Source organism: Anomaloglossus baeobatrachus, chromosome 9, assembly GCF_048569485.1.
Source record: "Anomaloglossus baeobatrachus isolate aAnoBae1 chromosome 9, aAnoBae1.hap1, whole genome shotgun sequence".
Taxonomy (NCBI): Eukaryota; Metazoa; Chordata; class Amphibia; order Anura; family Aromobatidae; genus Anomaloglossus; species Anomaloglossus baeobatrachus.
In genome coordinates, this window is record NC_134361.1 from 19,781,390 (window position 1) to 19,924,204 (window position 142,815).

Below are 142,815 nucleotides of genomic sequence, written 5' to 3' on the forward strand. Positions count from 1 at the left end.
GTCAGTGATTGGCTGCAGTGGTCACATGTCCATATGACTGGAAGTGGAGGCTCGGAGCCCCACTGTGAGCAGTGGTTGTCGTATGGTCACAGCACGATGTGGCAGTGAGGAACCACTTATTTATCCCACAGCGCCACAGTATAGTTGGGCGATATAAATTTATAAAATGTTAAACTACAACACACATTCCGCTATTTTTGGCTGTGGAATAAAACACGACTGATCCACGACACAAAATATCGTTATCCAGTATTGTCACTGGAGATAAGTGTGATCCGCAGAACAAACACCACAAAAACCACAGCAAACACTGAAAATTCCTCTCAGAGTCCGCGTATTTATAGAAAAGGGCGGGGCTAGGGCTACTGTCTGAGTCATATGATTGGACGGTCACAGAAAGCTGCGCGGGAACTATGAGGTTTTCCCTGACAAAGCGCGGATTGGCTGATTTGGGTCGCTGGGCGGAGTTTTCAGGCTCACCGTTGCCAGGTCTCTGTAAAAAAAAGAAAAAAAGACAACTGCTCGCCGGAAGTGACGTATGACCGGAAGCAGGTAACGCTTCCTGTTATTCTGTGTATATTTTTTTCCCTTGCACCGAGAACCGGAGTTAAACGTGACGTAAGTGACCGGTACGAGACCGGGCGGCGCTAATGGCGGTGTGAGTGTGATGCTTGTGCCTGTACAGAGCGCCATATGTCTGTTGTGGAACTACAATGTCCAGCGTGCGGTGTTATGGAGAAGACTGGTGGAACAGTGTGCGGCTCCGGCTTGTAGCATTGCCTCCTGATTACACTGCTCATGATGGGAGTGTGTGCTGGGACCTGTAGTGCTGCATCGTTTTTAAATCCTCTGCCTAGATAGGGGAACATGCTGGGAATTGTAGTTCTGCAAAAAACACATGGTCCCCCTGATGGACGAGAAGCAGCTCTGGAGAGACTATGAGGGATGGCTCCCCGAGTCTCTGTGCTTTGCCCCCCCCCCCCCCCCCTCTTCCACGTCTGTCTGTGCTTTGGGGGCCCCCCCTCTTCCACGTCTGTCTGTGCTTTGGGGGCCCCCCCCTTCCTCTTCCACGTCTGTCTGTGCTTTGGGGGCCCCCCCACCTCTTCCACGTCTGTCTGTGCTTTGGGGGCCCCCCCTCCTCCACGTCTGTCTGTGCTTTGGGGGCCCCCCCTCCTCCACGTCTGTCTGTGCTTTGGGGGCCCCTCTCTTCCACGTCTGTCTGTGCTTTGCCCCCCCCCCTCTTCCACGTCTGTCTGTGCTTTTGGCCCCCCCCCCTCTTCCACGTCTGTCTGTGCTTTGGGCCCCCCCCCTTCCACGTCTGTCTGTGCTTTGGGCCCCCCCCTCTTCCACGTCTGTCTGTGCTTTGGCCCCCCCCCTCTTCCACGTCTGTCTGTGCTTTGGGGGCCCCCCCCTCTTCCACGTCTGTCTGTGCTTTGGGGGCCCCCCCCTCTTCCACGTCTGTCTGTGCTTTGGGGGCCCCCCCCTCTTCCACGTCTGTCTGTGCTTTGGGCCCCCCCCCCCTCTTCCACGTCTGTCTGTGCTTTGGGCCCCCCCCCCCCCCCCTCTTCCACGTCTGTCTGTGCTTTGGGCCCCCCCCCCCCCCTCTTCCACGTCTGTCTGTGCTTTGGGCCCCCCCCCCTCTTCCACGTCTGTCTGTGCTTTGGGGGCCCCCCCCCCTCTTCCACGTCTGTCTGTGCTTTGGGCCCCCCCTCTTCCACGTCTGTCCGTGCATTGGGGGCCCCCCCCTCTTCCACGTCTGTCCGTGCATTGGGGCCCCCCCTCTTCCACGTCTGTCCGTGCATTGGGGCCCCCCCCTCTTCCACGTCTGTCCGTGCATTGGGGCCCCCCCTCTTCCACGTCCGTGCATTGGGCCCCCCCCCTCTTTCGCGTCTGTCCGTGCATTGGGGGCTCCCCCTCTTCCGCGTCTGTCCGTTCACCAAGCTTCTGCCTCTGCTTGTGCATCTAACCACAATGTATGAAGAGTTCACCTTTATAATGAGATTCCAATTACACTACTCATATAAAACATTAGGAATGAAATTTATGTAAAAAGTTCACTCTACAGTGATATTTTATCATGAAAGCGGAGCATTATAAGGGACTCTGTCACCAGATTTTTGCCTCCTAGTCTGAGAGCAGCATAATTTAGAGACCAAAACCCTGATTCCAGCAATGTCACTTACTGGCTGCTTAGTGTAGTTTTGATAAAATCACTGTTTAATCACCAGTAGATTATCATTACAGGACTACTTGGCATGTTGTAGGCAGTCCAGCGTATTCATGAGCTCGATATAACTGCTAGGTCTGCAGCAGAGAAAATATTGATTTTATCTAAATGACAGTAAACAGCTCAGTAAGTGACACATCGCTGGAATCAGGCTCTCTGTCTCTACATTATGCTGCTCTCAGATGGGGCAGCAAAAACCAGGTGACAGATTCCCTTTAAGTAGAAGGTGGTGATTTTCTCATCTCCAAACAATTTATTGAAACAAATGCAAACAACAGTGGTGGGTGTACTGCCCATATAACCCCCCACCCACAAAAAATAAAAAAAATTGTAATTTTCTCTAACTTATCTTATGGTCCTGAGCATCAATTACAGCTGACAACGAAGCCTCCTGCTGGTCATCAGTGGAGTTATTGTCTGCAGAGGCACGGCGTCTCACTCTTTTTGTAGGGCAGCCTTGAGGTCATTGAGGTTCTGGGGTACAGAGTTGCAGCCTCTACACCGCAGCTCATCTGATCCCATAGGTTTTTTTATGTGGTTCATGACCAGAGAAAGTGCAGCTGCTCCATTTGAGGCTCGTCTGGTGACAGTAGTGGTTGATGCATTGCGCTTTCCTTGACGTCTCCAACATCATTGGCGGCCATCATTTCAGCTCAGTGTGAATAGACTTTCATCAGTGACCAACACTGAGGCCCCCTAAGTCTCTCATCCAGTGTAGATGACGCCTGTGCCTGGTTGGGCGATCAGGTATCTTGCAGATCATCTAGCATGCCGACCACATTGATGTAACTGTTTTGAATGGTCTGACGTTACACTTGGTGCCTCTCACCTCCCTCGTATGTGCCTGGAGTTATGTGATATTTAGCATCCGGCTCTGCAGGGCATTGTTCACAATGAAGCGGTCAGTGTGGGAAATGATAGAGGACGTCCACTTTTCTGCCTTTCTGTGACTCTTTCAGTGTCTCTGTACAACCTGCTGGTGACACTCTGTGATACTCTAAGCTCAGTGGCCACTTCCATTTGAGAACATTTTGCTTGAAGCCTGGCAATGGCGGGGTGCTGCTGATCCATTGTCAGGTGTCGTCTCGGACTCATGATGTCAAAATGTGAACGGCATGGTGAGGAGAAAGAATGCGTATTAAGCCAGCCAATCTGAACCCCAAAATGTTTTGGGCAATTCATGGATCAAACACCTATCATGAATTTTGCCATTAAGCTCCTTGTTAGAGAATAGCAAGTTATGCAAAAAGTCCTGAAACTTTAACAGTTGGACATGAGCATCCAAAAGATTAGGAAAGGTCACCGGAAAAGGTTAGAGGGCATTGTAGGATCATCCTGTAATTTCACCCGAAAGTCAAATATCCCTCACTTTTTGTGATTAGGGTATGAGTACAGCTGATGGTTTCCTACAATTGCATCCATTCTAATCACAGGAACATTATGGCAGTGTATAAGATGCTGTTCAGATTTCACTTTTTATTTGTGTGGCAGATCTCACCAGCGACCAGTGACCAGCCCCCATCCAGCAGCGATGCGTGGAAGCGATGCTGCGCTTGGTAACGAAGGTAAATACGGGTAAGGCCGGTTTCACACATCCGGCTTTTTGCCGTTTTGCCGGATGCGGCGCTCTCCCGTACAGTTAATACAGTACAATGACAGCGCAACAAGCGCCGGTCACATGCTGTCATGTGACCGGCGCATGTGACTCGGAAGTTACAGCGCTGTCATTGTACTGTATTAACTGTACGGGAGAGCGCCGCATCCGGCAAAACGGCAAAAAGCCGGATGTGTGAAACCGGCCTAACCAAGCAAAATGCTTCGCTGGTTACCCGATATTTACCTTGGTAACCAGCGCACACCGCTTAGCGCTAGCTCCCTAAACTTGTAGCCAGAGTACACATCGGGTTAATAAGCAAACCGCTTTGCTTATTTACCTGATGTGTACTCTGGCTTCGTGTGCAGGGAGCAGGGAGCCAGCACTGGCAGCCTGAGAGCGGCGGACGCTGGTAACGAAGGTAAATAGCGGGTAACCAAGCAGCCTTTGCTTGGTTACCCGATATTTACCTTGGTTACCAGTATCCGCAGAAGCTGTCTCCTTGCTCCCTGCACATTGAGTTTGTCGCTCTCTCGCTGTCACACTCAGCGATGTGTGCTTCACAGCGGGAGAGCAACGACCAAAAAAATGGTCCAGGACATTCAGCAACAATCGGCGACCTCACAGCAGGGGCCAGGTTGTTGCTGGATGTCACACACAATGACAGCGACGACGACGTCGCTGCTACGTCACAAAAAATGGTGACTTAGCAGCGATAGCGACGACGTCGTTGTTGTGTGTGACATGACCATAAGGCCATGTTCACACAGACATTTTGGAACAGATCTCCACCAAACTCCTGAAAAACCTAATTTCTATGAGAAATCCGCTTTGCTGTTCACATAAGCGGTCCATTCAGCTTTTCTTTTCCAGGAAAGGTTATGAAGAAATCCCGATTGGGGGAGGGGAGAGTGAATGTCAGTTTCAGGAAAATCCTGAAGGAAACTTAAGCAAACTTGGCACTTCCCAATGAAAAGGCTGTAAGAAATTGTAGTAACATCAGACGTCTCTGGGAAGCAATAAATCATTTAGGCTATGTGCGCACTGGGAAATGGAATTTTCTTGAGAAAATTCCGCATGCTCTCAAAGATTACCGCACCCGCGGTAAAAAACCGCGGCAAACCGCACCCGAAAACCGCATGCGGTTTGCCGCGGTTTCACCGCGGTATTGTTCGGTATTGCCACGGTTTTGCCGTGTGCGGGTTGGGATGTGCTTTATTGCATTCAATGCAATAAAGCACATTGAAAAAAAAAAAAAAGTCATTTAATTCTGAGATAGTAGATAGATAGACAGAAGAATAGATAGAGGGATAGATAGACAGACAGACAGACAGAGGGATAGATAGATAGAGGACAGATCGCTGCATTTCCCACGGTCGGCAGTGAGTTCACATTACCGGCCGTGGGAAATGACCGGTAATTACCTCTGCTGTCTGCTGCATTCATTCAGTGCTGTGTCTGTGACAGTCGCGGCTGGATGTAAGCAGCGCAGGACCTGTGGATTACGCCGGAGCTGTGGATTACGCTGGAGCTTTGGTGCGGGAGGGGTTAATAAAATGGTGAACGAGGCTTGTTTGTTTGTTTGTTTTATTTAAAATAAAGGATTTTTCTGTGTGTGTTTTATTCACTTTACTTACGGGTTAATCATGTCAGCTGTCACAGACGCTGCCATGATCAAGCCTGGAGTTAATGGCGGTGATCCACCATCATTAACCCCTTGTATTACCTTGCTGCCACTGCTACACGGCAGCAAGAAGAGCCGGGGACACGCCGGTGCTGCCGCATAATGCATGCGACAGTGCCGGGGCAGCTGCGGCTGATATTCTCGGCTGCGGGAGGGGGAGTGAGGCGGGGGACATTAACCCTGCCCCTCTCCCTCCCCAGCCTGAGAATACTGGGCCGCCGCTGTGTGCTTACCTCGGCTGGAAGGTAAATATGCAGCGGAGCCTACGTTCTTTGTTTTCTATATTTCCGTTTTCTTTCTATGTGTGTTCTATGTGTCTGTGTTCTATGTCTGTGATCTATGTCTGTGATGTCTATGTGTGTGTGTGTTTACTCTCTGCACGGCTTCCTCTTCCTGTAATGACATCACTTCCCTGCAAACCGCAGACAAGTGATGTACATTACCGGTTTTAAACCGCGAAATACCGCAGGGAATAACGCAGGAAAACGCAATGAACCGCACAGAATTTGCTGCCTGCGTTATTTCCTGCGGGATTTCATGATTAACATTGGAGTCAATGGAGTGAAATCCCGCAGCGACGTGCGGAAAAGAAGTGACATGCACTTGTTTTTGCTGCGGGATTCCCACAGCAAAACATGCAGCTGTCAAATTCCGCCCAGTGCGCACAGGATTTTTTTTCTCCATAGGATTTGCTGGTGATTCACTGCAGAGATGTTATGAACATTTTTTGCAGCGAAACATGCAGCAAATCCGCAAAAAATCCGCGTCAAAATCCGGTAAATGCGCACAGGGCCTTAATATCTCAGATTTGTAATGCACCAATAATGCTGACCACACAGCAGGCGCTGCTCGCCATTTATCTGGACTCATTCCCCTATGAGATCCGTACAGTTATTGTACATATTATTGTAGCAACAAGAATCAAAATTGCAAGTTTTTGGAAAAACCCTAAATGCCCTACAATGTCCGAAATCATATAACTGATTAATGAGAATCTTTTATCAGAAAAAATAATTGCTTCATCTAATAATAACATATCGCAATTTCATAAAAAAAATGGAACAATTGGTTGTCTTTCTGTTTAAACACTGTTATCAAATAACTTCGTAGATTCGTATATAAAGAATGTGATTGGAAAATTAATGTAACGTCACCATTTCCCCTCCCCTCTCCCCTCCCCAACCCCCTTATTATTGTGTTTACTGTTGAAAACTTATGGTCAATATGATGGAATACTTGACATATTTTATGAATAAAAATTTATGGTTAAAAAAAAAGAAAAGGCTGTAAGAAAAAAAAAACACTTCATGAAATGCTTCATTATTTAGAAAATTTTCATTTCCTGAAGTAGTTTCCGTTGAAAATAAAATCACTTTTAACCGCATCAGAAAAAACTGCCTGGACATCGCATTACAGGACCTGCTTATTTGTTTTTTCATTTTGTATCTGTTCAATCTTCTGTCCAGACAAAAATATCGTCTTCGTCTGCACAACCTCCCCCCCCCCCACCTCCATCTATAAAAATAAGAGATAATGGAATGTTAAAGGCTATGGAAAATGGATCAGAATGGATGGTTGTCTGTTGTCATAGCGTTGCACGTGCCCAAAACTAGAGACGCCTCCAGTAAAAATGCAAACGGAAAACAAAATTTCCGTTTTTCAAACTGCTCCATCAAACTAAAACTTTGGAGACTCCAGAAAGAAGACAGCTGTGTGCCAAGATCTGGAAATGAGGAGGATATGTCAGGTATCATCGTCATTTCCAGATCTTGGCACACAGCTGTCTTCTTTCTGGAGTCTCCGGATTTGGGACTCCTGAATATCGATTGTTTCTGTCCCTTGATGAACCCTGGTACACTGGAAACTAGGGAGAAACGCGTCGGGACGCTTTGGATATGAAATTTCAGATAAGTAATCTCTATTACCTCTGGTGATAGGTGTGTCAGTTTGGACAGGGTCCCTGTAGGGTTGGCCTAGGGCAGTGATGGCGAACCTATGGCACGCGTGCCACCAGGGGCACGCTGAGCCCATTCTGGTGGCACGCGTGCTGTCGCCCGATTCTGCAGTTTTGATCTGCTAGTGCAGTGGTGCCGGCAGATCAAATCTGTGTTGGAGCGGAGGAGACATTTCTCCTCCGCTCTGACACTCCTCCTCTCTCAGGCTGCAGGTGTGTTGCCTAGGAGACGGAGGAGCGGCGCCGGCGCCTTCTGCTGGCCGCGTGGGAACTGAGGACGCAGCGGGGGAGCGTGTGCAGGTAAGTTGTGTGTTGCGCTTTTTTTTTTAATAACTCGTGTGCGGCTGTGCCAAGGTGGGGAATGGGGTGGGGGAACGCACATGGCAGCGTGGGGTGGGGGGGGACGCACATGCCACCTTGGGGTGGGGGAGGGGGAACGCACATGCCAGCATGGGGTGGGGGAGGGGGAACGCACATGCCAGCATGGGGTGGGGGAGGGGGAACGCACATGCCAGCATGGGGTGGGGGAACGCTCATGCCAGCATGGGGTGGGGGAACGCACATGCCAGCATGGGGTGGGGGAACGCACATGCCAGCATGGGGTGGGGGAACGCACATGCCAGCATGGGGTGGGGGAACGCACATGCCAGCATGGGGAGGGGGAACGCACATGGCAGCATGGGGTGGGGACATGCATGCCAGGATGGGGGGGGAAACATGCATGCGAGGATGGAGGAAACATGCGTGCCAGGATGGAGGAAACATGCGTGCCAGGATGGAGGAAACATGCGTGCCAGGATGGAGGAAACATGCGTGCCAGGATGGAGGAAACATGCGTGCCAGGATGGAGGAAACATGCGTGCCAGGATGGAGGAAACATGCCACGATAGGGTACATTTACCAGGAAGGGGTACATTAATCAGGATTTGGAACATTTACCAGGATGGAGGACATTTACCAGGAATGGGGTACATGCCGGGATGGGGGAACATTTACAAGGATGGGCAATATGTCAGGATGGGGTACATTTACCAGCATGGGGGAACATGCCAGAATGGGTAACATTTACCAGGATGGAGGACATTTACCAGGATGGGGCCGTGATAGGGACAAATATACCAGAATGTAGGAAATATATATCAGGATGGGGGACATGTTTACCAGGAAGTGGCCGAGGAAGGGGGACATAACTACACAATGAAAGGGGAGGGGAGCCACTCGTACGTCTTTATGGGATTTCAAGATGTTCAGACTTTGAAATGTAGATGTGGATTACAGGGTGAACTCTGATTGCATTCCAGGCTAAAATCTCTGTCTAATATGCTGCAATTTTTTCCAGAAAGATCAATCCAACTGCTGTGTCTGGAAAGGGCAGTGGGAGAGGCTCAGCTTCAATGTGTGGTAAGCACGCATGAGCGTGATGCCCCCTGCTGAAGAGAAGAGAAGACGGCAAAGGTAAGGTTACAATTAATTATTTACATAATAGGATTGGTTGGCACTTCGGAAAAAAAATTGGGTTTAGGGCTACAGTTTGGGCACTCGGCCTGTAAAAGGTTCGCCATGACTGGCCTAGGGCTTCCCGACAGTGAATGGGGGCGCCCAAAACAGTTATGGTGTCACACCCTCCATTGCTAGGTAGGGATTTCCAGGGCTCATTAGGGTCATTGTCCCTTTGAATACCTACTGATTGGAGGGGGCTACTCATTGTTTTCCTGCCTGGTGCGTTTTGTGTCATTATATGTCTTTGAGTATCAATAATATTTTCATTGACTGTCATTGCCCCCTGACCTATTATGGTACCTTGTTCAAATTTTAATTTAAGTGTGTGTCCTCTTTGGGCCTTTTAACTTAATTATTAAAAGTTAATTTTTACCGGGTTTTTCTTTTGAGGTCTTTCTGTGTATATGTATATATATATATATATACCCTGTGGTTATCTTTTGCTGTGGCTCTGGTTTTTGTGTCTCCTTTCTTGTTTTAGTCTGTATATTTCTCTTCTAAGATTTTAACTTTTTTGTTCTCACGTAGACGGGCCGGTGACAAGATGGCGACTCCAGTGAGTGCGCAGTGCTCCAGCAAGACGTGGGAGCTCAGTCTGTACGAGCTGCACCGCACACCACAGGTACATCACTGACAGGAGAAAGCTGTAGACTCTGGCATCCCGCGTTGTGGACATTGGGTAACGTTCACTGATGTGTCTGCAGGAGGCCATCATGGACGGGACGGAGATCGCGGTGTCCCCTCGGAGCCTCCACAGTGAGCTCATGTGTCCTATCTGTTTGGACATGTTGAAGAATACAATGACAACCAAAGAATGTCTGCATCGGTTCTGCTCGGACTGTATCGTCACCGCTCTGCGCAGCGGGTCAGTATTACTGGAGCACAGACAGTATTGGAGCATCCAAATGTAAAGCCGTAGACACCACTGTGCTAGCGAGATAAAGACTGCACTGGATGATTGTTTTTAGCCCGGAACTTGTCTGATAGGTATTGGTTCTGTAGCTGGGACCACTGAGCTTGGCTAGGGAAGGGTTAGTATAGGTGGAGGTCCCATCTGTTTGACATTTATGGCATGTTTTACGAATGTTCCAAAACTGTATCCTCTCACTATCCCCAGACACCGGCTCATCCTTTATGCTGGTGGTCGTGCTTCAGATGACTGAATGTTGATGCTGCGCCCATGTGGCTATATTGCTCACTAAGTGCCCTATTGGGATATATTGTAGGTCCAAATGGAGAGCTTTGATAACATGATGTGCAGCTCAGAGCCATGATCATTTTCACTTTTTCTTTTACCTAGGAACAAGGAATGCCCTACATGCAGGAAGAAGCTCGTCTCTAAACGTTCTCTCCGCCCCGATCCAAATTTCGATGCTTTAATTTCTAAGATCTACCCCAGCAGAGACGAGTATGAAGCACATCAGGACCGAGTCCTGGCAAAGCTGAGCCGGCTGCACAATCCACACGCTCTGAGCAGTAGCATCGAGGAGGGCCTTAAAATGCAAGCCATGAACAGGTAAAATAGAAGCGTGATAACCGGAGAGGTAACTGAAAACATCCAGACATTTCTGACCACCTTCCTCTCCTCTATTTAGGGCACAGCGAGTGCGGAAACACCAGCAAGAGTCAGACAATACAACATTCAGCGGTGGAGAAGACAACTGTGACAGCCGCTCGCACGTCAGCAATCCGTCTGTGCACAGCAACCAAGAGGCAGGGCCGAGCCGCAAGAGATCCCGAGCCTCGGAGGATTCTGGAGCAGAGCCGGACATGTCACATGAGGGTGGGATGAGGAGTCCGGATCCACAAGGATTGGGAGAAGCAGGCAGTGAGATTGAGCTGGTGTTCAGGGCCCATCCTCTGCTGGTGGAGAAGGATGGCTACAGCCAAACCAGGTGACGCCTCTGAGCTCCGAGATCATTAAAGGGTTGAATCGATTGCATAAGGCAGTGCGGATTATTGGGGTAATCCCAGATCACATTGCCTAAATTCTGAGTGTTCAGATGCCTTGAACGATGCAGGTTATAGTGAGATTCATGGCTCCATGTAAGAGGACTTGGCTCAGATTTGCAGGGTTTGACCACTTCTCTTTCCTCCAGGTTTGTGAAGACCACAGCAAACGCCACAGTCGATCATCTTTCAAAGTATTTGGCTCTTCGTATCGCTCTGGAGGAGCAAGCTCAGAGAGGAGGAGCAGACGGAGTAACCCTGGGGGAGGTCAGCGAGAAGCAGTATACAATATATATCTGTGCGGGGGCTGCAGGAGGACAGTACACAGTGAGTATACTTCATAAAGAACGTATAGATAAAAGCGCTATAGATTTCTACACTCGCCAAAGCACAGAAAAGGCAGCGCCGCTCCAATCCTCACTGCGGTCCTGATAAATTAGTGGTCAGTATCACAACCAGAATTAAGACTGGTAAGCAGGTCCAATCTGCTCACAACATTAGATGATGAGAAACTGTGGAAAGAAAAGCGCAATAGGGTCTTACCCCAAAAAGGAGGAAGATATGTAATAAAAACACACTCCAGGTCCAGGCAGCAGTCCCAAAGTTGGCTGATAACAGAGAGTGATAGAAGAAGGGTCTTAATTCCGCGCCAAGGACTCAATGGATCCAGGAAGAGATTAATGCGAGAGATTTGATGTTCTCTTGCCAATGTCCTGATGAAGGGAGCTGTGTCTCCAAAAAAGCGTAGACTTGTGCATGTTATTAAAGAAGCATTAATCTCTTCCTGGATCCATTGAGTCCTTGGCGTGGAATTAAGACCCTTCTTCTATCACTCTCTGTTATTGCACAACATTAGATGGTCAGAGATGGCAGAACCTGGATGGGTTTGCTGCATTTTACAAATTACTTGTCCATAGTCACTTCTCTATACATGGTGTCTAGTAAAAGCATTGTATAAATGCTGCGTCTGCGTGCTAGGAGACAGAACTGCATGTAATGGAGCCTGCCATGAATTTTATTCTCATGTTTCCCTCTGTAAACTCAGATGCACTTGAGGTGCAGTAGAATTATAAATGCAGCTCTGGCTGTAATGGGAGTCTATGGGCCAGGATGAGCTATCAGTCTGGTGTAATGATGTCACGGAGGCCTGGACTTCTCTACATACTACAGTACAGGTCAGCGAGAGGTTAAAAGTGGACTTATAATTTTTATTTTTTTTTCCTTTTCCTCATCAGACTCTGAATGGTTCGTTAACACTTGAGCTGGTTAATGAGAAATATTGGAAGGTGAGCAAACCCCTGGAGTTGTACTATGCCCCAACCAAGGAGCAGAAGTAACGCTGACTCCCGGGCCTTGTGGGAAGATGGACTGGAAAATAAAAACACAAAAATAAATCAAGACTGTTTCAGTTGTGTGACAGCAGCAGAGGGGGTGCGCAGCAGAGGGGGTGCGCAGCAAACGGAGAGACTGATAGTAAAAAAGAAAAGAGGCCAACATTGTGACCGTTCCCCACCTTCACCCGCACAGTGACGCTTGTACAGAGGGAGTGACTGGCACAGGTGTTACAACCCCTGGTGAAGGAGCACAATGAAGACAGGACGGACCCGCCACGGTGGGTGGGATTCTACCCTGCGACAGCTTAAGCTTCCCTCCCGTCTGCATCATGTCAGTACAGCGCTCCGCCCCGGCATCCTCCGCACATTACACCTGTCGTCGTCCTCATCCGTTGTGCTCCTTGTTTTCGTGTGGGATCTCATTAATTTATATGACATATACTATATTCTGCTGGGATTTTCCTAAGATTGTAATAGTTTTTATACTAGATCATTTACTTTTTAGAATTTTCTTTGCTTTTTTTTGTGTTTTAGGAAAATTTATCGGCAGCAGCAATATATACTTTCTCTACGGAGTCTAAATGTGGTCTGATTTTCTTTAGTAAAAAATTACTTTATTTCAGGATTTGTCCTGTGCGTCAGTGAATATGTGGGGGGTAAAGCTCAGCCAATGCCCCTGCCCCCACAATTTACTCTAGGACTGGTTCACACATGAGGAAAATGCTGCAGTTTAAGGCTATGTGCGCACGGGAGATCGTATCTGTGGACTTTTCTGCAGGTATTTCCGCAAGTTCACGCAGCAACTCCACGAAATCCGCAGCTATCCATTGCTGCGGTATATCTGCGGAGTTGTTGCGGTAAACCTGCGGAAACAGTGCGGAATTCCCGCCCTGTATCTAGATAGTGGAGGAGCAGGAATTCCATACATAATTCCGCATGAATAATGGACGTGCGGCTGCGGGAAATCCGCAGCCTCAAACACTGTAGCATTTATACAGCGCTCCCCAAATCCCATAGGATAACATGGGGAGTGTCTGTACTTGCATAAACCTGCGGATTTTTCAAGAAAAGCTGCTGGAAATTCTGCGGTTACATTCTCCTGTGGGCACATAGCCTTAGTGCCATTTGGTGAACTGAGAATGTGGAGCACATTGCAGTGGCAGACACAGGGGCGACATGAACAAATCTGATCTATGTGCTGCAGAAATTTGCAGCATGGATATTGAAAAGTGGTGCGGAGTTTTATATATATTTTGCAGCAAATCCCTTACTGATAAAGGTATTTCTAGTCTGTCCTCCAAGCTGCAGTATGTTCTGATAGTCATGAGATGCTGGAACTTGTAGTTCTTCAACAGTTAGGAACCTGCCTTACAATAATATCTGCAATGCGTGTGGCGTCTGGGGCAGTAAGGCTAGGTTCACACTTCCGTTAAATCAATCCGCTGCTCTGGTAAACAACGGAATCCGTGGAAGGACCGCAGCCTGTAACGTTTTTTGAGCAGCGCAATCCGTAGCTTTTTGCTGCGTATGCTGTCTGGCTCCCTGCACTCGTAACCAGGATACACATCGGGTTACTAAGCAATGCGCTTTGGTTAGTTACCCGATATTTACACTGGTTACATGTGCAGGGAGCCAGCGCTAAGCGGTGTACGCTGGTAACCAAGGTAAATATCAGGTAACCAAGCAGAAAAGTGCTTTGCTTTTAGTTATCCGATATTTACCCTGGATACGTGTGCAGGGAGGCCGACACAGCCCCACACTCCGCATGTGTGTACACACACACACACACACACACACACACACTCGCCTGTCCCCTGCCCTGCAGTCCCCGCGGCACTGACGTCCTTAGCGCCACGGCCCCGCACACAACGGAGTCCGACAATGAATTCTGTTCTTTGTCATCCTTTGTCAACGCATCAGTCACATGTGTCAAGCAACGCATGTGACTGATGCAAAACTATGGAAATGTGAACCTAGCCTTAATCTTCCTCTGTGCACAGATTACACTTTTATTGTCTGTCTTATTGGACTGTTGCTTTCTATAAAAAGTGCAACACCGATTCACCACTATATGGGAATATTTCACATCCCCGGGCCGTGATTGGCGCCATCGCTTCAGACTAAACCTCATTGTAACGATAGAAATACCAAATTGGTCAGAGAATAAGCAGCTTCTTCGGCGTTTTATTCGTCTGTTCCATTTAGAGTTCTACATTTTTTCACTTAATCATCCAATAAAGTCTGAGAACTGAGACATTTTACTTTATTAAGGACAGAAGTATCACATAAATTAAGAACCTTACAACTACAAGACGGCGTAACAGGACTCGGAGCAGCCACGAGACGTTAGTGTAGAGACTTATTGTACAATATTTCACAATCCAGAAGTGCAGACCCCTCAGAAGTTTGGTTTGTGCTTCTTCAGCTCGACCATCAGATGATGGAGATTGATTAATTCTGAGCAAACCGGCAGATTCCTGAGCGGGGGCTGGGACAGTATCTTATGGAAGCGATGATAATACTGGATCAGCTGTGTGAGCGCCCCCTGCAGGAAAGAAACAAACTCAGAGGAAGGCCTGACTGTGAATATACATCACCTGCTCCAGTTATATCAAGTGACACCAATATTCAGATTTACAGCCCCCTATCCTAAGCTGACAACATTCTTTATAATGTGATCTTCTATAAAGCTTGTCGTTAATAACAGCCTTAAAACGAGCCTGTCAGGTGTAATATGCAGTGAGACCCATGAGCAGTTCTGGGTGCATATTGCTAATCCCTGCCTAACTGTCCCTGTATACACTAGCATACATAAAGAGATTTTTTTTTAGTATTTCTAAAGATCCTTTATGATATGCTAATGAGCGCAGGGACTAGTCGGAGGGGCATTCGTTCCTCCGATGATGCTGGGCAATGGACGTTGAAAAGCATATTAGCGCGCCGGTGTGGGCGTGCTAACATAAGAGGGTGGACTAGTCGGGGGAAATAATGCCCTTGCGACTAGTCCCTGCGCTCATTAGCATATGATAAAAGATCTTTAGAAATACTTTTCTTTGTCGCTCCTTATTGGGAGACCCAGACAATTGGTGTATAGCTATGCCTCCGGAGGCCACACAAAGTATTACACTAAAAGTGTAAAGCCCCTCCCCTTCAGCCTATACACCCCCCGTGCTGCCACGGGCTCATCAGTTTTTATGCTTTGTGCGAAGGAGGTCAGACATGCACGCATAGCTCCACAGCTTAGTCAGCAGCAGCTGCTGACTATGTCGGATGGAAGAAAAGAGGGCCCATAACAGGGCCCCCAGCATGCTCCCTTCTCACCCCACTCTTGTCGGCGGTGTTGTTAAGGTTGAGGTATCCATTGCGGGTACGGAGGCTGGAGCCCACATGCTGCTTTCCTTCCCCATCCCTCAATTAGGGCCCTGGGTGAAGTGGGATCCTTTCGGTCTCCAGGCACAGGAGACCGTGCTCCATCCACAGCTCCTGAGGACCATGCTGGATAGGAGCCGAGTATCGTTCAGGGACATGGCCCTGCTACTTTGAGGTACTCTGTGTCCCCGTGGGGACCGCGCACAGCAACACTCCAGCATCGCTGGGTGTGCTAGTGCACCGGGGGCAGCAGCGCTGACTGCGTTTGTGCCATTACACGCTTCAGCGTCGCTGAGTGTGTTCGTGTAGGGGGACTGCCGCGCTGACCGCCGCTGCCATGGTTATCACTGCGGCGCGGCTGGGACTGTTAGTGCGCCGGGGACTTCCGCGCCGACCGCGCTTATACGGCGGCCGCGCTTATAACTCGAGTCCCCGGCTTTTGCGGCCTAGTCTCTTTTTCTTCCCGCCCCCAGCCCTGCCAATCAGGGGAAGGGCGGGACGCTGTACAGGACGGCAGCACTGAGGGCTGGAGCATGCTTTGCATACTCCACCCCCCTCACTCTGCACAGTGGGGCACCAGTTCCCGCACTTTTCTGGGTCACGCCCACGGCTCCCTCCTCTCCTCAGGACGCCGGCAGCCATTCCTCTCAGCTCTGCTAACGCTGGAGAGGAGAGACAAGCTCAGGGAGACCCAGGCAGGATTTCTGGTGCCCACACAACCGCTTTGCGCAGGCGGTAAGCAGCACCTGTGGTGCTGGCCCCACTAGTGCAGAAGTGTACTTATAGATTATATGATTATAGACTATACTTTACACTGTATGGTGCACTGTTGATTTTTGTCTATATACCCTCCTGTATTGCTCAGAGGAGACAACAGCATGTCGTCCACAAATAGCAAGGGTGCCAAAGCACAGACTTACTATGCTGCCTGTGCAGCATGTACGGCTATACTGCCGGCAGGTTCCACTGACCCTCATTGTGTGCAATGCTCGGCCCCTGTGGCACTTTCTCAGCCGGAGCCTCTGCTAAGGGTGGCCCAGGGAGAACCACCTGTTAACACTGTCCAGGTGACAGGGACGGAGTTTGCAGTTTTTACTGAAAGACTTTCTGAGACTATGGCTAAGATATTAGAAGCCTTGCAGTCCAGGCCGGCATCTCAAGCCAGGGGCACTGTGGAATCATTGTCCCCTGGTCCCCCTCAGTTGGAACAGCAATGTCCTCCCGGGGTGTCTCATGGATCCCAGGGTGAGGTCTCTGACACGGACCGCAGCCCCAGACCGATTAAGCGAGCTCGCTATGATATCCCCTCGACATCATCACAATGTTCAGGGTCTCAGCGAGGGGACTCTCTGTATGATGAAGCGGAGGTAGCTGATCAGGATTCTGATCCTGAAGCCGCTCTCAACCTTGATACTCCTGATGGGGACGCCGTAGTGAATGATCTTATTGCGTCCATCAATGAAATGTTGGATATTTCTCCCTCAGCTCCTCCAGTGGAGGAGTCAGCTTCTCAGCAGGAGAAATTCCGTTTCAGGTTTCCCAAGCGTACAATGAGTATGTTTCTGGACCACTCTGACTTCAGAGAGGCAGTCCAGAAACACCGAGCTTGTCCAGATAAGCGTTTTTCCAAGCGCCTTAAGGATACACGTTACCCTTTCCACCCTGACGTGGTCAAGGGCTGGACTCAGTGTCCCAAGGTGGATCCTCCAATCTCCAGACTTGCGGCTAGATCCATAGTTGCAGTGGAAGATGGAGCTTCACTCAAGGATGCCACTGACAGACAGATGGAGCTCTGGTTGAAATCCATCTATGAAGCTATCGGCGCGTCTTTTGCTCCAGCATTCGCAGCCGTATGGGCACTCCAAGTTATCTCAGCTGGTCAGGCGCAAATTGACGCACTCACACGTACGTCTGCGCCGCAGGTGGCGTCCATAACCTCTCAAACGTCGGCATTTGCGTCCTACGCTATTAATGCTGTCCTGGACTCTGCGAGCCGTACGGCGGTTGCAGCCGACAATTCGGTGGCAATACGCAGGGCCTTGTGGCTGCGGGAATGGAAGGCAGATTCGGCTTCCAAAAAGTGCTTAACTGGATTGCCATTTTCTGGCGACCGTTTGTTTGGTGAGAGATTGGATGAAATCATCAAACAATCCAAGGGAAAGGAAACATCCTTACCCCAGGCCAAACCAAAAACACCCCAACAGAGGAGAGGACAGTCGAGGTTTCGGTCCTTTCGGAGTGCGGGCAGGTCCCAATTCTCCTTGTCCAAAAGGCCGCAGAAGGATCAGAGGAACTCCGACGCATGGCGGTCTAAATCACGCCCTAAAAAGACCGCCGGAGATGCCGCTACTAAGGCGGCTTCCTCATGACTTACGGCCTCCTCACACCGCATCCTCGGTCGGTGGCAGGCTCTCCCGCTTTTGCGACACCTGGCTGCCACAAGTAAAAGACCGTTGGGTGAGAGACATTTTGTCTCACGGTTACAGGATAGAGTTCAGCTCTCGTCCTCCGACTCGATTCTTCAGAACATCTCCGCCTCCCGAGCGAGCCGAGGCTCTTCTGCAGGCGGTGGGCATTCTGAAGGCAGAAGGAGTGGTGGTCCCGGTGCCTCTTCAGCAACAGGGTCACGGTTTCTACTCCAACCTGTTTGTGGTTCCAAAGAAGGACGGGTCCTTCCGTCCTGTTTTGGACCTAAAACTGCTCAACAAACACGTAAGGACCAGGCGGTTCCGGATGGAATCCCTCCGCTCCGTCATCGCCTCAATGTCCCAAGGAGATTTCCTAGCATCGATCGATATCAAGGATGCTTATCTCCACGTACCAATTGCTCCAGAGCATCAGCGCTTCTTGCGCTTCGCCATAGGAGACGAACACCTTCAGTTCGCGGCACTGCCGTTCGGCCTGGCGACAGCCCCAAGGGTTTTCACCAAGGTCATGGCTACAGTAGTTGCGGTCCTCCACTCTCAGGGTCACTCGGTGATACCTTACTTAGACGATCTGCTGGTCAAGGCACCCTCTCAAGAGGCATGCCAACACAGCCTCAACGTTACTCTGGAGATTCTCCAGAGTTTCGGGTGGATCATCAATTTTCCAAAGTCAAATCTGACACCGGTCCAATCGCTGACATATCTTGGCATGGAGTTTCATACTCTTCCAGCGATAGTGAAGCTTCCGCTGGACAAACAGCGTTCACTACAGACAGGGGTGCAATCTCTCCTTCAAGGTCGGTCACACCCCTTGAGGCGCCTCATGCACTTCCTGGGGAAGATGGTGGCAGCAATGGAAGCAGTCCCTTTCGCGCAGTTTCACCTGCGTCCACTTCAATGGGACATCCTACGCAAGTGGGACAGGATGCCGACGTCCCTAGACAGGAACGTCTCCCTCTCTCAGGCAACCAAAGCTTCCCTTTGGTGGTGGCTTCTTCCCACCTCATTATCGAAGGGGAAATCCTTCCTACCCCCATCCTGGGCGGTGGTCACGACGGACGCGAGTCTTTCAGGGTGGGGAGCAGTTTTTCTCCACCACAGGGCTCAGGGTACGTGGACTCAGCAAGAGTCCTCACTTCAGATCAATGTTCTGGAGATCAGGGCAGTGTATCTTGCCCTAAAAGCGTTCCAGCAGTGGCTGGAAGGCAAGCAGATCCGAATTCAGTCGGACAACTCCACAGCGGTGGCTTACATCAACCACCAAGGTGGGACACGCAGTCGGCAAGCCTTCCAGGAAGTCCGGCGGATTCTGCTGTGGGTGGAAGCCACAGCATCCACCATATCCGCAGTTCACATCCCGGGCGTAGAAAACTGGGAAGCAGACTTTCTCAGTCGCCAGGGCATGGACGCAGGGGAATGGTCCCTTCACCCGGACGTGTTTCAGGAGATCTGTTGCCGCTGGGGGATGCCGGACGTCGACCTAATGGCGTCACGGCACAACAACAAGGTCCCAACATTCATGGCTCGATCTCAAGATCACAGAGCTCTGGCGGCAGACGCCTTAGTTCAGGATTGGTCGCAGTTTCGGCTTCCTTATGTGTTTCCTCCTCTGGCACTGTTGCCCAGAGTGTTACGCAAGATCAGGGCCGACTGCCGCCGCGTCATCCTCGTCGCTCCAGACTGGCCGAGGAGGTCGTGGTACCCGGATCTGTGGCATCTCACGGTCGGCCAACCGTGGGCACTGCCAGACCGGCCAGATTTGCTGTCTCAAGGGCCGTTTTTCCATCTGAATTCTGCGGCCCTCAACCTGACTGTGTGGCCATTGAGTCCTGGATCCTAGCGTCTTCAGGATTATCTCAAGAGGTCATTGCCACTATGAGACAGGCTAGGAAACCAACGTCCGCCAAGATCTACCCGGAATTCCTCCCTAAGGTGGTATTCCCTTTTCATCTCAATCAGGACATCTCCTTACCCTCGTTTTGTCCTCATCCAGTTCACCAATGTGAAAAGGATTTGCACTTGTTAGATCTGGTGAGAGCACTCAGACTCTACATTTCTCGTACGGCGCCCCTGCGCCGCTCAGATGCACTCTTTGTCCTTGTCGCTGGCCAGCGTAAAGGGACACAAGCTTCCAAGTCAACCCTGGCTCGGTGGCTCAAGGAACCAATTCTCGAAGCTTACCGTTCCTCGGGGCTTCCGGTTCCCTCAGGACTGAAGGCCCATTCTACCAGGGCCGTGGGAGCGTCCTGGGCCTTGCGACACCAGGCTACGGCTCAGCAGGTGTGTCAGGCAGCTACCTGGTCGAGCCTGCACACTTTCACGAAACACTATCAGGTGCATACCTATGCTTCGGCAGATGCCAGCCTAGGTAGCGAGTCCTTCAGGCGGCAGTTGCCCACCTGTAGGACGGAGCCGTTACGGCTCTATTATGAGGTATTATTTACCCACCCAGGGACTGCTTTTGGACGTCCCAATTGTCTGGGTCTCCCAATAAGGAGCGACAAAGAAGAAGGGAATTTTGTTTACTTACCGTAAATTCCTTTTCTTCTAGCTCCAATTGGGAGACCCAGCACCCGCCCCTGTTTTTGTATACACATGTTGTTAATGTTAAATGGTTTCAGTTCTCCGATATTCCTTCGGTTTGAATTTACTTTAAACCAGTTTATAATTTTTTCCTCCTTCGGGCTTTTGCACCAAAACTGATGAGCCCGTGGCAGCACGGGGGGTGTATAGGCTGAAGGGGAGGGGCTTTACACTTTTAGTGTAATACTTTGTGTGGCCTCCGGAGGCATAGCTATACACCAATTGTCTGGGTCTCCCAATTGGAGCTAGAAGAAAAGGAATTTACGGTAAGTAAACAAAATTCCCTTCTTTCTAAAGATCTCTTTAAGCTACTACATACAGGGAAGGTTAGGCAGGGATTAGAAATATACACCCAGAACTGCTCGTGGTTCTGGGTGCATATGGCACCTGACAGGTTCCCTTTAAATCTGTATAGGTAGTCAGATATTAAATAAAAAGTGTCAGCATTTCTTAAACCAAAAGTGTTACTCCAGTGCCTGACTGGAGTAATATTTCTGGAGAGGTGCACACCATTAATAAAAGGCACCTGTTAATGAATCCAGCACATATTCTTGCTCTCCCCTTATTAAGTTTTGACTTTGCAAACCATCCAATCAAGAAAAAAAACTGGCAAATACTCCTAGGGGGACTCATTCATACAAACATATAAAAAGATTCTGCTTGCAGCCACCACTAGTGGGAGGGCTCTGCATACAGAGATACATGATAATCTTCAGCCACCACTAGGGGGAGCTCCCTGTAGACAGAGATATGATAAGATTATGTCTGCACTCACCACTAGGGGGAGCTCCTTGTACACAGTTATCATGTATATTTTTTGTGCTCCCCCTAGTGGTGGCTGAATACAGCAAGAATTCTATAGACGTATGCAGGGGAACCATATTTTTTTTCACTCCTTCACCATATCAGATCCATGTTACCTGTATTATGCTAGTGCCATTTTTGAAGTTGGTGAACGACCTCATCACATCATGGCTTAGTGTCTCCACCGCCTGTTTCCACGTGGAAGAAAAGCCGCGGACCAGCAGAGCGACACGAGCTGAAAGAAAAAAAGCGAATCTATTAGGATTGGAGTCAGCAAGGGGGCGTGTCCTAGACATGGTGGCGTGAGGAAGCTTACCTCCAGAGCTCCTGCGCCCACAGCTTAATTCTACAGATTACCGCGGTCCCTCCGCATCCAGGATGGCTCCCAAGAAAAGACCGGGTGGTGCCCCCACCTCCGCATCCCCCGGAGGGAGCCAGAAGTTCCAGGGGAGCCTCTCCAGATACCTGGCGGGGCCGGGCCGGGAGCTCCCGCCGGCGGCCCAGGACAAGATGGCGCCGGCGTCTCTGCAGCGTTCCCCGGCTGGGGATTCCCCTGGTGCGTCCCGGCGCCCGCCCACAGCCTCTGCAGCTCGGGCGTCTGGTGAAGGGGAGAAACGAGCGAACGCCACAGTAGTGAGACCGGCGGCTGCAGAACAAGGTATAGAGGCGTGGAGGAGGGGGGGACCCACAGGCCCGGCCACACAGCTTGTCACTGAGGAGACAGAGGAGGCCTCGACATCCGAGGGATCACCAGTGCTGGGATTCCCTTTGTCCCTCTGCACCCCAGGTACACCCCCTTCTCTGGGGCAAGCAGAAGACCCCTTGATGACAGGCGACCAGCCCCCTGGCCCCTCTCGGGATGACTTGCAGGCTTTGAGAGAGCTTATATTGGCCCTCCCCAGCAAAAAAGATCTGGAGGATGTGGTGGCCAGAATAGAATCCTCCCAGCAGGTGGCGCTGACTACCCTGAGAGAGGAAATGGTGGTGCTGGAAGATAGAATAGAGGCAACAGAGCAAGCACAGGAGTCCCTGGAGGTTAGAATGGAAAGGATTGAACGGGACTGTGAGTCTTCTAATGCCCGCATTAGGGAGCTTGCTCTGTTATTGGACGATCAAGAAAATAGGGGCAGAAGAAATAATATAAGGCTGAAGGGAATTCCGGAGGACTGGCCCCAAGATATGCTGCGCACCAAAGTCTTATCTATATTCAATCAAGTCACTGATCGCCCACCTGAGGCCGCCTATCTCTTTGACAGAATTCATAGGGTCGCAAGGCCCGGCCCCAGATCTGCTTCCTTCCCCAGAGACGTATTATGTCGCTTGCATTACTATGGGGACAGAGAGAGGATTCTTCAGGGAGCCTGGTCGCGTGGCTCTGTGGAAGTAGATGGGGCTGTGGTGAAGCTATTCCCGGATGTCTCTGGCCGCACACTATATATGAGACGTTTGCTTCACCCCCTTTTGCTCAAAATCAAAGAGGCAGGCGCCTCGTACAGATGGGGCCACCCCTTTCATCTAATTGTCCGCAAGGGGGACACCGTGTTCCCATTGAGGAGGCACTCTGAGCTTTCAAAGTTGTATGACTTTCTTGGAATACCAGACTGCTCAATCCCGGACTGGATGGAGTGGGAACCTCAGGCCCCAACTGGACGGCGAAGGAGGAGGGATGACGTCCAATCCTCCCACTGTGATGATCTTGGAGGGTCATGAAATCTCTCGGTTGTTGATGGGTCGGGGAAGTGACCAAAGTGATGGCTGGGTGGTCGGGAGAGGAGTATGGTTGGGGGTTGCCTGGGGGTGCCCCCTGACCTCCTTGCTCCGCTGGCAAGGGTTCTGGCCGTTCGATGGGCCCAACAGACCACAGCGTACTGACTTACGTTCAATGTAACTTTAATCTGTTGACGTTGGGTCGTTTGTGGGGGGGGCGGGAGGGGGGGTGTTTGCATTTCCGTCTTGGGTGGGTGGGACCGCGGGAGGTTAAGTTGACAGACCCTCCTCGTTTGATCGGGGTCCGGGTCACTAAGCATACATAAGTGAGGCGCGGGTTGGAGCTCTGGCCACATGTCAGTTCTTGTCCCTAACTATCCCTAAGCAGTTTCTGGGCTGGTCCCTGGTACTGCGTGCGGCAAAACTGCTGCTTTTCCACTCTCTGCCTTTCCACTTTTTGCTCTTCTACTTCTTTCTCTTTCCTCTGCTAAAGGGTCGCTGCTTTCGCTTATCTACATCCTCTCTACTCTCCCTCTTCCACTCATCCGTTTCCCCCCTCCTTTCCTTCCCCCCGGTTTTTTTTTTTTTTTTTTTCTGGGGTGTAATTTGTTGTTCGTTTTTCCAGAGGTCAGTGACGGAGTATGACGAAGCAGAAACAAGCCGAGCTTCGGGTGGGCTCACTGAATGTTAAGGGTCTTCACAGCCCGGAGAAACGGTCTATTCTCCTGAACCTACTATGGAAAAACAGAATTCAGGTCGCTTTTCTCCAAGAAACACACTACTGTGAGGCAAAACCTTACAAACTTGCTGATAGAAGGTATCCTGTAGTGCATCATTCACCCTCCCCTGACTCTAGATCCAGGGGCACGAGCATCTTAATGTCCAGTACGCTCCCATGGGAACTGTTGGACTCTCGATCGGATGATCAGGGAAGGCTTCTGATGCTTAAGGGACGCATTGCTACACAGACTTTCACTTTTGTGGCGGTCTACTTGCCAAATTCGGGTCAATGCCCTACATTGCTGCGTTACCTTGAGCAGATAGAGGAATTCTCTGAGGGTACTCTGGTCTTTGGGGGTGACTTTAATGTTGTGTTGGAGCCGCCGAGGGATAGCTCCAAAGGGGTGTCCAGTGTGCCACATTCGGCACTACGTCGCTTGCGACGGGGTTTACATGATCATCAACTAATAGACACTTGGCGATTGATGCACCCATCAGACAAAGATTTTTCATTTTACTCGGCAGCGCATGATTGCTACTCCAGGTTAGACCTCATTTTCCTTAAACATGGGGATCTACATTCTCTGGTGGCTTCCTCAATCGAGTGCATATCATTCTCTGATCACGCCTTGATCACAATAACTCTATCCCTCGGCTACCCCATCGGTAGGCAGAGTCAATGGACCCTGAACACTTCGCTACTCGATGATCCGGTGACAATGCAGGAAATAAGGGAAGCCTTGAGGGAATATTTCAGTGGCAGTGGGGGGGGGGAGGTGTCCCCGGGCATAGTCTGGGAGGCACACAAATGTGTGGTGAGGGGTCTGTTTATCAAACATGGGGCACGCTTGAAGAGAGAAAGAGAAGCTAGGGCTACATCCCTTTTGGCAGACATTAGAGAGCTGGAGGCAATTCACAAGGGGTCTCTGGGAGGGGATGTGGGGGCCATTTTGGTCAAGAAGAGGGAGGAACTGAGGACCCTACTATGCTGTAAAGCTAGGGGAACATTGGCTAGGTGTAGACGGCATTTCTATGAATTTGGCAATAAGAGTGGCAGGACCCTGGCTAGAGCTCTGAGGAGTCAGAGAGCGAGAGGATATGTCTCTAAGGTGCACATCGCGGGAGATAGGTGGGCTACTTTGCCGAAAGACATTGCCTCCGCTTTTAAAGATTTCTTTACTGCCCTCTATGCAATTGATGAGGGGCGGTCTGAGAGGGCCAGGACGGAGTTGCGTAGCCGTATACGGATGTACATCGCGGACTCTGGCTTGGGACATCTCAAGCCGGAGGCTGCGGCCGATCTGGAAAGACCCATCTCGGAGGAGGAATACTGGTCTGCACTTAAAAAATCCCCCACAGGCAAGGCTCCTGGCCCGGATGGTTTCCCTCTGCTCTATTACAAAAAGTTGGATTCCATTTTGATTTCCCCATTTCTCTCAGCATTCAACCATGGCCCACATTCTGGAGCTGTTCCCTTGCCAAGGGATACCCTAGCTGCTAATATAGTTGTCATCCCTAAAGAGGGCAAAGATCCTTCGTTGTGCTCTAGTTACCAACCCATTTCCCTCCTCAACACAGACCTGAAGCTCTTCACTAGGATTCTTTCGGATAGACTCACCCCTTTGCTTGGGGAGATTGTTCACCCTGACCAGGCCGGGTTCATGACGGGTAGGGAAGCAAGGGACAACACGACTAAGGCGTTGAACATAATACACAAGGCTAAATCCGATGGGCTGCCTTTGATGCTTCTGTCGACCGACGCAGAAAAAGCGTTCGACAGAGTTAACTGGATTTTTATGGAGGAGGTCCTGCGGGCTGTGGGGTTGGGGAGTAGGATGCTTGCTTGGATATGTTCCCTGTACAGCATCCCTTCGGCAGCAGTCAGAGTGAACGGTCTCCTTTCAGAGAGATTCCCCATTCGCAATGGAACAAGACAGGGTTGTCCTCTCTCGCCCTTGATTTTCATATTGACTCTGGAACCCCTGCTCAGTCGGATCAGAGGCAACATTAACATTTCGGGCCCTAACATCTCTGGTTCTACTTATAAAATCGCGGCTTATGCGGACGATTTGCTTTTTTTCATTACCAACCCTCGGGTTTCCCTCCCTAATCTTCTGAGAGAGTTGGAAACATACTCCTCTCTATCTAACTTTAGAATTAATATGTCAAAATCGGAGGCCCTAAATATATCTCTTCCTCCTGAGCAAGTCACATCGCTACAATCCGCGTTCGAGTTTAGGTGGGCTAGCCAGTCCTTGAAGTATTTGGGCGTCCAGTTGGCTGCGGACTCTAGTCAAATTTACAAGTTGAATTTTCACCTGCTCCTGCAATCAATTAGAAAAGACTGCGCTAACTGGGGGAAGGGCTACTTCACATGGTTCGGGAGATGTGCAATACTGAAGATGAATATCCTGCCACGTCTCTTATACCTCTTTCAATCCTTGCCGATTAGGATCCCTAGCTCTTTCTTCAAGGAACTGGCCTCTTTACAGATCAAATTTATCTGGGCCAACAAACCGGCGAGACTCTCCCGGTCTCTTTTGTGCAGACCTAAGATTAGGGGTGGCCTGGGTATCCCAGACCTTAAAAAGTACTATTTGGCCACGCATATGGTTAGGGTATTGGACTGGTGCCGCCATTCCAGCACAAAGCCTTGGGTGGCCCTAGAACAGAGCTTCTCGGAAATACATCTCCCGGCCATCCCCTGGCTTTTGAACCTCTCCCTGCCTGCTCTGAGATCTCATCCTACCATCGGTGCCACTGTTGAATGTTGTTCGAGAAGGGAGGTCAGACGACTCCTTTTGCCAGTGCCTTCCCCTATGACACCCGTGTTAGGCGACCCGGAATTCCGTCCTGGTCTCTTGGACCCGGTCTTCAGGGGGTGGGTTCAGGGGGGCAAATTCAGAGCTTGTCATCTGGGTAGAGAGGGGGATTGGTTTTCACTAGCGGATATTCGGGGATTCTTGCCTCCGGGCCCCTTGGGGGATTGGAGGGCTTTGCAGATGAGGCACTACATGCACTCCCTCCCTCACTTCAGTCGATATGCCGGACCTCCTACGGGATTTGAAAAGTTGTGCCTGGGAGAGGGAGTCTTGCGGCACTCTCTATCCTTGGTATACAACATGTTATCAGATCCGGGGGATTTGCCCCCCCCGGCTTACCTTTTGCAGTGGGAGAGGGACCTGGGGATTAGCTTATCCGACTCACAAAGAAACAACATCCTCCAGCTAGCACATAGAACTTCGATCAGTTCCAGACTGTTGGAAGCTAATTACAAATTGTTGGCCAGGTGGTACAGGGTCCCGACCAGACTACATAGAATGTTTCCCTCAGTTGACCCGGTTTGTTGGAGATGCGGTCAGGGGGAGGGTGATTTTGTGCACATTTTTTGGTCTTGCCCTTCTCTGCAGCGGTTTTGGTCAGAAGTGGGGGAGGTAATCAGACGAGTGACCGGTACTACTGAAAAAATGGGTCCGGAGCTATTCATTCTACAGCTATCCGAACTCCCGGTCTCTAAATATAGGAGATCTTTGCTTAGATTTCTGGTCATGTCTGCCAGGTCTTGCATTCCGTTTGGTTGGAAGTCTAATACCCCCCCCAAGGTGACACAGTGGGTTTCGCGGATTAACGATCTGATGTATATGGAGGATTTGACATCCTCTATTAATGATCGCCAGGAAGACTTTTATAGGACATGGTTCCCATGGATGGAGTTCACCTACTCGGCGGAGTACGCGGACTTGTTCTCTGAACCTCAGGATTCGTGATTTTTCCTCCTCCACCCCCCCCTTTTTTTTTTTTTCTCGCATTCTTTCTCCCCCTTTCTTTCTTCCTCTCTACACTACTCCCTGATCTTCTCTCCTGCTCTCTTCTCCTACCCCTCTCTTTATTTCTTTCTTTCTCTACAATCCTTCAATCTTTTTTCAGGCTTGATTTCCTTTTCTTCGCTCTTCTCCCTACTTACATTAGGTTGGGTCGGCTTATAAAATATGTAAACTGGGCCAGACTTGAGTAGTGGCGGGGATGGGAATTGCATATGTGTGCTTATTGTTTGTATATATTCTACCGTCATTTCTGTAATAATACCTGCGTCCCAGTTGGGAGCAGGAGATGTATTGTTTGATACGAGTTTGGCTTTAAAATAAAGAATTTAAAAAAAAAAGGATTGGAGTCAGCCTCCTGATTGCACATAGTCGGTTTCATGGTGTCACCCACCTTCCTCGCTCCGCAGCCGGTCCTGTTGCCCTTTCTCAATAAGACCTTCAGATTCTTTTACAAAGGCAATCATCCCCCCAAAGGATGGAGACAGGATCTCTTCTATAAACTCCTGGTGGGGAAATGATACATCAGCCGAAGGCCGTGAAGTGCAGTAAAGAGCTGCTGCAGCAGCCACTCACCTGAGTCCGCGCAGTCAGAAGCTGCTGGAAACTTTCCACCTCTTTACTGTCATTAGACGCCCGTTCCTATAAATAATAAGACCAATGAAGGCTGGGGGTCCTATACAGAGACGTGTAGTAACGGGGGCGTCCATCACTCACCATGAGCACGCTCAGCATCATGTCATAGTTATTTATCAGGAAGATGAGCTGCTCCTTCCTGGACGAGAACTCCGCAGCCATTCTCAGGACAAAGTTCTCCACCTCCACCTGAAATAGGAAAACTATAGAGTAAACTAAGGAGGAAGACGAGATACTGGAGCATGTGTCCAAATTCACCTATAGTCTTCATCATTGTTACAACACATCGTACACACTGCCCTATATACAGGTACCTGCAGCTGACCCAGGAGGACGTTCGTCTTCTCATTTGGAAATGTCTGGTTTATGCTAACAATAGCCGATGAGAACTCCGCATAACGTCTGGTTACCTACGACGGGATGAGAAAATGCATTTCATATATAATTTGATAAATACTGATACATTTTGCATATACTGCACCTCATCTGGTATTATACTCCAGAGCTGCACTCACTGTTCTGCTGGTGGAGTCACTGTGTACATACATTACTGATCCTGCGTTACCTCCTGTATTATACTCCAGAGCTGCACTCACTATTCTGCTGGTGCAGTCACTGTGCACATACATTACTGATCCTGAAATACCTCCTGTATTATACTCCAGAGCTGCACTCACTGTTCTGCTGGTGGAGTCACTATGTACATACATTACTGATCCTGCGTTACCTCCTGTATTATACTCCAGAGCTGCACTCACTATTCTGCTGGTGCAGTCACTGTGCACATACATTACTGATCCTGAAATACCTCCTGTATTATACTCCAGAGCTGCACTCACTGTTCTGCTGGTGGAGTCACTATGTACATACATTCCTGATCCTGCGTTACCTCCTGTATTATACTCCAGAGCTGCACTCACTATTCTGCTGGTGCAGTCACTGTGCACATACATTACTGATCCTGAAATACCTCCTGTATTATACTCCAGAGCTGCACTCTCTATTCTGCTGGTGCAGTCACTATGTGCATAAATTATATTACTTATCCTGTACTGATCCTGAGTTACATTCTATATTTTACTCTAGAGCTGCACTCACTATTCTGCTTTGCCGTCACAGTGTACATACCTTACCTATGCTGGTTATAATAAAAAAAAAAACATAATGAAAATAAGTGTTCTGGATGTAAAAAAAATATCTCAATCTAATTTTCTTTAGATTAGTGCGTTCCCTCCGACTTCATAAGCACAAAATGTTCCCCTTTATATTCGTTGTGTAATCCTGTATACAGTATGTCCACCGCCATTAACTTAAGAACGGCGGCAGCTATAGGCATAGAAGTGTTGTCTAGGTATAGTAAAGTAGCCATGCGCTACGCAGTGAAACCACCTATAGCGCCACCTGGTGGAAAACAACGGAGTTAGCATTTTTATCTCGAAAATGGAACGAGACAGAGAAAAAAAGTGAATTACAAAGTTGTAGGACATCATCAATTCAATACGAATCGACACCTTGCATACAGAAATGCTATGATATGAAACCCATGACCCCAAACATTGAATGCTGGTCACACATATGGCGCTCATTTAACTTTGATGCTCAAAGTGGCCCCCGTCAGCTGCAATGCACATCTGGACTCTGCACAGCATACTGTATCTTACTGCACGTTGTGCAATATGGCAGGTGACACGTTTGCACAAGCATCTGTGATAAGTCGTCGTAGGTCCTGCAGTGTTGGTGGAGGGGTTGCATACACCTGCTGTTTGATGTGACCTCACAGAAATAAGTCTAATGGGGTCAGGTCAGGTGAGCGTGGAGGCCACACAGCCACCATACCCAATGACTTGTAGGAAGGTCTCCATGAGATATCGCTTAACGTCCGCAGCCTTGTGAGTTTTACACCTTCTAATCATAGCATTTCTGTAACTAAGGTGTCGATTCGTATTGAATTGATGATGCCCTACAACTTTGTAATTCACTTTTTTTCTCTATCTCGTTCCGTTTTCGAGATAAAAATGCTAACTCTGTTGTTTTCCACCAGGTGGCGCTATAGGTGGTTTCATTGCGAATCGCATGGCTACTTTACTATACCTAGACACCACTTCTATGCCTATAGCTGCCGCCGTTCTGAAGTTAATGGCGGTGGACAGGATATGGGTGGCCAGACTATAATATACAGTATATATGTGATCCCTGGATCTTACATAATGCGGTCTGGTGTCCAGAGTCCCCAATCTCTGAGGGTCCGTGTTCCGGATACTTTGAATGTTCAGCTCCAGGATATATTGGAATCGGGGCCACAACATGTCCAGCAGGGCGTCCCAGTACCTGTCACGAGCGAGTACAACAGTAATTACCGGCAGCAGGGCTGACTACAGTAAAATGGCCAGTGCTCCACACAGGTCTATGAGAGCAGAGGAGTACCATGACCATAGATCACACTATATGGGTTCTTTATCCTGTTACATTGGTAACACATAGCTCTGCCTGTGAGCTGCATGCACAAAACGGTGGCTTTTTACATCAAGACCAGTTGCAAAGATTCTCAATTTTTTACAGTTTAAATGCATTGGAGCAATAAGACGGCTGCAGCCCTGGAAATCCCTCTAAATGTAGGTCTTATCAATAGGATGGCGCAATATAGTAAAAGCTGGTCTCACTTGTCTATGGCGGGGATGTCCCTCCTCTGCGCGATGCCCTTGAACCGCAGCACAATGTGTATACAGAGGAAGATGGCGATGCTGTCGAAGCAGTCTGACACGTAGGAGTCGATGTGCTTCTGTAGATGGAGGATGAGAGTGAATGAGACGCAATCTGCGGCGGTCACAAAAAAAAAAATTACAAATGGGAAAGTAGCCGCTTACAGCGGCCAATCACAGCCCAGCTCTCGCTTCCGACCACATATTAAAATTGTGAAAGCAGAGTTTTGATTGGTTGCGATTAGCTCCACTTTTTACATGTGTGTAAAGTCGGGGGATGAACTCACCAGAAACATGGATAAACTCCGACCCATCACCGTATTGAACAGCTCCAGAGCGGCCGCTCCGCTCACCAGGAAGAAGTCCGACAAGAAGAGGAATTCCCGACAGCTGTTGTCCAGGAGGGCGTAGTGCTGACTGCGAAACAGGGACTCAAACGGGTACTGGGGAGAAGACGGAAACGGTCAAAGACCCTCCAAAGATGATAAAGGGGGCTCCAGTCCTTTCTATACCTCCTGGTCCATCACTTACTCTGACGTCGCTCCTCTGCGCCGTGTGTGGCACGATGATCGGACCCTCCAGCTCGGTAGGACTGATGATGGCCGCCCTGTTCCCGACGGTAAACACCGTGTTCTTGTTCCGTAATGCCGGCTTAGAGAAAAATCGTGTCTCAGAATTAAGGATAAATACTAAATGATGAGGGAAAGGAGCCAAGAAATAATCAGACGGCAGCAAATGAAGCCGACGCGGCTGATATAACATAAGCTGCTATTATTGGGGAGCTTAGGTCAAAAACATGGGCAGAAAGACTGCGCAAAGAGCAGTGGTGAGTTACCGGGGCCGGTGGTCCATGGACTTTACCCCTCCCTGCACCCAGCACACGTCTGCCCCACACTATAGTGATGGTGCCGGTGTAGATGTACACACACACAGTTAGGTCCAGAAATATGTGGACAGTGACACAAGTTTTGGCATTTTAGCTCTTTATCAAAATATATTCAAGACACAGTTATATAATTAATATGGGCTGAAAGTGCCGACTCAGCTTTAATTTCAGGTTTTCACATCCTAATTAGAGGACAGATTTAGGAATTACGGCTCTTTAATATGTAGCTGCCTCTTTTTCAAGGGACCAAAAGTAATTGGATAATTATCTCAGAAGCTCTGTAATGGGCTGCATTGGCGATTCCCTCATTAGTCCATCATCAATTAAACAGTAAAAGGTCTGGAGCTGATTCCAGGTGCGGCATTTGCATTTGGAAGCTGTTGCTGTGAACTCAACATACAGTCAAAGGAGCTCTCAATGGAAGAGAAACAAATGATCATTAGGTTGAAAATAAAATAAATCCATCAGTGAGATAGCAGAACTGGTAAGAGCAGCCAAATGAATAGTTTGGTACATTCAGCAAAAAAAGCGAGCTGGAAACTCAAAAAGGCCTGGATGATCCAAGTGAAGACCAAACTCCAAGAAGTTGGTGTTTCAGTATCTACAGTGCCTTGTGAAAGTATTCGGACACCTTGATTTTTTTCAACCTTTTCCCACATTTCAGGCTTCAAACATAAAGATAAAAAATTAAAATGTTATGGTGAAGAATCAACAAGTGGGACACAATTGTTAAGTGCATCAAAATGTATTGCTTATTTTAAACTTTTCTAAAAAATAAAAAACTGAAAATTGGGGCGTGCAATATTATTCATCCCCTTTAAGTTAATACTTTGTAGCGCCACCTTTTGCTACGATTACAGCTACAAGTCCCTTGGAGTATGTCTCTATCAGTTTTGCACATCGAGAGACTGAAATTCTTGCCCATTATTCCTTTGCAAATAGTCTCCCTGTCCCTGCTGAAGAAAAGCAGGCCCAAACCATGATGCTGCCACCACCATGTTTGACAGTGGGGATGGTGTGTTCAGGGTGATGAGCTGTGTTGCTTTTACGCCAAACACATTGTTTGGTATTGTGCACAAAAGAAGGGAATTTTGTTTACTTACCGTAAATTCCTTTTCTTCTAGCTCCTATTGGGAGACCCAGACAATTGGGTGTATAGCTTCTGCCTCCGGAGGCCACACAAAGTATTACACTTTAAAAGTGTAACCCCTCCCCTCTGCCTATACACCCTCCCGTGCATCACGGGCTCCTCAGTTTTGGTGCCAAAGCAGGAAGGAGGAAACTTATAAATTGGTCTAAGGTAAATTCAATCCGAAGGATGTTCGGAGAACTGAAAACCATGAACCAAAAGAACAATTCAACACGAACAACATGTGTACACAAAAGAACAACAGCCCCAAGGGAACAGGGGCGGGTGCTGGGTCTCCCAATAGGAGCTAGAAGAAAAGGAATTTACGGTAAGTAAACAAAATTCCCTTCTTCTTTGTCGCTCCATTGGGAGACCCAGACAATTGGGACGTCCAAAAGCAGTCCCTCGGTGGGTAAAAGAATACCTCAATAAAAAGAGCCGAAACGGCCCCCTCTTACAGGTGGGCAACCGCCGCCTGAAGGACTCGCCTACCTAGACTGGCATCCGCCGAAGCATAGGTATGCACCTGATAGTGTTTCGTGAAAGTGTGCAGACTAGACCAGGTAGCTGCCTGACACACCTGCTGAGCCGTAGCCCGGTGCCGCAATGCCCAGGACGCACCCACGGCTCTGGTAGAATGGGCTTTCAGCCCCAAAGGAAGCGGAAGCCCGGAAGAACGGTAGGCTTCAAGAATCGGTTCCTTGATCCACCGAGCCAAGGTTGACTTGGAAGCCTGCGAACCCTTACGCTGGCCAGCGACAAGGACAAAGAGCGCATCTAAACGGCGCAGGGGCGCCGTGCGAGACACGTAGAACCGGAGTGCTCTCACCAGATCTAATGAGTGCAAATCCTTTTCACATTGGTGAACTGGATTGGGGCAAAATGAAGGTAAGGAGATATCCTGATTGAGATGAAAAGGGGATACTACCTTAGGGAGAAATTCCGGAACAGGACGCAGAACCACCTTATCCTGGTGAAACACCAGGAAGGGGGCTTTGCATGACAGCGCTGCCAGCTCCGACACTCTACGGAGCGATGTAACTGCCACTAGAAATGCCACCTTCTGCGAAAGACGTGATAAAGAGACATCCCGCAGCGGCTCGAAAGGTGGTTTCTGAAGAGCCGTTAGCACCCTGTTAAGGTCCCAGGGTTCCAGCGGACGCTTGTAAGGTGGGACTATGTGGCAAACTCCCTGCAGGAACGTGCGGACCTGCGGAAGCCTGGCTAGACGCTTTTGAAAAAATACGGATAGCGCCGATACTTGTCCCTTGAGAGAGCCGAGAGACAAACCCTTGTCCATTCCGGATTGAAGGAATGAAAGAAAAGTGGGTAAGGCAAAAGGCCAGGGAGTAAAACCATTATCAGAGCACCAGGATAAGAAGATCCTCCAAGACCTGTGATAGATCTTGGCGGACGTTGGTTTCCTGGCCTGTCTCATGGTGGCAATGACATCTTGAGATAACCCTGAAGACGCTAGGAGCCAGGACTCAATGGCCACACAGTCAGGTTGAGGGCCACAGAATTCAGATGGAAAAACGGCCCTTGTGACAGCAAGTCTGGGCGGTCTGGGAGCGCCCACGGTTGACCCACCGTGAGATGCCACAGATCCGGGTACCACGACCGCCTCGGCCAATCTGGAGCGACGAGAATGGCGCGACGACAGTCGGACCTGATTTTGCGCAGCACTCTGGGCAGCATCGCCAGAGGAGGGAATACATAAGGCAGTCGAAACTGCGACCAATCCTGAACTAATACGTCCGCCGCCAGAGCTCTGTGATCTTGAGACCGTGCCATGAATGCCGGGACTTTGTTGATGTGCCGTGACGCCATGAGATCGACGTCCGGCGTTCCCCAGCAGCGACAGATCTCTCGAAACACGTCTGGGTGAAGAGACCATTCCCCCGCGTCCATGCCCTGACGACTGAGAAAATCTGCTTCCCAGTTTTCTACGCCCAGGATGTGAACTGCGGAGATGGTGGAAGCTGTGGCTTCCACCCACTGCAGAATCTGTCGGACTTCCTGGAAGGCTTGGCGACTGCGAGTGCCGCCTTGGTGGTTGATGTATGCGACGGCAGTGGCGTTGTCCGACTGGATCCGGATCTGCCTGCCCTCCAGCCACCGATGAAAAGCCAATAGGGCTAGATACACTGCCCTTATCTCCAGAATATTGATCTGAAGGGATGACTCTATCGGAGTCCAGGTTCCCTGAGCCCTGTGGTGGAGAAAAACCGCCCCCCACCCTGACAGGCTCGCGTCCGTGGTGACCACAGCCCAGGTTGGGGGTAGGAAGGATTTTCCCCGCGACAGAGAGTTGGGAAGGAGCCACCACTGAAGTGACGTCTTGGTTGCAAGGGAAAGAGAGACGTTCCTGTCGAGGGAAGTCGACCTCCTGTCCCATTTGCGGAGAATGTCCCACTGAAGTGGCCGCAGATGGAATTGCGCGAAGGGCACTGCCTCCATCGCTGCCACCATCTTCCCCAGGAAGTGCATGAGGCGCCTCAAGGGGTGTGACTGACCCCGAAGAAGAGATTGCACCCCCGCCTGCAGAGAAAGCTGTTTGTCCAGCGGTAGCATGACTACCGCTGACTGAGTATGAAACTCCATCCCGAGGTAAGTCAGTGATTGGGTCGGTGTCAACTTGGATTTTGGGAAGTTGATGATCCACCCGAACTGCTGGAGCGTCGCCAGAGCGACGGTAAGGCTGTTTTGACACGCCATCTGAGAAGGTGCCCTGACTAGAAGATCGTCTAAGTAGGGAATTACCGAGTGGCCCTGAGAGTGTAGGACCGCCACCACGAATGCCATGACCTTGGTGAACACCCGTGGGGCTGTCGCCAGGCCGAAAGGCAATGCCACGAACTGAAGGTGTTCGTCCCTGATGGCGAAACGCAAAAAACGTTGATGTTCGGGTGCGATCGGCACATGGAGATAAGCATCCTTGATGTCGATCGATGCTAGGAAGTCTCCTTGTGACATCGATGCGATGACCGAGCGGAGAGATTCCATCCGAAACCGTCTGATGCTCACATGTCTGTTGAGTAGTTTGAGGTCCAGAACGGGACGAAATGAACCGTCCTTCTTTGGCACCACGAACAAGTTGGAGTAAAAACCGCGACCGTGTTCCTAGGGAGGAACAGGGATCACAACTCCTTCTGTCTTCAGAGCGTCCACCGCCTGAAAAAGTGCATCGGCCCGCGCGGGGGGCGGAGAGGTTCTGAAGAAACGAGTCGGGGGACGAGAGCTGAACTCTATTCTGTAACCGTGAGACAGAATGTCTCTCACCCATCGGTCTTGAACATGTGGCCACCAGGCGTCGCAAAAGCAGGAGAGCCTGCCACCGACCGAGGATGCGGTTCGGGGATGCCGAGAGTCATGAAGAGGCCGCCTTGGAGGCATTGCCTCCGGCGGGTTTTTGGGGGCGTGACTTAGCCCGCCACGCATAGGAGTTCCTCTGGCCTTTCTCCGGCCTGTTGGACGAAGAGGATTGGGGCTTGGCGGAGGGACGAAAGGACCGAAACCTCGATTGTATTCGTTGCTGAGGTCTCTTCGGTTTGGACTGGGGTAAGAGGAGTCCTTTCCCTTGGATTCCTTAATAATCTCATCCAATCGTTCGCCAAACAATCGGTCGCCAGAAAACGGCAAACCGGTTAAGAACCTCTTGGAAGCCGAGTCTGCCTTCCATTCGCGCAGCCACATGGCCCTGCGTACTGCCACAGAATTAGCGGACGCCACCGCTGTACGGCTAGCAGAGTCTAGAACTGCGTTCATGGCGTAGGAAGAAAAAGCTGACGCCTGAGAAGTCAAAGACGCAACCTGCGGAGCAGAATTACGTGTGACCGCATTAATCTCAGCCAGACAGGCTGAGATAGCTTGTAGTGCCCATACGGCTGCAAAGGCCGGGGCAAAAGACGCGCCCGTGGCTTCAAAGATGGATTTCACCAGGAGCTCTATCTGCCTGTCAGTGGCATCCTTTAGCGATGAGCCATCTGCCACCGATACCACAGATCTAGCCGCCAATCTAGAGACTGGAGGATCCACCTTGGGACATTGAGCCCAACCCTTAACTACGTCAGAGGGGAAGGGGTAACGTGTGTCAGTAAGGCGCTTAGTAAAGCGCTTGTCCGGAACCGTTCTGGGCTTCTGGACAGCGTCCCTGAAGTTAGAGTGATCGAAAAACGCACTCCGTGTACGCTTAGGGAACCGAAACTGGTGTTTCTCCTGCTGAGAAGTCGACTCCTCTACAGGTGGCGGCGGGGGAGATAGATCTAACACCTGGTTGATGGACGAGATAAGGTCATTTACTATGGCGTCCCCTTCAGGTGTATCAAGATTGAGAGCAACGTCAGGGTCAGAGCCCTGAGCTGCGACGTCCGCCTCGTCCTCCAGAGAGTCCTCAAGCTGGGAACCCGAGCAGCGTGAAGAAGTCGGGGAAGATTCCCAGCGAGCCCGCTTAGCTGGTCTGGGACTGTGGTCCGGGCAGGAGTCCTCCACGTGAGACCTAGGGCCCCCCCTGGGAGCGCGCTGCGGCGCGGACAGAGAGGGGCCTGGAGGTGACGATCCAACAGGGCCCGGGGCCTGTGTAAGGACCGGTCTGGAGTGCAAAGCTTCTAGCAGCTTGGCAGACCATTTGTCCATAGACTGAGCCATGGATTGTGAAAGTGACTCAGAGAGTTTCTCAGCAAAAACGGCAAACTCTGTCCCTGCCACCTGGACCGGGGGAGCAGGGGGGTCTACCTGAGCCGAGGGGCCCACTAGTGACCGAGGCTCCGGCTGAGCAAGCAAAACAGGGGTCGAGCATTGCTCACAGTGAGGGTAGGTGGAACCCGCAGGTAACATAGCCGCACAAGAGGTACAGGTCGCAAAATAACCCTGTGCCTTGGCACCCTTGCTCCTTGTGGATGACATGCTGTTGTCTCCTAGGAGAGTGATCACTGAGGGTATATAGGAACAGGTATATAGCCCGACCGAACAGAAATATATATATATATATATATAGTATCTATTCCGGCACCCTAAGGGGACCAGCACCGGGTGACCGGTGTGGCTTACCGACCGCTAAAAAGCGGAGCGTGTGTCCTCCAGATTCCCTGCCTTAGGTCTCCCAGATTGCAGAGCTCTTTCCAGGTAATCCTCCACCGGCAGAATGCCAAAAAGATGGCTGCCGGAGCTCTCTGGGGAGGAGTGGAGCCGTGGGCGGCGCTAAAAAAGTGCGGGAATCTGGGGTCCCCACAGTGATCAGTGAGGGGGGAGAAAACATACAGCATGCTCCGGCCCTCACATCCGATGTCAGATCGGCAGTCCCGCCCTTACCCCTGACAGACAGGCCCGGGGGCGGGAGTTTTGCTACTAGGCCGCAATGAAGCCGGGGACTAAATTTAAGACCGCGGCCGACAAGCAGGCGCTCCATGCACAGTCCCCATGGGGACACAGAGTACCTTTAGATGCAAGGCCCGGTCCCTGAGGATGAATAGACTCCTGTCCAGCAGATTCCCACAGGGGCTGCGGAGGGAGCCCGGTCCCAGTGAATGGATGACCGGTCAGGATCCCACTTCTCCCAGAGCCGCTAAGGGATGGTGAAGGAAAACGGCATGAGGCTCCGGCCTTTGTACCCGCAATGGGTACTTCAACCTTAACAGCACCGCCGACGTAGTGGGGTGAGAAGGGAACATGCCGGGGGCCCCGTGGGGGCCCACTTTTCTTCCAACCAATATAACTAATATGAGAATGCATGAGTGGATGTGTGCCTCCTTCCACACAAAGCATAAAACTGAGGAGCCCGTGATGCACGGGAGGGTGTATAGGCAGAGGGGAGGGGTTACACTTTTTAAAGTGTAATACTTTGTGTGGCCTCCGGAGGCAGAAGCTATACACCCAATTGTCTGGGTCTCCCAATGGAGCGACAAAGAAAGTTTGATTTTGGTTTCATCTGGCCAGAGCACCTTCTTCCACATGTTTGGTGTCTCCAGGTGGCTTGTGGCAAACTTTAAACAACACATTTTATGGATATCTTTGACAAATGGCTTTCTTCTTGCCACTCTTCCATAAAGGCCAGATTTGTGCAGTGTAAGACTGATTGTTGTCCTATGGACAGACTCTCCCACCTCAGCTGTAGATCTCTGCAGTTCATCCAGAGTGATCATGGGCCTCTTGGCTGCTTCTCTGATCAGTCTTCTCCTTGTGTGAGATGATAGTTTGGATGGACGGCCGGGCCTTGGTAGATTTGCAGTGGTATTGATACTCCTTCCATTTCAATATGATCGCTTGCACAGTGCTCCTTGGGATGTTTAAAGTTTTGGAAATCTTTTTGTAACCAAATCCGGCTTTAAACGTCTCCACAACAGTATAATGGACCTGCCTGTTGTGTTCCTTGGTCTTCATGATGCTATCTGTGCTTTACACAGAACACTGAGACTATCACAGAGCAGGGGCATTTATACGGAGACTGGATTACACACAGGGGGATTATATGTATCATCATCAGTCATTTAGGACAACATTGCATTATTCAGAGATCCTAAATGAACTTCTGTAGTGAGTTTGCTGCACTGAAAGTAAAGGGGCTGAATAATATTGCACGCCCCAATTATTTTCAGTTTATTATTTTTTACAAAAGTTTAAAACAAGCAATAAATTTCGTTCAACTTCACAATTGTGCCCACTTGTTGATTCTTCACCAGAACATTAACATTTTTATCTTTATGTTTGGAGCCGGAAATGTGGGGAAAGGTTGAAAAACTCAAGGGGGCCGAATACTTTCGCAAGGCAATGTAAGTCTCCCATAAAGAGAAGACTTCATGAGAGCAAATATAGAAGGATCATCACAAGGTGCAAACCATAAATCAGCCTGTAAAATAGAAAGGCCAGATCAGACTTTGCCAAAAAAACACGTAACGAACCCGCCCCGTTCTGGAAAAGCAGCAGAGGACAGATGAGACTAAGATTAACCTGTACCAAAATGATGGAAGAAGAAAGTCTGGAGAAGGCTTGGAGCGGCTCCTGATCCAGAGCACAACACGTCCTCTGTAACACATGGCGGAGGCGATGTGATGGCTAGGCGTGCAATGGCCCTAAGGCACTGGAGGTTATTGATGATGTGACTGATGACAGAAGCAGCCGGATGAATTCTGAAGTGCACAGGAAGAGACTTTCAGCTCAGATTCATCCAAATACAGCAATGATTGGACGACGCTTCACAGACAGATGGACAATGACCAAAAACATACCGCGAAAGAGAAAAAATGGTATATTCTGCAGTGGCCGAGACCGCACCAGATCTCAGCCCATAGAGCTGCATTTCACAGGATTAAGACAAAACTTAGGTAGAAAGAGCCACAAACAAACAACAACTGAAGCCACCACAGTAAAGGTGGCAAAGCCTCACACCGGAGGAAACCATAAGATTTCAGGGGTCACTGCTGCAAAGGATTCTCTACAAAGGATTAAAAAAAAATCAACATTTTATTTATGGGAAAGTAGATTTGTCCAATTACTTTTGAGCCCCTGAAGAGAGGAGATTTTGTAGAAAAATTAATTTCCTCAATGTTTCACAGGATATTTTTTATATTCAACCCCTTCAATTAAACCTGAAAGTCTCCACTTCAATTGCATTTCAGTGGTTTCATTATAAAAAAAAAACAACTAGCGGCTGCAGAGCTGAAATCATGAAGATTCCGGTCGCTGTCCAAATATTTCTGGACCTAACTGTACATAGATACATACAGTCAGTGCGTATATACGGTCTTCAGTTTTTCTGTTACATGGGGTGTATATTCATACATTTTTGTGTACATATATTAGTGAAACAATGGGTTTTGGTTGCATGTACAGCCCCTTAGAACAATTTTCTAATTTTGTTTGCACCGGTTCAGCGTTGCTTTTCCACTATTGCTCTGTTCTTTGACGACAAGCAGCAGAGGTAATAACACAACTACAACTCTCGTGACTACTGCAGCCAATCATTTTTCTCAGCATCAATGCCGAGGTGATCAGCCCAAAGAGGTTGAGCCTAGTGATTGGGTGCAGCGCTCATGTGACCTGTTAGTCATATTGTCAACACTGCAGCCTATCAGGGAAGACTGAACCAGTGATGGAGGCAGTGCTGGACCTGCCGCGGGCGACTGTAACGGAGTTTGTGATTATATATATTTGCCAGTCTATGGAATAAACAAAAAAAGTCTTAGAAAATCCTGCTCATAAGACGTTTATGACCTCTGTTTCGCATATCCACCAGGATGTATATGGTACAGGGGCTTTCCAGGTCTGAGAATTATTTTGGTAAGCCGTTTAGGATGCTGAATCCTGACAGAGTGTAATATACTCACTGTCAGGATTCGGCTCTGATTGCCAGTTCTAGAGGTCATCACAGGACCCCTTATATGCCATTTTCATACTTATAGACACGTAATGACGAGCTTCTCTTCCCGCTTCTCTCAGTGAACCAGGGCTGTAGTTTTTCACTGAACAGTGGGAGAATTAGGAAGAGAAGTTCGTCGGCACGTGACTGTAAGGCTTTGTGCGCACTGGAAAATGGAATTTTCTCAAGAAAATTCCGCAGGCATTGAAAGATTACCGCACCCGCATGCGGTTTGCCGCGGTTTTACCGCGGTATTGCCGCGTGCGGGTTTGTACATGTGCTTTAAAAAAAAAAAAAAAGTCATTTCATTCTGAGATAGAGAAATAGACAGATAGAAGGATAGATAGATAGATAGATAGATAGATAGATAGATAGATAGATAGATAGATAGATAGATAGATAGAGATATAGATAGATAGAGTCCCTGTGAGCACACTCTGCATTTCTCACGGTCGGTAGTGAGTTCACATTACCGGCCGTGGGAAATGCCCTGTGGTTACCTCTGCTGTCTCGCTGCGAGGCTGCATTCAGCGCTGTGTATCAGTCGCGGCTCGATGCAAGCATCGCAGGACGTGGATTACGCCGGAGCTGTGTGTTTCGGGGGGGGGTTAATAAAATGGTGAACCAGGAGCTTTTTTGGGGTTTTATTTAAAATAAAGGATTTTTCGGTGTATGTGTTTTTTCACTTTACTTACGGGTTGATCATGTCAGCTGTCTCATAGACGCTGCCATGATCAAGCCTGGACTTAGTGGCGGCGATCCGCCGCCATTAACTCCTTACATTACCTTGATTGCCACCGCATCACGGCAACAAGAAGAGTCGGGGACATTCCAGGACTGTCGCATAATGCATGCGACAGTCCCGGGGCAGCTGCGGCTGATATTCTCGGCTGAGGGAGGCGGGGGACATTAACCCTGCCCCTCGCCCTCCCCAGCCTGAGAATACCGGGCCGCCGCTGTGTGCTTACCTCGGCTGGAAGGAAAAATATGGCGGAGCCCACGTGTTTTGTTTTCTATATTTCCATTTGCTTTCTATGTGTATTCTATATGTCTGTGTTCTGTGTCTGTGATGTCTGTGTGTGAGTGTGATCTGTGTTTACTCTCTGCTTCGCTTCCTCTTCCTGTAATGACATCACTTCCCTGCAAACCGCAGGCAGCGATGTACATTACCGCAGGTAAACCACGAAATACCGGAGGGAATAACGCAGGAAAACGCAATGAACCGCACAGAATTTGCTGCCTGCGTTATTCCCTGCGGGATTTCACGATTACATGGCAGTCAATGAAGTGAAATCCAGCAGCGATGTGCGGAAAAGAAGTGACATGCAATTGTTTTTGCTGCGGGAATCCCGCAGCAAAACATGCAGCTGTCAAATTCCGCATAGTGCGCACTTTTTCCATAGGTTTTGCTGGTGATTCACTGCAGAGATGTTATGAACATTTTCTTCAGCGAAACATGCAGCAAATCCGCGGGAAAAAACGGTAAGTGCGCACAGGGCCTAAGAGCGCAGATCGCATAGGAGCTGTCACAGGATGTTTCTGCAATGTATAGAAGGGAGCACCAAACTGATTTTTTTTTACCTCGGGTGCAGGAAAACATAAGATTCACCTCTGACTTCTGCATCGAGCGGTAAGCGGTGCCAAGGATGACTGCAGCTGCACAAGAAAGGCCCTTAAAGTAAATGGTTAATCTAAAATAACGGCAGCACATAAATGCGTTAGGTGGGACATGCACAGGGGGCAAGGATATCTTTTTTGGCTGTGTCTTCAATACCCATCAGGTCGTCTTTTTCTGCGACTTCCTCGTACTGAAAAAAATTAAAACGATAGAAGAGGAGACATGATGAGAGGGGGAGGGGAGCAATGTAATGTCCTCATTATAAAGCCAGAGCAGCAATCACACTGCTTGTGTCTATATTATGTGCACCATCCCTGATCAGTCCTCTGTGCTGCTCCCATGGCTTAATGTAGAAGGGCCGAACATGGCAGCCGTCACGTCCCCTCACTTACTTTATCCTCATCCATCCCCTGTAGACTGTGAGCCCTCGTGGGCACGGACCTCTATCCTCCTGTGTAGTCTGTGCCTTGTATTGTTTATGATTATTGTACCTGTCCCTATTATGTATACCCCTTTCACATGTAAAGCACCATGGAATAAATGGCGCTATAATAATAAATAATAATAATAATAATAATAATATGTCTAGTGGCTGCAGGCTTAGATGCCGTGCTGGGTGACATGATTCAGCCCATCATCTATATCACCTCGGCACATGTCCTCTTATATAACCAGGGTCATTTGGGGGATATGACACCTTATTTATTCCTATCCATTAACAATGGATGCTGCTCACAAGCTGATCCGTGCAGTATATCCCCCCATACAGGACTCTATTCCCCCCTTTGTTATAAGGATTCATTACTGTGATATATTTTTATACAACCTCAATTCAAAGAAAGTTCGGCTGCTGTAAAATGTAAAAAAGAAGACAATGTGGAAATCTCGCCATTTTGTTCACAGCAGAACATAGAACAGATCAGGAGTTGAATCACCTCATTTAGTAATTGAGGGCAGTGACAGATCTCGGATCAGTTGTCCCCCATTGTGTAGCGTCCCCTCTTCTTATTCCAATGGTCTGTAAACTGCTGGAGTTCTGGGAGGAGATCGTTGTGCCGTTCTTGTCTGATGTCGAATTCTCGCTCCTCCTCAATTTCGGGTCTTTGTCGGAATTTGGTTTCACAATTTGCCAATTTTTTTCCATTGTGGCGAGGTCTGGACAGCAGGCGTTCGGTTCATCCCTGAACTCTTCTGTGGAGCCGTGATGGATGCGGTCAGTGATTTACCATTGTCCTGCTGTAATATCTGAGGTCTTCCCTCATACATGTTGTCTGGATGGAGCATTGATGGATTCTGCATGTGTCCACAATGACTTCTGGACCTACTCCAGTGAGCTATATCACCAAATCAGGCCTGTTTGTTACAGTGCCTCCCGAGGGCCATAGATCACAAGCATCCGATACTGACCGTCAGCCTTGTCCCTTGTGCACATTCATTTCCCCAGAATCTCTGAATCTGATGATTTTATCTTTGTGTTGTAGATGTTGGCATATTCCAACTCTTTGCAATTTTACATCGAGGTACATTTTTGTGACTTGGTTTCGCAATTTTTAGGAACAGTTGTTCACAGATTGGTGTTCTCTGACCATCTTTGCTCCTGGGAGACTCTGCCTCTCTAATATGTTACTATATTACTTTTTCCAACTTTTTTTAGATGTATTGCTACCTTTATTTTTGAACGATTTTTTTTTTTTTTTTTAATGAAATCCAAAAATATCCAACATCTGATCTTTTATATGTTCTGTTTTATATTTTTATAAATAGAGATAAGAAATTTCCACATCATTGCATTCATATTTTCTCTACATTTTACACAGTAGCCCAACTTTTTTGGAATTGGTGTTGGACATTAGTTCCCTTCGTCTTCTCTGCCGCTGCTTGTATGCAATTTCCCCCATTCTTCCTTCCTCACCTGCACTTTCATCAGGCGGCTGGTGTAAGATTTAAAGTAGGACAAGTAGACTTTGCTCATGGTCTCCACATACTCATCCTGGATCTCCTGAGCCACGGATCTCTCGTTCCCCAGGAGGAACTGATAAAAGAACCTGCAGACAAGTAATAATCTGTATATAGAGGGGTGCACATTTCCACTCATATATGTGGCATAACAGTGCTGGATGAATGGGATTGATACTTGTAGTGTAAAATACTGCGACAAATGAGTTTTAACCCTGAACTCACCGGTATTTCAGCAATGCATTCTGGGGGATCTGGTAATTCGTCATCGGTTTCCGGAAGGAGTAGATTTTTTGCAGAATGAACTCACGGACTTTAGCTACGGCCTGAAATCCAGAACAGAAGATTAATAATGTGAGGATTATACAAAGCGAGAGAACGATACACTGAAGAATTAAGTGCTCTGTACATGGCGGGGGCTCAGGACAGATGCAGGCAACATATAAGCACAGGGGGGAGCGCTGCTCCAGAGGGAAACACGGCGATAGATGGGATCCAGAAAGTGGCACATTTATTGCCCAGAGGACGCCACATTCTATATAAGCAGCGTAACCAAAGCGTGAGGGGAGGGCGACACTGACCTTTATCTTCAGCTTGTGCAGCGTGTCCTGTACGTCCCCGCACGCCTGAGTGTCCCGGAACGCCTGCTCCTTCACGTAATTTATCTTATTATTCAGTTCCTGTAACTGCTCTACAAACTGCTGCTCCGTGACCGGGACGTCCAGAATCACACTGCAACCGAGAGAAATGTGGGTGTCTGAGCCTCCAGCGGATGGGTGAGCGGTCAGTGACTGTGGACGTCAACGTGATCACTGAAGGTGCACATCCTCACCAGGCATCCCTGTATGTGCGTGTTGTTGCCAGGGGGGGTCCACATTTGCATGTTCCCTCGCCAGGGGGTCCACATTTGCATGTTCCTTCGCCAGGGTGTCCCAGTCCTTGCGCGCCCTCGCCTGAGGGTCTCCATCCCCATGTGCCCTCGCCTGAGGGTCTCCATCCGCGTGCGCCCTTGCCAGGTTCATCCTGTCTACGCATGGCCTCGCCAGTGGTCCCCGTTTGTCAGTACCCTCGCCAGTGGTCCCCGTCTGTGAATACCCTCGCCAGGGGTCCCCGTCTGTGAATACCCTCGCCAGGGGTCTCCGTCTGTGAGTACCCTCGCCAGGGGTCTCCGTCTGTGAGTACCCTCGCCAGGGGTCTCCGTCTGTGAGTACCCTCGCCAGGGGTCACCGTCTGTGAGTACCCTCGCCAGGGGTCACCGTCTGTGAGTACCCTCGCCAGGGGTCACCGTCTGTGAGTACCCTCGCCAGGGGTCCCCGTCTGTGAGTACCCTCGCCAGGGGTCCCCGTCTGTGAGTACCCTCGCCAGGGGTCCCCGTCTGTGAGTACCCTCGCCAGGGGTCTCCGTCTGTGAGTACCCTCGCCAGGGGTCACCGTCTGTGAGTACCCTCGCCAGGGGTCCCTGTCCGCGTGTGCCCTTGCCAGGGGTTACCTATCTGCATGTGTCCTCGCTAGGGGCTCCCCGTCCGCGCGTGCCATCTCCCTCACTGTCCCACTACATGGTGCTCTTACCTTATCATGGTGTTGGGGATAATCAGCTCATCGACCAGCTCGCTCAGTTCACTCCTGACAGTCTGGCGGTTTTTCAGCTTTATGTTCATGGCCAGTGACATCTCCTGTAAGGACTGGATCTCTGAGCTGATGGAGCTGAGGTCAGACTGGAATCCGCCCAGCATCAGGCCCATCCTCTGGAATATCAACACATGGAGTCAATGAAAAACACAATAACAGGAGAAAAGAGAAGACATCATGGCAGACCCTGACCCATAAAGTGGCCGCAGTCATCATCCTCACTAACAATATAAGTTATGATAGCGGCGCAGTGAGGTGTCAGCTCCGCACGACACTATGCTCAGGTCTGAGCGCCTGGATACAGCCGTGCTGTGACTGTAGAGACTCTCACCTCCAGGATGGCGTCGCAGGCGATGATCTGGTTATGCAGGGAGGCGATGTTCTGACTTTGCTCAATATCTAACAACAAGTTGAGGAAAACAGACACTAAACTAAGAGTAAAATACAAGTCAGGAGGTCGTGAGGACAAGCTGCGATCTGTCGGGGGGAAGGATACAGTCCTTGATGGACACATGTTCTATCTGCTGCAGCTCCAGCTCCACCTGCTTGGAGTATTGTCTGAGGTCCACACCCTGAGAGCGGGCAGAGAACGAATCCACCGGCATGAACGCGAAGGAAACCGAAAAAGAGAAATAATTAAGTACGGAAATCACGTATTGCATTTTCCTGGTCTCACAGCTGCATACAGAGGTCTAGGGGTATTCACACAGCGCAGTACGGTATGGCGGCATTATTACTGCTCCTCGGCTAAACAGTCCAACAGCCAAATGCAAATACGACTGCAGCAGCCCCCAATGTAGAACTGCCGCTCCACGCCACACTGCGTAAATACCCCCGGTACACTGCAACAAGGGATGGAACGTACTGTATGATATTTACATTCACTGACAGCAAGCAGAAACCGACATAAAACGGACATTAGACAACTGCCGATTAAGCGTCATATCATGTGTACAATACTCACCGTCTTCAAGGCTTCCTGCACAAGAGCGTCCTCCAGATTCTCCTGAATATGGACTGAACAGAGAAATATAAAGGGACATGTAAGACAAGAGGAAGCAGGGCCGGCAGCCATCACCGTCAGGGAGGACCCCGAGCCCCCATCACAAGGGAGGTGAGAAGAGACCGGCTGATAATGGCGCCCTCCACCTACAGAGACCTATACCGCCCCTCCCTCGCCACTGGCTTCCATTTATAGTGGAGTCCTCATATTTAGCAGAGGGGTCGGTGATCCTCATCTTCATCAGGACCAGAGAAAAGCAGAAAAATACAGAGATGGAGGGATCATAGGGACAAGAGCGGATACTCACTGCTCACCGTGTCCAGAGTGAGGTCATCAGAGGTCAGGTCCAGGTCCCCGAGGTTCAGGGTTAATTCCTCCATCTGGAAGGAGAAGTGCAGAGGTCAGAAGAGATGTACAATGGCCGCCGCACAGGTAACAGTACAAAACGTGCTGGCGGGCAGAAATCCCCCAATCAGCCAAAATGACACAAATCACGACAATATATCAGAATACCATAACATGTCATGATATGTCAGTATATGTGATAGGCGGAGTAATGACTGCTCATAGGGTGTGAGTGGAGAGGTAATGATCCACATAGGAGCAAAACCTAAGTAGTGAGACCAGTGCACGCTATTTGGTGTCAGTCGCCTCATTGGTCAGGTGACTGCAGGTCAGAAAGTCATCATGTCAGGCGACAGGTGAGTCCCGGGGTTCGGCAGGCAAGTCCTGGGGTACGGTAGGCGGCAGGCGAGTCCCGGGGTCCGGTGACAGGTCAGTCCCGGGGTTTCGACAGGTGAATCCCGGGGTGCGGCAGGTGACAATTCAGTCCCATTGCCCGGCAGGCGACAGGTGAGTCCTGGGGACCGTCAGGTGACAAGTCAGTCCCAGGGTCCGGCAGGCGACAAGTCAGTCCCAGGGTCCGGCAGGCGACAGGTGAGTCCCGGGGTCTGGCAGGTGACAGGTGAGTACCGGGGTCCGGCAGGTGACAGGTGAGTCCCGGGGTCCGGCAGGTGACAGGTGAGTACCGGGGTCCGGCAGGTGACAGGTGAGTACCGGGGTCCGGCAGGCGACAGGTGAGTCCCGGGGTCTGGCAGGTGACAGGCGAGTACCGGGGTCCAGCAGGCGACAGGTGAGTTCCGGGGTCTGGCAGGTGACAGGCGAGTACCGGGGTCCGGCAGGCGACAGGTCAGTTCCGAGGTCTGGCAGGTGACAGGTCAGTACTGGGGTTTCGACAGGTGAGTCCCAAGGTATGACAGGTGACAGGTGAATTCTGGGGTCTGGCAGGTGAGAGGTGAGTCCTGGGGTCTGGCAGGTGACAGGCGAGTACCGGGGTCCGGCAGGCGACAGGTCAGTTCCGAGGTCTGGCAGGTGACAGGTCAGTACTGGGGTTTCGACAGGTGAGTCCCAAGGTATGACAGGTGACAGGTGAATTCTGGGGTCTGGCAGGTGACAGGTGAGTCCCGGGGTCCGGCAGGTGACAGGTGAGTCCTGGGGCTTCAACAGGTAAATCCCGGGGTCCGGCAAGTGACAGATGAGTCCTGGGGTCTGGCAGATGACAGGTCAGTTTTGGGGGTGCGACAGGTCAGTCCCAGGGTGGGGCAGGCGACAGGTCAGAGTTGGGGTCACGCACGTTAGAGGTCGGTCCCGGGGTGCAGTCTCGGGGTGCGTCTCTGCGTCTGGTGGTGTCTGCCTCCACCCACAGGAGACCGGTTGTTACAATGTATCAGTCCAGGATTGTCAAGCCTGGGTACAATTGTAACGACCCTTCAGCTGTGACAGCCTCTGGTTCTATCCTGTGATATAACAATATTCACTGACAGCAGAAATCTAGAGAAGGAAATCAAATACATTCTCTACAGTCTCTGCCCTTGTTATATGATGGGGCCACGTCCACACCCACAGGACATCAGGGGAGGAAACCAGAAAGAGTGTTATTTCTATAAAGCCCCTTTAATTCTTCTATTCTACAAGACATGATAGGAGTTGTAGTTCCCCTGCACCTGTCAGCAGTATTAGACAAGCATTCATCATCCTCAGCAGCTGGCACTGCCCAGATATAACCCAATAACAATAGGCAGAGCAGTCACACAGGACAACCACCCCCACATCTCACCTCAGTCATCTCTGGACTCTCAATACACAGCACAAGCCCCACTTCCGGCTCTGCTTCCGGGTCCAGGACTACAATCCCCACAATCCTCCGAGGGAATAGTTACCGGAAGTGACGTTGAGGGGCTGGCGCTGTATAAAACGAGAGGCGCGTCACTTCCTTTTCCTCTCTTTCCCTGCGGTCGCCGCCATGGTGAGTGTTACAGAGGCAGAGAGAAGGGAAGCCCCGGCAATCCGGCGCCATCTGTCCCCGGGGCAGCTCGCACGGCTGCGGGCGGGGGTCATTGGTGTTTGTGGGGGTCTCGGGAAGGCTTTTATGCCGGTATTATAGAGTTAGCCCCCACGGGATGGAGGATACCCGGCTGCTGTGTGCCGCCTATGGGCACCGTCTGTGCTGAGCAGCCGGCACCTGTGTACACTGCTCTGAGGGCTGAGCCCCCGGGGTGAGGGGCCCCTAGTGATGTGCTGAGAGGGGCCAGTGATTGGGATAATGCATAAGATGGGGATAGGCAATGGCTTCCGGTCACCTGCAACTTTCCTTAGCCTCTGCTTGCGGTCAGTGAATGAGCACCATTTTCCTGTACTGATCCCTGCACACCGGCTTTCCTTAGCCTCTGCTTGCGGTCAGTGAATGAGCACCATCATCCTGTACTGATCCCTGCACACCGGCTTTCCTTAGCCTCTGCTTGCGGTCAGTGAATGAGCACCATCATCCTGTACTGATCCCTGCACACCGGCTTTCCTTAGCCTCTGCTTGCGGTCAGTGAATGAGCACCATTTTCCTGTACTGATCCCTGCACACCGGCTTTCCTTAGCCTCTGCTTGCGGTCAGTGAATGAGCACCATTTTCCTGTACTGATCCCTGCACACCGGCTTTCCTTAGCCTCTGCTTGCGGTCAGTGAATGAGCACCATCATCCTGTACTGATCCCTGCACACCGGCTTTCCTTAGCCTCTGCTTGCGGTCAGTGAATGAGCACCATCATCCTGTACTGATCCCTGCACACCGGCTTTCCTTAGCCTCTGCTTGCGGTCAGTGAATGAGCACCATCATCCTGTACTGATCCCTGCACACCGGCTTTCTGTAGCCCTGGTCCTGCGGCCATTTCTGTAGTCTGTGGCCCTCGGTTGGAACCTCTGTGATCTTCCTCCAGGCCTCGTTCGCAGGGACTTTGTAGACCCAGCACAATATATTACGTCTGACTCTATCCAGGAATGCCGGTCCACTGGGCCTACGAATCATAGGGTGGGTCGCGGGGCTCCAGACATGGCCACTGACTACAGACCTGATATGTAAGACCCAGGGCAAGCGACCAAGTCACTCCTCTGCAGCATTGGGATGTAATCAAGGCTTAAGATTCAGATAATAGGCTAAGATCTAGGGGTAACCGTAACCATCACATTCAGTGTAAAATATATATTTCTTCCTCCCTTTTAGTCGCTCGTAATCCCAGAGAAGTTCCAGCACATTCTTCGTGTCCTGAACACCAATATTGATGGACGCAGGAAGATCGCCTTCGCCATCACCGCCATTAAGGTGAGTCTTGGACCTGGGATTGGTTGTGGCACTTTTACTATGCTGGAAATTATAGTTCCACCACCTCTACATGTAGTGATTTTGATGTTTTGCCTCGCAGGGTGTCGGACGTCGTTACGCTCACGTGGTTCTACGTAAAGCAGACATTGACCTCACAAAGCGTGCCGGAGAACTAACTGAGGATGAGGTGGGTGGTGGACTGGGTAGTGGGTCTGAAGTCTCAATGATGGGGGAGTGGTTTTTTGTTTTTTTTTTATTCAACCACTTCTTTTCTTCCCAGGTTGAGCGCGTGGTAACAATTATGCAGAATCCTCGTCAATACAAAATCCCTGATTGGTTCCTGAACAGACAAAAAGACATTAAGGATGGAAAATACAGCCAGGTGGGTTTCCTGGATGATCCAGCCCATTAGTCCACTAGCATGGACCGTTCTTGGTGTTTCAAACCCAAACGTCCAACTTCATAGGCCTATACAGGGTTGTATGTGCTGCAGTGCTCTAGTAGCGGTTTGTTCCTCCAGAGTTTTTCTATGTATTGTAAAGGCCCCTTTACACAGACTTTCTAGCGATTCCCAACCTGGCCGGGATCGCTACAAAGTCTCTGGTGAGCTGTCAAACAGGCAGACCTGGCCAACGACGCAACAGCGATCCGGACCTGCAGAACGACCTAGCTAGTCATTGGGGACGTTGTAAAGCAGCTTTTTGAAAGGGAAGTCGCTGTAAAGTCCCCTTTACACACTGAGACTTTGCTGCACAGCGGGAAACAAAAGGACCAAAGAATGGTCCTGAACGATTTGTAGCGATCAGCAACTTCACAGCGGGGCCAGGTCGCTGATGTTTCACACTGCAATGTCGCTGGGGAGGTCGCTATTACGTCACAAAACCGGTTACGTTACAGCGATGTCGTTTGCTATCTTGCAGTGTGTAAAGCCACCTTAAAGGTGGTGTCACACACAGCGACGTCGCTGCTACGTCACCATTTTCTGTGACGTTGCAGCGACGTCCCGTCACTGTGTGACATCCAGCAACAAGCTGGCCCCTGCTGTGAGGTCGTTGCTCGTTGCTGAATGTCCTGCTTCATTTTTTCATCGTCGCTCTCCCGCTGTGTGTGACAGCGAGAGCGACGAAATGAAGGGAGCAGGAGCCGGCGTCTGGCAGCTGCGGAAAGCTGTAACCAAGGGAAGACCTTTCCCTGGTTACCCGATATTTACCTTCGTTACCAGCCTCCGCCGCTCTTGCTGCTAGTGCCGGCTCCTGCTCTGCACATGTAGCTGCAGTACACATCGGGTTAATTAACCCGATGTGTACTGTAGCTAGGAGAGCAAGGAGCCAGCGCTCAGTGTGCGCGGCTCCCTGCTCTCTGCACATGTTGCAGCACAGCGACGCGTGTCGTTATGATCGCTGCTTCGGCTGCTGTTTGACAGCTAAGCAGCGATCATACCAGCGACTTACAAGGTCGCTGCTACGTCACAGAAAATGGTGACGTAACAGCGATGACGCTGTCGTTTAGTGTGACCCTAAGGGGTGCTTCACACATAGCGAGATCGCTGCTGAGTCATGTTTTTTTGTGACGCAGCAGTGACCTCATTAGCGATCTCGCTGTGTGTGACACTGAGCAGTGATCTGGCCCCTGCTGCGAGATCGCTGCTCGTTACACACAGCCCTGGTTCGTTTTCTTCAAAGGCGCTCTCCCGCTGTGACACACAGATCGCTGTGTGTGACAGCGAGAGAGCGACGAAATAAAGCGAGCAGGAGCCGGCATCTGGCAGCTGCGGTAAGCTGTAACCAAGATAAACATCGGGTAACCAAGGTGGTTACCCGATATTTACCTTAGTTACCAGCCTCCGCCGCTCTCATGCTGCCTGTGCTTCCGGCTCTCTGCACATGTAGCTGCATTACACATCGGGTTAATTAACCCGATGTGTACTGTAGCTAGGAGAGCAAAGCTAAGCGGTGTGCGCTGGTAACTAATGTAAACATCGGGTAACCATACCCGATGTTTACCTTAGTTACCAGTGTCCGTAGCTTCCAGATGCCGGCTCTGTGCAAGCGCAGCGTCGCTTGCACGCCGCTGGGGGCTGGTCGCTGGTGAGATCTGCCTGTTTGACAGCTCACCAGCGACCATGTAGCGATGCAGCAGCGATCCTGACCAGGTCAGATCGCTGCTGAATCGCTAAAGTGTGAAGGTACCCTAAGGGCTTATGAGAATCTTGTCTGTAGCTACTTATCTGATTTCAATGTACAAATACTAAAGTTTATCACCTATTCATGGGATGGGTGACAACAGTTCATCACTGGGACCCCCATGGTCACTTCAATAATTTACCACCTCTATTGTTCACCACTTTTCTATAGCAGTGTTTATGCATGACATTCCATTGTCTATAGGACTGATGGAGAATAGCTGACCATTATGGACACTAGGCACAGATGGACCTTATCTCACAATACCTGTTATATATATCGCTGTTGATTCCCAGGTTCGGTACTGACTGTGTTTTTTGTTTAATTTTTTTTTTTTTAGGTTCTGGCTAACGGACTTGATAACAAACTCCGTGAAGATTTGGAGAGGCTTAAGAAGATCAAGGCACACAGAGGCCTGCGTCACTTCTGGGGGTGAGTATTGGGTGCTTGTGATTCTGGTTAATGCATGTGTTGTGTGCTTTCTATCTTGATGACCTATTAGGATAAATCGGGACATACTAAAAAGAATGATGAAAAGGAATAAAGAATGAAGATAATAACTTATTAGGTGTATATTATGTAGATGTATAAAAGGTTTCTTGGGCAAATTAGACATGGAATGAACCTGAAATATCTGTAGATAAAAATAGAATGAACGCATATGGCATATAACCAGGTGTATATTACGTTACCTGAGTATTATAGGTGTGGAATGATCATGAAATATCTGTAGATAATAGGAAAATGAACACATATCCCATATAACCAGGTGTATATTGTACATTTTCCTATTATCTACATATATTTCATGATCATTCCACACCTATAATGCTCAGGTAACGTAATATACACCTGGTTATATGGCGCATGCGTTCATTTTCCTATTATAATATATTTCCTGATCATTGCACACCTATAATGCTCATATATATAATGTTCATTCCATGTCTAACTTGGCAAAGAAACCTTTTATACATCTATATAATATACCTAATAAGTTATCCTCATTCTTTATTCCTTTTCATCATTCTTTTTAGTATATCCCAGATAAATCAGCAATTTTGGGATCTGTAGCTACACACTAATCAAACCTAAATGCAAGACTTGAGCTCCTCTACTGGTGAAGTGATTGTGAGCTGAGCTAACCATGAAGAGCTGCTCGATAGCGCACAGCAGCGTAATGCCGATCAGCGGGGTTTGACGCCCCTTCCCCATCCCTGGTAGCGCTGTCAGTCACTTCAGCGGTAGATGAGCTACAGTCGTGATGTTGGTCTATGATGGTGTGCGCAGATGCCGGATCGGTGGAGGTCCAAGGAGTCGGACCCCCAACCCCCCCCTCCGATCTGATATTTATGTCCTAAATGTTGCACAATCCCTTCTGTATGATTTCTGACTAGTTACTGGAGTTAAGCATTGCGCTGCTGGAGAAAAGCTTCAAACACTCAACATCTGAATATTGATCCGCACCAATATGTGCAGCGTCTGCTCCATATTACCAGACTTTCATGCACTGGATTATGCTGGTCTGTTTGCAGCTCTGTTACATTGTTGGCGGCTGGTTTCAGATTGCATAATGCTCTTATCTTGCTGCCTCTTTGCTGTTGCTGGTGGTTCTCTGATAAGACAGTTCAGTCCAGTATAGTCTGATGTGCTGCGGGGCTCGGCTCTTCCCACCACTCTCTTCAAGAGATCCCAATATAAGAGCTGGATGTGACCGGGCTCCTGACAACACTTCTGTTTCGGCTTCTAATAATGCGTTGATTGTCCTCCACGTTGATGGCTGTGTCCTCTGAGCTGAGTGAGTGTATTCCTCCACAATGTGGTAATGGTGCAGCCCAGAACACCGTGCTACATCTGTGCGGTAATGGAGCCACTTGTGTGGGCAAGATGTGACTGTACAGAAGCTCTGCTCCTGTGGGTGGCGCTGCAGGTGATTGTGTATAACCTATAGCGCTAACACTATAGCATTCAGTCACCTAATGAGGAAAGGGCCGTGCTCCGCTCTGGCTGTGCACTGAAGGGTTTGTGCTTTCTTGATCTTTCTGGGTTCTTACAAAGTGCACCCTTCAGTGTCAGGTGATGGCCCCCAAAACCTCATACCCTACAGACACAGGAATGCTGGCTTCAGTCTTCCTGTATTGGACACAATCATTAGGGACTGAGGAACCTTTTTTTGCTGAGTCCTCCATTCTGCAGCTGCTGACATTTAATCATCCCTTTTAACCATCAGATCTAAATGGTGACTGCATTTCTTGTAGCAATCCTCTGGGTTTGTGAAGCATAATATATAGGGCATTATGGATTCTATAGGGGCCAATTTGCCAAAAACCTCAGTATTGGACTAGGTTCAGCTGGTGTCGAAGACTCTTTTGTAGATGGATAAACTGTCTCAATAAGTGAGGTCCTGCAGCTGCTGCTGTTGTTGTGACTGATGCTATACTGGACCACTAAAATGGGAATATCTGTGCTGCCTCTGAGTTGTCAGCTCTTGAGTCTGCAGTTGCTCGGTCATCGTACACACTGTCAGGATTTTGTTTGTGAATTGAGCGAGGCCGTACACATCTACTCAGCATGTAACTGCGTATATCCAAGTCATGTACTTGCAGTCGCGTCAGCGCCCTTGCCCACCACTGACACGGGAGAATCCTGACCGCATGCGCTGTGCAGGTTTTAGGAATTGCAGAGACTGCAGCTTTATCAGGAGGCCGGACAACTCCATTAATAGGTTTTGATAACTTCAGGTCTGTGACTTTGATAAACTTTTTAGAAGTCGTGGGCACGGAGGGGTTTAGCTCTGTAGCATTGGACCCCATACACATCAGACTGATGGAGGAATGACGGGTTCAGCCAACAATCTAAGGGCTCATCCGCATGTAACTGCTGAATATGCACATGTGCACGTCAAATTGCTGCAGAAAGACTGCATAATGCATTTTTTCTTTGTCGCTCTATTGGGAGACCCAGACAATTGGGTGTATAGCTACTGCCTCCGGAGGCCACACAAAGTATTAGGCTGGGGCCACACGGGCACTACTGCGATCCCCTTGCATGAGACTCGGCTCGTGCTGGCAGTACAGCAGAGCCGAGTGTCATGCCTGTGTCCTTGCAACTGAGGTCCGTTCGTGCGAGCAGACCTCAGCTGCGGGGGGCGGGCCGGCACTCAGGAGGGGAGGGAGGGATTTCTCTCCCTCTCTCCTGCGTAGTCAGCTATAGCCATTCTCGCATTGCACTGGCAGTACACCGGTGTACTGCGAGTGCAGTGCGATTTTTCTCTCGCCCCATTCACTTGAATGGGTGCGAGAGAAAGAGTCTCTCGGATTACAATCGCAGCATGCTGCGATTGTTTTCTCAGTCCGATTAGGGCTGAGAAAATAATCGCCCATGTGTGCTGACACACAGGCTAGAATTGGTCCGAGTGGAATGCGATGTTTTATCGCACTCCACTCGCACCGATTTTCTCGCCGTGTGGCTTAGCCCTTAAAAGTGTAAGGCCCCTCCCCTACTGCCTATACACCCCCCGTGGGATCACGGGTTCCTCAGTTTTCATGCTTTGTGCGAAGGAGGCTAACATCCACGCATAGCTCCACTGTTTAGTCAGCAGCAGCTGCTGACTTTGTCGGATGGAAGAAAAGAGGGCCCATACTAGGGCCCCCAGCATGCTCCCTTCTCACCCCACTTTTGTCGGAGGTGTTTGTTAAGGTTGAGGTACCCATTGTGGGTACGGAGGCTGGAGCCCACATGCTGCTTTCCTTCCCCATCCCCTTAGGATCCCACTTCACCCAGAGCCCTATCGGTCTTCAGGCACAGGAGACCGTGCTCCGTCCACAGCCCTGGGGATCTGCTGGACATGGAGCTGAGTATCGTCAGGGACAAGGCCCTGCTACATTAAGGTACTCTGTGTCCCCGTACAAATCGCGCACACACACACCAGCATTGCTGGGTGTGTTAGTGCGCCGGGGGCAGCAGCGCAGCGCGCTCGTGCTATACTCACTACAGCTTGCTGAGTGAGTTTGTGTTAGGAACTACCGCGCCGACCGCTGATGGCGGTTTTTACAGCAGCGCTGCGACGCGGCTGGGACTTGTGGTGCGCCGGGGACTTCCGCGCTGGCCGCGCTTATACGGCGGCCGCGCTTATAAATCGAGTCCCCGGCTTTTGCGGCCTAGTTCCGTTTCGTTCCCGCCCCCAGGCCTGCCAGTCAGGGGAAGGGCGGGAAGCTGTGCTGAACTTCAGCGCCGAGGGTTGGAGTCTGCTTAGCATACTCCAACCCCCCTCACTGGGCACAGTGGGACGCCAGTTTCCCGCACTTTGTCTGGGGCACGCCCACGGCCCGCCCCTCTTCACAGGACGCTGGCAGCCATTCCTGTTTGCAGTCTCAGTGGAGAAGGGAGACAAGCTCTGGGAGACCCAGACACGAGATTCTGGCGACCACACACCCGCTTGGAGCGGGCGGTAAGCGGCACCTCGGGTGCTGACACCACTTGTGCCGAAGTGTTCATTTGTATATGCTTGTATTCTATACATTGCCCTGTACGGTCGCTATTCTTGGCTATATACCCTCCTAGGTTGCTAGACAACATGTTGTCTGCAAAAGGCAAGGGGGCCAAGACACAGGCTTTCTATGCTACCTGTACCATATGTGCGGCTGTTCTACCGGCTGGTGCCACTGACCCCCATTGTGTGCAATGTTCGGCCCCTGTGGCACTTGCTCAGCCGGGGCCTCGGCTAGAGGTGGCCCAAGGAGAACCACCTGTGAACACTGTCCAGGTGACAGGGACGGAATTTGCAGTTTTTGCTGATAGATTGTCTGTGACTATGACTAAAATCCTTGAGACTTTGCAGTCCAGACCGGTACATCAGACCATGGGCACTGTTGATTCAATGCTCCCTGGCCCCCCTCATTTGGAACAAATCCGTGCTCCGGGGGGGTCCCATGCATCCTGGGGTGATGGCTCTGACACGGACGACAGTCCCAGACAGCCTAAGCGAGCTCGCTACGAGCGACCCTCGACTTCATCACACTGGTCAGGGTCCCAGCAGGAGGACTCTCTGTATGATGAGGCGGAGGTAGCTGATCAGGATTCTGATCCTGAGACCGCTCTCAATCTGGATACACCTGATGGTGACGCCATAGTGAATGATCTTATAGCGTCCATCAATAGAATGTTGGATATTTCTCCCTCAGCTCCTCCAGTGGAGGAGTCGGCTTCACAGCAGGAGAAATTCCATTTCAGGTATCCCAAGCGTAAATTGAGTACTTTTCTGGACCACTCTGACTTTAGAGAGTCAGTCCAGAAACACCACGCTTATCCGGATAAGCGTTTCTCCAAACGTCTTAAGGATACACGTTATCCCTTTCCCCCTGAGGTGATCAAGAGCTGGACCCAGTGTCCAAAGGTGGATCCCCCAATCTCCAGGCTTGCGGCTAGATCCATAGTGGCAGTGGAAGATGGGGCTTCACTTAAAGATGCCACTGACAGAAAGATGGAACTCTGGTTGAAATCCATCTATGAAGCTATCGGCGCGTCGTTTGCTCCAGCATTCGCAGCCGTATGGGCACTCCAAGCTATTTCAGCTGGTCTTGCGCAGGTTGACACTGTCACACGTACATCTGGTCCGCAAGTAGCGTCCTTAACCTCCCAAATGTCTGCATTTGCGTCTTACGCGATTAATGCTGTCCTGGACTCTACGAGCCGTACGGCAGTGGCGTCCGCCAACTCCGTGGTTTTACGCAGAGCCTTGTGGTTAAGGGAATGGAAGGCAGATTCTGCTTCCAAGAAGTGCTTAACCAGTTTGCCATTTTCTGGTGACAGACTGTTTGGTGAAAGATTGGATGAAATCATTAAACAGTCCAAGGGTAAGGACTCATCCTTACCTCAGCCCAGACCAAATAAACCCCAACAGAGAAAGGGACAGTCGAGGTTCCGGTCCTTTCGAGGCTCGGGCAGGTCCCAATTCTCCTCGTCCAAAAGGACTCAAAAGGATCAGAGGAGCTCAGATTCTTGGCGGGCTCAGTCACGCCCAAAGAAAGCAGCCGGAGGAACCGCTACCAAGGCGGCTTCCTCATGACTTTCGGCCTCCTCTCTCCGCATCCTCGGTCGGTGGCAGGCTCTCCCGCTTTGGCGACATTTGGCTGCCACATGTCAAAGACCGTTGGGTGAGAGACATTCTGTCTCACGGGTACAGGATAGAGTTCAGTTCTCGTCCTCCAACTCGATTCTTCAGAACTTCTCCGCCTCCCGGCCGAGTCGATGCTCTTCTGCAGGCGGTGTGCTCTTTATAGGCAGAAGGAGTGGTGATCCCTGTTCCTCTTCAGGAGCAAGGTCACGGTTTTTACTCCAATTTGTTTGTGGTACCAAAAAAAAAAAAAGACGGGTCTTTCCGTCCTGTTCTGGACCTAAAACTGCTCAACAAGCATGTGAAAACCAGGCGGTTCCGGATGGAATCCCTCCGCTCCGTCATCGCCTCAATGTCTCAAGGAGATTTCCTAGCATCAATAGACATCAAAGATGCTTATCTCCACGTGCCGATTGCTCCAGAGCACCAGCGTTTTCTACGCTTCATTATAGGAGACGAACACCTTCAGTTCGTAGCCCTGCCTTTCGGTTTGGCGACAGCCCCAAGGGTCTTCACCAAGGTCATGGCAGGAGTAGTAGCAGTCCTGCACTCTCAGGGTCACTCTGTGATCCCTTACTTGGACGATCTACTTGTCAAGGCACCCTCTCAAGAGGCATGCCAACACAGCCTGAACGTTGCGCTGGAGACTCTCCAGAGTTTCGGGTGGATCATCAACTTTTCAAAGTCAAATCTCACCCCGACCCAATCGATAACATACCTTGGCATGGAGTTTCATACTCTCAGCGATAGTGATGCTTCCGCTGGACAAACAGCGTTCACTACAGACAGGGGTGCAATCTCTCCTTCAGGGCCAGTCGCATCCCTTGAGACGCCTCATGCACTTCTTGGGGAAGATGGTAGCAGCTATGGAGGCAGTCCCTTTCGCGCAGTTTCATCTGCGTCCACTACAATGGGACATTCTCCGCCAATGGGACGGGAAGTCGACGTCCCTAGACAGGAACGTCTCCCTTTCTCAGGCGACCAAGGATTCTCTTCATTGGTGGCTTCTTCCCACCTCATTGTCAATAGGAAAGTCTTTCCTACCCCCATCTTGGGCGGTGGTCACAACGGACGCGCGTCTATCAGGGTGGGGAGCAGTTTTTCTCCACCACAGGGCTCAAGGTACGTGGACTCAGCAAGAGTCCACCCTTCAGATCAATGTTCTGGAAATCAGAGCAGTGTACCTTGCCCTACAAGCCTTCCAGCAGTGGCTGGAAGGCAAGCAGATCCGAATTCAGTCGGACAACTCCACAGCGGTGGCATACATCAACCACCAAGGAGGGACACGCAGTCGGCAAGCCTTCCAGGAAGTCCGGCGGATTCTGACGTGGGTGGAAGACACGGCATCCACCATATCCGCAGTTCACATCCCGGGCGTAGAAAACTGGGAAGCAGACTTCCTCAGTCGCCAGGGTATGGACGCAGGGGAATGGTCTCTTCACCCGGACGTGTTTCAGGAAATTTGTCGCCGCTGGGGAATGCCGGACGTCGACCTAATGGCGTCCCGGCACAACAACAAGGTCCCGGCCTTCATGGCACGGTCTCACGATCTCAGAGCTCTGGCGGCGGACGCCTTAGTTCAAGATTGGTCGCAGTTCCGGCTACCTTATGTGTTCCCACCTCTGGCACTGTTGCCCAGAGTGCTACGCAAGATCAGGTCCGACTGCCGCCGCGCCATCCTCGTCGCTCCAGACTGGCCAAGGAGATCGTGGTTCCCGGATCTGTGGCATCTCACGGTAGGACAACCGTGGGCACTACCAGACCGGCCAGACTTGCTGTCTCAAGGGCCCTTTTTTCCATCAGAATTCTGCGGCCCTGAGCCTGACTGTGTGGCCATTGAGTCCTGGATCCTAGCGTCTTCAGGACTATCTCAAGAGGTCATTGCCACCATGAGACAGGCTAGGAACCTAACCTCTGCCAAGATCTACCACAGGACGTGGAAGATATTCTTATCTTGGTGCTCTGCTCAGGAAGTTTCTCCCTGGCCATTTGCTTTGCCTACTTTTCTTTCCTTCCTGCAATCCGGGTTGGAAAAAGGTTTGTCGCTCGGCTCCCTTAAGGGACAAGTCTCTGCGCTATCTGTATTTTTTCAGAAGCGCATAGCACGACTTCCTCAGGTACGCACCAGGGCTGTGGAGTCGGAGTCGGAGTCGTGGAGTCGGAGTCGGAGTCGGAGCTCATTTTGGTGGAGTCGGAGTCGGAGTCGGTATAAAATGCACCGACTCCGACTCCTAAAATATATAATAAATTGGGGACAGGAGTGCAATGCAGAATGTGCTGAATATTTTACTAAATAACAACATTTAGTATAATGCTTATATTTAAGTGAAAAATTTATTGTAGTACAATGTGAACATCAAAAAATTGTCTGAGGACTTTCTGTTCTTTTAAACAATTTTTTTATCTCTACTGGCTAACACGGTACAAAGATATATTTTAATGTGAACATCAGACATTTAATTGTTTTTATGATACAATAATCAAGATATTTGGATAGAACATAAAATATTTATTGGAATACAACTTTAGAACACAAAAAAACTAATAAATTGTAAATATGTAATATATATAATATATATATATACAGTGTATATACACACACACAAGATATATATGTAATCTACTGTATATTACATAGTGTATTACATATTTACAATTTATTACAGTTTTTTGTGTTCTAAAGTTGTATTCCAATAAATATATTTTATGTTCTATCCAAATATCTTGATTATTGTATCATAAAAATTATTAAATGTCTGATGTTCACATACACATATTCATGTACTACAATAAATTTTTCACCTAACTATAAGCAATATATGTCGGAGCCGGAGTCGGAGTCGGAGCCGGAGTCGGAGTCGGAGCCGGAGTCGGAGTCGGAGCCGGAGTCGGAGTCGGTGCAAGAGAATTTGAGGAGTCGGAGTCGGAGTCGGAGTCGAAGGTTTGGCTTACCGACTCCACAGCCCTGGTACGCACGTTCCTGCAGGGGGTTTGTCATATCGTCCCTCCTTACAAGCGGCCGTTAGAGCCCTGGGATCTGAACAAGGTTCTAATTGCTCTTCAGAAGCCGCCTTTCGAGCCTATGAGGGATGTTTCCCTGTCTCGCCTTTCTCAGAAAGTGGCTTTTCTAGTAGCGGTCACGTCTCTTCGGAGAGTGTCCGAGCTAGCAGCGCTGTCATGCAAATCTCCCTTCCTGGTATTTCACCAGGATAAGGTGGTGCTGCGCCCGATTCCGGAGTTTCTCCCTAAAGTGGTATCCCTTTTCATCTCAATCAGGATATCTCCTTACCTTCTTTGTGTCCTCGTCCAGTTCATCAATGTGAAAAGGATTTGCATATGTTGGATCTGGTGAGAGCGCTCAGGATCTACATTTCCCGCACGGCTCCTCTGCGCCGCTCGGATGCACTCTTTGTCCTTGTCGCTGGTCAGCGCAAAGGGTCGCAAGCTTCCAAATCCACCCTGGCTCGGTGGATCAAGGAACCAATTCTTGAAGCCTACCGTTCTGCGGGGCTTCCGGTTCCCTCAGGGCTAAGAGCCCATTCTACCAGAGCCGTGGGTGCCTCCTGGGCATTACGGCACCAGGCTACGGCTCAGCAGGTGTGCCAGGCGGCTACCTGGTCAAGTCTGCACACTTTTACCAAGAATTATCAGGTGCATACCTATGCTTCGGCGGACGCCAGCCTAGGTAGACAAGTCCTTCAGGCGGCGATTGCCCACCTGTAGAAAAGGGTCGTTGTTACGGCCCTATCATGAGGTATTATTTTACCCACCCAGGGATTGCTTTTGGACATCCCAATTGTCTGGGTCTCCCAATAGAGCGACAAAGAAGAAGGGAATTTTGTTTACTTACCGTAAATTCCTTTTCTTCTAGCTCTAATTGGGAGACCCAGCACCCGCCCCTGTTTTTTTTGTATACACATGTTGTTCAGGTTGAATGGTTTCAGTTCTCCGATATTCCTTCGGATTGAATTTACTTAAACCCATTTATTGGCTTTCCTCCTTGCTTTTGCACTAAAACTGAGGAACCCGTGATCCCACGGGGGGTGTATAGGCAGTAGGGGAGGGGTTACACTTTTTAAAGTGTAATACTTTGTGTGGCCTCCGGAGGCAGTAGCTATACACCCAATTGTCTGGGTCTCCCAATTAGAGCTAGAAGAAAAGGAATTTACGGTAAGTAAACAAAATTCCTTTTTTTTTTTTTTTTGTGCTAAAGCAGATTTCATGCACTCTGGCTGCTGCCCCCACCATAGACAGAGCGGGAGCTGCATCCAGAACGCAGAAATAATTGACATGCTGCTTTTATGAACGCACGGATTTGGGTCAAAAGTTTAGCACCAAATCGCTGCGTTCATAAAAGCAACATGCGGATGGATTGTGCATAATCTTCATAGATTGTGCAGAGGACGCATGCATTTACGCTGCAGTGCAATACGCAGCAAATGCATGTAATTACGCAACGTGCGCATGAGCCCTAATGTTTCCCAAACCTGAGCCGCCATCAGATCGTGTTTCAGGACTTTCTTTGTATTACACAGATGAGATCCTGCAGCAATTTCTGACTTCAGGCTCCTTGTTCTCGCAGAGAAGCTGTCGCCAAAGGGGCTCACATTGATGAAATAAATCATGGGAGCGTTCCTGTGTGGGAGCCGGCTGCCGGCTGATGCATTGTTCAGTCAATAGCTGCATAAAATGTATGGGAGGTGCATCGGCATATCCCGATCTACTGCACAAAGGATCACATCAGATCATAGGGAGGTGGTGTGGCCGTAGAACAGACCACGCACAACGCTCCCACAGCCTCATTCCGTACCTGCGTTCCTACATACCTACTAGTTGCTGTCTTCCCTGGTTTCCTGTCCTCACTCGCGTGGCTCCAGTTCTGACTCTCCGGCTCACTTGGGAGTTTGTGACCTGGAAGTTGCTTCAACAATAGAAGCCTATGATGGACTAGGCTCCATAGACTTGTATTGCAATGGGAGTCAGAATTAGTCACATGAAAAGAGAAGCAGGGCGGCGCTGGAAATGAGGGAAGGCCGTGAGTATAGTACCTTGTACTGCATTACATTTATACAGGTTTAGGGAATACAAAAAAAGCGCCATGAAACATAAGCGTCCGGTCAGTATAGCGGAGGGCAGACCCGGAGTCAGATCTTTAATATACCAAGAAAATGAAACCTTGGGTCGGTTCAAACACTAACGCGCCTCTAGGAAATTCCAGTAAATTATTCATTGCTTGTCGGGTCACTGTCTTCTTGCTCATGTGTAGTGACTCTTGCATGATATTATGAATCTGTAATGTCTGATGAAATCCAGCAGTAATGCATGTACTGACTACTCTGGTCATGCTCCTAACACACGATGTCTTCTCTCCACAGTCTGCGTGTGAGAGGACAGCACACAAAGACCACCGGCCGCCGTGGACGCACAGTTGGTGTGTCCAAGAAGAAGTAACCGCTCCGCCTGTTACTGTCAATAAAGTTCTGTATAAAACAAATCTGTCGTTGTATTACAGCTTTATCTAATCACGGGGGCTCTGCATGAGACGCTGGAGATGTAGCCATAGGACCGTACTGGAATCTGCGGTGCGAGAGCCCCCGATGGCCTGGATTATATTCCCGAGTCCCATTTCCTTACAGTATGCCATGAAGGTGGGACCCGCACCTCTCCAGTACGAGGGTGACGAGCTGTTACTCCTGGTGTTGAGATCACACTGTGGGGTCTGCTAGGATGGTCAGGTTAAAGGCAGTTTATTATAATAAAAAAGTATAGATATATTTTTAAAGCACCATTGCTTCCATGGAGCTGGACAGGTGGAGGTATGGCTATAGCGTCCAGTGAACAAACTCGCAATGACGCAGGATAGAGGGTCCTGCTCAGCGTAGAGAATAATGGAGGAGACCGAAGGTTGTGCTGGTCAGGTGGCAGCAGGGGCATTGCAGGCTGTAAACTTTCTTGAAGATGGGTTTTAAAGTCCTGTCTAAAGGTTCCCAATTTGGCAGATAATCACTGGTTGGCGCATGAGGACGGGGATACACTGAGGAGTCTTGGAGGCGATTCAGTGAGAAATGTGTGGAGGCGAGAAGGTCATGGGAGGACTTGTTCACGTGTGGGAAGATATTGGGAGGTTAGTTTGTAGGTATATGGGTAGATTATGGATGGCCTTGTAGGTCTGTAAGGCCACGTCTCACTAAGCGACATCGCTGCTGAGTCACGGTTTTGGTGACGCAACAGCGATCTTGCTAGCGATGTCTGTGTGACATCCAACAACGACCTGGCCCCTGCTGTGAGGTCGCCGGTTGTTGCTGAATCTACTGGACCATTCTCTTCAAAGGCGATGTCCTTCTGGGCAGGACGCATCGCTGTGTTTGACACTGTGTGACAGGGTCACAATGATAGCAGAGCTCATTATATAGGTCGCTACTGTGACCTGTATCGTTACTGAGTCGTTGGTAAGGTCTGACTGTGATATCTCACAAGTGACTTACCAGCGATCCTTATCAGGTCGCATTGTTTTCGGGATCGCTGGTAAGTCTCTAAATGTGATGGGGGGCCTTAGAAGTTTGGCTCCCATTTCCTAACATCCAGTTCAATGAAGATTTGCAGAGGTGAAAAGTGGAGGAATAGGGTAGAGGAGGTGGATTAGCTGGGTAGCAGAGTTAAATTGAATTTGCCACCTCATCTGAGAGCAATATAATGGGCACAGATCCTGATTCCAGTGATGTGTCACTGGGCTGCTTACTGTAGATTTGATAAAATCACTGATTAATCAGCAGCAGCAGAATATCATTAGAGGACTACTTGGCTGCTGCAGGTAGTCCAGCATATTCATGAGCTCTAACTGCTAGATCTGCAGCAGAGAAAACAGTGATTTTATCAAAATGGCAGCAAACAGCTCAGTAAGTGACATTGCTGGAATCAGGGTCTCTGTCTCTACATTTATGCAGCTTTCAGATGGAGCAAAAACCTGGTGACAGATTGCCTTTAAGGACAAACTGGAGAGGTGTGAGTGTAAGCAGTGAGGCCACAGAGAAGGATATTGCAGGAGATGAGGGTGGCAGTAACTAAATAGAAAAATAGAGGTTTGAGGAAAGGACGAGGTGGTGAGAGCTGGATGTGCGGTGTAAAGGATGGCAGGTGAGGGTCACAGGCATTGGCGGTCAGATGTTGGGGTGTTGTGTATTGTGATGGGTCAGGGATTTAAGTGCGATGGAGGAAAGGAGTTCAGTTTTGTCCACATTGAGCTTTAGGCCTCGCTCCCACTTATGTTAATATAGACAAGTGCAGTCCAATTGAACAAAAATAAATAACTAAATTACATAGCGCTGAGGAAATTACAGCATGCGATGTACGGCCATGTATATAGCATGAGACTCACGAAGGTCTAGGGATGATAAAGGACATTACAAGGACTGTTCTGTGCCGTCTGCTTTTTACAGCTACATCCCCCCCCATTCTGCAGCATAGAACACAATGGTTGTAGAATGGCTGCTGAGTGAGGGGGGGCACTCACATGACAGACCATTACATGGATTTCACTTGTCCCACTTTACCTAATGAAAATTTGCAAAAAAGGTTTCCCTCATATTTATATTAAATGATCAAGCAAATCTCTAGCCTGTGACTGGTATCTCCTGTACCTGAGCCTGTGTAGTAGATCTCTGTAGTATTCAGAGGACAGTGCACATATCCGTCACATGGGTCCAGGCAGACCGTTCTCATATCCGGCTGTCTGACCCGGGCCCGAGCAGGTCAGTGACTGCTGTAAGTAGTGCTAAAGACTATGTACCCGTCAGAGCGGTCGTATGATGCACTAGGATAATACCGCAGTCTCCAGCTCTTATCTTCCTCTTTGCATCAGTATATTTCGGAGGTTAAAGTGTGGACGTATGGAGGGAAGTATAGATGGATCAGAAAGTGTGGACATATGGAGGGAAGTATAGATGGATCAGGAAGTATGGACATATGGAGGGAAGTATAGATGGATCAGGAAGTATGGACATATGGAGGGAAGTATAGATGGATCAGGAAGTATGGACATATGGAGGGAAGTATAGATGGATCAGAAAGTATGGATATATGGAGGGAAGTATAGATGGATCAGGAAGTATGGACATATGGAGGGAAGTATAGATGGATCAGGAAGTATGGACATATGGAGGGAAGTATAGATGGATCAGGAAGTATGGACATATGGAGGGAAGTATAGATGGATCAGAAAGTATGGATATATGGAGGGAAGTATAGATGGATCAGAAAGTATGGATATATGGAGGGAAGTATAGATGGATCAGGAAGTATGGACATATGGAGGGAAGTATAGATGGATCAGGAAGTATGGACATATGGAGGGAAGTATAGATGGATCAGGAAGTATGGATATATGGAGGGAAGTATAGATGGATCAGGAAGTATGGACATATGGAGGGAAGTATAGATGGATCAGAAAGTATGGACATATGGAGGGAAGTATAGATGGATCAGAAAGTATGGATATATGGAGGGAAGTATAGATGGATCAGAAAGTATGGATATATGGAGGGAAGTATAGATGGATCAGGAAGTATGGACATATGGAGGGAAGTATAGATGGATCAGGAAGTATGGACATATGGAGGGAAGTATAGATGGATCAGAAAGTATGGACATATGGAGGGAAGTATAGATGGATCAGAAAGTATGGATATATGGAGGGAAGTATAGATGGATCAGGAAGTATGGACATATGGAGGGAAGTATAGATGGATCAGGAAGTATGGATATATGGAGGGAAGTATAGATGGATCAGAAAGTATGGACATATGGAGGGAAGTATAGATGGATCCGACTACAGGGAGCTGTTGGTTACTTCAGAGCAGTGGCCCCCAACCTGTAGCTCGGGGCCACATGTGGCTTGCAGGCCTATGATTTGTGGCTCACGGCGATCTGTCACTTTTATGTATCAGCAAATAACTATGAAGAGTAAGTCCCCAGATGGTGATGTTTGCCAATAGTCCCACACAGATGAGTGGACCGGGATGTGCATATACGCTCTTTGGGTGTGGAGCACTGAATTGAGTGTGAAGATGGGGTGGTCCGCCAGTCAGAGGTGCTTGCAGCTGGATGTGATATTGTGATGGGAGAATAATCTGGGTAAGGCGGGCGCCCCTGGATGGAGGTCTCCTGACTGTCATTTATCATGGTAATGGGGGATTGGGTGTCACTACTGCGGGGAGGTTTATCGGAGCTGTATGTGGCTCTCCAGGTAGTATCCTCTGCTGTAGAGACAGAACTGTGGGACATGCAGCAAAACCTGTTGGTGAACAGACCGCAGCGTGCGCACAGCATTTTTCTTTGTCGCTCCATTGGGAGACCCAGACAATTGGGTGTATAGCTTCTGCCTCCGGAGGCCACACAAAGTATTACACTAAAAGTGTAAAGCCCCTCCCCTTCTGCCTATACACCCCCTGTGCATCACGGGCTCCTCAGGTTTTTATGCTTTGTGCGAAGGAGGCAGACATGCACGCACAGCTCCATAGATTGGTCAGCAGCAGCTGCTGACTAGGTCGGATGGAAGAAAAGAGGGCCCATAACAGGGCCCCCAGCATGCTCCCTTCTCACCCCACTGTGTCGGCGGTGCTGTTAAGGTTGAGGTACCCATTGCGGGTACACAAGCAGGAGCCACATGCTGTTTTCCTTCCCCATCCCTTAATGGGCTCTGGGTGAAGTGGGATCCTAATCGGTCTCCAGGCACAGGGACCGTGCTCCCTCCGCAGCCCCTGGGAATCTGCTGGATAGGAGCCGGGTATCGTCAGGGACAAGGCCCTGCTACTGTGAGGTACTCTGTGTCCCCGTGGGGACAGCGCATGGAGCGCTGGTGCCATACACATTGCAGCACTGCTGGGTGTGTTAGTGCGCCGGGGACTACCGCGCATGGAGCGCTTGTGCCATACACATTGCAGCACTGCTGGGTGTGTTAGTGCGCCGGGGACTACCGCGCAGCCGCGCTTATTGCCGGCCGCGCTTATAACTTTAGTCCCCGGCTTCTGCGGCCTAGTGTCTCATATTCCCGCCCACAGGCCTGCCAGTCAGGGGAAGGGCGGGACGCTGCACAGATCGTCAGCGCCGAGGGCTGGAGCATACATTAGTATCCTCCTCCCCCCTCACTCAGTTCACTGGGGCACTAGATTCCCGCACTTTTCTTGGGCACGCCCACAGTCCCCTCCTCCCCACAGAACGCCGGCAGCCATTCCTGTCAGCGATTCAGACGCTGGAGAGGAGAGACAACACAGGGAGACCCAGGCAGGGAATCTGGTGATCACACAACCGCTCTGAGCGGTCGGTAAGCAGCACCTGTGGTGCTGGCCCCACTGAGTGCCGAAGTGTATATATATATATATATATATATATAGGCTTATAGGCTATACTTTTGCACTGTACGGTCGCTCTGTTGTTTTTTGGCTATATACCCTCCTGGATTGTTCTCAGAGGAGACAACAGCATGTCGTCCGCAAAAAGCAAGGGTGCCAAAGCACAGGCGTACTTTGCAACCTGTACCTCATGTGCAGCTATACTACCGGCAGGTTCCACTGACCCTCATTGTGTGCAATGCTCGGCCCCTGTGGCACTTACTCAGCCGGAGCCTCTGCTACTGGTGGCCCAGGTGGAACCACCTGCTACCACTGTCCAGGTGACAGGGACGGAGTTTGCAGCTTTTGCTGACAAACTGTCAGAGTATGGATAAATGGTCTGCTAAAATACTAGAAGCCCTACAGTCCAGACCGGTGACTCAGGCCCCGGGCACTGTTCAATCTTTGTCCCCGGGTCCCCCTCAATTGGAACAGCAAAGTGCCCCTGGGATGACCCATAGGTCACAGGGTGAGGTCTCTGACATGGACCGCAGTCCCCGGCCGCCTAAGCGGGGTTGCTGGGAAATTCCTTCCACCTCATCACACTGTTCAGGGTCTCAGCAGGAAGACTCTCTGGAGGATGAAGCGGAGGTAACAGATCAGGATTCTGATCCTGAAGCCGCTCTCAACCTAGATACACCTGAAGGTGACGCCATAGTGAATGACCTTATAGCAACCATCAATCAGGTGTTGGATATTTCTCCCCCAGCTCCTACAATTGAGGAGTCAGCTTCTCAGGAGAAATTCCGTTTCAGGTTTCCCAAGCGTACACTGAATACGTTTCTGGATCACTCTGACTTCAGAGAGGCAGTCCAGAAAAACCGAGACTGTCCAGACAAGCGGTTTTCCAAGCGCCTTAAGGATACACGTTATCCCTTCCCCCCCGAGGTTGTTAAGGGCTGGACTCAGTGTCCTAAGGTGGATCCTCCAATCTCCAGACTGGCGGCTAGATCCATAGTTGTAGTGGAAGATGGGGCTTCACTCAAGGATGCCACTGACAGACAGATGGAACTATGGTTGAAATCCATCTATGAAGCTATCGGCGCGTCGTTTGCTCCAGCATTCGCAGCCGTATGGGCACTCCAAGCTATCTCAGCTTGTCAGGCGCAGATTAATGCAGTAACACGTACATCTGCCCCGCAGGTGGTGTCCTTAACCACTCAGGCGTCGGCGTTTGCGTCCTACGCCATTAATGCTATCCTGGACTCTGCGAGCCGTACGGCGGTAGCATCCGCCAATTCGGTGGTAGTCCGCAGGGCCATGTGGCTACGTGAATGGAAGGCAGACTCTGCTTCCAAAAAGTTCTTAACCGGTTTGCCATTGTCTGGAGACCGCTTGTTTGGTGAGCGATTGGATGAAATCATTAAACAATCCAAGGGAAAGGACTCATCCTTACCCCAGTCCAGACCAAACAGACCTCAACCACGGAAGGTACAATCGAGGTTTCGGTCCTTTCGGACCGCGGGCAGGTCTCAATTCTCCTCGTCCAAAAGGCCTCAGAAAGATCAGAGGAACTCTGATTCATGGCGGTCTAAGTCACGTCCTAAAAAGACCGCCGGAGGAACCGCTCCCAAAGCGGCCTCCTCATGACTTTCGGCCTCCTCAAACCGCATCCTCGGTCGGTGGCAGGCTCTCCCGCTTTTGCGACGCCTGGCTGCCACAGGTAAAAGACCGATGGGTGAGAGACATTCTGTCTCACGGTTACAGGATAGAGTTCAGCTCTCGTCCTCCGACTCGTTTTTTCAGAACATCTCCGCCCCCGAAAGAGCCGATGCTCTTCTGCAGGCGGTGTGCACTCTGAAGGCGGAAGGAGTGGTGATCCCTGTTCCTCTTCAGCAACGGGGTCACGGTTTTTACTCCAACCTGTTCGTGGTGCCAAAAAAGGACGGATCCTTCCGTCCTGTTCTGGACCTAAAACTGCTCAACAAGCATGTGAAAACCAGGCGGTTCCGGATGGAATCGCTCCGCTCCGTCATCGCCTCAATGTCCCAAGGAGATTTCCTAGCATCAATCGACATCAAAGATGCTTATCTCCACGTACCGATTGCACCAGAGCATCAGCGCTTCCTGCGTTTCGCCATAGGGGACGAACACCTTCAGTTCGTGGCACTGCCCTTTGGCCTGGCGACAGCCCCACGGGTTTTCACCAAGGTTATGGCAGCAGTGGTGGCAATCCTACACTCTCAGGGACACTCGGTGATCCCTTACTTAGACGATCTACTTGTCAAGGCACCCTCTCAAGGGGCATGCCAACACAGCCTGAACATTGCTCTGGAGACTCTCCAGAGTTTCGGGTGGATCATCAACTTTCCAAAGTCAAATTTGACACCGGCCCAATCACTGACATATCTTGGCATGGAGTTTCATACTCTCTCAGCGATAGTGAAGCTTCCGCTGAACAAACAGCGTTCACTACAGACAGGGGTGCAATCTCTCCTTCAAGGCCAGTCACACCCCTTGAGGCGCCTCATGCACTTCCTAGGGAAGATGGTAGCAGCAATGGAGGCAGTTCCTTTTGCGCAGTTTCATCTCCGCCCACTTCAATGGGACATTCTCCGCAAATGGGACAGGAAGTCGACGTCCCTCGACAGGAACGTCTCCCTTTCTCGGGCAGCCAAGGCTTCCCTTCAGTGGTGGCTTCTCCCCACTTCTCTGTCGAAGGGGAAATCCTTCCTGCCCCCATCCTGGGCGGTGGTCACGACGGACGCGAGCCTGTCAGGGTGGGGAGCGGTCTTTCTCCACCACAGGGCTCAGGGTACTTGGACTCAGACAGAGTCCTCCCTTCAGATCAATGTTCTGGAGATAAGGGCAGTATATCTTGCCCTAAAGGCGTTCCAGCCGTGGCTGGAAGGCAAACAGATCCGAATTCAGTCGGACAACTCCACAGCGGTGGCATACATCAACCACCAAGGCGGGACACGCAGTCGGCAAGCCTTCCAGGAAGTCCGGCGGATTCTGCTATGAGTGGAAGCCACAGCCTCCACCATATCCGCAGTTCACATCCCGGGCGTAGAAAACTGGGAAGCAGACTTTCTCAGTCGCCAGGGCATGGGCGCAGGGGAATGGTCCCTTCACCCGGACGTGTTTCAGGAGATCTGTTGCCGCTGGGGGATGCCGGACGTCGACCTAATGGCGTCCCGGCACAACAACAAGGTCCCGACATTCATGGCACGGTCTCAAGATCACAGAGCTTTGGCGGCAGACGCCTTAGTTCAGGATTGGTCGCAGTTTCAACTCCCTTATGTGTTTCCTCCTCTGGCACTGTTGTCCAGAGTGTTACGCAAAATCAGGTCCGACTGCCGCCGCGCCATCCTCGTCGCTCCAGACTGGCCGAGGAGGTCGTCGTACCCGGATCTGTGGCATCTCACGGTGGGTCAACCGTGGGCACTACCAGACCGACCACACTTGCTGTCTCAAGGGCCATTTTTCCATCTGAATTCTGCGGCCCTCAACCTGACTGTGTGGCCATTGAGTCCTGGATCCTAGCGTCTTCAGGGTTGTCTCATGAGGTCATTGCCACTATGAGACAGGCTAGGAAACCAACGTCCGCCAAGATCTACCACAGGACGTGGAGGATATTCTTATCTTGGTGCTCTGATCAGGGTTTTTCTCCCTGGCCATTTGCCTTGCCCACTTTTCTTTCCTTCCTTCAATCCGGATTGGAAAAAGGTTTGTCGCTCGGCTCCCTTAAGGGACAAGTCTCAGCGCTCTCTGTGTTTTTCCAGAAGCGCCTAGCCAGACTTCCACAGGTACGCACGTTCCTGCAGGGGGTTTGTCACATAGTCCCTCCTTACAAGCGGCCGTTAGAACCCTGGGATCTGAACAGGGTGCTGATGGCTCTTCAGAAGCCACCTTTCGAGCCAATGAAGGATATTTCTCTTTCACGCCTTTCGCAGAAAGTGGTCTTCCTAGTAGCAGTCACATCACTTCGGAGAGTGTCTGAGCTAGCAGCGCTGTCATGCAAAGCCCCTTTCCTGGTGTTTCACCAGGACAAGGTGGTTCTGCGTCCGGTTCCGGATTTTCTCCCTAAGGTGGTATCCCCCTTTCATCTCAATCAGGATATCTCCTTACCCTCTTTTTGTCCTCATCCAGTTCACCAATGTGAAAAGGATTTGCACTTGTTAGATCTGGTGAGAGCACTCAGACTCTACATTTCTCGTACGGCGCCCCTGCGCTGCTCGGATGCACTCTTTGTCCTTGTCGCTGGCCAGCGTAAAGGGTCACAGGCTTCCAAATCAACCCTGGCTCGGTGGATCAAGGAACCAATTCTCGAAGCTTACCGTTCTGCTGGGCTTCCGGTTCCCTCAGGGCTGAAGGCCCATTCTACCAGAGCCGTGGGAGCGTCCTGGGCATTGCGGCACCAGGCTACGGCTCAGCAGGTGTGTCAGGCAGCTACCTGGTCGAGCCTGCACACTTTCATGAAACACTATCAGGTGCACACCTATGCTTTGGCAGATGCCAGCCTAGGTAGGCGAGTCCTTCAGGCGGCAGTTGCCCACCTGTAGGACGGAGCCGTTTACGGCTCTATTATGAGGTATTATTTACCCACCCAGGGACTGCTTTTGGACGTCCCAATTGTCTGGGTCTCCCAATGGAGCGACAAAGAAGAAGGGAATTTTGTTTACTTACCGTAAATTCCTTTTCTTCTAGCTCCAATTGGGAGACCCAGCACCCGCCCCTGTTCCCTTCGGGCTGTTGTTCTTTGTGTACACATGTTGTTCATGTTGAATGGTTTCAGTTCTCCGATATTCCTTCGGATTGAATTTACTTTAAACCAGTTTATAATTTTTTCCTCCTTTTTGCTTTTGCACCAAAACTGAGGAGCCCGTGATGCACGGGGGGTGTATAGGCAGAAGGGGAGGGGCTTTACACTTTTAGTGTAATACTTTGTGTGGCCTCCGGAGGCAGAAGCTATACACCCAATTGTCTGGGTCTCCCAATTGGAGCTAGAAGAAAAGGAATTTACGGTAAGTAAACAAAATTCCCTTCTTTTTTTGCCATAGGTTTTGCTGGGGAAGGACTGCAGCAAGGTGATGAACATTTTCTGCTGTAAAAACCGCAGCGTGTGCACAGGGCCTAAAGGGTGGAATCAGGAATGCACACACAGATAACGGCCAAACCTTAGCACATATTTTGTGATTGCTCTGACTCTTGTCACCCTTGTTCTCGAGGCTGCGGGACCAGAATCTGAGTAAAATAAAGCAATCGTGTGTTTTCTTGTTTTGTGTTTTTAAACCCTCGGCTCGGGGCACCGCTCATACCTCAGTGTACACAAACCTGTCCGCACAGGCCCCGAGCAGCTCATCCCCACGAGTCTCGCCAGTCTATATTACCAGTTCTATAGTGATGTGGAGGAGCAGGAATGGCCGGGCTCTTACTAGAAATGTGTTATATGGAGCACAGATGTAATAATCTTACAGTCAGGACTCCCATCCTCCATCACTGCGTCCTATAAGGAGGAACCTTGGGATGGGATAGACCGTGCAGGACGCTGATGGAGATCACTGGGGATATTAACACTGCTCTGAGTCCGGACCCCCAGCCCCCCAGACCCTGGTATCACCTCTATTTATCCGATTGTATTGGGGGAGCTGCGGATGGACACGTGGTTTTCTTGAAGTGGTCGATGCAGAGTAAAGTCATTATATGGCCTCCTCAGAATATTATGTGCTACATGGACCTCTACATCTGCCTGAACAGATTGATTCATACAGTGAGGCCCGTACAGGGACCCTCCAGCCTAGACCGCATTGTCTGGTAATATGGACCCTTATAGAGGTTTTCCCAAAAATCAAAGTTATCCCCTATCTCTATGATAAATTATTAATCAGTGGGGTTTGACGATGGGGACCCCCGGAGATCCCGAGCACAGGACTCGATGTTGCGGGGGCTGCACATACTGTGCTTAATCTCTGCTCCATTTGTCATCTATGGCCCCCTGAGATTGTGGGGCCAGCGCAGCGCTTACCTCGGCTTTCTCCAGTGCTCCAATACCCAATGAATGGAGTAGAGGCCGAGCGTGCGCAGCCCCCGCTCTATGTTCCTGGGATCTCTGGGGGTCGCAGCAATCTATAAGTGTGGGGGATAACGTCCGATTTTGAGAATATGTGGCCTGGACAATATGGCGACTGCATGATCGGCGCCAAACACCCAGAAATTACACGGCATTACATAGATATGGGGTACACAAGTGACACATTACATAGATATGGGGGACACAAGTGACACATTACATAAATATGGGGGACACAAGTGACACAGTACACAGATATGGGGGGACACAAGTGACATTACATAGATATGGGGGACACAAGTGACACAGTACATAGATATGGGGGACACAAGTGACACAGTACATAGATATGGGGGACACAAGTGACAGAGTACATAGATATGGGGGACACAAGTGACAGTACATAGATATGTGGGACACAAGTGACACAGTACATAGATATGGGGGACACAGGTGACACATTACATAGATATGGGGGACACAAGTGACATATTACATAGATATGGGGGACACAAGTGACATATTACATAGATATGGGGGACACAACAGTACATAGATATGGGGGACACAAGTGACAGTACATAGATATGGGGGACACAAGTGACACATTACATAGATATGGGGGACACAAGTGACATATTACATAGATATGGGGGACACAAGTGACATATTACATAGAAGATATGAGGGACACAAGCGACACATTACATAGATATGGGGGACCCAAGTGACACATTACATAGATATGGGGGACCCAAGTGACACATTACATAGATATGGGGGACCCAAGTGACACATTACATAGATATGTGGCTACTTTTCTATGTAAATGTCGTTTCTTGAATATTTAATTTCAGATTCTATGAAATAACAGAAAATATATGAAAGCTGCAGAGCGCGCCCACACTAAAGATGGCGCCGACTCACGGCTGCCCACAGTGACGTAAGAGAAAACTTTATTATTCTGTACAAAGTAGACGGCGGACTTTTTTTTATGCAACTTTATTGTTCACTTCCCGTAATACAAGATTCCAGCATGGCGTCCTCCAAGCCTCCGAAGCGGGTGAGTCCCACGTGTGGAAGTTACCGGCTGACAGTTGTGGCACCGGGGATTTGTGCTTAGCTTCTGTAAGTCGCAGTCACCGGGGATGCTGGGACTTGTAGTTTCTCCACAGCTGAGCGGATGTATGTCCTTAGCGCTGTGTGACATAGTCCTGCATAATACAGACCTGGTCTGGTGCACACTATAGCAGCGAGTTGTGTTGCTAGTGACTACTGCTCCCAGCATGCCCTGAGCTGCCTGAGAGCGGTGGTTCTGCCGCTGAGCAGTCCGTGTACAGCTGACACGATGACTTTGTGGTTTCTGGCCAGCTTCATTCCTCCATGTCTGGTCCATAGGTAGTATATACAGGGTATAGGCTGGATGTGCTGAGATGGGGCCAATGTATGGATTCTAGGTAGTATATACAGGGTATAGGCTGGATGTGCTGAGATGGGGCCAATGTATGGATTCTAGGTAGTATATACAGGGTATAGGCTGGATGTGCTGAGATGGGGCCAATGTATGGATTCTAGGTAGTATATACAGGGTATAGGCTGGATGTGCTGAGATGGGGCCAATGTATGGATTATAGGTAGTATATACAGGGTATAGGCTGGATGTGCTGAGATGGGGCCAATGTATGGATTCTAGGTAGTATATACAGGGTATAGGCTGGATGTGCTGAGATGGGGCCAATGTATGGATTCTAGGTAGTATATACAGGGTATAGGCTGGATGTGCTGAGATGGGGCCAATGTATGGATTCTAGGTAGTATATACAGGGTATAGGCTGGATGTGCTGAGATGGGGCCAATGTATGGATTATAGGTAGTATATACAGGGTATAGGCTGGATGTGCTGAGATGGGGCCAATGTATGGATTATAGGTAGTATATACAGGGTATAGGCTGGATGTGCTGAGATGGGGCCAATGTATGGATTATAGGTAGTATATACAGGGTATAGGCTGGATGTGCTGAGATGGGGCCAATGTATGGATTATAGGTAGTATATACAGGGTATAGGCTGGATGTGCTGAGATGGGGCCAATGTATGGATTATAGGTAGTATATACAGGGTATAGGCTGGATGTGCTGAGATGGGGCCAATGTATGGATTATAGGTAGTATATACAGGGTATAGGCTGGATGTGCTGAGATGGGGCCAATGTATGGATTATAGGTAGTATATACAGGGTATAGGCTGGATGTGCTGAGATGGGGCCAATGTATGCATTATAGGTAGTATATACAGGGTATAGGCTGGATGTGCTGATATGGGGCCAATGTATGGATTATAGGTAGTATATACAGGGTATAGGCTGGATGTGCTGAGATGGGGCCAATGTATGGATTATAGGTAGTATATACAGGGTATAGGCTGGATGTGCTGAGATGGGGCCAATGTATGCATTATAGGTAGTATATACAGGGTATAGGCTGGATGTGCTGAGATGGGGCCAATGTATGGATTATAGGTAGTATATACAGGGTATAGGCTGGATGTGCTGAGATGGGGCCAATGTATGGATTCTAGGTAGTATATACAGGGTATAGGCTGGATGTGCTGAGATGGGGCCAATGTATGGATTCTAGGTAGTATATACAGGGTATAGGCTGGATGTGCTGAGATGGGGCCAATGTATGGATTATAGGTAGTATATACAGGGTATAGGCTGGATATGCTGAGATGGGGCCAATGTATGGATTATAGGTAGTATATACAGGGTATAGGCTGGATATGCTGAGATGGGGCCAATGTATGGATTATAGGTAGTATATACAGGGTATAGGCTGGATGTGCTGAGATGGGGCCAATGTATGCATTATAGGTAGTATATACAGGGTATAGGCTGGATGTGCTGAGATGGGGCCAATGTATGGATTATAGGTAGTATATACAGGGTATAGGCTGGATGTGCTGAGATGGGGCCAATGTATGGATTATAGGTAGTATATACAGGGTATAGGCTGGATGTGCTGAGATGGGGCCAATGTATGCATTATAGGTAGTATATACAGGGTATAGGCTGGATGTGCTGAGATGGGGCCAATGTATGCATTATAGGTAGTATATACAGGGTATAGGCTGGATGTGCTGAGATGGGGCCAATGTATGCATTATAGGTAGTATATACAGGGTATAGGCTGGATGTGATGAGATGGGGCCAATGTATGGATTCTAGGTAGTATATACAGGGTATAGGCTGGATGTGCTGAGATGGGGCCAATGTATGGATTCTAGGTAGTATATACAGGGTATAGGCTGGATGTGCTGAGATGGGGCCAATGTATGGATTCTAGGTAGTATATACAGGGTATAGGCTGGATGTGCTGAGATGGGGCCAATGTATGGATTCTAGGTAGTATATACAGGGTATAGGCTGGATGTGCTGAGATGGGGCCAATGTATGCATTATAGGTAGTATATACAGGGTATAGGCTGGATGTGCTGAGATGGGGCCAATGTATGGATTCTAGGTAGTATATACAGGGTATAGGCTGGATGTGCTGAGATGGGGCCAATGTATGGATTCTAGGTAGTATATACAGGGTATAGGCTGGATGTGCTGAGATGGGGCCAATGTATGGATTCTAGGTAGTATATACAGGGTATAGGCTGGATGTGCTGAGATGGGGCCAATGTATGGATTATTTCCCTGCCAGTCATCCAATGGTTAATATGGTGTTCCCTGCTGGAAACCAGATCTCCAAAGCCAATCTCCCCAGATCTGAAAGCTCCATGGGATCAACCAAATAGTCTGATCATGTAATCATCTCTGCATTCCTCTGTCATTCCTCCTGGAAATGGGTGCACAGTCCTCTTATCATTAGTGGAGGTAACAATATGTGACCATCAGCTGTACACAAGATCACAGAACGGCAAATAAATACATTTATTATTAAGGATGATCAGAAAGACTTGCAGATCTCTGGTCCATCCACCTCGTCTGTAGTCTGTGGCCACTGGTCCCAGGTTCTGTGCACCTCCTCCGACCTGTCAGCGTCCCCTGCAGATAGTCACCGGCCAGGGTCACATCATCAATGCAGAACCATGAACACATGATGGCAGCAGGTCGAAGGAGGATTACAGGGGTCTGGTCAGGCGCCACAGCTACTGGCACCACACAACCACGGTCCTGAGAAACTTTTCTGATCATCTCTACTATATTATATGTGTGTGTGATTAATGTGGAACTAAAAGTCCCAGCATGTTACCTGCTCTACAGAGAGATGCAGGTTATAGGAGATGAATGCAAATGTGTAGAATCAGGTATTAAAGTGTAAATCTGTGACCTGTCGTCCTCCTTACAGAAAGTACAGCGGTATTACGAGGAGGCAGAGAAGCCGCCACAGCAACAGAAGAAGAAGAAAGCGGAGCGGATTGTGGTGAATGAGAGAACGAACCAAGAGCCATGGAAGAAGAAGAACCAGCAGAAGAAGGACGTCATCTCAGGGGCGAGTATCCAAGACTGACATGAGGGAAATAAATCCAAACAGGAAAAACATGTAGGAAAAAGGCCTTTAATCCAGCGTGGATATGACCTGACTGTGCCTGATTATCAGATGGACTGGGTAGTCACATGTCGGTTATACAATTCTGCATTACACTGAGCCATCATTTCTCCACATCATTTATTATCAGATTTCCTAAGTTTTCCGTGAATTGTGATGGCAGAACCAAGCCGTATCAGAGAGGGAACCGGCCATCGTGCGCACGGCTGCACACCGACTCCCGGGCACCCTTCATCTCCTGCAAAGCAAACCTCTGACTTTTTTTTTCCTTATATAAACCCTTCCTTTGTACCAAATATCTCGCCCAGTGCTAGGGCCATCATATGTATGTATATAGAGTTTTGGTTTGTTTGTTTTTAAATGCCTAAAATATGAGCCCTACTCCAAAAGTAAGCCCTAGTAGGATTTTTTTTTTGAGCATGCCTAAAATATAAGCCCTACTCCAAAAATAAGCCCTAGTAGGATTTGTTTTGAGCATGCCTAAAATATAAGCCCTACTCCAAAAATAAGCCCTAGTTGCAGTTCCATAAGTGTCCAAGCAGCTAAAAGTTAAAGAATACACCAGGACCCTTCATCAAAGAAAGCAGACATCCTCTCCCTCCAAAAATAGAAAAAAAAAATCACTCTCACTAGACCTTAAACAATTACAGTTAGAAAGTGCCGATGGGTGGATGGGCTCTCACACAGAGATCTGTGTCGCTGTCAGATCCCTCGCCGGTCCAGCTGCTTTACACTGCAGCTCTCACAAACAGATTGGGTGCCAGTATCACTCTGGGTAAATCATATTGCTTCCAGTCACCAGGGGCAGCCAACTAATGTAGAACACAAGGGGACCTGACTGTGATGAAGATTTGTATGTGAGAGCCCATTCACTTGCCAACTCTTAATTGTTTGGGGTCTAATAAGTGTGATTTCTTTTGGGGGTAAACTTAGAAGTATATCGAGAATAATAAATTTAAGCAGGTAATTTAAACCTTTGTAACTATGGTCTGTACCCACCACTATAGGACGGGTTCTACATCATGAGAATAGCGGATCAGATAAGAAAATGTGCATCTGAACCAGTAACAGGATTAATACTTGTTGATGTTCCAGAATGTGATGATGATTATATTTGAATAAATGTTGATTTATTTGCTCAAGATTAAATATGGATTGCTGTTCATGTTCAAATATAAAACATCTGCAGAAAATAAGCCCCGGTATGTCTTGCAGAGCAAAAAATGATATAAGACCCCGTTTTATTTTGGGAAAACACGAGTAGTAACTCGCTCTGACCAGGAGTCAGTCTGGAGAGAGAAAAATGTTCCAACTTCTCATGAATAAAAACATCCAATTATATTCTTGCATATTTAAAAAGAATGTAAAAATAAGATATGTTTTTATTTCATGTTCTAGAACAATTTTTGTATTTTTTTTTTGCGTGCATTTATGTAGACACTTTATTAGACTCCAGTGTTACATGAGAGGCCATCATGAGACAGACGCTGCAGCAGCATCTCCCCTTTTTTCTCCCTTTCCTCTATGTATTTTTTTTGGAGAGACTGAGGAGGTAATTTCATGGGGTGCAGGCAGAGAGTAGAGAACATCGGCCACTGAGGATCAGAGTCACTCAGCTGAAGGGGACAATATTCTGCACTTTTGTTTCAGATCAAGGGGTTCTCAGCCCCTGGACCCTCACAAATCCAACCTTGTGACTTGTGAGACGTTTTCTAAAGTTGGAGGTACACTTTAACTTTTTCCCTCTTCAATTCTCATGACCTTTTTCTATCATTTCAGGCAGAGGATCCCTTCCCCGGCCTCCCCTCCATGCCGGAAGACCAATTATCAAAATACGAGAGAGCGAGGAAAGCCGAGAAGGTGGGTCCTGGTGGAGAGGAGCGATCCTGAAGTCACAGTGGCTGGAAAATCAATATGGGAGACTGTACAGAAATGTGTTTACCTGTATCCGTGCCCCTGTGTGTGACGGTTATGACGCTCTCTCGTCCTGTATTACACATTGGGGCATTGTACTCCGATCTGTCCTCATTATTAACCCTGTGTGTTCCAGGCTATGGATACTTTTCCAAGTGTAAAGAAGCATCTGAAAGTGGAGGAGAACAAGGTCCAGACTGCGCTGAGCCAGGCGGCGAAACACGACCTGTTACTGCCGGAGGAGGCCGGGTGAGACGCAGTTACTTCCAGAGCACAGGTCCCACGTTACTAAGATTTCTGTGCATGAGACGTGGCTGAGAACAGACCACATCATGTCTCGGGGGCCTTCCTGTGTCTTTCTTGATTAGTTTTCTCCTGATTTGCTCAGTATAGTGAATTCGGTGCTTGCTCTAGAGTTGGCGCATGACAGGAAATCCAATGACGTCACATAGGACTACAGCGGGACGTTTCTGCAGCCATTCCACTAGATTTCAAAGCAGAAAATTGTGCAGCTTTTGGTGCAGATTTGCTTGTGGATTATATCTGTGATAAACATAAAAAAAGCTCTATACTCCCCAAGTGGAAATGCTTCTCTAGTTCTTGGGCCATGTCTGTACTTCTAGAGCTGTGTGATGATGTTTTGTGCCTTATGAACGCTGCTACTTGTGACTAACTGCAGCGGTCACGTGACAAAACGTCATTGCAAGAGACAGGACCAGGTGAGGCAGAGCCAGAAGCATCCGGGGAAATAGTGTTATGACTTTTTATTTTACATTTTGAGAAAACTGTTTTTCTTGTTCAAGGCTTGCAGATAATTCCTGCGGGTTTCGGTAGCACAATCTATAGAATTCAGATTTATTACAAACTTCCCTATTAAACGCAATGGGAAAATCCACAGCAAATCTGACACAGATCTGAACTCGCTGCAGATTTATAAAGGGAGATAATCGCTGCCGGACACCTCCGTCCAGGACCAGCGTCTGTAGTCGGTCCCTTTCTTGTAATGCTGGTTATTGCCATGTTGCAGGTTTCTAGAAGGTGACGAAGGAGAGGACACAAACACGATAACCCAGCAGGACATAATGGATGTGGTGGACATAACGAGCGCATCAAAGGTGCTGATCCGGCCCTCGCCCCCCTCCCCCGGACGCTGCTTTGTGGTTTATTCACCAGCTTCTCACATCTTCATCTATTTAATTTGCAGCATTTTAATCTCACCCTGAACCAGTTTGGTCCTTACAGAGTGAACTACTCCCGGAACGGAAGGTGAGCGGCCGCCGACTACCACTCTCATTGTCCTGCATCAGTGTCTCTGTGTTCAATCATTACTCCTGTCCTCTCTCCCTCAGGCACCTCCTTCTGGCCGGGCAGCGGGGTCACGTCGCCTCCATGGACTGGCGTACCAAGAAACTCCTCTGTGAGATGAACGTGATGGAAACTGTCAACGACGTCAGGTGATTTCTCCAGATCTTGAAGCCTTTTGAGTAATTTTACCGTCCTCTCTGACCGCACAGTGAAGGGGAATTGCGGTTAAAATAGAGAGGCGACTTCAGTTGTTCTCAAGTGAAAAATACAAGTGAGGCCGGTGTCACACTTGCGTGTATCACCCGGCGCGGACTCTCACACTCCTCACAGGAGCAGGTCTGTTACATGCATCTCTATGCAGCTGAGACGCTCCTGTGAGGAGAGTGTGAGTCCGTAACGGGTGATGCACGCGAGGCACTCGCAAGTGTGACACCGGCCTGACCATGAGTGTTACACCCTTCATTTTTGGTAATTAGTGGGATCCAAGCGAATTAGACCTTCGTACATCAAACATGTAGGACATGAGTGGATTGTTCTCTTTTGCCAATAAATATTGCAGGACACAAAACTCAGCAAAAACTGCTGCTTTATGTGTCATGGTCAACAAATAGTGACCAATAAAGATGTGCTCTATGGCATAAGCATCGGACGTGCAGGTTTTATCTATGATGTGGATGTAGTTTCCTCCGCCGATCATACGCCACCACTATAAGGTTGGAATCCCCCTTTAGATGCCTTCCTCCTGGTGCCGGACCTCTTGTCTTGTCTCCTCTGTTCCTTAGCTTTGTGTCTGTTCCTCTGTCAGGTGGCTGCACTCTCACACCATGTTCGCCGTGGCTCAGAAGAAGTGGCTGTACATCTACGACAACCTCGGCGTGGAGCTGCACTGCATCAAGAAGTTTAATGACGTCTTACGTATGGAGTTCCTGCCGTATCACTTCCTCCTCGCCACCTGTGTAAGTAGAATCCGGCTCAGGACTTTCCTTCACTTTATACTTTATTATCTTGAGACTCCAGGTAGTTTCATGCAATTATCCGTAGCTTAAATCTGAACTTTTTTTTTTATTTTAACTACTTTGTTTTCAAGAAAACACTTGGACATCATAGTGAAAGACTAAGATGCAGTCCGTCCATGTGCTGCTCCTTAAAGGAGATGGCTATGAGCGTAAATGTAAACAATAGGTCCATTCACTGACAGCAATAAGAGATATTGAAAAGGATCACACAGGAAAGTATAATAAGTTGTAGAATGCGTCCTGTACACGGAAAACCGTTTCGTGATCTCACATCTTCGAAGAAATTTTTGTCCTGAATAGTTCAATGTATTTTTCTGATCTTGAAGCCGCCTGGTGTGGTCTTGTGCCGGGCTGAGATTACAGATGAGCTCTGTCCATCGTTATCTGTAGTAGTGACTGACACCTGTGGGACTACAACTCCCAGCGTTTGCAGTATTTCCCCTTATTCTCCGTTCATCATTCTTATCTCGTTCCTGGTGTGATCTTTCTTCCAGAGCTCCACAGGATTCCTGCAGTATTTGGACGTCTCCGTCGGAAAAGAAATCGCAGCCACTTGTGTGAAAGCCGGAAGACTGAACGTCATGTGCCAGAACCCGCACAACGCCATCATCCACCTCGGCCACCACAACGGTATTGAATCACCGCTGACTCCAATATCTCTTATTATTTCCTTCTCCGGGTATCATAAAATATTCTCCATCTTTAATGACGCACCAAAATCTCTAACGGGGACATTCAAAAAAATGAGGGTTTATTATTAAATTCATGTATTTTGGGCTACAAATAATTGTTGTGGTTTGGTGTCATTGTAATCCTTTCATCACAGGGACTGTCTCTCTCTGGAGCCCGACTATTAAGGAGCCTCTAGTGAAGATGTTGTGTCATAATGGAGCCGTCCGGGCCCTGAGCATCGACAAGACAGGAATGTAGGTGAAAGCCGCCATATTTTCCTGACAACCCTCTCACCTTGCACCGCTTTTTCCAACAGTTTCCTTTTTCCTCGGACAGGTACATGGCGTCTTCAGGCACAGACAGGAAGATGACAATCTATGACCTTCGCACCTATCGTCCTCTGCAGTCGTGTCTTCTACCTCTTGGTGCGGGGTCTCTATGCCATAGTCAGAGAGGGCTGCTGGCTGCAGGAGTTGGTAACGTGGTGCAGGTAAATAACTAAAGCCTAAAGGGGTGCTCCTACATCACAGCGTATCCTCAGGATTGCCAGGCAGCTTCGGAACCTCTTTTCCAATGAGCTGGGTCTTTGCATCATTTGCCCGCAAGTCCTAAAACATCAGTGCTTCTTGGCCGCCCTAATCCCTGGTTCCGAGCACTTTTATGCCACTGCCACCACTCTTATTTTACATTTTCCCTGTTATTTTATTGGTTGTATATTATAAAATTAATAGAAACATTATGAATATAATGAAAGCTACCCTCTGCGTTTTGCCGTCGGTGGGACTTGTGGCTGTAATTCTAGAATCCATCCTTTCCTCAGGTTTATAAGGACACGCACGTGTCCGCTCCACGTTCCCCGTACATGTGTCTCTCTGTGAAGGCTCCGATCCACGGGCTGCAGTTCTGCCCCTATGAAGATATCCTGGGTATTGGCCATGGCGGAGGTTTCACCAGCATGATTGTGCCAGGTCAGTCACCTCTTCCTCTCGCGTTTCGGTCTTTCCACTTCGCATTCTCTCACTTCCATCCTAAAAATCCTCGTCTATCTCCTTACAGGTGCCGGCGAAGCAAACTTCGATGGTCTGGAGTGTAACCCCTATGAAACCAAGAAGCAGCGACAGGAATGGGAGATCAAAGCTCTGCTGGAAAAGGTAACGTCTGTGGAGCATAGGAGGACCTCATGCTGTGAGGATTCAAGTCACCTTTTCTTTGTACATCGGTGGTCTTGGGGAGCCTTTTACTGATGAATGATTATTGCATTCTCTTTTTAGATTCAGCCTGAGCTCATCACATTGGATCCCACTCAGCTCGGAGAAGTCGATAGTATCACTATGGAGCAGAAGCGCAAGGAACAAGTGGAGCGCATGGTGAGAAGATTCTGCTTTGCCTTTTAAGGCCTTCTTCTTTTTAATATACGACTCCCGGTGTTTACACCGCATCTCCATGGTCTCCAGCCTTGTGACTTGCTACTTATACAGACGATTAGATTATATAAATGTGTATAGAGGTAATGGCCTCTACAGCTGTCATCACACATGACACATGGCCCCTGTCCTTCATCTACCCCTCCTCATATAACACTTGGATGGTGGTCATCTAGTCTCATGCACCCGTGTCTTTGGTTGTCTTTTTCCTCAGGGATATGATCCTTATGAGAAGACTCGCTTTGCTCCTCGCCGTAAATTAAAAGGGCGGAGTTCAACCGGGAATGTGCTGAAGCGCAAGAAGAAAGTGGCGATCCAGGAGAAGAGGGTGAGTGCTCCTGAGCGGCGGCATCACAAGCATTATTATTATTTTATTATTATTATTATTTATTATAGCACCATTTATTCCATGGCGCTTTACAAGTGAAAGAGGGTATACGTACAACAATCATTAACAGTACAAGACAGACTGGTATAGGAGGAGAGAGGACCCTGCCCGCGAGGGCTCACAGTCTACAGGGAATGGGTGATGGTACAATAGGTGAGGACAGAGCTGGTTGCGCAGTGGTCTACTGGGCTGAGGGCTATTGTAGGTTGTAGGCTTGTTGGAAGAGGTGGGTCTTGAGGTTCCTCTTGAAGCTTTCCACGGTAGTGGAGAGTCTGATGTGCTGAGGTAGAGCGTTCCAGAGTATGGGGGATGCACGGGAGAAATCTTGTACACGATTGTGGGAAGAGGAAATAAGAGAGGAGCAGAGAAGGAGATCTTGTGAGGATCTAAGGTTGCGTGCAGGTAGGTACTGGGAGACTAGGTCACAGATGTAGGGAGGAGACAGGTTGTGCATGGCTTTGTATGTCATGGTTAATGTTTTGAACTGGAGTCGTTGGGCGATGGGAAGCCAGTGAAGGGATTGGCAGAGTGGCGAGGCTGGGGAGTAGCGAGGGGAGAGGTGGATTAAGCGGGCTGCAGAGTTTAGGATAGATTGGAGGGGTGCAAGAGTGTTGGAAGGGAGGCCAGAGAGCAGGAGGTTGCAGTAGTCGAGGCGGGAGATGATGAGGGCATGCACTAATGTTTTTGAAGATTCTTGGTTAAGGAAAGCACGGATCCGGGAGATATTTTTGAGTTGTAATCGGCATGAGTTGAAGAGGGCTTGGATGTGTGGCTTGAAGGACAGGCTCTGCTCATGTACTGCTCCGATATACGATGGATACGTCAGCGTCACTTTATGGTGCAGCCCCCTGTGTCCTACTGAAGCCACTGGGGTCTTTCAGCTTTGTATCTTATGAGCCAGAAGCTGCTGAGGACGATTCGGCCTCACATCACTGACCTGTAAAATACAGCGGCTCTGCCATCAGCCGAGCACCCGGACAGAGGCGTTTTCGGGGATTTTTACGTACTCTCACTTGATCATTGCAGAGAAAATATTTTCCTTGAGTTTTTAGATGAGTAATTTTTTTTTAAATCTCTACATTTGGTAACTTTGCTGTTATTCTTCTCTGACAGGCTGACATCAAGAAGAGTATAGCGGAACGAGAGAAGGCAAAGAGCAAGAACGACGCAACTGCGGTCCAGCATGAGCCAAGGTCCACGCTGGAGCGGTTCAAGAAGTGACCGGCCCGAGTCTGCCGAGGACAAATTACTGTCTGGGGTTAGGTGGGAAAGTGGTCAACCCCCCCCTAAAAAAAAAGAAACTAATTAGGAACTTACCGGTCAGAGACTTTGTGAGCAGGAGATCTAATAGCCGGTGCTTCACCATCCTCTGTATATATGTTTTATATTCATGATACTGCGAATCACAGAAACTCGTGGACAAATAAAAGAAGGTGGAAAATGTTTATTAAGATAAATTAGTACAGAACACGTTACACAAAGCACAAGATACAGATTCCGGGATTCATGGAAGACATCAACGGGAGTATAAGAAACTGTACTGATCCTCCACCGTGGAATAAGAGAAACATTCTGGACCCCTTGGAATGTGTACATTTCCCAAATCTCATACCGACCCCTCGTGGAGTGTGTATGCCTCTGAAATCTCATACCGACCCCTCGTGGAGTGTGTATGCCTCTGAAATCTCATACCGACCCCTCGTGGCGTGTGTATGCCTCTGAAATCTCATACCGACCCCTCGTGGAGTGTGTACGCCTCTGAAATCTCATACCGACCCCTCGTGGAGTGTGTACGCCTCTGAAATCTCATACCGACTCCTCGTGGAGTGTGTACGCCTCTGAAATCTCATACCGACCCCTCGTGGAGTGTGTACGCCTCTGAAATCTCATACCGACCCCTCGTGGAGTGTGTACGCCTCTGAAATCTCATACCGACCCCTCGTGGAGTGTGTATGCCTCTGAAATCTCATACCGACCCCTCGTGGAGTGTGTATGCCTCTGAAATATCATATTGACCCCTCGTGGAGTGTGTATGCCTCTGAAATCTCATACCGACCCCTCGTGGAGTGTGTATGCCTCTGAAATATCATACCGACCCCTCGTGGAGTGTGTATGCCTCTGAAATATCATACCGACCTCTCGTGGAGTGTGTATGCCTCTGAAATCTCATACCGACCCCTCGTGGAGTGTGTACGCCTCATATCTCATACCGACCCCTCATGGAGTGTGTACGCCTCCGATATCTCATACCGACCCCTCGTGGAGTGTGTATGCCTCCGATATCTCATACCGACCCCTCGTGGAGTGTGTATGCCTCTGAAATCTCATACCGACCCCTCGTGGAGTGTGTATGCCTCTGAAATATATCGACCCCTCGTGGAGTGTGTATGCCTCTGAAATCTCATACCGACCCCTCGTGGAGTGTGTATGCCTCTGAAATCTCATACCGACCCCTCGTGGAGTGTGTATGCCTCTGAAATCTCATACCGACCCCTCGTGGAGTGTGTATGCCTCTGAAATCTCATACCGACCCCTCGTGGAGTGTGTACGCCTCTGAAATATCATACCGACCCCTCGTGGAGTGTGTACGCCTCTGAAATCTCATACCGACCCCTCGTGGAGTGTGTACGCCTCCGATATCTCATACCGACCCCTCGTGGAGTGTGTACGCCTCTGAAATCTCATACCGACCCCTCGTGGAGTGTGTACGCCTCTGAAATCTCATACCGACCCCTCGTGGAGTGTGTATGCCTCTGAAATATCATACCGACCCCTCGTGGAGTGTGTATGCCTCTGAAATCTCATACCGACCCCTCGTGGAGTGTGTATGCCTCTGAAATCTCATACCGACCCCTCGTGGAGTGTGTACGGCTCCGATATCTCATACCGACCCCTCGTGGAGTGTGTATGCCTCTGAAATATATCGACCCCTCGTGGAGTGTGTACGCCTCTGAAATCTCATACCGACCCCTCGTGGAGTGTGTACGCCTCCGAAATCTCATACCGACCCCTCGTGGAGTGTGTACGCCTCCGATATCTCATACCGACCCCTCGTGGAGTGTGTATGCCTCCGATATCTCATACCGACCCCTCGTGGAGTGTGTATGCCTCCGATATCTCATACCGACCCCTCGTGGAGTGTGTATGCCTCTGAAATCTCATACCGACCCCTCGTGGAGTGTGTATGCCTCTGAAATCTCATACCGACCCCTCGTGGAGTGTGTATGCCTCTGAAATCTCATACCGACCCCTCGTGGAGTGTGTATGCCTCTGAAATATATCGACCCCTCGTGGAGTGTGTACGCCTCTGAAATCTCATACCGACCCCTCGTGGAGTGTGTACGCCTCTGAAATCTCATACCGACCCCTCGTGGAGTGTGTACGCCTCCGATATCTCATACCGACCCCTCGTGGAGTGTGTATGCCTCCGATATCTCATACCGACCCCTCGTGGAGTGTGTATGCCTCTGAAATCTCATACCGACCCCTCGTGGAGTGTGTATGCCTCTGAAATCTCATACCGACCCCTCGTGGAGTGTGTATGCCTCTGAAATCTCATACCGACCCCTCGTGGAGTGTGTATGCCTCTGAAATCTCATACCGACCCCTCGTGGAGTGTGTATGCCTCTGAAATCTCATACCGACCCCTCGTGGAGTGTGTATGCCTCTGAAATCTCATACCGACCCCTCGTGGAGTGTGTATGCCTCTGAAATCTCATACCGACCCCTCGTGGAGTGTGTATGCCTCTGAAATATCATACCGACCCCTCGTGGAGTGTGTATGCCTCTGAAATATCATACCGACCCCTCGTGGAGTGTGTATGCCTCTGAAATATCATACCGACCCCTCGTGGAGTGTGTACGCCTCCGATATCTCATACCGACCCCTCGTGGAGTGTGTACGCCTCTGAAATCTCATACCGACCCCTCGTGGAGTGTGTACGCCTCTGAAATCTCATACCGACCCCTCGTGGAGTGTGTACGCCTCTGAAATCTCATACCGACCCCTCGTGGAGTGTGTACGCCTCTGAAATCTCATACCGACCCCTCGTGGAGTGTGTATGCCTCTGAAATCTCATACCGACCCCTCGTGGAGTGTGTATGCCTCTGAAATCTCATACCGACCCCTCGTGGAGTGTGTATGCCTCTGAAATCTCATACCGACCCCTCGTGGAGTGTGTACGCCTCCGATATCTCATACCGACCCCTCGTGGAGTGTGTATGCCTCTGAAATATATCGACCCCTCGTGGAGTGTGTATGCCTCTGAAATCTCATACCGACCCCTCGTGGAGTGTGTACGCCTCCCAAATCTCATACCGATCACTCGTGGAGTAACAAATACTTTACTAACGTTGTGCCGACCCCCTGTGGAGTGTCTGCGCCTCTAAAATCCCGTACCGATACTCCTTAAAACATTTTCATCAATGGCGATATGAGCTGACAGCAAGAAGATCTGAGGTCTGTCGTGTGGAGAATACATTGACCCCTCTGAGATGCCGGTGACACATTTTTGTTTACTGGCCCAGTAAATGCACATAAGAGGTTTAACGTTGTCTGTCCTTTTCCAAAATATACATAAGTTTTTCCGTGGTGAACTGGTAATGGTTCCCAATGCTACAAGTCACTGGGGCAGATGATAATAAGTCGCTCTGCGCCAGGTTTAGTCGCACAATGTTTGTTGGATTTGATGAAAGCTAGAAACGAGGCACAACGTTAATGAACCCCCCCTTTTGTGTCCAGATCCCGCAGGTTACTGTTAATGGGGACAGTCGCTCAGGACCCCACAGGAGGATAACAAGTAGATGCTTTCTGACGAAAATTGTGACTTCATTGATTTGTTCAGACCGACATCGTCATCTCATCAATATATTATAATAAAAGTATAATTATCCTGTACACCACAATAATATCACCACTATATACACACACATGTATAAGACACCATAGAATACAGGGAGGGGAGAAATCCTCCATTATCACCAGATACAACATCGCTGAATACTTGTTCACGTGGCTCCGTAACAATAGTGTTCGATTATATTGTGACATAATAGTCACCATGTGCCTGGACTGCACCTGTGGTAAAGGGGATGCTAAAGTTTGGAAATTTTCCCTAATCCATAGGAGAAGGGTATAATCACTGGGACCCCCACAGATCCTCAGAATCCCCCATGTAAATAATGTTAAATTTATATGGAAGTGTGAATGTCGCTTAAAACTGTGTTTAACCCCTTTACATTTACGTCATTGACGTGGGCTCGCACGTTGTGCCCGCATCTTTCCTGGCAGATGATGGCTGAAAAATTCAGCCATCATCTGCCTCTTAACAGCGGGTGGAGGGGAGCTCCGTCTCTGGCTGTTAACGTGTTAAATGCCATGGGGCACCAGTAGGTAGCTACGAGAGATGGGGGTCTGCTGAAGACCTCCGTGCACGTCATGACAGTTCTCCTGTGACAGTCGGCGTTTAGCTGGCGTTCATAGGAGACCGTGATTTTCACTATACATAGCAGTGCACGCAATCAGATTATAGCAAGCTCAAGTCCTGAACGTGGAATAATAAATTTAGTAAAAAGTTCATAAAAATGATAAAATAGTAGAGAAAAAAAAAATACAAGAGTTCAACTCCACACCCTATTAAAAAATAAAGCAATTAAAAATAATGAAATACAACACTTTACATCATTGCGATCAAACTATAAAATAAATTCATCCGATTGGTTAATAATGTAATGAGAAAAGAAATCTAAACACCAGAATTATGGGGGGGGGGGGGGGTGTCTCCACCGCAACAATAAGAGAAGATAAGAACATCATACCTGATGCAGATGACATTTCACACTTCGGTCCAGTGCCCACGCTGTGTAGTTTTGATGCATATTTTCAGAAATCTGCAGCAAAATCTGCATGTCCATTGTGAAGCCAGCAAAGTCTATGAGAATTCAGAAGTCCTGTGCCCACGGTACTTATTTTTCCCTTTTGTATTTGGTGCAGAAAAAAAGAAATCTGCACCAAATACGCAAGGGAAAAATACTCAACGAGGGTACAGCACTTCTGAATTCTCATAGACTTTGCCGGCTTCACAATGGACATGCAGAATTCTGAAAATCTGCGGCAAAATACGCAGCGTGGGCACTGGGCCTTCTTCCAATGTTTGCAGACGTCATGGCGCTCACAGCGGCTGCTGCGCTGTCTGGTTTGTATATGTTACAGTCACATTTGCCTCACTCCTCAGAGCTCGGCCATTTAGCTTTTTATCCCTTTAAACGCCTGGTCTCTGGTAACAACATTATTTTCGGGCGTCTGATTGGGGCTGTTTTAGCAGCACTACATGGTTTTCTGCAGTGAATCTGCTGTGTGTGAATACAGCCTGTTTATAATCCAGTTTTACAGTACATCAATTACCACTAAAACCACATTTACCCAGTGCGAGCACCCCTGTTGTGGATGCCCGGGGTACATGTACCACATGTCGAGAACCTCGGCTATAATTAAACCCCACGAGCTGCGGTCACACTTCTCGTTTCTCGTGCTCGGGTTTCTCGCAACATCATGTGCCGAAAAATAACCTCATGTAGAAGGCATGAAATGTTATGACGCAGTGCGGTAAGAGGAGGCCGGGGGGGCACGTGCCATAATTTATATGCCACAGGCAAATACAACGCTGAACCCACCTGCACATGTATTTAGTCTGTGGATTTGACACTTTGCACTGCAACAATTCAGCTGCAAATCCACAGCCAGGTCTGTGTGTCACGTGGATTTTGTGGCAGATTTCTCCATGACATAAAATGACTGTGGGTGAATCCAGCAACATGCAATTATCTCAGCGCTGGTTGTGCAGAAATTACCAAGTGGAGAAAGGGAATGGTGAACGCGGCTTTGGATGTGAAGGTATAATCAGGTAGAAATGGTCACGAGAGGTCCAGGACGTATTAGGACGCACAGTGCCACCCTTATAGGAGGTGTAATCGCTCCATGTGCCGCCATAGTGCGGTGATATTCTTGGAATTAACTCTTTAATATGATATCCAGTGAAACTGTTCGCATGGAAGCAACATGAAGAATTAGATCTCGTCCTCAGTGAACCCCGTCTCCTCCCTTTTCCACAAGCTGCCCAAATAATCTGCAATAGAGCAGTGCCAGGGATGGGCACCAGTGACTGTCGGCCTCCTTCAGCATATTCCACGCCTCCTGCATGCCCTTTGGCGTCAGCCCGTGAGAGGTGAACATGGTTCGATAGCAGCAGGTGCTGTGTGGCACAGACATGGATCCTGCAATTTTTGCAACGTGTCTGGGTGTGATGCCAGCCGCCTGGGCCAAGATACCGACATATACATCCTCCACTGCCGGCCATGGGCCGCTCCTGACCTGCTCCAGGAGGCGAGCAGCGGCTTCGTGGGACAAGATATAGCCGGTGCCGCTGCAGTAGGGAGGGAAATAGTTACCGCCATACAATTCCTCCGATACGTAATGTCGGCTGTCAGGGTCCCGGGACGGGCTCACATGCCAGTGCAGCCGCCCCATGTACTGGAGACCACTTCCCTTTCTTAAGAATTCTGTCAGAAACACTGTGTTCACAAAAACGTCGTCGTCGGTCTTGAGCAGGTACTTGGCGCCGTGGCATTTCTCCAGTGCCCACGTCAACCCTGTGATGGTTTTTAGTGTCAGGTTCCGGTAAGAGTCTGTGAAATTAGCTTGGATGATGTCCCTGTGTGTCACCGCCTCGTGCATCAAAGCCGCTCTTTCATCCGGTGACTTGGGTACCGCCAGAACGAAGAGTGTGAGAGAAGAGGAGGCCGTGGAAGAAGTGAGGCTCCCCCATGTCTGACGGATTGCATCCCTCCTGTCTCTATGGGAAGGTGTGCTGGACACTAAGATCAGCAGAAATGGAGGCGATGAGCAGGCACTGGCGGGAGAAAGCAGGAACGGGGGGATGGGAACGGTCAAGACTCGAGGTGCAGACACGTGAGATGACGTGGAGTAAAATATGGAAAGAAACCAGGAGAGGAACTCCTCAAGATATCCCGAGACACTGAGATAAAGGATCAAACAGAGTAGAAGGAAGATAAGCGGCCAACGGTGGTGCCGGCGGTGGATGAAGAGCAGGCGCAGGAAGGCGGCATTACATGGGAGCATGATGGCAGCACTGAGGTCTTCTCATATCACAGAAGAGCCGGGAATAAATATTACTGCCACATGGTGCAGCTAACGGCCTCGTCCAGTGAGAGCCGAGCCCAGGAGACGTCCACAGTCCTCATACGATCAGTCCCGGGGGCTCGTGAAGAGGCGGCCGCACACAGAGGATTCTGCCGAACTCCGCTGAAAAACAAAGAAACATTGGGTCAGTCACTACATGTAAGACATGGGCACACCCAGGGAGAAGATCCGGATACCGGCATGGCCGTTCCCAAAGCAATAATCTCCTGAAATACTCTGCGCTTTATGGCTGGATACAACCTTAACAAATACTCAGCTGTGAGAAGATAAGAACACTCATTCTAAGGGTACCTTCACACTTAGCGATGCAGCAGCGATCCGACCAGCGATCTGACCTGGTCAGGATCGCTGCTGCATCGCTACATGGTCGCTGGTGAGCTGTCAAACAGGCAGATCTCACCAGCGACCAGTGAACAGCCCCCAGCCAGCAGCGACGTGCAAGCGACGCTGCGCTTGCACGGAGCCGCCGTCTGGAAGCTGCGGATACTGGTAACTAAGGTAAACATCGGGTATGGTTACCCGATGTTTACATTAGTTACCAGCGCACACCGCTTAGCTGTGTGAGCAGGGAGCAGCGCACACACTGAGCGCTGGCTCCGTGCTCTCCTAGCTACAGTACACATCGGGTTAATTAACCCGATGTGTAATACAGCTACATGTGCAGAGAGCAGGGAGCCGCGCACACTGCTTAGCGCTGGCTCCTTGCTCTCCTAGCTGCTGTACACATCGGGTTAATTAACCCGATGTGTACAGCAGCTACATGTGCAGAGAGCCGGAGCCGGCAGCACAGGCAGCGTGAGAGCTGCAGAGGCTGGTAACTAAGGTAAATATCGGGTAACCACCTTGGTTACCCGATGTTTATCTTGGATACAGCTTACCTCAGCTGTCAGACGCCGGCTCCTGCTCGCTTCATTTGTCGCTCTCTCGCTGTCACACACAGTGATCTGTGTGTCACAGCGGGAGAGCGCCTTTGAAGAAAATGAACCAGGGCTGTGTGTAACGAGCAGCGATCTCGCAGCAGGGGCCAGATCGCTGCTCAGTGTCACACACAGCGAGATCGCTAATGAGGTCACTGCTGCGTCACAAAAAGCGTGACTCAGCAGCGATCTCGGCAGTGAGCTCGCTGTGTGTGAAGCACCCCTAAATCCAGAACGCAAACAATGAACGGCGACACCTTCAGCAATCAGAGATCTTAACATGTCGGAAACGAAAAACTGAAATATGAGGTAACACAGAACAGCCTGCAATTACATGAAAAACCTGGCATTATTACATCTGGGAATAAATTCCACGCCCAGAACCATACCCTGATCCCCGGCAGAGCGCGATTCATCATGACGGGCGGCCATGCAAACGGGTCAGGAATCCCAGAATAATGGGAAGAATTCAGAAAGAGGATGAGGAGAAGGAGCCGGCGCTGAGATCACGAATTAAAGGAAATCCGTGCACCCAGTATGTGCCCGTGTACAGCCGGCTTCTGGGACGTCCACAGTTCCTCTTCTCACAACAGGGTAGTCCTTCATTTTTATGGAACTACCGCCCCCAACACAGAATAAAGGCTGGAGAACGATAAGACGTGGGATGAAGGAAAAGTCTGATTTGTCATCCGGCCTCGCTGCCCCCAACGTATATCCTCCAGCCCCATGCAAGTCCGATACTGAGAAGTGTAAGGAGCTGCAGTAACTCAGCCATGAAGTGCAGACCCCGTAATGTTACAGAGCGGGGGGCCAAGTGCTGAGGAGCAGAGGACAGAACCACTCTGCTGACCCCATAACTGCAGAATAACATCATAACATCAGCACAAACACTGCGACCACCGGGAGCATTGTGCAGGAGCCGTACATCACCAAGCACAATGCCGAGCCGTACATCACCAAGCACAATGCCGAGCCGTACATCACCAAGCACAATGCCGAGCCGTACATCACCAAGCACAATGCCGAGCCGTACATCACCAAGCACAATGCCGAGCCGTACATCACCAAGCACAATGCCGAGCCGTACATCACCAAGCACAATGCCGAGCCGTACATCACCAAGCACAATGCCGAGCCGTACATCACCAAGCACAATGCCGAGCCATACATCACCAAGCACAATGCCGAGCCGTACATCACCAAGCACAATGCCGAACCATACATCACCGAGCACAATGCTGAGCCGTACATCACCAAGCACAATGCCGAACCGTACATCACCAAGCACAATGCTGAACCGTACATCACCAAGCACAATGCCGAGCCATACATCACCAAGCACAATGCCGAGCCGTATATCACCAAGCACAATGCCGAGCCGTATATCACCAAGCACAATACCGAGCCGTACATCACCAAGCACAATGCCGAGCCGTACATCACCAAGCACAATGCCGAACCATACATCACCGAGCACAATGCTGAGCCGTACATCACCAAGCACAATGCCGAACCGTACATCACCAAGCACAATGCTGAACCGTACATCACCAAGCACAATGCCGAGCCATACATCACCAAGCACAATGCCGAGCCGTATATCACCAAGCACAATGCCGAGCCGTATATCACCAAGCACAATACCGAGCCGTACATCACCAAGCACAATGCCGAGCCGTACATCACCAAGCACAATGCTCAGCGTTAGATGAAGCTGTGTAAATCCGCCTCCACTGGACCCTGAAGGAGTCATGATCTGTGCAATGATGGATCACACTGCTCTATCTGTGTCTGATGGAGGAGTCTGGGTTTGGTAAATGAAGAACCTTACTCCCTGACTGTATTGTGCCCATTGTACAGATGGTGGAGGAGGACAATGCTCAGGGGCGGTATCAACATCTTAAAGGGAACAAGTCAGGTCCCCAATGTCCTCCAACCCAGCAGCATTGTTACCTATATGCTCAAATTCCTGCCCTATATTAAGTTATTCACTAATATGAATATTTAAAAAAAAAAAACAAAACAAACTTATAACCCTCGCTGTCCCTATGGTAATTAGGCCTGTGACTAGTTGTAGGGGCTTTGATTCCCCAGACTAGCCGGCCATGTTTCTGTGGGCGTGATAACATAATTTCCATCAGCCGGAGTCACCGCAGCTCCTGAAAATCTCACAGATCATTTCAGCAAAGAAAAAACAAAAAAGCCAGCACCAAATGTGCACTACAGCACTAAACATTCCAAACTGTACTTATTATAAAAAAAATTTTGAGATTTTTGGCAAAAAATTGCAATTTCTTGAGCTGCTTCGCCACGTCACAGCAAATCTCATTTGAAGCAGTCCTACACTAAAATATTTTTATAAAATGTGCCATACGGCCTCACATATGAATAGTAGAACTGCTCTTAGCAGCACTCACCTGGTCTATTTCAATCCCGTACCCATGACTGAGTCATGGCTGTGGGCGGGACAGGTCTGGATTTTGGCGGTTGGTGACTGTTCACATTAAGTCATCAGGCTTTGTCCACGGGCTATTTACTTCATGCAGCATTTGCTTGGACCTGTCCCGCCCACAGCCATGACTCAGTCATGGGTACGGGATTGAAATAGACCAGGTGAGTGCTGCTAAGAGCAGTTCTACTATTCATATGTGAGGCCGTATGGCACATTTTATAAAAATATTTTAGTGTAGGACTGCTTCAAATGAGATTTGCCGTGACGTGGCGAGGTGGCTCAAGAAATTGCAATTTTTTGCCAAAAATCTCAAAAATGTTTTTATAATAAGTACAGTTTGGAATGTTTAGTGCTGAAGTGCACATTTGGTGCTGGCTTTTTGTTTTTTTTCTTAGATCATTTCAGCAGTTTGTGCCTTAGAAGCCGGGTGTAAGTGAGCCGTCTTCTGACCATCCGGTGATCATAAGCAATGTGGACAATAACGCCGGGAAGCGTCCACCCGGCTTCTGAATGGCACTGATGCGCCAAAATGAGCCACAAGCATGAGCGAGACTTCCATTACCTGGTGGTGATGCCGGCTCATGGAAATCACATTATAACGGTCCTGAGGGCATGATAGCATGGAAAAAGATCCCACTAGTCTGGTGAGCCAACGCCCCATCGCCTATTCAAAGCCTAATTAGCTCAGGTTATAAGTGATGAGCGAATAAAAGAAGGGAATTTTGTTACTTACCGTAAATTCCTTTTCTTCTAGCTCCAATTGGGAGACCCAGACAATTGGGTGTATAGCTACTGCCTCCGGAGGCCGCACAAAGTACTACACTTAAAAGTGTAAGGCCCCTCCCCTTCTGGCTATACACCCCCCCGTGGGATCACGGGTTCCTCAGTTTTAGTGCAAAAGCAAGAAGGAGGAAAGCCAATAACTGTTTCAAAAACAAATTCAATCCGAGAAACAACATCGGAGAACTGAACTTATTAACATGAACAACATGTGCACCCGAAAAACAAAATCCCTAAGAAAAAACAGGGCGGGTGCTGGGTCTCCCAATTGGAGCTAGAAGAAAAGGAATTTACGGTAAGTAAACAAAATTCCCTTCTTCTTTGTCGCTCCTAATTGGGAGACCCAGACAATTGGGACGTCCAAAAGCAGTCCCTGGGTGGGTAAAAGAATACCTCGTGATAGGGCTGTCAAGCAGACCTTTCCTACAGGTGGGCCACCGCCGCCTGAAGGACTTGTCTACCTAGGCCGGCATCCGCCGAAGCGAAGGTATGCACCTGATAATGCTTGGTAAAAGTGTGCAGACTCGACCAGGTAGCCGCCTGGCACACCTGCTGAGCCGTAGCCTGATGCCGTAATGCCCAGGACGCACCCACGGCTCTGGTAGAATGGGCCTTCAGTCCAGATGGAATCGGAAGCCCAGCAGAACGGTAGGTGTGAAGAATTGGTTCCTTGATCCACCGCGCAAGGGTGGATTTGGAAGCTTGCGACCCTTTATGCTGACCAGCGACCAGGATAAAGAGTGCATCCGAGCGGCGCAGGGGCGCCGTGCGGGAAATGTAGATCCTGAGTGCTCTCACCAGGTCCAACAAATGCAAACCCTTTTCGAATTGGTGAACTGGATGCGGACACAAAGACGGTAAAGTGATATCCTGATTGAGATGAAAGGAAGATACCACCTTGGGAAGAAACTCTGGAATTGGACGCAGAACTACCTTGTCCTGGTGAAACACCAGGAAGGGAGATTTGCAAGATAACGCCGCCAGCTCGGACACTCTCCGAAGAGACGTGACCGCCACTAGAAAAGCCACTTTCTGTGAAAGCCGAGAAAAGGAAATCTCCTTCATAGGCTCGAAAGGCGGCTTCTGGAGAGCAATTAGAACCTTGTTCAGATCCCAGGGCTCCAACGGCCGCTTGTAAGGAGGGACGATATGACAGACTCCTTGCAGGAACGTGCGTACCTTAGGAAGTCGCGCTAGGCGTTTCTGAAAAAATACGGATAGCGCGGAGACTTGACCTTTAAGGGAGCCGAGCGACAAACCTTTTTCCAACCCAGACTGCAGGAAGGAAAGAAAAATAGGCAATGCAAATGGCCAGGGAGAAACTCCCTGAGCAGAGCACCAAGATAAGAATATCTTCCACGTCCTGTGGTAGATCTTGGCGGAGGATGGTTTCCTAGCCTGTCTCATGGTGGCAACCACCTCATGAGATAAACCTGAGGCCCCTAGGATCCAGGACTCAATGGCCACACAGTCAGGTTCAGGGCCGCAGAATTCAGATGGAAAAACGGCCCTTGAGACAGCAAGTCTGGACGGTCTGGTAGCGCCCACGGTTGGCCTACCGTGAGGTGCCACAGATCCGGGTACCACGACCTCCTTGGCCAGTCTGGAGCGACGAGAATGGCGCGGCGGCAGTCGGACCTGATCTTTCGGAGCACTCTGGGCAACAGTGCCAGAGGTGGGAACACATAAGGTAGCCGGAACTGTGACCAATCTTGAACTAAGGCGTCTGCCGCCCAAGCTCGGTGATCGTGAGATCGTGCCATGAAAACCGGGACCTTGTTGTTGTGTCGTGACGCCATCAGGTCGACGTCCGGCATCCCCCAGCGGCGACAGATCTCCTGAAACACGTCCGGGTGAAGGGACCATTCCCCTGCGTCCATGCCCTGGCGACTGAGAAAATCTGCTTCCCAGTTTTCCACGCCTGGGATGTGAACTGCGGATATGGTGGATGCTGTGTCTTCCACCCACGACAGAATCCGCCTTACTTCCTGGAAGGCTTGCCGACTGCGTGTTCCCCCTTGGTGGTTGATGTACGCCACCGCCGTGGAATTGTCCGACTGAATTCGGATCTGCTTGCCTTCCAGCCACTGTTGGAAGGCTTGCAGGGCAAGATAGACTGCTCTGATTTCCAGAACATTGATCTGAAGGGTGGACTCTTTCCGAGTCCACGTACCCTGAGCCCTGTGGTGAAGAAACACTGCTCCCCACCCTGATAGGCTCGCATCTGTCGTGACTACCGCCCAGGATGGGGGTAGGAACGACCTTCCTTTTGACAAAGAGGTGGGAAGAAGCCACCACCGGAGAGAATCCTTGGCTGTCTGAGAGAGGGAAACATCCCTGTCGAGGGACGTCGACTTCCCGTCCCATTGGCGGAGAATGTCCCATTGTAGAGGGCGCAGATGAAACTGCGCGAAAGGGACTGCTTCCATTGCTGCCACCATTTTCCCTAGGAAATGCATGAGGCGCCTCAAGGTGTGCGACTGGCCCTGAAGGAGAGATTGCACCCCTGTCTGCAGCGAGCACTGCTTGTCCAGTGGAAGTTTCACTATCGCTGAGAGAGTATGAAACTCCATGCCAAGATATGTTAGTGATTGGGTCGGGGTTAGATTTGACTTTGCAAAGTTGACAATCCACCCGAAACTCTGGAGAGTCTTCAGTGCCACGTTCAAACTGTGTTGGCATGCCTCTTGAGAGGGTGCCTTGATAAGTAGATCGTCCAAATACGGAATCACAGAGTGACCCTGCGAGTGCAGGACTGCTACTACTGCAGCCATGACCTTGGTGAAGACCCGAGGGGCTGTCGCCAGCCCGAAAGGTAGCGCTACGAACTGCAGGTGTTCGCTTCCTATAACAAAGCGTAGAAAACGCTGATGCTCTGGCGCAATCGGCACGTGGAGATAAGCATCCTTGATGTCTATTGATGCTAGGAAATCTCCTTGAGACATTGAGGCGATGACGGAGCGGAGAGATTCCATCCGGAACCTCCTGGTTTTTACGTGTTTGTTGAGCAACTTTAGATCCAGGACGGGACGAAACGACCCGTCCTTCTTTGGCACCACAAACAAATTGGAGTAAAAACCGTGACCTTGTTCCTGAAGAGGAACGGAAGTCACCACTCCTTCCGCCTTTAGAGCGGCCACCGCCTGCAGCAGAGCATCGGCCCGGTCGGGCGGTGGAGAAGTTCTGAAGAAACGAGTTGGAGGACGAGAGCTGAACTCTATCCTGTACCCGTGAGACAGAATGTCTCTCACCCAACGGTCTTTGACCTGTGACAGCCAAATGTCGCCAAAGCGGGAGAGCCTGCCACCGACCGAGGATGCGGAAAGAGGAGACTGAGAGTCATGAGGAAGCCGTCTTGGTGACGGTTCTTCCTGCTGTCTTTTTTGGGCGTGATTGAGTCCGCCAAGAATCTGAGCCTCTCTGATCCTTTTGAGTCCTCTTAGACGAGGAGAATTGGGACCTGCCTGAGCCTCGAAAGGACCGAAAACCAGACTGACCCCTCCTTTGTTGGGGTTTGTTTTGTCTGTGTTGAGGTAAGGATGAATCCTTACCCTTGGAGTGTTTAATGATTTCATCCAAACGCTCACCAAACAATCGGTCACGAGAAAAAGGCAAACTGGTTAAGCACTTCTTGGAAGCAGAATCTGCCTTCCATTCCCTCAACCACAAGGCTCTGCGTAAAACTACGGAGTTGGCTGACGCCACCGCCGTACGGCTCGTAGAGTCTAGGACAGCATTAATCGCGTAAGACGCGAATGCAGACATCTGAGAGGTCAATGGTGCCACCTGCGGAGCAGATGTACGTGTGACAGTGTCGACTTGTGTAAGCCCAGCTGAAATAGCTTGGAGTGCCCATACGGCTGCGAATGCTGGCGCCAACGACGCTCCAATAGCTTCATAGATGGATTTCAACCAGGGCTGTGGAGTCTGAGTCGGAGTCGTGGAGTCGGAGTCGGAGCTCATTTTGGTGGAGTCGGAGTCGGTATAAAATGCACCGACTCCGACTCCTAAAATATATAATAAATTGGGGACAGGAGTGCAATGCAGAATGTGCTGAATATTTTACTAAATAATAACATTTAGTATAATGCTTATATTTAAGTGAAAAATTTATTGTAGTACAATGTGAACATCAGACATTTAATTGTTTTTATGATACAATAATCAAGATATTTGGATAGAACATAAAATATTTATTGGAATACAACTTTAGAACCCAAAAAACTAATAAATTGTAAATATGTAATACACTATGTAATATACACAAACACACACACACTATATATATGTAATCTACTGTATATTACATAGTGTATTACATATTTACAATTTATTACAGTTTTTTGTGTTCTAAAGTTGTATTCCAATAAATATATTTTATGTTCTATCCAAATATCTTGATTATCGTATCATAAAAATTATTAAATGTCTGATGTTCACATACACATATTCATGTACTACAATAAATTTTTCACCTAACTAAGCAATATATGTAGGAGTCGGAGTCGGAGCCGGAGTCGGAGTCGGAGCCGGAGTCGGAGTCGGTGCAAGAGAATTTGAGGAGTCGGAGTCGGAGTCGAAGGTTTGGCTTACCGACTCCACAGCCCTGATTTCAACCAGAGCTCCATCTGTCTGTCAGTGGCATCTTTAAGTGCCGCTCCATCTTCCACTGCAACTAAGGATCTAGCTGCAAGCCTGGAGATTGGAGGGTCCACCTTGGGACACTGGGTCCAGCCCTTGACCACGTCAGGGGGAAAAGGATAGCGTGTATCTTTAAGCCGTTTGGAAAACCGCTTATCGGGATAAGCGTGGTGTTTCTGGATTGCGTCTCTAAAGTCAGAGTGGTCCAGAAAAGAGCTTAATTTACGCTTGGGATATCTGAAATGGAATTTCTTATGCTGTGACGCTGACTCCTCCTCAGGAGGAGCTGGCGGAGAAATATCTAACATCTTATTGATGGACGCTATAAGATCATTCACTATGGCGTCACCATCCGGTGCATCCAGATTGAGAGCGGTCCCAGGATCAGAATCCTGATCAGTTACATCCGCCTCATCACCCATAGATTCATCCCGCTGGGATCCTGACCAGTGAGACGAAGTTGAGGGCCCCTCATAGCGAGCCCGCTTAGGCTGTCTGGGACTGTCGTCCGAGTCAGAGCCGTCACCCTGGGGTGCATGTGACACCCCCGGAGCCCGGAAGTGTTCCAGTTGAGGGGGACCAGGGAGCAATGATTCAACAGTGTCCGTGGTCTGAGTTACTGGTCTAGACTGCAATGTTTCAAGAATCTTAGACATTGTCATAGACAATCTATCAGCAAAAGCTGCAAACTCCGTTCCTGTCACCTGGACAGCATTCACAGGTGGTACACCCTGGGTCACGTCTAGCAGAGGCCCCGGCTGAGCAAGTGCTGCAGGGGCCGAGCACTGCACACAATGGGGGTCAGTGGAACCTGCCGGTAGAGTAGCCCCACATGCGGTACAGGCAGCATATAAAGTCTGTGCCTTGGCACCCTTGCGTTTAACGGACGACATGCTGTTGCCTCCTTGCAATCTAGGAGGGTATATAGCCGAGAATCACCAGCGACTGTACAGTGAAAAGTATTTGCAAACACAAAATACCAAGTACACAACGGCACAAGTGGGGGTGAGCCCTTGAGGGCTGCTTACCGCCCGCTGAAAAGCGGGTATGAGGTCGTAGAATCCCGTGTCTGGGTCTCCCAGGCTCCCCTCTCCAGCTCAGCGTGCAGACAGGAATGGCTGCCGGCGTCCTGTGAAGAGGGGCGGACCGTGGGCGTGCCACAAACAAAGTGCGGGAAACTGCGTCCTACTGTGCCTGGTGTGAGGGCTGGAGTATGTAAAACAGACTCCAGCCCTCAGCGCTGATGCTCTGTACGGCGTCCCGCCCTCCTCCTGACTGGCAGGTGCGGAGGCGGGAACGAGACGAACTAGGCCGCAAAAGCCGGGGACTGTAGTAATAAGCGCGGCCGTGATATATGCACGGCCAGCGCGGAAGTCCCCAGCGCACCACAAGTCCCAGCCGCGTCGCAGTGTGACTGACCCCAGCGGCCGGCGCGACCGTTCGCCCTAAGTCTACCCACTCAGCCAAGCTGTAGTGAGGAAATGGCACAAGCGCAGCAGCGCTGATGTCCCCGGCGCACTAACACACCCAGCCATGCTGCAGTGTGCGCGCGGTATGCACGGGGACACAGAGTACCTTGACGGAGCAGGGTCTGTCCCTGACGATACTCAGCTCCATATCCAGCGGCTTCTCCAGGGGATGCGGATGGAGCACGGTCTCAGTGCCTGGAGACCGGTAAAGTCCCACTTCACCCGGAACCCTAATGGGGATGGGGAAGGAATCAGCATGTGGGCTCCAGCCTCCGTACCCGCAATGGGTACCTCAACCTTAACAAACACTGCCGACAGAAAGTGGGGTGAGAAGGGAGCATGCTGGGGGCCCTGTATGGGCCCTCTTTTCTTCCATCCGACATAGTCAGCAGCTGCTGCTGACTAAACAGTGGAGCTATGCGTGCGTGTCTGACCTCCTTCACACAAAGCAAAAAACTGAGGAACCCGTGATCCCACGGGGGGGTGTATAGCCAGAAGGGGAGGGGCCTTACACTTTTAAGTGTAGTACTTTGTGCGGCCTCCGGAGGCAGTAGCTATACACCCAATTGTCTGGGTCTCCCAATTAGGAGCGACAAAGAAATTACTTGTAACAAATCCCAAAGTATTATTCCGGTATCCGTCACAAAGAACAAACCTGATGCAAATCAGTGAGGACCCCGAGCGTTTCTGGGACCCCGAGCGTTTCTCTGGTGGTGACGAATACTGGAATAGAGCTCGGTATTCACTAAGCTTTATCCGAACATGAATACTTACCACTCGCCCATCACTAGGTAGCAGTAGTTTTTATTAAACATTCATATTAGTGAATAGCATTATACAGGGAGGGAATATGGGCCTGGAGGGATCGGGCAGAGGCAGAGGGGCCTGACAGCTTCTCATTAACTCAGGTGGAGAGAAATCTGAATACTTAAGCACAAGACATAGTGGACAAGTGTAACTTCAGCTTGAGGCCGGCGTCATACTGGAGTATGACCCACGTGAGAATCGAGTCGAAACACCCCGCACAGCCGCACGTTCTCCTCACGGGAGTGTGCAGCTGCATAGAAATACAAGTAGCTGCACGCTCCTGTCCGGAGAGCCTGCAGCCGTGCCGGGTGATGTGAGTCCACTCGCAAGTGTGACACCGGCCCTATGGGAACAGTTTGGGGAAAATCCCTCTCTGCTCCCCATGACTGTGCACAAGGTCCATACAGACATGGAGGGGGAGAACATAACACCGCCAGGACCCCAGCCCCATGCCTTGCAGAATGGGGACACCCAGTGGCTTTTTTGGATGCAGGATACTCACCCAGAGGAGGAACATTATATCCAACATTATCATTGATGTACAAGGTGTGGGATAGAGGGAAGCAGTTGCTGGGAATATCAGGAATGACTGAGTACTGGCCCTTATGGCATAATCGTGGACTGGCGGAGCTGCAGAGACTCCCGGGTTGGAGAATGTGGGTGAGCAGGGGGGTGCATCAGGTGTCTCAGATTCTTCAGAATAATATACTTAAAAGATTTGACCAGCTTCAAGCTGAGTTTGGGATACCGCACAATTCCTTTTACCAATACCTGCAGCTCCATCATGCCTATGAGACACAGACACGTCGTATGGACATTAGGATAGAGCGGAATCACACTCTTACTGAATTGTTGACATCTGATCGCTCCTATGGTATTATTTCTAGGTTGTATACAGTGATGTTATCTAGACACCTCGACAAATTCCCTTTGCAGGCTAGAGAGAAGTGGGAGAGGGACCTAGGCCCTATGACAGAGGAACAGTGGGGTGAGGTCCTGTCTCAGACTCCAAGCCTTACTGTATCTGAAGGCCAACGACTGTCACAGCTATTCCTGTTACATAGAGTATATAGGACGCCTAGTCTATTGCATAAGATGGGAGTTAGGATGGATGATCTGTGTCCTAGGTGCGGACAGGAAGGTGCGAATCTGATGCATATGATGTGGTCCTGTGGGAACATTGAAGATTACTGGAGGGCAGTACTAGATTTGGTTAGACAAGTTTTCAATATCCGTCTACAGCCAAGACCTATTATATGTATCCTGGGTCTACTGGAGGGGGGGGGTGGACTTGAGTTCGCCGGTAATGGTCGGTATTACACGTCTCTTGTACCAGGCTAGGAAACTGTTGGCCTACCACTGGTTGGACCCAGCGCCTCCGGTCATCGGGGATTTTAGGGAAAGAGTAAACGCTATACTTCGACTGGAGAGAGGAGTATACCTTAAAAGAAATGCATTGAAAAAGTTCTATAAGATCTGGGGGGCATGGTTGGATACCCCAGGCCTTCCCTCCTCGGCGTTACTGCAGGACAGTGCGAGCAACCAGGTCCTTCTCCTTCTGACCGGTTAACAAATTTCCTCAAATAGGGTGATATGCGTACTGCTGGAATGTGTGTGCTTGTATATGTGTGTGCATGTATATGTGTGTGCATGTATATGTGTGTGCATGTACATGTGTGTGCATGTACATGTGTGTGCGTGCGTGCGTGCGTGTATGTATATGTGTGTGCATGTATATGTGTGTGCGTGCGTGCGTGTATGTATATGTGTATATATATATATATAATGTCATAATGATGCTGGGTAAGCTATACTATGGAGAATATATTGGGAAATAATATGCACTTTGAGACCCATATTGAAATGAGACGTGGACTGCGGGTGCATTGTTTATTATGTTATTTGTGTGGTTTTTCTTATTGACTAAAGGTTTTTTCCCTTTCTGTGATATTTCTATGGAGGGAATTATTTTATGTGTTGTATAATTTTGATGTTAAATAAAAATGAACCTGATTTAAAAAAAGGACCCCAGCCGCATCCTATAATGGAGACTGTGAGCCCAGACCCCAGCCGCATCCTATAATGGAGACTGTGAGCCCAGACCCCAGCCGCATCCTATAATGGAGACTGTGAGCCCGGACCCCAGCCGCATCCTATAATGGAGACTGTGAGCCCAGACCCCAGCCGCATCCTATAATGGAGACTGTGAGCCCAGACCCCAGACCCATCCTATAATGGAGACTGTGACCCCGGACCCCAGCCCCATCCTATAATGGAGACTGTGAGCCCAGACCCCAGCCCCATCCTATAATGGAGACTGTGACCCCGGACCCCAGCCCCATCCTATAATGGAGACTGTGACTCCAGCCTCATCCTATAATGGACACTGTGACTCCAGACCCAGCCCCATCCTAGAATCGAGACTGTGAGCCCGGACCCAGGCCCATCCTATAATGGAGACTGTGACCCCGAACCCAGGCCCATCCTATAATGGAGACTGTGACCCCGGACCCAGGCCCATCCTATAATGGAGACTGTGACCCCGGACCCCAGCCTCATCCTATAATGGAGACTGTGACCCCGGACCCCAGCCCCATCCTATAATGGAGACTGTGACCCCAGACCCCAGCCTCATCCTATAATGGAGACTGTGAGCCCGGACCCCAGCCTCATCCTATAATGGAGACTGTGAGCCCAGACCCCAGCCCCATCCTATAATGGAGACTGTGACCCCGAACCCAGGCCTGTCCTATAATGAAGACTGTGACCCCGAACCCAGGCCTGTCCTATAATGAAGACTGTGATCCCGGACCCCAGCCCAGTCCTAGAATAGAGACTGTGACACCGGACCCCAGCCCATCCTATAATGGAGACTGTGATCCCGGACCCCAGCCCAGTCCTAGAATAGAGACTGTGAGCCCAAACCCCAGCCCCCTCCTATAATGGAGACTGTGAGCCCGGACCCCAGCCCCATCCTATAATGGAGACTGTGAGCCCGGACCCCAGCCCCATTCTATAATGGAGACTGTGACCCCAGACCCCAGCCTCATCCTATAATGGAAACTGTGACCCCAGACCCCAGCCTCATCCTATAATGGAGACTGTGAGCCCAAACCCCAGCCCCATCCTATTATGGAGACTGTGAGCCCGGACCCCAGCCCCATTCTATAATGGAGACTGTGACCCCAGACCCCAGCCTCATCCTATAATGGAGACTGTGAGCCCAAACCCCAGCCCCATCCTATTATGGAGACTGTGAGCCCGGACCCCAGCCCCATTCTATAATGGAGACTGTGACCCCAGACCCCAGCCTCATCCTATAATGGAGACTGTGACCCCGGACCCCAGCCTCATCCTATAATGGAGACTGTGAGTCCAAACCCCAGCCCCATCCTATAATGGAGACTGTGAGCCCGGACCCCAGCCCCATTCTATAATGGAGACTGTGACCCCAGACCCCAGCCTCATCCTATAATGGAGACTGTGACCCCGGACCCCAGCCTCATCCTATAATGGAGACTGTGACCCCGGACCCCAGCCTCATCCTATAATGGAGACTGTGAGCTCAGACCCCAGCCTCATCCTATAATGGACACTGTGACCCCGGACCCCAGCCTCATCCTATAATGGAGACTGTGACCCCGAACCCCAGCCTTAACCTATAATGGAAGAAGGCCTGCGGAGACACCATCACATGTTTCTCAACGCAGGAAACTTTCCTGCCAGTGTTGAGAAACATGTGATGGTGTCTCCGCAGGCCTTCTTGCTTTGAATATTTCCCAGGGGGCATTGCTCTAGAATCACTGCGTTGAGAAACACGTGATGGTGTCTCCGCAGTGGTGGATGTTGATCTCCCTAAGGTCAACCATCCTTGCTCACATTATCCTATAATGGAGACTGTGAGCCCGCACCCCAGCCTCATCCTATAATGGAGACTGTGAGCCCGCACCCAGGCCCGTCCTATAATGGAGACTGTGATCCCGGACCCCAGCCCAGTCCTAGAATAGACTGTGAGCCCAAACCCCAGCCCCATCCTATAATGGAGACTGTGAGCCTGGACCCCAGCCCCATTATATAATGGAGACTGTGACCCCAGACCCATCCTATAATGGAGACTGTGACCCCGGACCCCAGCCTCATCCTATAATGGAGACTGTGACCCCGGACCCCAGACCTATCCTATAATGGAGACTGTGAGCCCGGACCCCAGCCTAATCCTATAATGAAGACTGTGATCCCGGACCCCAGCCCAGTCCTAGAATAGAGACTGTGACCCCGGACCCCAGCCCATCCTATAATGGAGACTGTGATCCCGGACCCCAGCCCAGTCCTAGAATAGAGACTGTGAGCCCAAACCCCAGCCCCATCCTATAATGGAGACTGTGAGCCCGGACCCCAACCCCATTATATAATGGAGACTGTGACCCCAGACCCATCCTATAATGGAGACTGTGACCCCGGACCCCAGCCTCATCCTATAATGGAAACTGTGACCCCAGACCCCAGCCTCATCCTATAATGGAGACTGTGAGCCCAAACCCCAGCCCCATCCTATATTGGAGACTGTGAGCCCGGACCCCATCCCCATTCTATAATGGAGACTGTGACCCCAGACCCCAGCCTCATCCTATAATGGAGACTGTGACCCCGGACCCCAGCCTCATCCTATAATGGAGACTGTGACCCCGGACCCCAGCCTCATCCTATAATGGACACTGTGACCCCGGACCCCAGCCTTATCCTATAATGGACACTGTGACCCCGGACCCCAGCCTTATCCTATAATGGAGACTGTGAGCCCGCACCCCAGCCTCATCCTATAATGGAGACTGTGAGCCCGCACCCAGGCCCGTCCTATAATGGAGACTGTGAGCCCGGACCCCAGCCCAGTCCTAGAATAGACTGTGAGCCCAAACCCCAGCCCCATCCTATAATGGAGACTGTGAGCCCGGACCCCAGCCCCATTCTATAATGGAGACTGTGACCCCAGACCCCAGCCTCATCCTATAATGGAAACTGTGACCCCGGACCCCAGCCCCATCCTATAATGGAGACTGTGAGCCCAAACCCCAGCCCCATCCTATAATGGAGACTGTGAGCTCGGACCCCAGCCTCATCCTATAATGGAGACTGTGAGCCCGGACCCCATCCCCATTCTATAATGGAGACTGTGAGCTCAGACCCCAGCCTCATCCTATAATGGACACTGTGACCCCGGACCCCAGCCTCATCCTATAATGGACACTGTGACCCCAGACCCATCCTATAATGGAGACTGTGACCCCGAACCCCAGCCTCATCCTATAATGGAGACTGTGAGCTCAGACCCCAGCCTCATCCTATAATGGACACTGTGACCTCGAATCCCAGCCTTATCCTATAATGGACACTGTGACCCCGGACCCCAGCCTTATACTATAATGGAGACTGTGAGCCCGCACCCCAGCCTCATCCTATAATGGAGACTGTGACCCCGGACCCCAGCCTCATCCTATAATGGAGACTGTGACCCCGGACCCCAGCCTCATCCTATAATGGAGACTGTGACCCCGGACCCCAGCCTCATCCTATAATGGAGACTGTGACCCCGGACCCCAGACCCATCCTATAATGGAGACTGTGACCCCGGACCCCAGACCCATCCTATAATGGAGACTGTGACCCCGGACCCCAGCCTCATCCTATAATGGAGACTGTGAGCTCAGACCCCAGCCTCATCCTATAATGGACACTGTGACCCCGGACCCCAGCCTCATCCTATAATGGACACTGTGACCCCAGACCCATCCTATAATGGAGACTGTGACCCCGAACCCCAGCCTCATCCTATAATGGAGACTGTGAGCTCAGACCCCAGCCTCATCCTATAATGGACACTGTGACCTCGAATCCCAGCCTTATCCTATAATGGACACTGTGACCCCGGACCCCAGCCTTATACTATAATGGAGACTGTGAGCCCGCACCCCAGCCTCATCCTATAATGGAGACTGTGACCCCGGACCCCAGCCTCATCCTATAATGGAGACTGTGACCCCGGACCCCAGCCTCATCCTATAATGGAGACTGTGACCCCGGACCCCAGCCTCATCCTATAATGGAGACTGTGACCCCGGACCCCAGACCCATCCTATAATGGAGACTGTGACCCCGGACCCCAGACCCATCCTATAATGGAGACTGTGACCCCGGACCCCAGACCCATCCTATAATGGAGACTGTGACCCCGGACCCCAGACCCATCCTATAATGGAGACTGTGACCCTGGACCCCAGACCCATCCTATAATGGAGACTGTGACCCCCGGACCCCAGACCCATCCTATAATGGAGACTGTGACCCCCGGACCCCAGACCCATCCTATAATGGAGACTGTGACCCCCGGACCCCAGACCCATCCTATAATGGAGACTGTGACCCCGGACCCCAGACCCATCCTATTATGGAGACTGTGACCCCGGCCTCCCCCAATATCACTGTCACCTCACAAAATGTTTTTCTAGATAAGGGGCTAAAATAGTCACAGATCCAAAATCGCACAGAAATCCCAGAAGAGCAGAAGCCGGTGTATCTGCAGAGGGCGACAACCCCGGATCCAGCAGCGTTCTGCAGCCCTCGCCTGTCTGTTACTGGGCAGAAAATGGATGGGAAGATTTTCTGGACTATTTCTCTATTTTATCATAAAAAAAGAAAATTGAATTTTACATTTAAAATGAATGAAGAAGAAAAACTCGTCATAATGGGGGAGATAAGAGAGGGATAATGGGAAGGAAAATAAAGACGGGGGGCACCGGGAAGGGACAGCTCTACAATGTGGGGTGCGGGGGCTGCCGGCTGTGGCGGGGAGGGAGGGGGTGCGGGGGCTGCCGGCTGTGGCGGGGAGGGAGGGGGTGCGGGGGCTGCCGGCTGTGGCGGGGGGGGGGAGGGGGTGCGGGGGCTCCCGGCTGTGGCGGGGGGGGGGAGGGGGTGCGGGGGCTGCCGGCTGTGGCGGGGGGGGAGGGGGTGCGGGGGCTCCCGGCTGTGGCGGGGAGGGAGGGGGTGCGGGGGCTCCCGGCTGTGGCGGGGGGGGAGGGGGTGCGGGGGCTGCCGGCTGTGGCGGGGGGGGAGGGGGTGCGGGGGCTGCCGGCTGTGGCGGGGGGGGGAGGGGGTGCGGGGGCTGCCGGCTGTGGCGGGGGGGGAGGGGGTGCGGGGGCTGCCGGCTGTGGCGGGGGGGGAGGGGGTGCGGGGGCTGCCGGCTGTGGCGGGGAGGGAGGGGGTGCGGGGGCTCCCGGCTGTGGCGGGGGGGAGGGGGTGCGGGGCTCCCGGTTTCTCACCTTCCTCATCCCTGTTCTCCGCATTCCGCGCTTTGTCCGTTGTTCATTCGCTTCATCACAATAAAGTTGCGCGGAGACTTCTGGGCGAGGCAGTCTCCATGGTGACAGCTGAAGGCGGAAGTGAGGAACTACTTCCGGGCGAAAACTGAGAACGGCACCGCACGCTGCAGAACGGAGCAACGGTAAAATAACGCGTCATTACCGCGAGTGAAGGTGTGAATGTGCGGGCAGAGGAGAACTACAGATCCCAGCACAATACATGTTATTTCTCTGTGTGGGGCTTCCCCAGTGTCTGAGAGCAGCTCATCCTCCTCCATGACAATATCAGGTCCATGTATTAGGCCTCCTTCACACGTTCGTGCAAAACACTAACGTTTTTCACTGTCCATAGTGTATGTATGTATATATATATAATGTGTGTGTGTGTGTGTGTTGTCCCTCTGCTGTCCGTGTGATATCCGCATGGCACACGGACAGCACAAGCTGCTATACTTAATGACAGAAAACCATCAGCGCCGCTTTAAGAACCATAGTACACAACATAAGGAGAAGAGCAGCAAGAAACCCCCTCCCAGTACTGGTGCATAAAAGGCCAAATGTATATAATATATAGCTTTTGCGCTCAACCCGTCTAGAGACAGGCGGCTGAACTAAACCAATAGTAAATGGTATAATAGGAATCAATGTATGATATAAATATTCTGCTCCTGGATATTAGGACACCATGAAGCCCATAATCATTACAGTAATAAAATATTAGGGCCATATAATCACAGTAATGGCAGTAATAATACAATAACTCTTAGAACATAGGTAAGACAATTAACCAAATGGAGCAATAATACAGGTAGATGCAATATCGCAGCTGAGAATAGTCCAATTGGAACCACAAATAACTGATGAAGTCAAATTTCCCCCACACTGGTTATTAACCGCTTCAGAAAAATGATTCAGGGAAGTCTTAGGCTACTTTCATACATCCGGTTTGAGCCGTGCGGCTCAATCCGGCTGTGAAACCTATGCAACGGATGCGGCGAAAACACCGCATCCTTTGCATAAGTTTTTACATGCGGCCGGTCCGTTTTTTTCCGGTTGCGGCACGCTAGTGAGCGTGCGCAGTGGAAGAAACCGCATGCGGCGGCCGGATGCGTTTTTTTTTTCCGCATCGCGCCGCATCCGGCGTCCATAGGCATGCATTGAAAATGCGCCGCAGCGGCCGGATGTGGCGCGATGCGGGTTTTTTGCCGGAGCAAAAAACGTTGCAGGCAACGTTCCATCCGGCCGCGGCATCGGCTAAATCTGCCGCATGCGGCAAAAACCGGACCGAACGCAAGCGCCTGCGGCACAATACGGCACTAATGTAAGTCTATGCAAAAAAACCCGCAACCGGCGGCAAAAAAAAACGGTTGCGGTTTTTCTGCAGAGCGCCGTATTGTGCCGCAGAGCAAAAACCGGATGTGTGAAAGTAGCCTTAGGCGCTCACAGATCGAGCAGGAAAGATATGGAGTCAGCACTGGCGGTGACGTCACCAAAAAGTACGGCAGCTGATAAGGCTCACAATCCTATTCAGAGTGACATACTCCACCCTGACAAAGAAACCCATAGAGCTTCACAACGCATAAGATTGCTAACCTAATCAGCCGTCTTACTTCTTGGTGACGTCACCGCAAGTGCAGACTACACACCTTGCCTGCTCAATCTGTGAGCGCCTATATCCAGACATCGTGGGGTGGTCCAGCTTAGTGCACCTCGTGGGATAGACCCGCAAAACACTCTTCTCCTCCTGTGGTATTTTCTTGTTGGACCTATGCAGCCTTCGTTTTTTTGAGCTCACACCTGTGGCTGCGGTCTGTCTATCTGTACATTGGTCCAGCACACTTGGAATATCATTGGATCAAAGTAAAGTGCATCCAGCTTACCCCTCTCCCCCTCTCCCCCCCCTCTCCCCCTCTCCCTCTCTCCCCCCCCCTCTCCCCCTCTCCTCACCCTCTCCCCCTCTCCCCCTTCCTTCCCCAGTCATCTCTGGTTAAGTGTTCCCTGGATCATTTTTCTGAGGCGGTTAATAACCAGTGTGGGCGAAATTTGACTTCATCGGTTATATGTGGTTGCATTTGGACTATTCTCAGCTGCGATATTGCATCTACCTGTATTATTGCTCCATTTGGTTAATAGACTTACCTATGTTCTAAGATTGAATGTATTACTGTGATTATACGGCACTAATATTTTAATTTAATTCTTACAATAGTATTGATTATGGGCTGCATGATATTCTGATATCTGACAGTAGAATATTTATATCATACAATTATTCCTGCTATACCATTTAATATTGATTTAGTTCAGCCGCCTGTCTCTAGAAGGGTTTGAGCCCAGAAGCTATTTATTATATAGTATCATAGTTTTTAAGGTTGAAGGGAGACTCTAAGTCCATCTAGTTCAACCCGTAGCCTAACATGTTGATCCAGAGGAAGGCAAAAAAAACCCAATGTGGCAAACCAGTTCCAATGGGGAAAAAATTTCCTTCCTTCGTCCACATCCGGCAATCAGACTAGTTCCCTGGGTCAATACCCTGTCATAAAATCTAATATACATAACTGGTAATATTAAATTTTTCAAGAAAGGCGTCCAGGCTCTGCTTAAATGTTAGTAGTGAATCACTCATTACAACATCATGCGGCAGAGAGTTCCATAGTCTCACTGCTCGTACAGTAAAGAATCCTCGTCTGTGATTATGATTAAACCTTCTTTCCTCAAGACGTAGCGGATGCCCCCGTGTTCCAGTCGCAGGCCTAGGTGTAAAAAGATCTTTGGAAAGGTCTCTGTACTGTCCCCTCATATATTTATACATTGTGATTAGATCCCCTGTAAGCCTTCGTTTTTCCAAACTAAATAACCCCAAGTTTAATAACCTGTCTTGGTATTGCAGCCCCCCCATTCCTCTAATAATCTTGGACGCTCTTCTCTGCACCCTCTCCAGTTCAGCTATGTCCTTCTTATATATCGGTGACCAGAATTGTACACAGTATATAAGTGCGGTCGCACTAGTGACTTGTACAGAAGTAGAACTATATTTTTTTTCATGAACACTTATACCTCTTTTAATGCATCCCATTATTTTATTAGCCCTGGCAGCAGCTGCCTGACACTGTCCACTAAAGTGAAGTTTACCATCCACCCATACACCCAAGTCTTTTCCTGTGTCTGTTTTACCCAGTGTTCTACAATTAAGTACATAATCATAAATGTTATTTCCTCTACCCAAGTGCATGACCTTACATTTATCTACATTAAACTTCAATTGCCACTTCTCAGCCCAATCCTCCAATTTACATAAATCTCCCTGTAATATAAAATTATCCTCCTCTGTATTGATTACCCTGCAGAGTTTAGTATCATCTGCAAATATTGAAATTCTACTCCGCATGCCCCCCAACAAGGTCATTTATAAATATGTGGAAAAGAAGCGGGCCCAATACTGACCCCTGTGGTACCCCACTATGAACTGAGACCCAGTCCGAGTACGTACCATTAATAACCACCCTTTGTTTCCTATCACTGAGCCAGTTTTTAACCCAGTTACACATATTTTCCCCTATCCCCATTATTCTCATTTTATGTACCAACCTTTTGTGTGGCACCGTATCAAAAGCTTTTGAAAAGTCCATATACACAACATCCACTGCATTTCCCTGGTCCAGGCTTGAACTTACCTCTTCATAGAAGCTGATCAAATTAGTTTGACAGGATCGATCCCTCATAAACCCATGTTGATACTCTGTCATAAGGTTATTTTTCTTGAGATACTCTAGTATAGCATCTCTTAAGAAACCCTCAAGGATTTTACCAACCGTAGAGATTAAACTTACCGGCCTATAATTTCCCGGCTCAGTTTTTGTCCCCTTTTTGAATATTGGCACCACATTTGCTATGTGCCAGTCCTGCGGTACCGACCCTGTTATTAAGGAATCTGAGAAGATTAAAAATAATGGTCTATCTATCACAGAACTCAATTCCTGTAGTACTCTGGGGTGTATGCCATCCGGGCCCGGAGATTTGTCAACCTTAGTGATTTCGAGGCGGCGGCGTACCTCCTGCTGGGTTAAGCAGGTAATATTCATGGGTGAATTTATGGTATCACTGGTCATGTCATCTGCCATGGCATTTTCTTGTATAAAAACCGTAGAAAAAAAGTCATTCAGCAGGTTGGCTTTACCCTCATTCCCCTCCACCATTTCACCAAGACTATTTTTATAGTATAGTATAGCTCAAATAAATATACATTTGAGCTGGTATACTTGCCTGTTTCCAGCACTGCTGTTACTTCTGGGTCCCCGCTGACTGCAACGATTATGCAGTAAGCATAATGAGCGGGCCCGGAAGTAACATCAGAGGCAGAGACAGCAGCGATGGAGACAGGGAAGTATAAAAATTCTTTATTCTTAAGTGATTTGTTTTCTTCGGTACATAGCGCGCTGATAGTAGAGAGGACTGTGCACTGATTACACTGATGGTAGAGAGGACCCTGCACTGCTCGCACTGATAGTAGAGAGGACTGTGCACTGCCCCCACTGATGGTGGAGAGAGGACCCTGCACTGCTCGCACTGATGGTGGAGAGAGGACCCTGCACTGCTCGCACTGATGGTGGGGAGAGGACCCTGCACTGCTCGCACTGATGGTGGAGAGAGGACCCTGCACTGCTCGCACTGATGGTGGGGAGAGGACCCTGCACTGCTCGCACTGATGGTGGAGAGAGGACCCTGCACTGCTCGCACTGATGGTGGAGAGAGGACCCTGCACTGCTCCCACTGATGGTGGGGAGAGGACCCTGCACTGCTCGCACTGATGGTGGAGAGAGGACCCTGCACTGCTCGCACTGATGGTGGGGAGAGGACCCTGCACTGCTCGCACTGATGGTGGGGAGAGGACCCTGCACTGCTCGCACTGATGGTGGAGAGAGGACCCTGCACTGCTCCCACTGATGGTGGAGAGAGGACCCTGCACTGCTCCCACTGATGGTGGAGAGAGGACCCTGCACTGCTCCCACTGATGGTGGAGAGAGGACCCTGCACTGCTCCCACTGATGGTGGGGAGAGGACCTCGCACTGATGGTGGAGAGAGGACCCTGCACTGCTCGCACTGATGGTGGGGAGAGGACCCTGCACTGCTCGCACTGATGGTGGAGAGAGGACCCTGCACTGCTCCCACTGATGGTGGAGAGAGGACCCTGCACTGCTCGCACTGATGGTGGAGAGAGGACCCTGCACTGCTCGCACTGATGGTGGGGAGAGGACCCTGCACTGCTCGCACTGATGGTGGAGAGAGGACCCTGCACTGCTCGCATTGATGGTGGCGAGAGGACCCTGCACTGCTCGCATTGATGGTGGAGAGAGGACCCTGCACTGCTCGCACTGATGGTGGAGAGAGGACCCTGCACTGCTCGCACTGATGGTGGAGAGAGGACCCTGCACTGCTCGCACTGATGGTGGGGAGAGGACCCTGCACTGCTCGCACTGATGGTGGAGAGAGGACCCTGCACTGCTCGCACTGATGGTGGGGAGAGGACCCTGCACTGCTCGCACTGATGGTGGGGAGAGGACCCTGCACTGCTCGCACTGATGGTGGAGAGAGGACCCTGCACTGCTCGCACTGATGGTGGAGAGAGGACCCTGCACTGCTCCCACTGATGGTGGAGAGAGGACCCTGCACTGCTCGCACTGATGGTGGAGAGAGGACCCTGCACTGCTCGCATTGATGGTGGGGAGAGGACCCTGCACTGCTCGCACTGATGGTGGAGAGAGGACCCTGCACTGCTCGCACTGATGGTGGAGAGAGGACCCTGCACTGCTCGCACTGATGGTGGAGAGAGGACCCTGCACTGCTCCCACTGATGGTGGAGAGAGGACCCTGCACTGCTCCCACTGATGGTGGGGAGAGGACCCTGCACTGCTCGCACTGATGGTGGAGAGAGGACCCTGCACTGCTCGCACTGATGGTGGGGAGAGGACCCTGCACTGCTCGCACTGATGGTGGGGAGAGGACCCTGCACTGCTCGCACTGATGGTGGAGAGAGGACCCTGCACTGCTCCCACTGATGGTGGAGAGAGGACCCTGCACTGCTCCCACTGATGGTGGGGAGAGGACCTCGCACTGATGGTGGAGAGAGGACCCTGCACTGCTCGCACTGATGGTGGGGAGAGGACCCTGCACTGCTCGCACTGATGGTGGGGAGAGGACCCTGCACTGCTCGCACTGATGGTGGGGAGAGGACCCTGCACTGCTCGCACTGATGGTGGAGAGAGGACCCTGCACTGCTCGCACTGATGGTGGAGAGAGGACCCTGCACTGCTCGCACTGATGGTGGAGAGAGGACCCTGCACTGCTCGCACTGATGGTGGGGAGAGGACCCTGCACTGCTCCCACTGATGGTGGGGAGAGGACCCTGCACTGCTCGCACTGATGGTGGAGAGAGGACCCTGCACTGCTCGCACTGATGGTGGGGAGAGGACCCTGCACTGCTCGCACTGATGGTGGAGAGAGGACCCTGCACTGCTCGCACTGATGGTGGAGAGAGGACCCTGCACTGCTCGCACTGATGGTGGGGAGAGGACCCTGCACTGCTCGCATTGATGGTGGAGAGAGGACCCTGCACTGCTCGCACTGATGGTGGAGAGAGGACCCTGCACTGCTCGCACTGATGGTGGAGAGAGGACCCTGCACTGCTCGCACTGATGGTGGAGAGAGGACCCTGCACTGCTCGCACTGATGGTGGAGAGAGGACCCTGCACTGCTCGCACTGATGGTGGCGAGAGGACCCTGCACTGCTCGCACTGATGGTGGAGAGAGGACCCTGCACTGCTCGCACTGATGGTGGAGAGAGGACCCTGCACTGCTCGCACTGATGGTGGAGAGAGGACCCTGCACTGCTCGCACTGATGGTGGAGAGAGGACCCTGCACTGCTCACACTGATGTCTCTGGTATCATTTTGTCATGTTTGTGTTCCATACAGAGGTGTGAATGAGGCCTTAGTGTTTAGAGCAGACACCGTCCACAGAGGAGACGTCAGTGAGCAGAGCAGCCACATACAAGGGGCTGAAAAGTGCAGAAAGCCCCCCCGCCCCTCCTAACAGGGACCACCGGGCCCCCAATAATAGCAGCGACCACATCTCTGGATGGAAGGACAGCGCATGACAGAGGGGCCACGCATATCGTGGACAGGGCCATGCCTTCCGAGTCTTCTTAGAATTGATCAGAATTTCTATGTGTAACTTGTTCTCTTTGCACCCAGATGGCTACACAGTTACAGGAGAAGCTGCAGGCCGAGGTCACCAAATACCAGCAGGTGCAGAAAGGTAAATGGAGGAGACAACGGGGGCAAGGATTTATCCACACACACTATAATGGGAGGACCGTGTATAAGGGAATCTTGTGTCTTCAGCTTCTATGTAATGTGTCTCCATGGTAACAGACTACATAAAAGCCCTGTGTACAGTCCGACAGTTCTGTGGCTTATCCATGTTATGTAAATAAAAGCTTATAACCTGACTTTAAATTCATCCATTGGTTTTATAAATTACTCTTTTGAAAGCTGAAACCCTCCCAAATTTGGTTTAGGTTATGAAAATAAAGTTGCTGCAAAGCTGAAATATTGATCATTTAATGATCACAGAAAGGTCAGATTTTGGCAAGACAAAAGTTTTGTCGCCCACAAAAAGTAATGTGAAATTCAAACAGATAATTAACTTCTAATACAAAGATGTGTTGCGTAACATTGGTGAATGAAGTTGTGGTACTATTAGAGCCATATTTAATATTTTGTGTGACTTCCATGAGCTTGAAGGACAGCATCCATGCGGTTCAACAATGATTCATACAATTTATTGATGAAGTCATCAGGAATAGCAGAGAATGCAGTCTTACATGCCTCCCAGAGGTCATCTAGATTCTTTGGTTTTGTCTTCCAAGCTTCCTCTTTCATTCTACCCCAAACATGCTCAATTATGTTCATGTCTGGTGACTGGGCTGGCCAGTCCTTGAGCACCTTGATCTTCTTTGCCAGGAGGAACTTTGTTGTAGAGATGGATGTATGAGATGGAGCACCATCCTGCTGCAGAATTTGACCCCTTTTATGATTGGGAATGTAAGAGGTAGCTAATACTTCTTGATATTGTAGGCTATTGATATTGCCCTCCTCCTTGCAAATGTTTCGCACACGCCCATACTCAATGTAACTCCAGACCATGATCTTTCCACCACCAAATGTAACTGTTTTCTGGGTGTATTTTGGATCCATACGGGTTCCAGTAGGTCTCTTGCAGTATTTGCGGTGGCTGTGGTGTAAATCAACTGAAGATTCATCAGAGAAATCCACCTTTTGCCACTTTTCCAGTGTCCATCTGTTTAGCAGGCTGTGGGACTTGGCAAACGCTACACGTTTCTGAAATTGCCTTTTGTTTAGTGCTGGCTTCTGGGCACTGATTCGACCATGGAGGCCATTTCGAGACAGAATCCTACAAACTGTTCTAGTTGACACAGGGACTTGAGGTGACCAGGCCTGTTGGAGCTCTGCTGCAGTGGAAGAGGGGCTGGCTTTGGATTTTCGAACCAACAAACGTTCCTCCTGAGCAGTTGTCTTGCGGGGTCTGCCGGACCTGGGCTTGTCAAAAAATATCTCCAGTCTCTTCAAATCTTTTTTTAATTCTTTGTACTTGACGCTGAGACACATTAAAGGTGCCAGCCACCTCTGCAGTGGATCTGGTCTTCAGCCTCTTCATAATCAAGGCTTTGGTCGCAGGGTGGATTTTTGGCATGTTCTCAGAGGTCAAGTTGCAGTTCAAGTGAAGGTCTGGGGTGCTGGGTTTCTTATTAAACACACCCACTAACTAACCGATCATTTAGTGAGCGCAGGTGAGGATGGAAACAAGGATTGGGTGCATTATATGACAAGGCGACAAAACTTTTGTCTTGCCAAAATCTGACCTTTCTGTGTTCATTAAATGATCAATATTTCAGCTTTGCAACAACTTTATTTTCATAACCTAAACCAAATTTGGGAGGGTTTCAGCTTTCAAATGAGTAATTTATAAAACCAATGGATGAATTTAAAGTCAGTTTATAAGCTTTTATTTACATAACATAGATAAGCGACAGAACGTCTGTCAGGGAGTGTAGTCTGGGTTTGCAGACACTCAGCTCCTTCTGTTCACTGCTGATTGTAAGCTGCAAACTGCCAGATGGAGGGAGGATGGCGAAGATCAGACAACAGAGGAATAATTTGTCTGTAACCATGAGGACTCATAAGTCTGCATAGGTGCTGTATACATCAAACAGATATTTTTTACTTCAAAGTTTGCTAAAAAAAAAAATTTGTTTGGTCATAATGGTGAACAATTATTTTTAGAGATTACATTTAACTCGGCAACATCTTCTTTCTCCAGATATCAGCAGCAACATGTCTGTCCGACAGAAGCTGGAGGTGCAGCTCACCGAGAACAACATAGTGAAAGACGTGAGTGACCTGCTCTGTGCGCTGCTGCACGGGGGTCTCTGGATCTGCAGGGGCAGACCGGGCACAGATATGGGAGCGCTCCGCTTTATATAAATAATGCTTAACCCCTTCCCACTCTGGAATAAAATAGTGATTGTGACGAGTATTGCAGTGTTGTCCTATAGAAATGAATTTCCTTAAAAGGCCCTTCCCCCCTGACAATGAGCCGATCACTTGGGGGGTCCTGCCGCTGTCGCCCCCAAGTTCTCATCTGTGGAGAAATCTATCAGTTGGTGTTCAGTTCTCTGGCAGCGCCACCAATGGTGTACTGAGGCATTACACCCCTCTCTCTGGCATCATTGGTTTATTTCTGCCTGTAATGAGATCTTTATCGTGTGGCACATGGACATCTGGCGGATGCAGGACGCTTCCGTATTTACTTATTTCCACTGCTGATTTCCTGCTTTTTGTTCCGGTGATCAGGGATTTCCTCTGTGGATGGCGCACGGCGACACAATGACAGATTTTCTAGGCGGCATTTAAACATATAGGCGTTTTATTTATAACATGGAGTCGTTCCTGCTGCAGCTTTTACCACTGTCATAAAGGGTAAGGGGTGTCTTATATTTATCCAGAAATGTGCCATCTAGTATCGCACCTTGCTCCATTTACTTAAGTAAATGCCAGACACAGATCGGGGACGCAGTTTGCTCAGTTTCCTATAGGCAGCCTTTTTTTTCACTTTCTATTCTGACAAAATTGGCACTAAAATAAATGTATGAAAAAAGCAACCATTTTCGATGTATACGAGGTTCTGTTTCTCCTCTTATAAATGTTAGGGAAAGGTAAGTTCTTGAATTTCAATATGTCTGGTCCTTTGGTTTCCAGGGAAGAGAAGTGGCAACTGGATGTGATTATTGGCAGATTATTCCCCTCTTACCATTGAGAACACATGCACACCCAAACTGTACGAGTGTGCATGTGTTTGAGGGTTGGTAGTCAGATATCTATGGTATATAATCAATGCGTTCTTCTTTTTGTTTTATTTTACATAATGTCCCAACACTTTTTTAGAATTTTGCTTGTATAAACGCTATATGGGCCCCACACTATATCTAGAATGATTAATTTTCCAGTTAATTTCTGTATTGGTTTATTATTTGGGGAGGGGAGTCTATATAACTCGTATTTTATATTATATTTTAGGAGCTGGCTCTGCTGGATGACAGTAACACGGTATATAAACTCATTGGGCCGGTCCTGGTGAAACAAGATCTAGAAGAGGCAAAGTCCACAGTTGACAAGAGATTGCAGTATATAAACGGAGAGATGTGAGTAGAAATATACAATGCATATTAGATATATCTATCTATCACACACACAGATTAGTAAACACGCACAGCAAGTGAAATAAAGTATTGAACATGGCACCAATTTTCTATGTAAATATATTGCTAAAGGTGCTATTGACATGAATTTCTCACCAGATGTTGGTAACAACCCATCCAATCCACACAGGCAAAGAAATCAAACCATAGATGTCCATGAATTAAGTTATGTGTAATAATGAAAAATGAAACAGGGAAAAAGTATTGAAGAAAGAAAGGTGAAAAAAACAGAAGGTATGACACCAGCTAAAATTTGTCAGTAATTAGAAATCAATGCTGCCGCTTAGTGAAAAATATCAGCTGGTTCAACTGATGGCCTATAAAAAGGTGTCTCAGTACCAAGGTGCCACACAAGAAACATCTTATGATGGGTAAAACCAGTGAGCTGTCTCAAGATCTTCACAACGTTATTGTTGCAAAACATACTGATGGCATTGGTTACAGAAAAATTTCTAAACTACTGAAAGGTTCCAGTGAGCTCTGCTGGGACCATAATCCAGAAAAAAAACGAACATCATTTCACCATAAACTGGCCACGACCAGGTGCTCCCAGCAAGATTTCAGACAAAGGGGTAAAATAATTATCTGAAGAGTTGTCAAGAGCCAATGACCACATGTGAGGAGCGACAGAGAGATCTGGAATCGGCAGGTACAATTGTTTCACAGAAAACAATAAGTAATGCACTCCCCCCGCCATGGCCTGTCCTATATGCGCCACGAAGACTCCATTGCTGAACAAAAGAAGGATGTAGCGCTAATGCTTCAATAAAATATTATTTATCTTCAAGATTGCCTCGGTTGAATACAGTTATTGGGCTATATAATAAACTGCGTTTAAAGTTTCTTCATCATTTAGAGAAGCCTGTGAAATACTGGAGAATATAGTATTGTCAGATGAGACTAAAATTGACTCTTTGGAGGCCATAGTACACAATGTTTGGAGGCCAAAGGGCAAATCGCCCAAAAACACCAACAACAGGTGTGGAGGTGGTAAGATCATGGTGTGCAGCTGTTGTTCAGTATATGGCACTGAAAAACGTCATAGTTGAAAGAAGGATGAATGGACAAATGTTCCGAGACATTCTTGATAAAAATCTGCTGCCATCTCCCAAGATGATGAAGATGAAACAAGGGTGGACATTTCAGCCAGACCATGATCCCAAACACACAATCAAGAAATATCTTAACTAGCTTCAGAGAAAGAAAATAAATCTTCTAGAATGGCCGAGCCGATCACCAGAGCTGAATCAAATAGAAAATATCTGGAAGGAACTAAAGCTCCGAGTTCATAGAAGGAGCCGGGACCTGTAGGATGTGAGTGTGTGCGGGCGAATGGGCCAAAATCCACCTGAGCAATGCAGGAGACTAGTGTCTCCATACAGGAGGCATCTGGAATCTTCATGATCAGTAAAGGCTTTTGAATAAAGTATTAGATACATTTCAGTAACGTGTTATAGTTCTTCCCTGTGTCATTTCTCATTATTACATATTACATTTCTGGACCTTTATGGTTTGATTTCTTTGGCTGTGGGGATTGGATGGGTTGTTTCCAACATCTGGTGAGAAATTCATGCCAATAGCAGCTATAAAAATATATTTATTTGGAAAATTGGTGACGTGTTCAATACTTATTTCACCCACTGTATGTATACATTACCCTAGTTTGCTGGGTTGTCACAGGATCCGCTCATTCTGGTTTTACCTTCATTATCGTTTGAATATGGACACTGAATGAGTCCATATTCTGCAAATCCACCGGTTTCGATATGTGATGTACACACAGATGGTGTATTGAGGTTTCACCCCGGTCTGTGGTTCGAGACTTTTCTTCTATATGATGTAAAAGTGTAAATACTCCCGTCATCCGCAGCCCTTATTCTCTCTCCTGTAAGGGCCTTAATCATTTTTCTTTTCTGTCACAGTAAGAGATATGAAACTTTACTGAAAGAACTGGAGCAGCGATCAGAGCAACAACGCACGTCGCTGACGAAGCTGCAGCAAGAATACCAGCGGGCGCAGGGCAAGGGGGCAGTGAAGGCTTGAGGCGCTGTGCCTTTCTCACTATTTATAGACTGGAGGGACATTGCGTATAATGTTCTCCTGGTCACTCGTCCTCACACTTTTTTTATTATACTGCTTATCACTGGGGGAGGGGTATACAGTGTCATGCAGGTGACTTATTAAATGTTCACTGGATGCCATATTGTGTGTACTGGCTCATGATGTTTAGAAGCTATAAGCCCTGCTGGGCTAGTGGGACACGCGGAGACATAACTTTACAAAGGTTGTTTTTCTTTTTAAATATAATATCTGATAAAACATAACATAGAAATACAAACAGATCCAGCCTCATAGTAACAGTACATAGTGTTTCATTATAGTGTATGGAGGGTTGAGCAGCACTTTACATGCAGAGCGGTGTCATATCCTGAGCACGCCGCAGACGCCACGTGACTGAATTGCCTCAGTTCCTGTAGCGTCAGTTCTCGTCAGCCAAAAGAGAGTTATCGATGTTGTAACATCCGAATGAAACAACGTGCGATTGTGCTGAGGGCCAGAATTTAAAAGAAACAGTAGCCCCCAGTGTCACAGGAAATGTCCTTATGTAGCGTCGGTCCTACAAGTAAATATTAGAACAGGGACTTAGCAAAGTCTCCAGCTTTGGCCTTGATTTTGGGGTAGGTGGAATGGATTTGCGCCTTCAGATGGTGCCGGGCTTCAGGTTGAGGGGCCGCGGTGGGGAGATGTGAACGGACCAGGAAATCCAAGCTGGCTGCGCTCATGGCATAGAAGACGTTGGCCGTTCCAGGGATGACCAGCTCTGTAGGATAATAATAATAATATTTATTCATTTATATAGCGTTGTTAATTCCACAGCGCTTTACATACAATTGCAACTCTGTCCCCATTGGGGCTCACAATCTAGGTTCCCTGTGAGTATGTTTTTTGGAGTGTGGGAGGAAACCCATGCAAACACGGGGAGAACATAAACTCCTTGCAGATGGTGTCCTTAGTGGGATTTGAACCCAGGACCCCAGCGCTGCAAAGCTGCAGTGCTAACCACTGAGCCACTCAGACATTACTGTGGTTATTGAAGGCAAACACCTAAAACATAATTGTGCAGAACTAGGTTCTATCACATATAGTAATATACCTTATGTCATAATGTCTGAGAAATGTCAGACCCCCACCCATGCTAGCAGGAGAGGTTTTTGACCCCGATTTTTTTTCACAAACAGCATGTACATACAGCGTGTCCACCCATATCCTGTCCACCGCCATTAACTTGAGAACGGCGGCAGCTATAGGCATAGAAGTGGTGTCTAGGTATAGTAAAGTAGCCATGTGCTACACAATGAAACCACCTATAGCGCCACCTGGTGGAAAACGGAGTTAGCATTTTTTATCTCAAATGGAACGAGCTGGAGAAATAAAGTGAATTAAAAAAAAAAAATTGTAGGGCATCATCAATTCAATACGAATAGACACCTTGCATACAGAAATGCTATGATATGAAACCCAGCGCCCCCTCCCTTCCCCAAAAAAAAAAACCCATTGAATGCTGGTCACACATATGGCGCTCATTAGTGGCCCCCGTCAGCTGCAATGCACATCTGGCCTCTGCACAGCATACTGTATCTTGCTGCACATTGTGCAATATGGTAGGTGACACGTTTGCACAAGCATCTGTGATACGTTGTCGTAGGTCCTGCAATGTTGGTGGAGGGGTCGCATACACCTGCTATTTGATGTGACCTCACAGAAAGAAGTCCAATGGGGTCAGGTCAGGTGAGTGTGGAGACCACTCCACACAGCCACCATACACTTGACTTGTAAGAAGGTCTCCATGAGGTATGGCTTCACGTCCGCAGCCTTGTGAGTTTTACACGCTCTAATCATAGCATTTCTGTATATGCAAGGTGTGGATTCGTATTGAATTGATGATGCCCTGCAACTTTGTAATTCACTTTTTTTTCTCTCTCGTTCCATTTAAGATAAAAATGCTAACTCTGTTGTTTTCAACCAGGTGGTGCTATAGGTGGTTTCATTGCATAGGGCATGGCTACTTTACTATACCTAGACACCGCTTCTATGCCTATAGCTGCCGCCGTTCTCAAGTTAATAGCGGTGGACAGGATATGGGTGGACACACTGTATTTTATAAGATGACCATATTACATGTTATACCACAGAGTGATGTCGCTCTATATTATATAGTGTCAGACATCTATAGGATCTCACCTTTATTACCCGGCAACAACTGCACAAGTTCCTGTGGCCCCTGCAGGCTCATATGATGTTTCTGTATGATCCGGTCAATCACCGTGGGAGCTTTCTCCTGACTACTGATCTGAAATGCAAGACCAAATAGATTATAGAAGACCCTGTGGCCTACCATCCAAAAATAAATTCCGGGACAGTCTGTAACAATGGGGGCACTTTTTACCCTGTCCGTAATTTTTTTTTTTTTTACGCTGAAGAAAATGATACAGATTTTTCTGACTATAAGGCTATGTGCGCACTAGAAAAAGGATTTTTCTCAAATTTCTTGAGTGAAGGATTAGCACACCTACGTTAAAAAAAAAAAAAAATGCACCAATAACACATGCGTTTTACTGCGGTTTTTTTGCAGGTTAGTCTCTACGTTTTTTTTTAATGCTTTAACAGCAATAAATATAGATAATTGATAGATGAATTAAAAAAACTACATGGTCTCCCCCATATCTTTTGTAGCCAGCTATGGTAAAGCAGACGGCCGCAGCCTCCAGACCACAGCTGGCAGCTTTACCTTGGCTGGTAATCCAAAACAGAGGATACCCCACGCTGTTATTTTACATTAAATAAATAATTTAAAACAAAAAACGTGGATGTTTCTCTCTCTCTCTCTTCCCCCCCTCCCCTCCCCCCCAAATTGGATCACCAGCCAAGGTAAAGCAGACAGCTGTAGTCTGGTATTCTCAGACTAGGGAGGTCCACAGTTATTGGATACTCCCCAGCCTAAAAATAGCAGGCCACAGCCGCCCCAGAAGTGGCGCATCCATTAGACGTACCAATCCTGGTGCTTTTCCCCAACTCATCCCGTTGCCCTGGTGCTGTGGCAAATGGGGTAATATGGGGTTGATACCAGATATGTAATGTCACCTGGCATCAAGCCCCGGGGTTAGTGATGTCAAGCGTCTATCAGATACCTGACATCACCAACCCAGTCAGTCAGAAAGAAAAAAAAAAAAAAAAAGACAAAAGAAGTTTTATTTGAAAAAAAAAAAAAAACACTCCCCAAAACATTCCCTCTTTCACCATTTTATTGAAAAGAACAATCAAATCCAGGTCCGGCATAAACCACTAAGGGGGTCCCACGACGATCCATACCATAGTCACTGTCCCAGTCAATGAATAGAATGTTCCCCATTGGCTGGGAGAGCAGTGCAGTGACCTGAGCTTACATCAATAGGTCAGCCCAGGTCACTGCAAGGGATGACGGGCGCTGCTGTCAGGAGATTAGATGAGATCATTACCTGCTGTGACGATCTCCAGCTCTCCTAATATCAACACTGTCAGCACTTCTATGCCCACCGCGTTCACAGCGAAGAATCGTGGGAGCCCGTGACATCACCGCTAGTGACAGTCTCGGGCCGCCCGCGAGACGTGACGTAAGAACGCGTCGGGCAATGGAAGGCAGTGACAGCGCTGACGTCAGGAGTGCAGGTAATGATCTCATCTAACCTCCTGACAGCAGCGCTAGTCATCCCCACGGCTGCCCGCACTGCAGTGTGAGAAGCTGCTGATACTGCAGTGCGGGCAGCCGCGGGGCTGGCAGGGAGCGGGACACAGACTGCACGGGCACCCGACGGAGGTCACACGGAAGTGCTTCCGTGCGGCTTCCAGGAATTGAGTGTGATCTGTGTTTACTCTCTGCTCAGCTTCCTCTTCCTGTCATAATGACATCATTTCTCTGCAAAACGCAGGACAGGGATGAACATTATGTCCTGAAACACCTGAAATACTGGGGGAATAACGCAGGAAAACGCAATGAAACGCACAATTTGCTACCTGCGTTTTTTTCTGCGTGATTTCATGATTACATTACAGTCAATGGAGTGAATACCGCAGTTAAGCTGGAGAAAAGAAAGAACGAGCAGTCACTACTTCTTAAAGAAAATCTACTGAAAGAATTTTCTTAAGAAAAAAAATGCAGTGTGCGCACAGCTAATTTTTTTTGCCATAGGTCTTGCTGGGTAATGTGTGCAGAAAGCTTACAAGAATTTCTCAAGCAATTTCTGCAGCAAATATTCAGGTAAAAAACGCAGTGTGTGAACATAGCCTAATTGTTTATAGTGAATGCAGCCGATTTCTACGTATCATTATGGGCTGTAGACATGGCTCACTTGTAATCATAATGGTTTATGGTTTTCTAATGTTTCTGTAAAAAAATATTGTCTGTCCTTGATTTTTTGATAAGCTATCCAGAAAAGATTAAAAAGTCGAGTTGGTGACCCTGGTCTGGTGCAAACTGCGGCATTATAGGAGACCCCAAGCCCGGTAGTACTGATGGAATCCTAGAATACCCAGCACCCCGTCGGTGTCTTCTCACCCGCACGCTCTTGTATACACTGTTCTCCTCGGCCGGCTCCACACGTGCTCGGATGATGCGGGAGTCTCCGGTGGAGTCAGTGATGCTCTCAGAAGACGCACTGGGCTGCACCGCCATATTTAAAGGACTGCCACAAGATGCAGAGCGCCTGTGTGTCCGCACCGTGACTGATGGGGTCAGGAAGCCTTTGTGCGCTGGTTTGGGAGAGCTTTGTGTGTCCAATGCTGGAACTGAAGGGCTCTTCTGTTGCTGTTAGGGAGGATAGATAAAAGGACATTGTATTGCAGAGGCCGTTATGAATGACTAAGTGTAAATCTCCCATCCCACACTGTTATTAATCCCAAAAAGAAATCATGTAAAAGTATCCATACCGCACTCAGGCCTGGTGTCATCAGCCGATCACACGGTGTATCCCAGGACACCAAGTGCATGCCGGGTCCAAAAGGTGCAGCAATGGAGGCCAAAAGGCTGATGGAAGCAGACAGCGTTAGCGTAAAGTGAGGGTTTTGATAACGTGGCACCATTAGTGAGTTTTCTGGATTTCTACTCACTCCGTGCAGTGTGTGATGATCACCGTCGGCTTCACCGTGTTTGCCGGTGGTGTAACAGTTGCATCTTGGTTCGACTCGATCTCACATGACAGTCGGTAACTGCAAAAGGTGACACCAATAAATACACTGTAATAATCAGACATATTTACCACCCGGTGTTTCCCGTAATCAACCATTTGTAGTGTGTAGAGGCGCAATAAACAAAACCCTCATGATACTTTCCCTTTAAATGTAACCTGTCAGGTCCAATATAAACCCAGAACCACGAGCAGTTCTGGGTGCATATTGCTAATCCCTGTCTAACCGTCCCCGTATCTAGTAGCATAGATAGAGATCTTTAGAAAAAGTATTTCCAAAGATCTTTACTGTATGCTAATGAGTGAGGGGACTAGTCCTAAAGGCGTTGCTTTCCTTGCTAGTCGGCCCCATAGCATGTTAGTACACCCCTGTGGGTCCCTGTGGTCTTGCTAACATGCTAATGAACGCGCAGCATCAGAGGATGCTCTCACTCACCTCTCCGCTGCCATCACCGCCCGACACTGGATTTCGGCTCATTGCGCATGACCCCGGAGTTTCAGTCATGCGAACTACGATGTCGGGAGTACGCGTCCTGGTTTCAAACTGAAGTAGTGCGCATAACCGGAAGTCCGGGATCGTGCACAGTGAGCCGAGATCCAGTGTCGTGCGGTGATGAGGTGAGTAATAATATAATAATAAGTTTTATTTCTATAGCGCCAACATAGTCCGCAGCGCTTTACAATTAAGAGAGGACATGTACAGACAATACAAAATAACAAAATTAAGACACCAGGAGGAGTGAGGGCCGTGCTCGTACGCTACAGTCTATGAGGGAATAGGGGAGGCACAAAAGGTGAATGGGGGGGGGGGGGAGAAAAGCTAGTCATATATGGTCCAGCCATCGATTTAATAGGGTATTCAAAAGCAGCTGCATGAACCAGTCGGTGAGAATTTATATAGGTACAGGGGACGAGAACTGGAAGTCAGTTTTTTGAAGGGCAGAATGGGACTAGATTAGATCAGGGCAGTGAGGTGATAGGCTAGTCTAAAGAAATGCGTTTTTAGGGCCCGCTTAAAAAGGTGTGGATGTTGGGAATTAATCGGATTGCTCTTGGTAGTGTGTTCCAGAGCATAGGTGCAGCTCGTGAGAAATCTTGAAGACGGGAGTGGGCGGTTCGAAATGTTGAGGATGTCAGTCTTAAGTCATTAGCAGAGCGGAGGGCACGGGTGGGGTGATAGACAGAGATGAGGGAGGAGATGTACGGTGGTGCGGAACCATGGAGAGCTTTGTGAGAGTGATAGGTTTATATTGGATTCTGTAACGGATAGGCAACCAGTGCAATGACTGGCACAGAGCAGAGGCATCAGTGAAGCGGTTGGAGAGGAAAATGATCCTGGCTGCGGCATTCAGAATGGATTGGAGAGGGGAGAGTTTAGTAACAGGGAGACCAATTAGTAAAGAGTTACAATAATCCAGGCGAGAATGAATGAGCGACAGTAAGAGTTTTTGCAGAGTCAACGGTAAAAAAAAGGTCAAATTCTTGAGATGTTTTTGAGGTGGAAGTGACAAGAACGAGCAAGTGAACGAATGTGGGGAGTGAAGGAAAAGGTGAGTGGGATCATCCTGTGATGCTGCGTATTGATTAGCATGATAGCACATCCACAGAGGCGTACGAACATGCTAATGAGGGCGACTGGCCAGGGAACTAACGCTCATTAGCATACAGTAAAAGATCTTTAGAAAATGTTTCTAAAGATCTCTTTATCTATGCTAGTGTATACAGGGACGGTTAGGCAGAGATTAGCAATATGCACCCAGAACTGCTCGTGGTTCTGGGTGCATAATAGACCTGACAGGTTCCCTTTAAGAACATCCAGACTTCTAATCGGGCTGTTAGGCCATGTAATACTATATCAGTCTCGAGGATCCCTTCTCATAGTCACCTCTCATCCTCACTGATCAGACGCAGTTTCCGGAACCAGCCCGTAAAGTGCGGATCTGAAGTTAAGCGATAGCCCAGGCAGACGGTCTGCAGAATACGGATCTGAGAAAGTGACTCAAACTCCTGAATGTCGGGGGGGGGGGGGGGGGGAAGGAAAGAAGAAACAAGTCATTATTTGCAAATCACACATCACTGGAGATCGCAGGGTGCAGAGGAGATTACATCTTATAAAATGAGCACAAAGTGCAGCAATATGGAAATCTAATCATCCATTACAGACAGTGCTTCTGCTCTTTACAATCTGACCTCTTTTTTTTATGCAAATCCGTCAGCAATCTAGAGAGCAGCAGTCCGTCCTCTGCACCAGCACATTAATATACCGGTAATCATCTGCAGGAAAGTGATGCAGCCATATCAACTTTAGCACCAAAATTAGCACATTTCAGCCAAGCTGGAACCCCCCATAGCACACACTGTCTGTTTAGCTGGAGGCTCCCTTTAATAGTGCTACATATATAAAAGTCTATGCACTTACCTTCCGGCGCTTCTCAAAGTTCAGGTATCCATTCTGCAATCAAAAGAGATAGAAAATTCATGAAGCGTCATCCCATTCGGGTGTCAACCATGATCCCCGCAAGGTCCAAGGACGCTCAAACAATGACCATGATGCCTGATCATATAATATGAGAAATGTGGCCGTTCTTTCAGGAAGACTCACCTCTAGCTGGTCCCGGATGGCGGAGTCCAGCATGACAAGGTCAGTGAGGAAGACTCCGAGGTACGGGATGACCCCCTGTGATGGAGGAAAACGGTAAAAGGAGTTACCAGTGATGGAGAAGCTCACCATCATCCTAACCCCACATCATGGCGTCTGCAGTGGGAACGAAGGGAATTTTGTTACTTACCGTAAATTCCTTTTCTTCTAGCTCTTATTGGGAGACCCAGACAATTGGGTGTATAGCTACTGCCTCCGGAGGCCACACAAAGTATTACACTAAAAAGTGTAAGGCCCCTCCCCTTCTGGCTATACACCCCCCGTGGAATCACGGGTTCTCCAGTTTTAGTGCCAAAGCAAGAAGGAGGAAAGCCAATAACTGGTTTAAACAAATTAACTCCGAATAACATCGGAGAACTGACAAACCGTTCAACATGAACAACATGTGTACCCGCAAACAAAACCAAAAATCCCGAAGGACAACAGGGCGGGTGCTGGGTCTCCCAATAAGAGCTAGAAGAAAAGGAATTTACGGTAAGTAACAAAATTCCCTTCTTCTTCAGCGCTCTATTGGGAGACCCAGACAATTGGGACGTTCAAAAGCTGTCCCTGGGTGGGTAAAGAAATACCTCTTGTCAGAGCTGCAAGACAGCGCCCCCCTACTGGGAAGCCACCGCCGCCTGCAGGACTCTTCTACCTAGGCTGGCATCCGCCGAAGCATAGGTATGCACCTGATAATGTTTGGTGAAAGTGTGCAGACTGGACCAGGTAGCTGCCTGGCACACCTGTTGAGCCGTAGCCTGGTGGCGTAATGCCCAGGACGCACCCACGGCTCTGGTTGAATGGGCCTTCAGCCCTGATGGAACCGGAAGTCCAGCCGAACGGTAGGCTTCCAGAATTGGTTCTTTGATCCATCGAGCCAGGGTGGCTTTAGAAGCCTGCAATCCCTTGCGCGGACCAGCGACAAGGACAAAAAGTGCCTCGGAGCGGCGCAAGGGCGCCGTGCGGGAGATGTAGATTCTGATTGCTCTGACCAGATCTAACAAATGCAAATCCTTTTCATACCGGTAAACCGGATGAGGACAGAAAGAAGGTAAGCAAATGTCCTGATTTAGATGGAAATCAGAAACTACTTTAGGAAGAAATTCTGGAGTGGGGCGCAAAACCACCTTGTCCTGGTGGACCACCAGGAAAGGAGCCTTGGATGACAGTGCTGCCAGCTCAGACACTCTCCGAAGAGACGTGATCGCCACTAGAAACACCACTTTCTGTGACAGGCGAGAAAAGGAAACCTCTTTCAAAGGCTCGAAAGGCGGCTTCTGTAGAGCAACTAGTACCCTATTCAGATCCCATGGATCTAACGGCCGCCTGTACGGGGGTACAATATGACAAACCCCCTGTAGAAACGTGCGCACCTTAGACAGACGTGCCAGATGCTTCTGAAAAAACACTGATAGTGCCGAGACTTGCCCTTTAAGTGAGCCAAGCGACAAGCCTTTTTCTAACCCCGATTGTAGGAAGGAAAGAAGAGTAGGCAATGCAAATGGCCAGGGAGACACTCCCTGAGCAGAGCACCATGATAAGAAAATCTTCCACGTCCTGTGGTAGATCTTGGCAGACGTGGGCTTCCTAGCCTGCCTCATGGTAGCAACAACTCCTTGAGACAATCCTGCACACGCTAGGATCCAGGATTCAATGGCCACACAGTCAGGTTCAGGGCAGCAGAATTCTGATGGAAAAACGGCCCTTGGGACAGTAAGTCTGGCCGGTCTGGAAGTGACCACGGTCGGCCGACCGTGAGATGCCACAGATCCGGGTACCACGATCTCCTCGGCCAGTCTGGGGCGACGAGTATGACGCGGGTGCAATCGGATCTGATCTTGCGCAACACTCTGGGCAAGAGTGCCAGAGGCGGGAATACATATGGGAGTCGGAACTGCGACCAATCTTGGACCAAGGCGTCTGCCGCCAGAGCCCTTTGATCGCGCGACCGCGCCATGAATGCCGGGACCTTGTGGTTGTGCCGAGACGCCATGAGGTCGACGTCCGGCACCCCCCACCGGCGACAGATTTCCTGAAACACGTCCGGGTGAAGGGACCATTCCCCTGCGTCTATCCCTTGGCGACTGAGGAAGTCTGCTTCCCAGTTTTCTACGCCCGGGATGTGTACCGCGGATATGGTGGATGCTGTGTCCTCCACCCACGTCAGAATCCGCCTGACTTCCTGGAAGGCTTGCCGACTGCGCGTCCCTCCTTGGTGGTTGATGTATGCCACCGCTGTGGAGTTGTCCGACTGGATTCGGATCTGCCTTCCTTCCAGCCACTGCTGGAAGGCTAGAAGTGCCAGATACACTGCTCTGATCTCCAGAACATTGATCTGCAGGGTGGACTCTTGCTGAGTCCACGTCCCCTGAGCCCTGTGGTGGAGAAAGACTGCTCCCCACCCTGACAGACTCGCGTCTGTCGTGACCACTGCCCAGGATGGAGGTAGGAAGGATCTTCCCTGTGACAATGAGTTGGGCAGAAGCCACCATTGCAGAGAGTCCTTGGCCGCCTGAGAAAGGAAGACTTCTCTGTCCAGGGATGTCGACTTCCCGTCCCATTGGCGAAGAATGTCCCATTGAAGAGGACGCAGATGAAACTGCGCAAAGGGAACTGCTTCCATGGCTGCCACCATCTTCCCTAGGAAGTGCATGAGGCGCCTCAAGGAGTGCGACTGGCCCTGAAGAAGCGACCGCACCCCTATCTGTAGTGACCTCTGCTTGGTCAGCGGAAGCTTCACTATCGCTGATAGAGTATGGAACTCCATGCCAAGAAACGTTAGAGACTGAGTTGGTGACAGATTTGACTTTGCAAAGTTGATGATCCACCCGAAAGACTGGAGAGTCTCCAGCGTAACATTCAGGCTGAGTTGGCATGCCTCCTGAGAGGGTGCCTTGACAAGTAGATCGTCCAGATAAGAGATCACGGAGTGTCCCTGGGAGTGCAAGACTGCTACCACTGCCGCCATGACTTTGGTGAAAACCCGTGGGGCTGTCGCCAGACCGAATGGCAGAGCTACGAACTGAAGATGTTCGTCTCCTATTACCAAACGTAGAAAACGTTGGTGCTCTGTAGCAATTGGTACGTGGAGATACGCATCCTTGATGTCTATTGATGCCAGAAAATCTCCTTGAGACATTGACGCAATGACAGACCGGAGGGATTCCATCCGGAACCTCCTGGCGTTCACATGCTTGTTGAGCCTTTTTAGGTCCAGAACAGGACGGAAGGAGCCGTCCTTTTTTGGAACCACAAAGAGATTGGAGTAAAACCCTCGCCCTCGTTCCTGAGGGGGGACAGGGATTACCACTCCTTCTGCTCTTAGTGAGCTCACCGCCTGCAGAAGGGCATCCGCTCGGTCGGGATGTGGGGAGGTTCTGAAGAACCGAGGTGGAGGACGGGAACTGAACTCGATTCTGTACCCGCGCGACAAAATGTCTGTCACCCACCGGTCTTTGACCAGTGACAGCCAAATGCCGCAAAAACGGGAAAGCCTGCCACCGACCGAGGATGCGGAGGGAGGCGGCTGAAAGTCATGAGGAAGCCGCTTTGGAAACGGTTCCTCCGTTTGCTTTCTTGGGTCGTGAGTGAGCCCGCCATGAATCAGAGCTCCTTTGTTCTTTCTGCGTCCCTTTGAATGAGGAAAATTGGGCCTTGCCTGAGCCTCGAAAGGGCCGAGACCTCGGCTGCCACTTTTTCTGCTGAGGTTTGTTTGATCTGGGCTGGGGTAAGGACGAGTCTTTACCCTTGGACTGTTTGATGATTTCAGCGAGCTGCTCGCCAAACAGTCTATCTCCAGATAATGGCAAGTTGGTTAAACATTTTTTGGAACTAGCGTCTGCTTTCCAGTCCTTTAACCACAATGCTCTGCGCAACACTACGGAGTTGGCGGACGCCAACGACGTACGGCTCGTAGATTCCAGAACCGCGTTGATAGCGTAGGTCGCAAACGCAGACATTTGTGAGGTTAGGGTCGACACCTTTGGCACTGCTGGCTGCATGACAGCCTCTACCTGTGCCAACCCAGCTGAAATAGCTTGGAGTGCCCACACGGCCGCGAATGCAGGGGCAAACGACGCGCCGATAGTTTCATAGATAGACTTCAACCAAAGGTCCATCTGTCTGTCGTTGGCGTCTTTAAGTGAAGCGCCATCCTCTACCGCGACTATAGATTTTGCCGCAAGCTTGGCAATAGGGGGATCCACTTTTGGACACTGGGTCCAGCGTTTGATCACGTCAGGGGAAAACGGATAACGTGTATCCCTAGCGCGTCTGGCAAAACGCTTGTATGGCTGAGCGTGGTGTTTCTGGATAGATTCTCTGAAGTCAGAGTGGTCTAAAAAGGCACTCAATTTACGCTTGGGATACAAGAAATGGAATTTCTCCTGCTGTGCAGCAGCTTCCTCTGCTGAGGGAGCTGGGGGAGAAATATCCAACGCACTATTGATGGCCGAAATAAGGTCATTGACCATAGCGTCACCATCAGGGGTATCCAAATTGAGAGTGGTCTCATGGTCCGAAACCTGACCACTTTCTTCAGTCTCATCATAGAGAGACTCATCCCTGTGAGACCCTGAACAATGTGATGATGTGGAGGGTCTGTCTAAGCGAGCTTGCTTGGGCTGGCTGGGGCCGTCATCTGAGTCAGAGCCATCAGCCTGTGATACATGAGAGCCCCTTGAAGTACAGACTCGCTCCAATTGAGGGGGACCAGGGGGCAAGGACACAGCCGTGTCCGGAGCCTGAGTAATTGGCCTGGTTTGCAAGGCCTCAAGGATTTTTGTCATAGTGACAGCCATCTGACCAGCCAAAACTGCAAAATCTGTCCCTGTTACTGGGGCAGGACTTACAGGCGTCTCTGCCTGGGTTACTACTGCCACCTCCGGCTGACGAAGCGTTACAGGCACGGAACATTGCACACAATGGTGGTCAGTGGAGCCTGCCGGTAGATCAGTCCCACAAACAGTACAGACAGTGTACACAGCCCGCGCCTTGGGACCCTTGCGTTTTGTGGAGGACATGTTGCTGTCTCCTCAGCGCAATATGGGGTCTATAGCCAAGAAGCGCCCTACAGTGCAAATATATATACAATATCTATATGGCACCAGAAGAAAGTACACAAATAGAATCACTGTGGCACAAGAGGGGCTTTCAGCCTGCTTACCGCCCGCCTCAGAGCGGGTGTGTGGCCGCCAGACGCCCTGTCTGAGTCTCCCAGAGCCTGCCTGCCTGTCCCCAGCCGGACCGCATGAATAATGGCTGCCGGCGTCCTGTGAGGAAGAGGGGCGGCTCTGGGCGTTCCTAAACGAAGAGCGGGAAAGCGTGCTCTCACTGTGCCTCGTGAGGGGGCTGGAGCATGTAAATCAAGCTCCAGCCCCCGGCGCTGGCCATTGCACAGCGTCTCTCCTCCGCCCTGATTGACAGGGCGGAGGCGGGAACGAAGCGGCGCTAGGCCGCAAAAGCCGGGAAGTAAAGTTAGGAGCGCCGCCGCCGTAAAAGCGCGGTCGGCGCTCTGTCCCCGGCGCCCTGCATGTCGCAGTTGCGCCCCGCCGCAGGAGCGGTCGGCGCTAGTTCCCAAACACATAACCCGTCACCCAGCCATAACTAAGGTGACACAACCCCATTGCTTATGTCCCCGGCGCACTATAACGCCCAGCAAGTCTGGAGCGTTCTGTGCCTGCCGGGGACACCGAGTACCTGACAGATGCAGGGCCATGTCCCTGACTGTACCAATGCTCGACATCCATCAGGTTCGTTCTGGGTCTGTGGATGGAGCCCGGCCTCAGGGCTTTGTGGCCGGAAGGATCCCACTTCCACAGAGCCCTCCAGGGGGATGTGGAAGGAAAAACAGCATGTGGGGCTCCAGCCTCTGTACCAGCAATAGGTACCTCAACCTTTCAAGCACCATCTGGTGAGAAGGGAGCATGCTGGGGGCGCTATATGTGCCCACTTTTCTTCCATCCGAGTAGTTAGCAGCTACTGCTGACTACACACCGTGGAGCTATGCGTGGATGTATGACCTCCTTCACACACAAAGCTAAAACTGGAGAACCCGTGATTCCACGGGGGGTGTATAGCCAGAAGGGGAGGGGCCTTACACTTTTTAGTGTAATACTTTGTGTGGCCTCCGGAGGCAGTAGCTATACACCCAATTGTCTGGGTCTCCCAATAGAGCGCTGAAGAAATTCAGGATTGGTAGACAGCCATTATATTTGCAGTATTGTATAGAGCCTAAAAATACTGTGTGTGTGGGGGGGGGGGGGGGGGGGATTGCTGTAAATTTAATTATTTGTTAACGACAATCACTATTGCTGGTTGTAGTTGTAAGATAGTAAACCGACATATACAGCGAGATATTACAACAATACACAAGCTTCCTCTTCCCCTTTCAGAAGTCTGAGAAAAAAGGGGAAGAATCTTGTAAAAATATTTCTAGAAATATCACACCATGTACCGACCGGGGTCGGTGCAGCGTTCCAGCTCTACAGTACAGAAGCGACACGTCTCTTACCGTGGCTCGTGGGTCTCTGGAGCGGGGGGAGTGTTTTTTGGGGGTTACATCAGAAGTGTCCTGAGACTAAACAAAAGATAATGTTATATGATGAGTTATTACAACAGTAGAGGACACAAGGACAGAAGGTGACCGCTCACCTGGAAAAGCAGCTCCCTCATCCGGGCATAATTGTCCTTCTCAGAAAACACCTCGCTCATCTCCTGGTAACTGCGCTGGATTTCCCTGAGTGACATCAGACCATGAGATAGATATATATATTATATATATATATATATATATATATATATATATATATATATATATATATATATATGTATGTATATATGTATGTATGTGTGTATGTGTATGTGTGTGTGTGTGTGTGTGTGTGTGTGTGTGTGTGTGTGTGTGTGTGTATGTATGTATGTATGTATGTATGTATGTATGTATGTATGTATGTATGTATGTATGTGTATATATATATATATATATATATATATATATATATATATATATATATATATATATATATATATATATATATACATATACACACACACACACACACACACACACACACACACACACACACACACACACACACACACACACATTGTTCACCCGCTAAGTATTGAACACGTCACCAATTTTCGAAGTAAATATATTTCTAAAAAGGTGCTATTGACATTAATTTTTCACCAGATGTCGGTAACAACCCATCCAATCCATACAGGCAAAAAAAAAATCCAACCATAAATTTTGTGATGTGTAATAAGAAATGACAGAGAAAAAAAAAAAAAAAATTATTGAAAATTTGAAGAAAGAGGTTCATAAAGCCATGTAAAATCATGACACCAGCTGAAAATATCAGTAATTAGCAATCCTGCCACTTAGTGAAAAATAATCAGCTGGTGCCACACAAGAAACATCTCATGATGGGTAACACCAGTGAGCTGTCTCAAGATCTTTGCAACCTTATTGCAAAACATACTGGCTTTGGTTACAGAAAAATTTCTAAACTACTGAAGGTCCAGTGAGCTCTGTTGGAGCCATAATCTGGAAGGGGGAAGAACATAATTTCAACATAAACTAGCCACGACCAGGTGCTCCCCTCAAAATTTCACACAGAGGACTGAAAATAAATTAGAAGAAGGAGTTGTCCAAGAGCCAAGGATACCTCTGGAGAGCTACAGAAAGTCCTGGAATCAGGAGCTACCATTGTTTCAAAGAAAATAAGTAATTCACTCCCTCTACATGGCCTGTATGCACGCTCCTGTAAGCACACTCTCCTCGCAAGATTAAAAAACAAAAAGAAGGGTCAAGAGCATTTAAAGTTTGTTCACCATTTAGACAAGTCTGAAATATTGGAAATTATAGTCCTGTCAGATAAGGGCAAAATTGAACTCTGTGGATGTCATAATACACACCACGTTTGGAAGCCAAAAATCACCCTCAAAAACATCAACAACAGTGAAGTGTGGAGGTAGGAAGATCATGGTGTGGGGCTGTTTTTCAGCATACGACACTGGCAATATTCATATCATTGAAAAGAAGGATGAGTGAACTAATGTACCAAGACATTCTTGCTAAAAATCTGTGGCCATCTACCAGAATAATTAAGATGAAACGAGGGAGAACATTTCAGCAAGACAATGATCCCAAACACACAAGCAAGGATACTCTAAGGCTATGTGCGCACTAGGCGTTTTTGCCGCGTTTTAGCGGCGTTTTTTACCGCGTTTTTGTGCTGAAAACGCAGTGACATTGCTTCCCCAGCAATGTCAAT

At 49.3% G+C, this 142,815-nt stretch overlaps 7 protein-coding genes across 12 annotated transcripts in view; 4 read left to right on the top strand and 3 right to left on the bottom strand.

Moving 5' to 3' along the window:
- The first annotated feature begins 464 nt into the window (after window positions 1-464).
- On the top strand, window positions 465-12,868 carry RING1 (ring finger protein 1). 2 transcript variants are annotated; one of them, XM_075322436.1, is made up of 7 exons: window positions 465-552; window positions 9,488-9,581; window positions 9,664-9,824; window positions 10,260-10,475; window positions 10,555-10,854; window positions 11,059-11,236; window positions 12,145-12,868. In XM_075322436.1, the coding sequence occupies exons 1-7, from the start codon at window positions 539-541 to the stop codon at window positions 12,244-12,246; spliced, it is 1,065 nt and encodes a 354-aa protein (XP_075178551.1). In that variant the 5' UTR covers window positions 465-538; the 3' UTR covers window positions 12,247-12,868. The 2 variants fall into 2 exon arrangements, with proteins under 2 accessions (XP_075178551.1, XP_075178552.1); XM_075322437.1 differs by having other exon boundaries at window positions 534-618.
- A 1,617-nt stretch (window positions 12,869-14,485) lies between these two features.
- VPS52 (VPS52 subunit of GARP complex) lies at window positions 14,486-49,795 on the bottom strand. The gene is made up of 20 exons (XM_075323200.1): window positions 49,698-49,795; window positions 47,889-47,961; window positions 47,543-47,595; window positions 47,075-47,150; window positions 46,910-46,977; window positions 46,519-46,694; window positions 45,532-45,682; window positions 45,176-45,276; window positions 44,907-45,039; window positions 43,127-43,184; window positions 31,540-31,673; window positions 31,296-31,451; window positions 30,970-31,088; window positions 30,514-30,637; window positions 28,624-28,719; window positions 28,391-28,498; window positions 28,250-28,315; window positions 28,068-28,179; window positions 21,542-21,660; window positions 14,486-14,788 (listed from the first exon to the last, which is right to left on the bottom strand). Exons 1-20 carry the CDS (start codon window positions 49,704-49,706, stop codon window positions 14,642-14,644), a joined length of 2,079 nt encoding a protein of 692 aa, XP_075179315.1. The 5' UTR covers window positions 49,707-49,795; the 3' UTR covers window positions 14,486-14,641.
- A 23-nt stretch (window positions 49,796-49,818) lies between these two features.
- Window positions 49,819-65,021, top strand: RPS18 (ribosomal protein S18). The gene is made up of 6 exons (XM_075323201.1): window positions 49,819-49,886; window positions 51,131-51,229; window positions 51,330-51,416; window positions 51,510-51,611; window positions 53,753-53,844; window positions 64,903-65,021. Exons 1-6 carry the CDS (start codon window positions 49,884-49,886, stop codon window positions 64,976-64,978), a joined length of 459 nt encoding a protein of 152 aa, XP_075179316.1. The 5' UTR covers window positions 49,819-49,883; the 3' UTR covers window positions 64,979-65,021.
- An 11,885-nt stretch (window positions 65,022-76,906) lies between these two features.
- On the top strand, window positions 76,907-88,875 carry WDR46 (WD repeat domain 46). Its single transcript, XM_075323215.1, has 16 exons — window positions 76,907-76,988; window positions 80,282-80,429; window positions 82,266-82,342; window positions 82,533-82,645; window positions 83,424-83,511; window positions 83,601-83,662; window positions 83,746-83,850; window positions 84,507-84,657; window positions 85,212-85,347; window positions 85,544-85,643; window positions 85,726-85,879; window positions 86,210-86,357; window positions 86,446-86,540; window positions 86,661-86,756; window positions 87,028-87,141; window positions 88,315-88,875. Exons 1-16 carry the CDS (start codon window positions 76,920-76,922, stop codon window positions 88,420-88,422), a joined length of 1,764 nt encoding a protein of 587 aa, XP_075179330.1. The 5' UTR covers window positions 76,907-76,919; the 3' UTR covers window positions 88,423-88,875.
- Window positions 88,876-93,253: 4,378 nt separating this feature from the next.
- Window positions 93,254-113,890, bottom strand: B3GALT4 (beta-1,3-galactosyltransferase 4). Its single transcript, XM_075323213.1, has 2 exons — window positions 113,799-113,890; window positions 93,254-95,521 (listed from the first exon to the last, which is right to left on the bottom strand). The coding sequence occupies exon 2, from the start codon at window positions 95,336-95,338 to the stop codon at window positions 94,280-94,282; it is 1,059 nt and encodes a 352-aa protein (XP_075179328.1). The 5' UTR covers window positions 95,339-95,521; window positions 113,799-113,890; the 3' UTR covers window positions 93,254-94,279.
- Window positions 113,879-126,876, top strand: PFDN6 (prefoldin subunit 6). Its single transcript, XM_075323214.1, has 5 exons — window positions 113,879-113,980; window positions 121,089-121,152; window positions 123,238-123,308; window positions 124,494-124,618; window positions 126,598-126,876. Exons 2-5 carry the CDS (start codon window positions 121,089-121,091, stop codon window positions 126,716-126,718), a joined length of 381 nt encoding a protein of 126 aa, XP_075179329.1. The 5' UTR covers window positions 113,879-113,980; the 3' UTR covers window positions 126,719-126,876.
- An 89-nt stretch (window positions 126,877-126,965) lies between these two features.
- The window catches only part of RGL2 (ral guanine nucleotide dissociation stimulator like 2), a 187,615-nt gene continuing 171,765 nt past the window's right edge, over window positions 126,966-142,815 (bottom strand). For all 5 annotated transcript variants that reach the window (XM_075323212.1, XM_075323207.1, XM_075323208.1 and 2 more), the window contains 10 exons: window positions 141,188-141,272; window positions 141,048-141,113; window positions 134,498-134,572; window positions 134,315-134,347; window positions 133,781-133,902; window positions 131,819-131,917; window positions 131,639-131,735; window positions 131,268-131,516; window positions 128,918-129,026; window positions 126,966-127,496 (listed from right to left, as the gene is read on the bottom strand). In XM_075323212.1, coding sequence (XP_075179327.1) covers window positions 127,306-127,496; window positions 128,918-129,026; window positions 131,268-131,516; window positions 131,639-131,735; window positions 131,819-131,917; window positions 133,781-133,902; window positions 134,315-134,347; window positions 134,498-134,572; window positions 141,048-141,113; window positions 141,188-141,272 — 1,126 coding nt within the window. In that variant the 3' untranslated portion in view covers window positions 126,966-127,305. The remainder of the gene's footprint in view (window positions 127,497-128,917; window positions 129,027-131,267; window positions 131,517-131,638; window positions 131,736-131,818; window positions 131,918-133,780; window positions 133,903-134,314; window positions 134,348-134,497; window positions 134,573-141,047; window positions 141,114-141,187; window positions 141,273-142,815) is intronic.

Bases quoted from the DNA above. Each gene is read 5' to 3' on its own strand.
- RING1 (XM_075322436.1), top strand. The intron at 9,582-9,663 runs GTACATCACTGA...ATGTGTCTGCAG, and splicing joins AGCTGCACCGCACACCACAG to GAGGCCATCATGGACGGGAC. The intron at 10,476-10,554 runs GTAAAATAGAAG...TCCTCTATTTAG, and splicing joins AAAATGCAAGCCATGAACAG to GGCACAGCGAGTGCGGAAAC.
- VPS52 (XM_075323200.1), bottom strand. The intron at 47,151-47,542 runs GTGAGTATTGTA...GCCCGCTCTCAG, and splicing joins TGCAGGAAGCCTTGAAGACG to GGTGTGGACCTCAGACAATA. The intron at 28,499-28,623 runs GTACCTGTATAT...TTCCTATTTCAG, and splicing joins TCCTCCTGGGTCAGCTGCAG to GTGGAGGTGGAGAACTTTGT.
- RPS18 (XM_075323201.1), top strand. The intron at 51,230-51,329 runs GTGAGTCTTGGA...TTTGCCTCGCAG, and splicing joins TCGCCATCACCGCCATTAAG to GGTGTCGGACGTCGTTACGC. The intron at 53,845-64,902 runs GTGAGTATTGGG...TTCTCTCCACAG, and splicing joins GGCCTGCGTCACTTCTGGGG to TCTGCGTGTGAGAGGACAGC.
- WDR46 (XM_075323215.1), top strand. From the start codon at position 76,920: ATGCAACTTTATTGTTCACTTCCCGTAATACAAGATTCCAGCATGGCG. The intron at 85,348-85,543 runs GTATTGAATCAC...CTTTCATCACAG, and splicing joins CCACCTCGGCCACCACAACG to GGACTGTCTCTCTCTGGAGC. The intron at 86,358-86,445 runs GTCAGTCACCTC...ATCTCCTTACAG, and splicing joins CACCAGCATGATTGTGCCAG to GTGCCGGCGAAGCAAACTTC.
- B3GALT4 (XM_075323213.1), bottom strand. From the start codon at position 95,338: ATGCTCCCATGTAATGCCGCCTTCCTGCGCCTGCTCTTCATCCACCGC.
- PFDN6 (XM_075323214.1), top strand. From the start codon at position 121,089: ATGGCTACACAGTTACAGGAGAAGCTGCAGGCCGAGGTCACCAAATAC. The intron at 123,309-124,493 runs GTGAGTGACCTG...ATTATATTTTAG, and splicing joins AGAACAACATAGTGAAAGAC to GAGCTGGCTCTGCTGGATGA. The intron at 124,619-126,597 runs GTGAGTAGAAAT...TTTCTGTCACAG, and splicing joins CAGTATATAAACGGAGAGAT to TAAGAGATATGAAACTTTAC.